This window comes from Mustela nivalis (genome assembly GCF_964662115.1).
Source record: "Mustela nivalis genome assembly, chromosome: 2".
Lineage (NCBI taxonomy): Eukaryota > Metazoa > Chordata > Mammalia > Carnivora > Mustelidae > Mustela > Mustela nivalis.
In genome coordinates this window covers 8,475,541-8,592,073 of record NC_139021.1, presented here as the reverse complement: position 1 = coordinate 8,592,073, position 116,533 = coordinate 8,475,541, and the positions used below count along the sequence as shown (strand labels likewise).

Genomic DNA, 116,533 nt, shown 5'->3' with positions numbered 1-116,533 from the left:
TCCTGTGTTCATTTGTTCATTCCCTGTCTCATTTATTCAGTGCCTTTCTACATCTCCAACTAGACTGTGGGTGCCTTGAGGTCAAGGACTATGACTGCATCCTCTTGGCCTCGCACAGTGTGCGCCATGTGTCAGGAGCTGGGTAAGCAGGGCTTGGACCCATGGAGAGACGGAGAGGGGCGGGTATCTATTGCCAGCTGCCTTAGGTACTGGTGGGAGTAGAGAGACAGATAAGGCACGTTGCGGGATGAAATGGAAAGGGCTCTGACCTTGGGAGTCAAGTGGATCTTTTCGTACCTTATTCCTTCCTGGAATTCCTCTCTGCACCCACCTGAGCCTCAGTTTCCCCAGGTGTGAAATGCAGGAAATGACTGCACCTTCCTCAGGGGGATGATGCCGTGATGAATAAAATGCAAATGACATGCAAAGTTTGGAACAGAGCTTGGCAGACCATAAGTGCTTAACAAAACCAGTTATTATTGGCCGATGTTTCCGTGTCCTTGTGTCCTTGTCCGTGTCCGTGTCCTTGTGAATGGGGGATAGTCAGCAAACGTAGAGTAAAAATTCGAGTCAGTGTGTGTGTCTGTATATTTTGTTTTCGATCATTGTTTCACAGCAGCAAATATAAAGAGAAAGTGTCAGCAATGTTTAGTTGAGTGTTTTTCTACTTTAATCGTATGCTGCTTGCTCCCTCACCTTTTCTGTTTGATGTTTTCATTAGATGTTATAATTTGATGAAACACTGGTTCTTTAAGGCAGGAAAGGCATTCTTGTCTGTCCCCCAAACCCAGTGCAGCACATAGCACGCGCCCTACTGTGTGAACAGATGTGCATCCAGCTGAGTACACAGGGTGAAAGACATGCGTGATGCCTTCTGGCCAAACCCCCCTCCTCCACTACCTCCAAAACACGTTCTGCTACTGTAACAAAGTCAGAGGAGTGTCAATTCCAAGAAAAGAATAATTGCCTCATGAATTCTTTCCAAGAACATTTCTATCCTGAAGCAGAACCTTCTCAAAACCAGAAGTTAGATCATGGAATCCTATGGATGCCCCAGATTAAGATAAATGTGCAGATTTGGGGAGAAATTTATGATGACTTCTCAGGTGGGTGAAGTTTGGGGAACACGGCATTTGGCGGAAATGGCCAGAGCATTTTATCGCGAAGGTAAAAAAGCACACGGCAGAGAAGTCGGTGTTCTCCGTCCCCTCCCCGAGGAAAGGAAAATGCCAAAGCGTCCTCCGTACTGAGAAGTCTGGATTCCAGCTGAGTCTGGGTTCTTTCCCGGTGTGGAACTGAGCGAAAATGTCTTCTAAGGAGATGACAAAGCTGGCACCACGCCCCTGTATGTTTTCATATAATATATTCTATAAAGAATGTTTCCAGATTTCCGTGCTAAACGGGATTGCTCTCATTTTTCACACAATATGAACAAAGTGGATTTCTTAGTTCATCACATACAGAGGCAGAGGCAGCTACTAAAAGGAGGCTTATTGATAGCCATGAGAAAATGTCAGCCCGCCAACAGAGGGGAGAGAATAATTGAGAGGCAGGTAGAAGATAACGGTAATACACAGGTCACCGGAGCCTGGGTGGGACCATTTAACAGAGGAACAAACATCTCCACAAGCAACACAAGCCTTAAGGGCATCTGTAGGTTCAGGCCGGGGAACTCAGCCGACGTTCTGCAATCCCGACACATCGATCGCTGGTTCTATTCATCATGTGCTCAGTGAACTGTTTTTAGAGGCAGCGAGGGACATGGTCCACTTTAGAAATGCCTGGGCAAGTCATCTAATCTCTCTGAACCCTGGCTGTCTTATCTGTGAAACAAGGATCACTCATCCTGAGAGATAGAGAATAAAAAAGGGGAAAGAAAAATACTACTTGCTAAATATTACACTTATTAGAGGAAGTGTTTCTCCATTTAACAAAAACCTGCTGAAACGCCCTGGGCATTTTGTGTTGGTCCTAAGGACACAGAAGAAATGCCATTGCCAGAGAAAAGGACACCCAAGGTAACCCACAGTTGAAATACTGCACGTTCTACTGGGTCCGGCTCTGCAGGACACCCTTGTCACATGGTGGGTGCTTCCTGCGGAGGGCGGGTAATTAGGAAAATACTTCTCAGAGCAGGGGTGAGCAAGGCTCTGTCTTGCAACAGTGAGTTTGGCTGTCAGTGAATTTGACCATGAAGAGTGCATAGCAGTTCACGTGTTATAACTACACCCATTGCTTAGAACCCCTGATGCACTTATGTTGGGGGAGGGGTTGGGAGGAGGGTGAACCCAGTCATAGTTGATTGGACAGCAAGTGCACACCTAAGTCAAGCTGAATCAGCGGTTTTCTTTCCCTTAGGAGACACAAAGTCCTGACTTGTTCCATGTCCAAGAGCCTGAAGGTCAGAGCCCTTGGGTTAGGACTACCATTTTAGGCTTAGGAGATATAGAGAAATCTGATTCTTTGGAAGAACAAAGAACGAGGCTGATGGGCTCCCCAGGGTCCCTCCCTCATCTGGTCTCCAACCTCTTAAGGCCAACTTTTACTCTTTGCCCCTGGATTCCACATGGGACACACCTGAAGGGTTTCCACGCAGCCCAGCTAGCCCAAGACAAGTAGGTAACCAGAAGGATCGGGGTTACATCAAGGGACCGATCCAATGATCAACAGTGAAGCTGTATCTGAGAAGGGACAATGAAGGTGGTGGCAGGTCAAGTCCCCAATGTCCCTACAGATCCTACACATGGTTCATCTCCATGCACACTTGCTCTGCTGGCTACTACTGAAACCCAAAGGTTAGGGGACAGAAACCAAAACAGGCATCTAGGAGAACAGAAATAGGTCCCCCCAGCAGGCAGAAATCCTCTGAGTGTAGCGTCTCTCAATAGCCATCTGGTGCATGCACGCACCTGCCACAGCTCTTCCTCCGGGGGAAGCCCAAGCCCCAAGCTATGAGCATGGCGGGTCCAGCCGTGGCTGCACCACGCCCCCACTCCCAAAGCCAACCTAGGCACCCACCGCGTGCTTCTGGGCTCTTCCACTACCCGCCCTCTCTCTGTTCTGACTCCTGCCCAGGACCCGATGCAGAAAAGGGGCTTTCTAGTGAGTGTGGGAAAAGTTCCTTCTCCCGTGTGTAAAGTAGGCTTCCCTAACATGGGGTGCTCCGACCCATGTCGGAGGGGCCATGTACTGGGATGAGGGTAAAACGCATCTTTGTGTTGACTAATCTGATGGCGGTTTAGCGTACCCCCCTCATTTAAGTGTACGCAACACACCCCAATATCACCGACTGAAATCACACCATGGCAGGTTATCTGCTTGGTCACCCGCCCCCGTCTCCACTACAGGCTCCTCACAAAGGCCCACGTCTTCCCTCCTCCGCACCGGGGTCTACACAGTCCCCGTGGCTAGGAAAGCCGCCTTACCCTTCTGTGCTGTGCTAACAACTCTGTGTCAGCCCAAATTCATTTCTGAAATCACAGCAGATCTCCTCCCTGAACCATAGCGCAGACATCAAGTTTTATAGGGAATTTATAGCGAAATTACACTTGAAGGAACTCTCCCACGTAAGTGAAGAAAATCCCGCATAAATAACAGCAAGATAGCTATTTAAAAGGGAAGGCAGGCTTGAGTGGGGTCTGTCTTCAGCAATTTAGTGACCTCCTTCCAAAGAACAAGTGTAGGAAAGCAGAAAAGTTAACAGGGCAGTGGAGGACCCTGGCCAACTCTGCCTCAGCCAGGTGATCAGGGTCGACGGTGTTGAGTGGGGACTCCCGATGACTCATCACGCTGTTGGCATGGCACGGTCTCTGCGATCTTCCTTCCAAAAACCCATCGCTCCAGTGGAGCCATGAGAATAGTATCATAGAACCCTTCACGGAGGGACAGTCACAAAATGCCTGACAAGCACTTCTCAAAGGTATCAAGGTCCTCTAAAGCAGGGAAAGTTGGAGACACCGTTACAGACCAAGAGAAGTTAGGGAGACATGAGGACACATACCGTGTGGCATCCTGGATGGAATCCGGGGACAGAAAAAGAACAGCGACAAGGTAGTGACATTCCAAGGAAGTATGGAGCTTAGTTAATAGTTAATTACCAATGCTGATTTCTTAGTTGTGACCAGTGCACCGTAGCAAAGTGAGGTCTTACTAACAGTGTGGGGTATATGGGAACTCTCCACTGTCTTTCCAATTGTTCTCCAAATTTTAAATTTTAAACTAATTCCAAGCCGCCTAAGTAACAGATATTAAAACCTGTTGTGTTTAAATTATTTTTTTAGTCTAGTAGAAACAAGCATTATAACGGTTGTCATTGGGTGTGAGGAGGAGTGGTTTTATCACATGCTTTGCTGTAATAAAAATAAAACGTAAGGGATGTTTCCTTCTAAATACGGGTTGAAAACTTTTAATCCTTTGTTGCTGTGCCGTCTGAGCTATGGAGCCCCCGAAATAGGGCTGGTCTGAATTGAGAGGTACTGTAGTGTGAATTACTGATTTTCTTAGCATAAAGGTGAATTATCTTAATCATTGTCATACTGATTCTATGTTGAAATGGTTGATATTCTGGATATGCTGGGTTAAAGGAAACATACTAAAATTCTCTGGTTTCTACCTTTTAAAATACGACTATTAGAGAAGGTAAACTTATATCGGTGGCTCGCATTGTAGTCTTCGGGGACAGTGATGTCCTAAGGCAGGCGTTGGGAATTCCCAGGTGAGGAAGGACCCCTCCCGCCATGTGGGGCTACACACCCACTCTCTCAGAGGAAGAAGACACAAGCCACTGCAAAGTTACAAATTTATTGGTCTGGAAATAAATACAAATATCTCATTAAGAAAACTCCTTTGGAAAGACGTGTACAGAACAGTTTTGCGTCTCGATTCAGCCACTCCTGCCCTGACCCCTGACCTTTCTGCACAAGTCGGGGGATGGGGAAGCCTCTGGATGGTAGGGGCAAGAAACTTGAGTCACTGCCCCTCCAGTTACCTTGAAGTCTAGACTACTTCCTTCTACCTACCAATCGTAGGGTCCCAGAAAGCACCAGGCCCCAGTGGCTGATTCGCACGGATTCATCCCACTCGGATCAAACCTCCTCTAAGATCACCCATGGTTAGCCAAAATGAAAATCAAAAGCCAGTAGTACAGAAACTTGACAGCGACGCTGACATTGCCCAGAACTGTCAGTGGTGCCGCTGCATTCAGCAAAAGGTTAGAGGGGCAGGGAAGAGGGGCAAGCAGGAGAGGGAAGGCAGTCCCATGGAATATTCCAGAATCCCTTCATCTTCTCAGCCAACACTCTCCGTGTGAATCCCCACCACCCTGCAGGGGCAAACGGTTCTCCCCGAAGACCCAGTGATGCTACCAAGTCAGAGACATTCGGCTGTCACACTCAGGTTCAACCCCACTAGTTAGAGATTGGAAGCGAGTTAACTCCATCACCCAAGATTCCTGGGAACCGGAGTGGGATCGACTGAAATCACGACTGCCCTGGGTCCCATCACAACCATAGAAATCCCTTACATCTAATAAACCAAATACCACCCCCACCCCTGCCCCACCCCCACCCCCGCCCCACTGCGTGGAGACCCATCACAGCCATGTAGGGCTGTTTGGAATGTTTCCCTCCATGTCAAAGAAAGCAAGTACAAACCTAAGTCCTCTTCCCCATGAACGAAATCATCACTCACGTATTCAGGGTGGGAAGTCGGGGCTACGGAGGAGGAGGCAGACAGCAGAGCCAAGGGCTCCGATCCAATGACACCGATGTTTGCCAAGACCATTTCTTTGGAAAGCCCAGAGATTTTGCTGCCCACTTTCACTGTCCATTGAAAGGATGCCAAAGAAGAGGCTTGTATGTTTCGGCATGAAAGAGTGGCTATATACACTAAATTTGAAAATCTATGTCTTCACGTCAACTGCGTAGATTTGTTTTTCCAAGCATTCTAGCCTCCACATAAATTCCACCTCTCTCCTGCTTCCTGTTTGGTGGAGTTCAAAAGAGCTACCTACAATCTGCTGCTCTCCCCTCCCCAAAGCAGAACAGGGTTCTGTTTCCAGAAACTGGGTCAGTTTGTCTTTAGTTGGAGAAGAAACAGGAAGGAGAGGGGGCTGGCTTCCGACAAAGTGCCCTTTAGAACCAGGATGCTCGGGTCAGCCTAGGCCTGGATTTAGGAAGTGTTTAGGGCGGCGTGTCTTGTTTTTGGCAGTTCGGCGTCTCTGAGGGAGGGTGGGGGGCGGCCATCAGGCCAGCCCGGCCACGAGCACAGACACTGAGATCCTTCTTTTCCTTTGGTCCGCCCACCCTGCTTCTGCTGGGGAAGGCGCCCTTGATGAACCCGGTCTCACTGTGTGCCCCCCCCAGAGCTCTCTTACACCATAAGCTTTGGGTTAATACGAGTTACGTGTGGTGTGGCAGGCGGGGGCGGGAAGGGCCAGAGAAAGGGCAGCTGCGCAAGCCCAGAGTCCAGGGGCAGCCGTGGTGCAGGCCGCCTAGCAGGAGACCTCCATGGACTTGGGCCCGGTGTTGTTGCCCGTGGCCCCGGAGTTGGGAGTGATGTCCAGGCGAGCACCCTCGCTGGTGTGGGAGCGGCTGCGGGTGCCCTCGCTGGTGTGGGAGCGGCTGCGGGTGCCCTCCACGGACGTGACGCTGGAGCCAGAGGCCGTGCGGGAGCGCATCAGGCGGGTCATGCTGGCTGAGGGCACTGGGGAGAGAGAGAGAAGATGTCCCCGGTGAGGGACCCGGTTAGAGAACACGACGGGCACCTGCACGCCAGCAACGGCGCCTCCTCCTGCCTGACCTGTCCATTCCGGTATCCACCCCGCCACTGGGCTCCCTGTCCTCTCCGTATCTGCTCGCCATGGTGGACAGCAAGTCCCCATGAAGCTAAGAACGTGCGATCACACAGTGGCTTGAACCTAGAGGTGGGTCTGAATCCAAGTTTGCTACTTGCTTAACAGCTGTGTGACTCTGGGAATGTCCCTCTCGGAGCCCTCCAAGCCCATCAGTAAAATGGAAACACCGATCCCCCAGCATCAGCACCCCCGTGTGTGCCCACGTACCACAGCCCTCCACTGTCAAGGACACCAGCTGGGCTAATCCCCGCATGCCACAGGTGGGGAATCCGAGGGCACCCCCCCCGTCCTGTGCCGGCAAATCGGCAGCCCAGCTGTGACTGGTCATCTCTTCCAGAGAGCTCGTGAGCTCCCAGCTATCAATGGCGATGTCCATCCTTTAGCACTTGTACTAGCCTTGCACAGAGCAGATGGCTGAGAAGGTGAAATGAAGACAAAGCGACTCCCCCACCTGCTCTGGGCTGAACCCTGCCCTCTACTCCCCGCAAACTCCTAACCACCAGCCCTAAGTTCATAGGCAGCAGAACTGAAGAACAGAAATATGGTCCTTGCCAATACATTTTGTTAAGATGAGGTCATACTAGATTAGGCCGGTTGTTCATGAGACAGAACATCCCTACACGTGCGTGCACACACACACTCACACGGCCATGTGAACCCAGGGCAGAGATGGGAGTCATGTGGCTACAAGCCAAAGAAAAGCGAGGGCTGCCAGCTCCCTCCAGAAGCTGAGATGAGGCAAGGAAAGATCTTTTTAGACTCTCCAAGGGGAGGCATGACCTTGCATACATCTTGATTTTGGACTTCTGGCTTCTAGAGCTGTAGTAGTGTGAAAACACGTTTCTCGGTGTTTTTAAGCCATCCGGTTTGCGGAGATCTGTTATAGCAGCTATAGGAAGCTAGTACACCACCCAAACAAAGCATCACTGCGAAGGCCACACTGAGCAATCGGTCACAATCCAAGGAGCCGGATGCATACACAAGCCTGGCGGTGATTACGCCCGTCACTCCGAGGGCGCAGGGGCTGGCCTGTTGGAACACGTGCCCATAAACCAAACGAATCTTTGCTGTACTGAATTCCCTTCTCCAAGAGCGAGTGTTTAGATCCAGGGAGAATCGGGATTTCTCCCACATCTGTCGCTCACGTTTTTTTCTGAACCCCTATTTCTCAATCCCCCAATCTGAGAGTTTTTTTGATGTCCCAGAGCTCAATGCTGACCAGCAAATGGTGTCACGGAGGCAAAGAGCGAGTCCTGCCTGGCCCAGCTTGAGCAGACGCTCAGCAGATGACTACTTGCTTTCTGGGACGAGAGCTCTTCCTGCTTTCTTCCCCTGTAACCTGCCGGATGCTGCAGCTTCCTGGAAACAGAAGCTGGGGTGTGTGTGTGTGCGGGGGGTGGATATGTGTGTGTGTTGGAGGGAACAAGGCCTGTCTTTCACTTCCTCTCTCCTCAGAATACACTTTCGGGGCAGAAATCCAAAGCCAGGGCAGGTCCAAAGCAAACAAGCCCTGATGTACGCCCTGCCAGGTAAACTAAGTCTGTCCAGCAGCGTTCTCCGGGCGCTGCCTCTGCCTGCTCGCTTTCCCATTGGGCAGGTAGCTGAGAAGGCAGCAGACCCAGAGACAGATGTTTTCTGTTGGAGCAGGGCACCTGGGGACACGGGCCCTGCCTGCAGCATGTAAATGAGACTCACTGGCTCTTGGCCTCTCCAGAAACTAAAGGCGGCTGCGGCCAATCTTAAGAGTGTGGTTGGCTTACCAAAGATACCATTACTGTTTTAAATGACAAAACGTTTCGGTCTCCAAGGGCGAAAAAATGAATAGATTAGACATTCAGACATCCTCGTTAAGATGGGCACATAAATTATAATTCAAAGCCGTCGGCAGAAAGAGCCAAAAGAACCACGTCATGGCTCACACCTCAACTGGTGCCATCTGTGGCCACAACCCGCCAGAGTGCTTACACTTGGCAATGGGCTGTCCTGGTCATGGGACTGCACTGCTGAAGAAGGCTGGATGTGTCTAACAACTAAACTATAACCATCACGTGAGAAACAGCACGTTCCTGAAGTATGCTTCTATTTCTCCTTCAATTCCCAAATCCAAGGACTTGGCAAAGAGGCACAGTCTTGAATACGGGTGACTTTATCACCCATGTACCGAGTTTTATGGTTTTCAAAGAACTTGCAGAGCTCCCCACTCTGCTGCTTGCTTAATGTCTCCAAACCTCAGTTCCATTATTTGTAAGATGAGGTAAGAGGACTTCATAGGATGGGCACCTGGGGAGCCTGGGCGGCTCAGTCATGTAAGCATCCAACTTTTGATTTCGGCTCAGCTCATGATCTCAGGGTTGCAAAACTGAGCCTTTCACTGGGCTCTGTGCGGAGTGTGGAGCCCAAGATTGTCTCCCCCCTCCCGCTGTTCCTAACCCCATTTGTATGCACATGCATTCTCTCCCTCTCTCTCAAAAAAAGGGGGAAAAAAGTATCATATAGGCTCACTGTGATGGTTAAATGAGGGGAAAAAATGATGTAGTAATAATCTTTCATCATGACCATCATCACCACCACCATCCCAACTGGAAGTCTCGTAAGCAAGCACATAATCACATACACATAACTTGACGAATCACTACGTTTTGCCCCTGAAACTAGTGATGTACTATATGTCAATTAAATTGAAATTAAATTTTTAAGAAAAGCAAGCAAGCATGTAACCGAAATGTGGAAGATTTTCAGACTTCCACTGTGCTCTTTTTGGTGCGTAGACGGTGGGTCCTCACCTAATCTAAAGAAAATTCCGTTTGAAACCACACCTGGTAATTAGTGGATGGAGATGAAGCCACCGTGGTATAGGTATAAAGAAGATACTAGAACCTCTGCATTACTGCCCATCCACCACACACCTAAACGTTTCCTCCCCTGACCTTCCTCATTTGCAAAAAGCTGAGGCTGGCCGGGAGTACTGAGAGTGGTTACTTACAAGCCCGGTCCAGGTCATTGCCTTTTCAATTCCCGTGCCTGCCCCTCACCCCACCATCCGCCCAGAAAGGCCACACTTACTGTATCCCATGCCCTGCACGAAGTACTTGAAGGCCTCGGCAAGCTTGGCTGGCTGCAAGAGGAAAAGGGACAGTATGGTCAGTCGTCGGAGGTCTCCCTCCTGAAGGGCTACGTGGAGCTGTGCCCACAGTCGCCTTTATTAAAGAGCTGGGCCCGAGAGGGAAGGCCACCCCGTGCTGATTGGACAGGGAACAAAAGGAAAGGAAAGACTATGGGTTAGTCATGGGGAGCAGAATTCACTTTGGCTAGGGAGAAAAAATTGTAAATTCACTTCATAGCGGGGGGAGTCTGGTCACGTTATATGACCTCTCCCTGTGAAACACGGACAGATGGCCACACTAACTGCTGAGGGTTTCCATGAAGATGATTACACTGATAGTGATGTGTCCAACTCAGCATCTAGAATGTAACAGCACTAACAGCCGGAAGCATTCCATCTTCTTTTGACAATAACTTTCTGAAGTTGGTGCCATTTCCATGTATGTTTCATTGCTCAACAGTCATGGAGCGGTAAATAATCCATCCACGGTCTTACAGTCAATTCATGCGTGGTCCTACAGATTCATCTGGGGCTTTCTGAACTCCATGCTTTCAAGGCAATTCACTCTCTGCTTCAAGAGAAGGCTGGCTGGCTGGCTGGCTGGAAGGATGGTGGGCAGGTAGATAAAAATTAAGACGGATGGACAGAAGTAAGGAGGATTGACAGATGGATGAAAAGAAAGGATGGATGCAAAGAGATTAAAAACAGAAGAGGAATCGATGGATGAATGGATGGATGGATGATGGACAGTTGGGTAAACCAACTAACCGAATCTATGGGCGACTTTAAGTGAAATGAGTTCGGAATACTGAGAACCTACCCAGTTCCACCAATTAATCTCTCCAAATTTAAATTCATCTGAACTGGGAGGTGACATGTTCTCAAGGCCATACCCACAGTCCCATTAACCGCCAACTATCCCAAGCGATGTCCCGGGTCTGCGCTCCTCAGTTTCTTTCCGCCCCAGTGAGAAGTCATCGGCAGTCGCAGTGTTTCTGCCCACCCCCACCAGCGCCTGCCACTATTCTACAAACAGCCATGTGACATTTAAAGGAGAGGCTGTAGGGGGCTGGGTGGCTCAGTCGGTTGAGCGTCTGCCTTGAGCTCAGGTCATGATCTCAGGGTCCTGGCATCGAATTCTGCATCAAGCTCTCTGCTCAGCAGTGAGTCGGCTTCTCCCTCTGCCTCTGTGATCTCTCTTGCTTTCGCTTTCTCTCAAATAAATAAAATCTTTTAAAAAAATAATCAATCAATAAATAAGAGAGAGGCTGTGTTCAAGCTGCCGTCTGGGGTTTGTGCGACAACAGTGACACGAGTTGTCATCGGGCTACAGAGAGCCACGGGCATCGGAACCCGGCACAGAACAATTCTTCAGCCTCCCTTCCCCTTCCGTGACACTGCAACACACACCTGTTCTTCTCACCTCTGAGGCCTTGCAAATGGAATGAGGGATGGGGATGCCCCCTGGAAACACACCCCCAATTCTCGTAAGGGCAGGAGGAAGAGGAAGGACAGTAAACAGGGTCTCCCTGGACTGGTCTCCCGGAAACTGGGCTGGTTCAGCCCCTGCCAGGCTTTGACCACGTGTTTCCATTATGGTCAGGATTGGAGCTGTTCTCATTTCCAATACAGACAAGGAAGAAGGGGAAGGGGGGAGCGACAGGGGGAGGGAGGAAGGGAGGGCAGATCGAAGGAACCCTGGGGCCCCTTTCCCCGAGCCAGCCTGAGGACCCTGAGCCCTGGAGAAATACTGTTTCACTAGGAGTCCAGCAGCGAGCTGGATGCTGGAGGATGCACCACTCGCGTGCAGGTATTAACCCCTGCTTCTGTCTAAGCAGGCTCTATGGTGGGGAGCCCATCTGTTCCCTCTGGAGGCGGCACCAGCCCACCCTCCTCTGGTTTCTCCCAGCTGTAATGAGGCGTTAACACAACAGCAGATGAAACACTACAAGGATTTTGTCCTTTCCTAGTGGAAGCGGAGGGAGCCACTGCCAAGAGGCTAGTTGAGCTACCAAAAGCCACTTGTGCCTGCACTTCTGTGCAGAGTTCTGGAGAGAGTGGCTGCAGTTGAGAGACAATGCAGAGAAACGAGTCAAGCCCAGGATGCACCTGTTCCAGAAATCTGCTTCTCGGGGGTCTCCTCTTCAGAGCCCTCAGTGAAATACCCCATGACCCCAGACAGAAGACCGTTCTCTGTTGGGACAGCTCTGGCTAGTACCAAGATTGTTCTGCCCCCAGATGGACCTGTCAGCCATCGCCCACTCCCTGGGGACTCAGAGCCAAGACTCTCCCTTTCCATCACACAGTCCTTGAAACTGGCAGGGCCGCGGGAAATTAACCAAGAGCTGATCCTTCCCCCACTGAGAGGCTCTCCAGAGCCCCACAAGGAACAGCGAGAAACTGGAAACTACCTGTAAGTGTCCAGCAGTAGTGCGTCAAGAAAACCTATTACAGGTTATCTGTGTGAAGGCATTTTGTCCTGCCATTAAAAACAAGGTACAAAGCATTTTTAACCAAAGGAAGAGAGAGCTTGGAGATGTCAAGTTATGTGGACTAGTAAAAAATAGATACACAATATGATCCTAATCTTGCTTAAAGTAACAAAAATTAAAAGGTACACAAGTATATAGTGAAGGAAGACTAGAAGTAAATAACTTTAAAGTTTGCAACAATGTTAACCTGAAGTTGGGGAACTACAGATGTGGGTTTTTTACTCTTCTTTTATTCACCTGTATCTTTTTCATTGATGAACATGTATTACTTTGTAACTAGAAAATTAGAAGTACTAAATAGCATTGATTAAAAAAAAAAAACCTCAAACTCATAAAATACACATTTCAGGTCCTGGTTCGTTACTGAGGAGGGCACATAGCCCTTTTTTCCTCTGAAAATCTGTTTTGTCTGATCTCCCCAGCCGACATCATTGCTCGGATAACGGGCTCGTGGATAAGGCGGCCCTCAGGGCACCTGCCAGGGAGAGTCAGTAGGAAGACCTAGGGGGACGTGGTCTTAACCCTCTGGTGCTCGGTGCCCTCATCCGTCTCTCCCTACACCCTGGCAGGGGAGACGGACCCTGAATGCAGGCTCATTGCCACTAGAGGCTCCCACGGTGGGGGCCCAGGGGGAAGGAGGATGCGTGTCTCTAGAAAAAGATCCAGATTCTATTGCTGTTCATCAAGAAGGTGCTGGATTGCAGAAGCCATGAAGTCCCTTTCAGGAGGGCAGGGAACAGAAGACAGAACAGGCATCATTCCATCCTTTCCCACAGTTTGGTGGCAATGGCGACCCACGATTCACATCATGTTCCATGTTAGGAGAGAGAAGAAAACTATGATGATGAAAACTCAAGGACAGAGATTCCGAAGTTCCTTCCCTGGTTAGGTCAGTGGGGTTATTTACGGATGGGGGATGGGAGGGATGAGTGGTTGTGCAGCAAACACACTGCATTGATGTCTGTACGCACATGCACACACACATGCACACATGTATGTGTTCACATGCGCACTCACAGGCGTGCTCAGACACATGCACGTGTTTACATGCACAGTCATACACATGCTCAGACACATGCATGTGTTCACAGGCACAGTCATACATGTGTTCACACACACACACACACACACACACACTTTGGCTTCATCTCCCCACTGCCCCGCTCTGCTTGGCCTTGAGCTCCGGCAGAACCCTGTGGTCTCTGAGGGCAAACCCCAGACACAGTTAGACTTGGGTCCGCAGGTGTCAAGCCGTGTCCGTGCATCAAACCCCCTCCCCTCATAAACCCCAGTGTCATCTACCCCGTTGGGGTTCCTCGGATGCTCAAGCAATTTCTGTATACAGTGACGTGTCTGTGGTGTCATCAGATGTCACAGTGAGCTAGGGGACAAGCAGACAGTGGGGGAATGGGTGCTAACAGGACACAGGGGCAGCCACCTTCCAGCTGGGGGGCGGGGACAGGTGGGACTCACCTGGGAGATCTGTGGGAGGCCACCGCAATCCGCCATCTAGGAGAGAGGGAAGCTGGTCAATGCCAAACACCACGGCAGAGGCCTCCCTCCCCAGGGGACCCGCCTGCCACCGCCCGGCCCCGTCTGGCCCCGTTCAGCGGACACTGGGCACCTGACGGGTGGAGAGACACCCACCCCCACCCACCAGGGCTGCTCGTTTCTGTCCATCTCGGCATGGATCTGTGTCTTCTTGACTGAGATGCCAGATACCCTGCTGGGCCCTGGATATTTCCCCCAGTTCCCTGAGAACCGAAGGTGCGAACATCCCACAGCAGAGGCACATGGTGGGCCTGAGCGAGCTCGAGGAACCAGCAGGCCTGAGGCCAGGGTCCATCTGACCAGAAAGCCTCCGTGCGGGAGGCCCCGCACACACACATTCTCGTCGAACGTTCCGAACATTCCCTTAGACAGAAACTGCTCCACCTGGGAAGGCCGGCCTCAGTCTCCCCACTGGCTACACCGGCACAAACACCACAGCTTCCAAAGTTCCTACGGAATCATCAAACCACCAGGCACGTGGGACCATGACCCAGAGACCCAGGGCTCGGGAGACTGGGGCAGCAGGTGGGGACAGCAGGGGGGACGGGGTGAGGACGGCTAGGAGAGACAGGGGACCGGCAGGCCTGGTGAGGGACCGGGACGGCAGCTGGCACTGGGCCAGGCCAAGCCCAGCGTCTCGCCTCAGGGTCAGGCTAACTGGGGTATCTGGGGGCACCCATGCAGCGACAGGACACCAGAACCGACCCCAGGGGCCAGGCTGTCTGGACTCAGATCCTCATCACGGCCAAATCCGCCCCTGCTCATAGGTCGTCACCTTCCCTCCACAGATGTGCTGAGCTAAGATGAGGTCGTACTGGAGGAAGGTGGACCCGAAATCCAGTGACTGGGGGTGTCCTTAAAACCAGAGGGAAATCTAGACACAGGGCTGCCCAGAGAGAAGGTTGGGCGGCATGGAGGCAGAGACAGGAGGAATGCGGCTGCCAGCCGGGAAACTGAGGCCTGTCGGCAACGGCCACAAAAGGGAAGAACATGAAAGGGGCCCCCTAGAGCCCTCGAAGGGCCGTGGCCCTGCCCACACCTGGACTTGGGACTTGCAGCTTCTTGACCGCAAGGCAGCAAGAGAACAGACTCCTGTGACTTTCAGCACTGCACCCCCCTTCCCCTGATCTGGTTGCTTATAATGGAGACGAGGAGACTAAACCCCTTCTCGAATGCTCCATCCTCCTCTCCCTATCAGCAGTAACTGTGACCTCTCTGTCTTTCTCCTGGGATAGCGGCCCCAGTGCTGCCAGAATCCAGACACAGTTTGCTGGGACAGTTAGGAAAGTCAACGGGCCTCCTGGTGCCGATCAGCAGCCCCCCGGGGCCCAAAGCCCCACATCTTCACCTGTAATTTCCTGTGAAGGAATCTTGATAGAAAATGTATGTGAAGTCAGGGCACCTGGGTGGCTCAGTGGGTTAAGCCTCTGCCTTCGGCTCAGTTCATTATCTCAGGGTCATGGGATCGAGCCCCACATCGGGCTCTCTGCTCAGCAGGAAGCCTGCTTCCCCCCAACTCTCTGCCTGCATCTCTGCCTACTTGTGGTCTCACTCTCTGTCAAATAAATAAATAAAATCTTTTGAAAGAAAGAAAGAAAGAAAGGAAGGAAGGAAGGAAGGAAGGAAGGAAGGAAGAAAGAAAGAAAGAAAGGAAGGAAGGAAGGAAGGAAATGTATGTGACCAGGTCCCCTCGTCAGTATCAGATGCCTCCCAGTGCCTTTCACAAGGCCACTGAAGGCACAGTCCTCCACAGACCCTCAGCTCATTCCACGCAGGCCCTACCTGGGTTGCCTGCCCTCCTGGGGGTACAACCAGAAAGGGTCCTCATCTTGTGTGGTGCCTTTACGCAAGTCACAAACAATATGGTGGCTGGACTGGGAGTCAGGGCGGGCACAGACCCTCCATCTGGCCTCAGGGACAGAGAGCACCTCAAGTACCCAGAGAAGCTGCCAAAGTCCTGCCCTCCCATGGCAGAGCCCCTCTTGGAGGAACATCCAGCCCAACACTTAGGAGAGCCCCTGCTTGCACAAATCCTAGTCCATCCTTCATTGCAGAACCAAGGTCAGTAGCCCACAGACTCTAGGGCTCCCCCCAGGGGTCTAGACAGTTCCCTTCATCTCTGCAGCCTAGGGTGTCCAGCCACGGGCACAACAGACAGATGTTCACGAACACACACATTAAATAATTATTTCAAACGGTCTCTGCCCCCAGCTGTGCCTCAATTAGGCACTACTCCATTCTGCAGCGAGCTAGGGGTTTCTGAGAAAGAAACAAAGGCGAACTCGCATCCTTCTGCCTGTACCTTCAGGAGAGTAGTCTTTGTTGGATCCAATTTCGAGTTGCACTCCACCTGGACCAGGAAAAGGGAGAAGAGATCTGTTAATTTCCCACCCACAGCCAAGGTCATCAGCCTTCCCCCTTCGCTGCTCCCATAGCAGCAACTCGTCTTCCCACTAGCATGGAGGCAAGAATGTGAGCTTCAAGATGAAGCGACGTAACCTAAGTTCCAGCCCCGTCATTACTAGCGACCTTTGACAAGTTACTTAATTTCTTTGAGCCTCCGTTTCTTTATCCATAAAATGGGGGTAATCTTTTTTCGAAGGATTGTTACAACGATGAGCTAAAATCCAGCAGACGCTCCAGAAACAGCTGCTGCATGAATGGGCTTACTTAACCCAGTGCTGCCAGAGGTTCTACAAGCGGATCAACATCTGCAGTCCTGACAACCAGTCTTCATACGAGATTAACACCCACTAGCTTTAATTTGTCAATGACTATCTCAGAAGCACATCCAAACTGGACAAAATACCCACATGTAACCTGTGATGTTCCAAGTGCCCTACAGTAAGATTATCATCTCCCTTCATATGAACAATATCTCTGCACTGATATATCCTACGATTACGCCTAGTGGGTCACATCACAGGAAACTCATGGCCCGTTGCAAGTCCCACTCTGTAGCCACAAGGTGTGTCACCATGCTAGCACTCTGCTCAGTAACCTCTAAGGTTCTCTGTCTCCAGCTGTGGGGCTTTGAGAGGGTCAGGTCTGCACTTTGCCTCTCCAACACCCCAGGTGAGAATTAAGGGATGAAATGACTCAGAAAGCCTGGTCTAAACGCCACTCCTCAAGGCCCTCTCTGCCCTGCCAGAAAATCAGGCACCAAGCACGTCTGGAAACTCTACCAGATTCCCGAACGAGAGTCTGTTGGCCGGGAAGCCAAGTGGCAAACATGCCCATCTAAACAGACCAATGGGAGGTGGAAGAGCAGGTGTTGGGCCTGGAAATAAAAGACAGAGGACCCGGTGCCAAGCAAACAGGACTGGCAGTCACCAGGGGTAGAGGCTGATGTTGGGGCCCTCTGCCCAAAGGCCAACCAGATTCAGACTGTCAAATTAAGCACAGAAACAAGTGGACGATTCCTACATACCACAGCATCCACAGCAGGAGAGTTGTCCCCAACCACCAACAAAGCAGGACACCTGGGAACAGAGAGAGAAGAGCGATTTAACACAAAGTTTACTTATTAAAGATTCATATGCTCCCAGGCCTCCCAGGCTGAGACCAGAATTCTAAAAATATTTGTTTTGGTCTCCCCAGTACCCTTTGCTCTTCGAACTTTCTTCTCCTTCCATCCTCTGCTTTGTTTTAAGATAAACTGAGAGGATAGTCATTTACACCTTAGTATGAATTTCAGCCAGAGAATTTCTGGGCCCTGATGTTTTAGTCTCAAGCATCCTCTCCTCAAGGAAGGAGGAGTAGGGCTCTGCCAACAATCAAGACCAGAGACCACGTGGACATGCCCGACAAAGGGAATGGCATGTGCCAAGTTCAGGTGTCAAATAACATGGCTCACTGACAGAACTACAAAAGACAGAGGATACTGGCAGAATGCAGTCTGCTGTACCCATGACTAGCTTATAGGGTACTTCAAGGTGGGATTCATGTCTTAGTCATCTCCAGGTTCTGTGAAAGCAAAGCCTAATGCAATATTCAACATAGAGCAGGTACTTAGTAAGTTTTATCCAAAGTACATGCATCACTCTTTCTCTGAGACCCTAGGCTCCCACCCAAGTCGCAGGGACACCCCCAGGAACTGAACCCCATCAAGTAGGCAAGAGAGACTGGGCCAGGCCTGCCTCCTGCGAAGCACACACCCAGGGCGCACCACTGATGGCTGTCCTGGCACAGAGCGCCACCCCTGCCAAACACAGAAGGACGGCCCTGCCAGGGGCTGAGCAAGACGACAAGATGGCGAGGGGGAGAAAGGCCACTCACTGCAGGGTGACTGTGTGGGTTCCCGGCATCGGCCGCTCAATCTCCAGGTCCCGCCGGCTGCAGGCGACAAACGCATGGTTACATCGTTACCTGGACAGCCCCTCCCATCTCCCTAATCCCAGGAGGCCCTGCCACTGGCTGTCCTGGCAAAACACTCGTGTCCCAATCCGCATGGCTCTCCGGGCCAGCACAGCCTCTCAGGGCCCATGTAAATGGTTTTAGGGACAGCAGGACTCACTCATTTCCCATGGCACCCACCTCCTTGTCCCCAACTCGAGTCCTCTACACAATCTCTTTTACATTGCAGACCTGATCCTTTCCCTCCCGCATTTCAAAGCCTCCCACGGTTTCCTACTGTGCCGCCTCCTGCCCAGCATGGGCCCGGCCAGCCCCATGGCTCACCCCTGCAGACGTCTATCCAGCCTCTCGCCTCCTGAGGGCTCCTACCAGCAGACACCCTTTTCCAGAGCATGGCCTGGAGCCAGAGAGACTGGATTCAAATCACACCCTTCCATGTACTCGCTGTGTGACTTTGGGCAGAATGCTGAACCTCTCTGTGCATGTGCTTCCTTGGCAGGAAATGGTGATGGTAACAGTGTCCCAGGATTTTTAAGAGGATTTACTTGATTCCTATGGGCACCATGAGGGTAAAGCAGTGTGTGGGACTTGGAGGTTTGTTCTGGTCTCTGCAGGTCTGCTGCTTAGCCAACAGCCTAATTGTTTAGGCTCTCGGGAAGTATTTGCTTAAGCAATGCTCTGCAGGGTCCCACGTCTTCAGTTGCCCACTGGGGCAGGACCTCTCCCTCCTGCACTGAGAGGCGGGATGCTGGGAGGATGGTAGAGGAGATGGACACTGAACTTTGTTAGACACTAGCGCCTTTCATGAAGCAAGCTACTGACTGCAGAGAGATACAGTCCCGAGGCTCCTTCCTGTCCCCCAAATGGGAGAGCAGCAGACGGCGTTCCCTGTTTTCAGAACACCTGGCTGACACCAGTGTCCCTGAGCTGTCCCCTCCCTTAGCTGAGGTCCAGACCAGCCCCTCATTATCATGAAGAGGGCTAACATCTTGCCAAAGGCTGGAGGGATGTGCTCCTCGTCCTTGGCTTGACTCACCTTCCGGCAGCTTCTCTGGACTCCTCCCTCCCACTCGTTCCCGCCCCTCACTCTCTTCACCCTCCTCACACCTGGCCTCTCTGCAGGGTCAACCCCGGTGGTGGGGGGGGTGTGCGCGTGACCGTGTCTCCCTCATGCCTGCGTCCCCCTCGTCTGGAGTGCAGAACTCCGGGAAGCACCTGTCTCCCTCTCCCAGCCATCTCTGTTCAAATTCAGGGGCTGGATCCTCTATTGAGTTCATAAGCCCCCTTTGCCTTATGCCACATTCCAGACCAACAAAAGGAACTCGATTGATGGCCACTCGGTGGTCGAGCCGCGGACTAATACCTGTTGTAGGCGTTGATGAACAGATGCAGGTTGCTGGGGTTCAGGTCGTTCACAATGTGCTGGCGGTAGGTGTGGACCACCTCCACATTGTTCTGCATTTCCTCCTGCATCGAAAGAGGAAGACAGCCTTTGCTGGGACCAGGTCCCCGGGGCCACTCCCGAGTACCTCCATTCTTCGGGTTATGCAGGTACAGAGATAATAAGGCATAATGCATTCAACTCCCAGGGAGCCTGAACAGACTGCAGGAAATGCAGTCTGATTTGCCTATGAGCTGATAACAGGAAGGAATGCAAACCCACAAAGGGAAAAGAACGCTCTTCTGGGGGGCACCTGGGTGGCTCAGTGGGTTAAGCCTCTGCCTTCGGCTCAGGTCATGATCTCAGGGTTCTGGGATCGAGTCCCACATTGGGCTCTCTGCTCAATGGAGAGCCTGCTTCCTCCTCTCACTCTCTCTCTCTGCCTGCCTCTTTGCCTACTTGTGATCTCTCTCTGTCGAATGAATAAATAAAAATCTTTAAACAAACAAACAAACAAAAAAACGCTCTTCTGGGTTCCTTACTTCTTCAGGCCTTTTTAATTTGAGGTCAGTCCTCCCAAACCTGGAGCTTGTCTCTGACACTGTCCTTTTTTGGGGGCAAGTGTTTTAACCTCTTGGAGCCTTAGTCCCTTCAAAAATTAAAGGGGGGATGACTATTCCCTGTATCAGGAGGCTGTGGGATTAAGAGAGATGGTGCACACAAAAGCCCTTTGTAAAGAGTAAAAATTGATGCAACTCTTAGAAGTTAATGTTTTTAAGGGGGAGTTGACAAGTTTTTCATGCTGGAAGCACAAAACCAAAGCATGCAACTCCTGTGAACCTTCTGGAAAGAAGGTCAGCTTCCGGGGGGGGGGGCGAGCCAGAGACCTGCAGAAGCCTTAGCTTTCCCTCTCCCTGGTTTCTTTCTGAATGTGATTTGGGACAAACAAACAAGTTACAAGCTTGCTCTGTTTCTCATTTGTAAGAGAGCGGATGTGACGGCTCCACGAAATGGCCTGATGTGATCAGTGGCCGCCAGGGCAGGACAGGGAGGGAGCAAAAGGGGCCTCGTGTCCAGCCCGAGCTATTGTCTGACAGTCCATGATCAATCAGTGAAGCAACAAAGAAGCCAACATGCCGTTAGAAACGTAATCAAGAAAAAAACCATCATATATTGTGCTGCGGGTTCAGACAAAAAACAAAAACAAAAACAAAAAAACAAAACAAAACAAAAAAACAAAAGAACAACAACAACAAAACAACAAACTATAGCAACCTGGGGGTTCCTCAAGAAATGTGGGGCAGAAGCAGGTCAGACTCTCACCCTACACTTGACACCCCCTCCTGCAAGGAAATACAGAAACTGACTTTAATTTCTCCCATGGTCCCCTCAGGCTCAGATGACACACACTCGGGTGGAAGAGATGTAGCGCAAACTGAAGGGAGCACAAAGGGGAAGACAGCTACCGTGGGCCGCAGGCTAGCCCCAGAGGCAACGTCCATGTCAAACCCCTGGGCACCGTGACCGCTAACTTATCTGAAAAGAAGTCTTTGTAGATACCATTGAGAAGGATCCTGATATGAGATCATTCGAGATCATCCCAGTAGGTCCTAAATCTAACGACAAGTGTCCTTATAAGAGAAAGGCAGAGGGAGGTTTTGTTGTTGTTGTTGTTGTTGTTTTTAAGATTTTATTTATTTATTTGAGACAGAGGGAGAGAGCGTGAGTCGGTGGGAGGAGTCAGCACGGGGCGGGCAGACTCCATGCTGAGCGCGGAGCCTGATGGCGGGTTTGATCTCACAACCCCGAGATCATGCCCGGAGTGAAATCGAAGAGTCGGGCGCTCCACTGAGGCGCCCCCAGTGGGACATCTGAAACAGACGCGGAGAGGCCCCCAGAGACAGAGACAGAGCCTGGAGGGCTGAGCCACAAGCCAGAGAATTCTGAAGCTACCGGAAGCGGGAAAAGCAAGGGAGCAGCTGCAGAGACGGTTCTCAAAGCAACTGCGCCCAGCGCACGAGGATACATACTATGTGGTGCCTTTTATGTAAAACTGTAGGAAATACGACCTCATCTCCAGCGATGGTCAGCAGATCAGAAGCTGTCCAAGGGGCAGGGAGGGAAGGCTTAGCAAGGGGCATGGGGGGCTTTCAGGGGTGATGGATATGGTCATCATCTCAATCAGTGTGGCTTTATGGGGAATGTGTGTATGTGTCAGCATTGGTGAAATTTCATACTTCTAATACCAAAGCACCTTTAAAAAGCCTCATGTTAGAAAGAGAGCAAGCGGGACCTCATTGGAAAGCAGTCACGGGCGCTGTGGGCGAGGCGGACGTCAGCAGCGGTCTCAGGGGTTTGTGTCTGGCTGGTCTCTGCGCCCAAGGCCCAAGCAGCACGCGGTCGCATGGCATGAAGGACAGGATGTGAGGCCACACCACTCACCTTCCCAAAGAGGTGGGACACCACCATGTCTGGAAGGGCTTGGGTCCATCCGGAGATCTGGGCAGGGCAAGAACAGGTGTGGTGAGAACAGGTGTTTGCGGTGGTGGGTCAGCAAAGCCTTCAGTGCTGCGCCCCCCACACTTTTAGGTCTGAAGACAGCCCCCTCATGGGCACTTGGTTACCTGTTCCAGTTGCCTGAAAGACCTGGGCCCTCCCTGAAGGCAGCACCTGAGTCTCCACCAATCACTTGTTCCCAGGGCCCCACGCACAGTGCAAAGATGCACAGAAAACAGGAGCTGAACAGAGACCCAGCCTGCTCCTGGCCTTCCCTGTGCTGTAGCACACTGGGTTCTCCCAAGGAGGGCCCCCTCCCTTTCTTCTATACACACACCAAGCTCTTCTAGTCTCTACCCCAGGACCTGCTTACCTTGAACTAGCCTTCCTATATCATCCTCTAGATTACCCCCGTCGAGCCAGTATCATCTCTTGGAATATATGGAGGTCACTAAAGACATGGCCAACTTTCTCCCCTCTCTCTCTCCCCAACACAATGCCAGGTATACAGCAGGAGCTCCATAAATGCTAGGTATACAGCAGGAGCTCCATGAACACTAGGTACGTAAGAGGAGCTCCATAAATGCTCAGGATACAGCAGGAGCTCCATAAATGCATGCTGACCAATTTCAGTGTCAGGCAAGGATGGGCAGGATAGAGAAGCTCCAGACCAGGGGACTCTTCAGACTGGGGGTCCTGCCCTACACGTGCTGTGTGGGTCTGGGTGGGTTGCAGAGTCTCTGAAGCTCGAGCCTCTTATCTATTAAGCAGCCGTGCCGGGAGCTTCAAAGATGCAAGGTCAAGGTGAGGATAACATGAAGCGACCACACGTGTCATAGGATCTGACATCAGTGCCTGACACATCATAGACGACTCCCGATATAGGGCTTTTTCCTCTTGGGGTTGGAAAGGAAGGATATGGTGCAGATACTAAAGCCACACAGACATTCCTCAGGCCCTACTCTGGCCAATGGTCAGCGTCCCCAGCCCTCCACGTCTGGCTCCAAACAGTTACCCAGAAGCCAAACTGGCTGACGGTAATATCACTTCCTTTCCTGGAAAATAGAATAAAAAACAGGGAGTGTGCTCCGCTTCTGAATATCACGCAGATCAGAGGGATGGGCTCCTGCATTTTGGCAGAAGGTTCCAGAAAAAAATGCAGTATCAGAGTGGCCAAGACGTGTGGGAGGTAGCAGGGAGGGGCGCAACCCCTTCAAACGTTGGTCTGCGACAGCCACCCAACACTTGGCAAAAAAATACTTTCAAAATGAAGGGCCAGGATCACCCCAGCTTGAAAGGTTCTGTCCTGTTTCAATTGGAACGGCTAACCTCTTCCCTTGGCAAATACTGGTGCCTTTATGAAAAAACACAATAATCATTTTTAAAAGATAAACAAGGCACGCTAGGACACCAGCCAGAGCTGAGCCTCCCAAGACAGCATGCGTCCCTCCCCTGCAGGCAGGCATGGGCCCTGCCCCCTCTGTATTCCCAGACCTGCAGTGCTTGGGTCAAGGGGCCGTTCCACACCTGCTGGATGAGGCGGGGGAAGGAGGCAGGAGGTGAGGCCCAAGGACTACGGAGTCCATGGGATCTGGATTCAGCCCTACTTCTCCCACTGTCTAGCTTTGTGGGATCTTGGACAGCTTCCTTCACTTCTGAGCCTCACTTTCCTCCTCCAGAACCTGGTTTTAACAAGTCCACCGCCCGGAGTCACTGGGAGGATTCAATGTGGTCAGACAGTGCGAACAGTGCCTGGGAAATACTCAGGACACACTAGCTAATTATTGTCGTCATCAAATGATAGCGGCGCTGGTCCTAAACACACCCTCCTTTTTCATCAATGATATGTGGGTTCCTGACATCAGAGGCCTTTGTCTTGTTCCTCTTTTGATTTCCAGTGTCTTGACCGAAGCCCAGTACATGTTAGGTCCTCAGGAAACACTTCTTAACCCAAGCTATGCTTATCCGAGCTGGCTCGAGGACTCACCTCCCCATGGGATGTCTAGTTTAGATCACAGTGTCCTACTGGAATCTTCTGAATGGCAAATGGCTGAGGTCATGTTTACTACCCCAAACAAAGCAAAGCAAACTGTTTTCTTTAAAGGGGTGGGGAGTAGGAGGCTGTAAGGGGTTTGGGTGGGCACAACTATTCCACTTGCTTGACCCTGACCCTAGACCTTACCCTGACCCTATCCCAGACCCTGACGCTACCCCACACCCTCACCCTGGCCCTGACCCGGCCCTGCCCCTGGCCCAGACCCTGACCCTAGCCCTGACCCTAACCCTGGCCCTGACCATAGCCCTGGCCCTAACCCTGGCCGTGACTGGAGCCCTGACCCTGATAGTGACCTTGGTCTTGGCCCTGACCCCCAGCCTCACCTTGGATGCAGCCCAATCCATCCAGCCTTCTGCACAAGGGTTCACGTTGATAAGGACGAGTCCCTCCACCATCTCGGGGTTGTTCAGCTGCAATTCAAGACACAAGGTGAGTGGCAACGCCGTGATCTCAGATACCATGCACTTCCAAGGTGAAGCAGAAAATGGAGAAAGTACCAGAAAAGGGCCCATGTGCATCCCCAGAGCAGTCTGCTGCCCTCAAGACCCTTCAGCCCCACCTCCCATGCCAAACGGAGGCTCCAGTTCAACAGATGCAGGACTGAGCCCGAGACAGTGGGGCGGGGAAGCAGGGGAAGGAGACGTGTGTGTGCTTGGCACACCTGCCTTGGGCAAATCACTTCCCCTTCCTGCACCCACCCCCCCACCCCACCCCCCATTGCCAGATGGGTCTACCAGAGCACCAGTTTCAAGGTCAGGAAGGGCATGTCATGGCTCCTTAGCAACCACTCCTGGAAGACACATCTGTGTCCATCTCATATCGAACACGGATCTTCCTTTATCAGCCCAGAGCTTCGTCCGTCAGGGTTCTGGGTTTTTCTGGTTTTTTTTTTTTTTTTTTTTTTTTTTTTTATTCATACCAGCATTTCTGAGTTCTGACAACGTCCAGCAAATGACATGCAGTCGGAATACCTTCAAGTCTATTCATCAAACGAGCACTGCTGCATTTTTAAGCAGCTGCTCGGTAAGGACGCAAGGGCTCCAGGAACACCTGGCTTGGACCCACAGTCATGTGAACCTATGTGTCTCTGATTCTAGTGGAGAATCAGTCAGAATCCGGAAGCTGTGGGGTTTTCATGAAGCAGCAGAAGATATGGTGACATGAGGACCTGCCCACAACCAACCAAGAAGTGAGCAAAACCAGTGATCAAAGAGTCAGTCTGTCTGCCGTAGGAAAGGCAAGGTTGTCAGCATGTATATGAGTACACTCGCACGCGTGTGCGCACACACGACTCTGGACCACACACCACCATGTGAACTGCGGTTCTTCCTTCAGACTTAAATTATGGGTCATTTCTCTCTTCATTCTGGGATTTTTGATGCTTTTCCAGTTATTTTCCTTAATCCTGACTCAGTTGCATTTAACACATTTTTTTAAAAAAAAAAATGCCCACGAACTCACAGCAAAGCGAGTGAGGATGTAAGCACCTGCTCCCGTTCCCATGCCAATAATGCTTTTCAGCCTGCAAGCAGAAATAAAAAGGCATGTCACACAGGATGAGCAATGGAAGCCCTAATGACCCTCTTAAAACCTCCCCCACTCCTGGCCCCTAAGGAACACCACCGCCCCCAGCGTCTGTCCCGCTCATGGCGGAGTGTGGCTGGCAAGCCAGAACACGCTGCCTCAAGGACCCGACATGCATCATGCTTTACGGCTTGACAGAACACCGTGACCTTGGGAGAGACTCATCCCTTTTCTCAGGCAGGCTCTGAGAGACTGCCTGACATTTATGGGAAGGCCCATTACGGCACCACTTCTTCCCCTCTTAAGCTTTATTTTAGACTCTGAAACTAGGAAGGAAAACAAATTGGCCGAGAACTCTGAGGTATGATCCTCACACAAAAGGCTCAAGTAAAAGGCAAATGAGCACTTCAGAAATAGGGCATGGAGGGAGAAATGGAAGGCAGGCCACCCTCTTCCAGAACATTCCATCAATAAGGAAGAGCAATGAAAGAAGAGGGGGCAGGGAAAGGATGGGGGGGAGGCGGGCTTTAGGTGATGGATTTGCTCATGGAGAAAAGCCCAGCGGGAGAGAGGCAGACCATGGAGTAGAGACGGTGTGACAGCTCCTTTCTTTCCTGACCATTCACCCTACATTTCCTTCTTTCCTGACCATTCACCCTACATTTCCGTGGCCAGGCCAGATCAAAGCCAAAGGAGGGGCAGAGGCTAGAAGCCACCTTTCTCTGCAGGCTGCTGGGGCCATAGATCCCTCACTCTTACCCAAACTGGTGGAGCACTCCAGGAAGCATTTCGGCCAGCTGGTCCATGGAGGGATACATGTACCTTGGGAGAAGCCATGCAGAGGCCATTAGTGGGGGCCTGGACCCCGGCGGAAATGAACCATTCAAGCAGGAACAGGACGGAAGGGCAGGACTCCTGCACAACCTGACCCATGTGCCCGAGCCCCCGCTCAGCCCCCTGCTCAGTCCCCTGCGCCCTCCGTCCCGGCATTGAGCCACACGCACCAGCCTCAGCCCCTGCTCGAGGCCGCGCCCCACCCCAATCCTCCCCGTTTGTAAACTGACCCTTGAACGATTGCTTCCTAGGCTCCAGGTCCCACAGCAAGCATCAGAGGAGGCTTAGCAGCTCATCGAATACTCACGGCAACCCTGTGAGGTTCCCGTGATTTCCCCCGGTATACAGATTATAAATAGCAGTGAAGCTAGAAAAGCCACTCGGCTTCACAGCAAGGCCGGCCTTTGGAATGGCATCTCCGTGGGCTCTGGGATTTCTCACCTCCTAGAAGGCAGCCTGCGAGCAGCTCTCCCTAGAACATTCCTGGCCACGGGGAAGTTCCTCCCTTCTCCCCCCTGACCCCGAGAGATGATCTGGAAGTCGGAGAGAGCACAGAGAAGCAGGCCATGTGGATGAGCTAGACACAGTGGGCTTTGAGAGACGGAACACCCAGCAGGATCTGAAAGCGCTGGGATGCCTCGATTCACCCATTTTCTGGAACCATGGTTCCTGCCTGAGTGTGGAGTCTGCAGGCTGTCCTAAGCCTATGTATTACGGCGGATGCTTCCCCTTCCCAGAGTGCAGGGAACCACCATTGCCTGTCACCAAGTCCTTAGGCCAGGCCCATACGGCTTCTTGTTCCCTCTGTGCCCCCCTTTCCCATGGGCATACCCAAGCCAACCCCCTGCACAGTGAGGAGCCACTTCCCACCAGCGCTGCCCCCAGTGGCTCGTGGAGCATTTCCACGCCTACTCTCTTCCTGGCCTTCACATAAGCTGTTCCCTCTGCCTGCTCACACCGTGTGTGCTCACCTCCCTGGATCTCCAGAAAAACTAAAGCTCTGCCCCTGCAGGAGCCAACAACCCTAGCCAGAATTCCTGCATGTTTTCTTTCCCGACTTGCCTGGAAGAACTCCAAGAATCATCCCTTTTCCCAAGGCCTTGGATGCCATGAGCAAGCCGGGCCCTTTTTATCAGAAGATGCACACGGCTCGCTGTCAGGACCAGCTCCTCGGACATCCCATGAGTCTCTGGACGGGTCCCTGGAGGAGCCCGAAAAACTCCGCCCGAGACCAGAGGATAGGCCACAGTATTGGGGAGGCACAGGAGCATCCTGGACTAGGAGGCATCCCACAGGGCTGGTCTCCGGGAGGAAGACTCCGGGAGGAGGCCCTTCCACAAAGGAATTACAGGTGCTCACTCTTCCCCAGGGAGACCACATGAGCACAAAACCCCAGTCCCACACAGGGGCCAGGCGAAACAAGGGAGTGTAATGACAAAGGATGTAACAGTGAGGGAGGTGGGGGTGTTCAGAAGGGAAACTGAGACAGGGATCCCTGTTCTTTTGGATCAGGTGGTTAGGGAGGGCTTCTTGGAAGAAGTGACACTGAAGGAGGTATGGGGGTTTGAGGAGTGTAGAGTAGAGGAAACATATTCCAGGAGGGAAACCCAGCAGGTGTAAAAGCTCTGGAAAGAGCCAGAAAGAGCCTGGCAGGTTTGTCTACACATAAATGGGGCCAGTTTCCTTCTGAAATGGCCATGGCTCAGTTTACAGCCAGCAGTCCCTAAAAGGGGATTCTGGGGAAGCCACTTACCCATCGGCTTCTTTCCTTGCTGTTCCTGAGGTTGGATGCAGAGTCAGGAGGCAAAGGGATTCTACACAAGCCCCCCCCATATGTAGGAAGCTGACTCCACATCTGGGGTCCCCAACCCTGCTTTGCTGCCTCTGCCTCGGGACACAGGGAACATACCCCAGAGGGTACAGGAGACCCCCAACTACAGAAGGCAGAAACACGGCAGGGCCTGGTCAGGCCGTGGCTGCCACCAGCCACACACTAAGATCACCTGTTGACCCAGGGGATGGGGGGCAAAGACCTTGAACCTTGGCCTCCAGGTCAACTTAATAAAAACTCCCCAGGGTGGGGCTCAATGCTCAGGACTTTTTTTTTTTAAATCCTCCTATGGGGAGCTAAGAGCCACTGCGTTACCGCAAGTCTTTCAAACACTGGCTCCCAACAAGGATGGATTTGCTGACAGACCTATGGCTTCATCTGCTAGTGAAGAGATAACAGGGTCCCAGGGTATTAGGAAGCTTTTCATTTTTGGTCATGGCCCCATGTGCCGGTGTCCTTCCCGGTCTCTGATAAAGGTTCATTACTAAGGATAATTCTGAACACCAATTAGAAAAGAGAAGAGCGGAGAGGAAGCTACCTGTGAATGTCAAGAGGCCCCTTCTGGGAGACTTGAAACCCCTGAGCCTGCTGCACCCCGGTTTAATGACAGCCTCCAAGAGATCTGCCTCCCTCCAGGGGACACTGATGGTCCCGGGCACTCAGGAAGCCTCAGCCTCGCAGCAGAAACCAGAAGCCCATGCTGGCTGCACACTGGGGAGAAGCAGGCAGCTAAATCCCTGGGACAAGAGACCCTGAAGTTCTAAAAAGAACATGATCCTTCAAGTCAGCAGAGTCTCCGATTCCCCCAGTTAAATGAGCTGCAGGACTCTGAGCAAGGTACTTAGCCTTTTCACTCCTTAGTTTCTTCATCCAGGAAATGGAACTGTAACACCAGGCACATATATCCTAGCCACAGGACTAAGTGCAAGTGACCCGTATGAATAAAAACCAACCTGGGGGGTGGGGGCACCAGGGTGGCTCAGTAGGTTAATTTAAGCATCTGACTCTTGATCTCAGCTCAGTTCATGATCTCAGATCATGGGCCTGAGCCCGTATTGGGCTCCCTGCTAGCTGGGGGTCTGCTTGGGATTGTCTCTCCCTCTCCCTCTGCCCCTTCCCCTGCCCTTGGGCACTCTTTTTCTCTCTCTCAAATAAATCTTTAAAAAGAAAAAAGAGGGCACCTGAGTGGCTCAGTGGGTTAAGCCGCTGCCTTTGGCTCAGGTCATGATCTCAGGGTCCTGGGATCGAGTCCTGCATCGGGCTCTCTGCTCAGCAGGGAGACAGCTTCCCTCCCCCTCTCTCTCTGCCTGCCTCTCTGCCTACTTGTGATCTCTCTCTGTCAAATAAATTAAAAAAATCTTCAAAAAAGAAAAAAAAAACCTAAGCCTGGACCACAGGAAGTACTTCATCAAGATTATTTCCTATTGTTCCCTCTCTTTTTCTTCCCCCCTTTCTAGAACTTTCCATACTGTTTTTCTTGTAAAAGTCTTCTCCACTCGATCGTGTGCCTGTCATGCGCACCTATTAAAAAGCTAGCTCCCTGGGTGGGTGAGAGTGGGGGTCGGGGCAGTTGGGGGCAAGGAGTTAGTGCTTAGCAGGGACAGCGTTTCAGTTTAGGAGGCTGAAAAAGTCCTGGCGACAGGCAGTGGGGACGGCTGCACTACAGTGTGAACGCACGTGACACTACTGAACTCCAGGCTCGAGAATGGTTCCAAGCGTGCATCTGGGGTTATATATACCTTACCGCCATAAAACAGAGACCCAGTGTGACGCCTCCCCCACCCTCTGCTCAGCTTTTCTGTGCCCCTTTGGGGGCACGGGGTTCTAGGTCTTACCCCACAGGGAAAGAGGCAGCGCCGTCCTGCTGGCCAGGGGCATCCACGTGGCAGACGGCAAAGTGCTGCGTGATCTCCTGCATGTCCTCAGAGTTGAACAGGGGGTTGTAGCAGGTTTTGTCTGGAGAACAGGCAGGGGCGAGAGACGAGGAAGGAGTAAGGGCAGAATACATCTGGGTGCTTGGTGGCATGTAATGGCCTTTTGCTGCTCTCACTCCCATGCAGGGAGGAATGAATGCAGAAGCAAGAATGCCGACCTTCCTGTCCCCTCACTTGCCTCTGGTCCCGAAAGGCAAGCAAGCGGGCCTGGTGGTGCCACGGGCAGGTGAGCTCCACTGCATACGGCAGCGGCGGGAGCCCAAACACGGATGGAGCTGGTGCTGTGAGGAGGCTCCCGTCCTGGCTCCAGCATCACCCCCCATCAGCTGGGCTGCGACGGACCTTGCTGCACTCATGTCCTCTTTCTGTCTGTGTTCCTGGAACCCCCACATTGGAAGTAATGGCCAGGGCACATGACTCTCAACCAAGGAGGGCACAGGAGATAAAGCATGGACGCTCTCACTTCTTATGTGGCCTTGGAGGAGTCTCCCAACTGCTGAGTGCTTGAGGCAAAGAGGGCCAGCTGTTCACCCATCCATCCCCCTTTTCTTCCTGGGCACACAGCGGGACTACATTTCCCAGACTCCTTTGCAATGAGAGGCAGCCATGTGACCGGGTTCTAGCCAGTAACTCGTGAAGCTCACAGTTTCTTGTTAATACCTGCCACCCATTCTTCTAGGTTTCTCTCCCTGCTGCCACCTGCCAAATGCAGAAGGCTCTGAGGCCCCAGGGGATGGAGGAGCCACAGCTGGCAGGAACCTACGTTCTGGAATCACCAAGCCAAAGGTGTCCCACAGAATGCCCAGAGGCATTACAGGAGGGAGAGACAGATGTGTATTGTGTACAGCCACAGAGATCTTGGGGGCTTCTGTTTCTGCAGTTGGCTTACTGAAACAGTGAGCCTCCACCACAGGGTAACAGCCACAGGCAATTCCATCCCTTAGCAGGGCTTGGAAAAATAAGATGACAGATATCCAAGGACCTAGCACGGGAGCTGGTGGCTAATGGATCCAAGGGCGGGCACAGAGAGGAAGAGGGATATAGGAGAAGGGATGATGAAGGAAAATGGTTTTCCGTGACTGACATCACTACCTCAAGGTACTAAGAAGCTGGAGGAAAAACACGCAAGCCAGGCAGGCTGTCAGTCACCGATCGCACCATCACCCAGCTTGCGATACTCAGGATCAGAGGGGCCTGGACGTGCAAGCCGTCAGTGCCTTCTCGATCTCCATGGAAAGATTCGCTTCTATCCTGCGCGATTTTAACATTCGGCAGACCTTACGCCTTTACCGTCTGTGAAACATGGGGAACCCACATATGGTAACACTTCCTGGGAATCTCAGAAATACAACGTAAACATTCACGGCAGCCTCATTTGGAATAGCCAAAAAGCAAAACCATCCAAGTGTTCATCGACGGAAGGACAGAAATATGAACTGTGGTCTATGCCCACAATGGAGTATCCTTCGGGAACAAGGACGGACGGATGTAACACAGAGGACGATGTGGATGGACGGAAACCATTAGGAAAGCAGCCAGCCGCAGAAGACCCCGTGTGGTAGGATTCCGTTTATAACAAATGTCCCGGATACACACGTCCTTAGAGATAGAAAGTAGACCAGAGGTGGCCGGGGGCTGGGGGGTTCGGGAGATTGAGAGAACAAAGTTTTCAGAGTGATAAAAAAATGTTCTTAAATGGCCTGTGCTGATGGTTGTACAACTCGGTGAAAAATCATAAAAACAACTGTACACACTGATCAAAAGAAGTCACTGTCACCCACAGACGTGGAGGGCCCCGAGTTCCCAGCACACCCAGGCACAAAGACAACGTTGTGCCCTGTGTCGTGCATTCCAGCCTCTTCTAGACTCTCACAACCGCCCCAGGAAGTGTCAGCAGAAGAGGAACAGCCGGCCCTCCCACCACCGGCCCTTCCGAGCGGTCCTCCTCCCCACCCCAGCGGGAACCGAGGCTCCCGGGAACTTACGGTTCATGCCAATGTCATGGTACGTGAGGATGACGGGCCGGTTTCCCTTGGGGGTCCCGCACAGCGTGACGTGAATGGAGCCATGCACCGTCTCTATGTCCTGCTCCTGAGGAAAGACAGAGACAGAGGGCTCTGTGATGTGGGCTTCTCAGCGTTGCTGAGGCTGCAACCGCTGACTGCGTGCGTCCAGTTTCCAACTGTGTTTTGAGGAAGCTCCACGTATGTTTCTCATTTGGTCAGCAGAGCTCTGGCCTTTGGGGAGATCTCTCCGGCCAGAGAAACTGCTCTAAGAGCCAGAGAGCAAAGGGGAACTAAGCTAGGAGGCAGAGGAAAGAAAGAGTCCTGGCTCGGATGCGGACCTTAACCGCCCAAAATGTTGGAAAGGCACCAGCCCCAGCCCCTCTCTGCACAGGATCTGGTTTTCTCCACCTGGGAAACGGGGGTCATCAAAGCCCGAGCTTCCTCGACTGTCTGCTCCCACGGTGGATGGTGACAGCCTGGATCAGAGAAACCAAGGCAGCTGCCCAGAATCACACTCAGGACCCACCACAGGGTCGCACTCAATATTCTCCACAGGCTTCTTACGCCCTCACACTCTGAGAAGCCTGAAGAGTCAAACCGCATCCGTGCCTCAGAAAGCCACCTTAGGTCAGCCCTTGATATTTATTCACCGAGGAGAGAACATTCTAGATGCCATCTAACCTGCTCCCAAAACCAACCTAAACGTGAACCATCTCAACTGCTGATGAATGGCGGGAAAGAGCAGGTCAGGGTCCACCCTACGTGGACAAGAAGAAGAAACGGGCCAGATGCCCCAATTAGGAGCCTCGTGGAGCTGGGCAAGCTGCCCTTCCCCCAGGCTGTACCCTGCGAGCAGACCTAGGACCTGGCAGCTCCGGGGATGCCAGGAGGCCCACGGGACAGGACACAGCAGGAGGGACGGTGCCCACAGCCCCTCCATCCCGGACCTGTGAGAAACTGGCTCACAAATCAAGAAATACACCCCAATTCTCAGGCTCTCCCTCCAGAACAGGGCAGCGCGCTCTCCACGCATGTAGCAAGAAGCCGCTCCCTCCCCATCCCAAGCAAGCAGTGCTGGCGCTTCCAGCCCTCGCTCGCTCGAGGACCCCTAAAGCAAGCTGGGGGATTCTGGGTCCTGGAGGGGGCCTTCCCCGGCTGCCCTCACACCTGTGACATAGGGAGAATGCTAGAACCTCACCGAGTATGAGCGCTCACCAGGTGACGCTGATGGGCCCACACAGACCACAGCACGGAGGGGACGCCTGCTCCCTGTCGGTCCCAGACCCATCCCCATCACAAGGGTCCTTCTGAGCCGCCTCCCTCATCACCCCAACAATGGCAGTCAGTCCCCCGAACACAGAGTCCACGGTCTCTCTTCCCATTGGTGCCCAGCACTCCGATCTTGCCTCTACAAGCACTGGAAAAATCCACAGACGAGGGAGCAACAGCCCGGCCCCAGTGGGGGCCACGGTCATCTGCTGGGCCTGTCCCTGGCCCTGAAGCCAATCGGGGACAATGGTTCATTGAGAGGGTCACATTCTCCATTGTCTCCTCAGCGGACCCACACGGCGCCCTCTAAAAATAGGCCAGGCTAAGCAGCATCCCTGCCAGTCTGAGGTCATCAGGGTTCAAATCTGAGTCCTACCCTTCCCCGATGCTTCTGAGCCCTGGGTCCCTAGCTGAAGGACAGGAGCGAACCACCTCACCCTGGGATCCTCAAGGGAGGAGGTCACCTTGGGGTCTGAAACAGTGCCAGGAGGAAAGGGGGTCTTTGGGACATGGCAACAAGGTGTTGAATGCAGTGCCTGGGTACTACTTAGTGGCAGATACAGGATGCCCAGCCCTGGAAGGCACCAAGGATGTCCCTGACAGCCCACTGGGGTGGGGATGTGTAGCTGATGTTGACTCAGCTCTGTGGAGGCCTTAAAATTATACCTCCCTGTAACCAGAACTAAAGGTGTCCAAGAAGCGAGGGGCAGCCCTGCCTGGCTTACTGTTCTGTCCCCAGGCCAGGCACCCAGTCCACGCCCCCAGCAGACAGTCAGGAACTGTTGCATTAAGACCTGAGAATAAATTATCTTTCTCCAGAAAGTCCACTGACTACTCTAGGTTCAGGCTCCCCTCTGCCTCTTAATTGGCTCTAGGCTTCTTGGAGAGCTCCTGCTCCCGCTTGCAAACTCCAGGATTGGCACGAAATTTCCCAGGACAAGTGCAGAACCTCCCAGGACTGCATGAGCCCCATGGAGCATTAAGGTTTCATCCTCGGGAGGAACCACCCAAGGGTGGTGGCCGGTGGTGGCCGTGGCCCGCGCCGTCTCACCGCTAGCCTGGACCTCTGTGCAGCCAAAAGCATTCGCTGCGGCTCGCCTCGTCTGAAGGATAAGGCAGCCAGTCTCAGAAAGCGGAAGCAATACAGCAAGGGCACTTGGGCAGCAGGAGGAAAAAAGACCGATGTGATCTTTCTTGTGCGAGTCCCATTCCTTAAGTAACAGAAGCACGCACACGCACACACTCACACACACACGTGCACACGCACGCACAGGATGCTAAGCCAGCCCTGGTGCTCTCTCTGCACTGGCCAAAACCAAGACTGCACCTGAGATGGATGGAGGAATTAAAACACAAACACATGCTTTGTCCTCTTTAGACCCAAAGAACATTCTGTCCTTCTGTCTCCAGGGGGATGAATCACTACGCCGTATCCTGTAGGAAGGGGCCTACCTCTCACCCCCACATTCTCCCACAGAGAGGGCACCAAGAAACGCAGTGGCCCGTGCACTTCTTGTCCCCTTGCCTGAGCGAGGACGTCCCCTGTTCTGGGACTTGCCAAGGCTCCTCTCTCTGGCTACGACGTTGGCTGGATTTCCTCCACCAGCCAGATCTCCAACCTCCGCCCTTCTCTGGTTCAGAGCCAGATCTTCGAAATGCCTTTGCATAGGGGTCTGATCCAGCCAAAAGCAAGCAACAGAGAGAAACCCAAGCTGTACAGTTTTCCTCTCTCACCTCCTCTGTTAAAGCCTAGAAAGCCACTCTCTCAAGATACAGAGGAGGTGGCAATATGGCAGAAATACTCAATCAGGCCTCCTACTCGACTCCAGCCCCGCCCCGAGCATTCGTTTCAAGTCTTCTCCCCGAATGCACGCAGCCCCACCAGGTAACAGCTGTCCTCTTTACAGAAGAGAAGACAGGCCAAAAGAGGGCAAGTGATCTACCCGAGGTCACACAGCTGCAACGGAATCTGAGGCTGTTCCAAGTCCAAAACCCTGGACTCTGTGTGCTCTCTGACACCTGTTTGCTCTCGGTGCCAGATGGTACACGAAGAACAGAAACCTTTAAGACAGAATGTGCACTGGGACTCTAAGTCAGACCCCTCCCATGTGACTGTGGACGGCCTTCTACGGCCCCAGCATCTCCAGGGACGTGCCATCCACAGACAAGGTGCTAGGGGTACACTGGGCACGTGGAACAGAGGCATGACACTGGCTCCGCCCATCCTTCCCAGGATGTGCACCTGCCTCCACACTGTCGTAGGCCGGCAGGTGTCCCACTCGGAAGAGCCTCAGCACAAACATCACTGCACTGGGCTGACCCCTTCACCGTGTACTGGTACTCTTATCTGCAGTGCCCACTATGGGGCAAGTATCTGTTTGATCACACCTCCCACCTGACAGCCAAATCCCAGAGAGAGAGGCCAGCTCTGGCCCCCAAAGGGCACCAAGATTCACAGAGTCCATACCACCTATAAGCTGGTAAGTGGCGAAAGGGCACCTATCCTATTCCTACTGTCTACATGGCTTACAAGACGGCAGGTGGTGGAAACAGCACTTACCACTAAGTATTCCTTCAAGATTTCATTTCAGCTGCCAATCCTGGCTTCGGAGCTTTATTAACTATGGCTGACTATGTGGGCTGGCCTCTCCCACATCTGTTATTCCCCCTTTAGGACAGAATTCCCAACAATGTGCCTGATAAAATTTTCCCTTCTCCCATCTGCCTTGTAGCCGGTTGGGCGGGGGGTGGGGGGGTGGTCCAGAGACTCGTTTCTGCCTCATGAGATGTCAGCAGAGTTTTGAGAAGAGTATTTTTTTTAAAAAAAGGTCATACTTGGCCTTTTGATTTTTTTTTTCCCTTTCACCCCTCTGCCTGCTTCCTTCCTGGAATGTGAATGAGATAGTTGGAGGTTCGGCAGCCATCTTATGAGCATGAGGACATAAACTGTATGTTAGAGAAGACAGAGCAGGAAGCTGGAAGGAGTCGGGGACTGGGTGACTTCACAGGTCTTCCAACTCAGCAGAATAGCAAACATTTCCTTGTTGAGAGCAGTGTGTGTTGAGGAATACTAATCTTAAAGATACATTCCCCATGTGCCCTTGGGCAAATTACCAGACTAGTGTGGGAATTCCTCAGCTGTCAGCTGAGGGCAGTAAGGAGTCCACCTGCTCTTGGGGCTGCTCCCCATGGGATGCGCTGCAAAGTGTTCTAGAAAAGGCAGTCTTTGGCTCCATGCTGGCTGTCACAGATGCTTGTCCCAGAGATAATCAGTGTGAAGCCACAAGGGGGTCCCAATGGCTTAAGTCAACTGGTTGAGTGATCTAGGGACGCTCTGAGACCAGCTGCCACCACCTCCCTCCCTAATCCCCTCCTTCCCAGCTGGCCCCGGGGAGACACAGAATCATCTAGACTCTAAGGGATGACACACTTAGCCAGACGCTAAGTCAGCTGGCGCACTGGGCTGCCCCTCCCCGAAGTCTAGCAATCCTTGGTCAAGGCACAGCCAAGGGTGGAGGGCACTCTCTGGAACAACAAATAGGCAAAGAAAACCGATTTGGGCTAGTCAGACATAGCATGAAGTCAAGCTTTGTTGAGGCAAGAAAAGGCAAATCATGACCACAGAAGCTCAAGAGGAAATGGCAGGGGACTGCCCTCCCCCCATCCTCCTGGTTCATCTCCAGTGCCCACAGCGGGGGAGGGGCGCCGCTGGCTAGGCCACTGACCACCTTTCCATTAAGAAGCAGGTGAAGAGTGGAAGATGCTGGGGAGGGGCGCGTGTGTGCAAGAAACATAGATGATCTGCCTGTAAGGACAGTCATCTGTTTACTGAGCAAACACAGTAACAGCCATTTCACAGACGGAAAAAGCCAGCATCTGTGCACCTCAGTACACGCACCTGCAGGTAGCAGAGGCAAGGTTCAGGACAGGCCCCTGGGCCCCCCACGTCCAGATTGCCAGCCAAGCCCCAGGCTGTAGGAGGCACACTGGGCCCCCTCGGAAGACACGACCTCAAGGAGGCCCAGCAGAATGCTGTCATCACATCAGGGAAAAGAAAAGCTACAGAGTCAGGAAACCAGCTGTTGCGGGCAGACGGTGTCAGCCTGGGAATACAGAGTGAAGCTGGAGCCCACACCAAAGACCGCAATTCTCCAGGGAAGAGAGAGTTAGGAGGGAAGTCTTGTCGGATCAGAGAAAAGAGAAGGAGGAGCACCGGCCAGCCACCCACCCACGGAGCAGAGGAGGGAGGCTTGTGTGCTGCATCCCACGCTGTGTTTATCATGTTCACGACACCCCTGGGAGTAGTGATCCTCCCCCAGATTACAGATCAGAAGACTAAGCCCCTGGGAGGTCAAGCCACCGGCCAAGGACACACAGCCGGCAAAGACAACCGGCTTCTGTCCACTGGACCTGCCCTGTGACTCCAGGACATGGATGTCTATACTGTGAGCCTAGACCTAGGGAGAGCTGAGCCCCACCACGGGGGCGCTTGGCGGGTGAGGCACCCCTCTGCTGGCCCACCGCCCCCCTCCCCACAAAGGGCACTCCCAGGAAACCCCCAGAGGAGAGAAGCAGCAAGTCATCTCTGTGACCCAGAGGAGCACTTCTGCCATCTGTCACTCTGGCTTGGCTCTAAGCCCCAGTGGCTGGGCTGGGAGGTGGGGCTGGGGAAGGCAGGGATGGGAAATGGTGGGTTGAAGATTTCCAAGCCTCTGAGTTCTGCCCACCTTCAGTCAGGGAGCATGAACACAAGAAGCAACTGTGTGCAAAGAAAGAAAATTAGTAAAAGGTCACTGTTTCCATTTTCCCTAGAAGCTGATCTGCTTCCAAAAAATGGGGGGAAAATCACCTCTCCCAGCACCGTCACCCTCTGCCAGGCTCAGAACAGAGCTAAGAAGTGGGAGCCAGACCCCAGGGGACGCTGCTCACTGCCTCCTGTGCCATGGCCCCTGCTGCTCCACACGCAGAGGCCCAGCGGGGGACGTCAGCTCCCTGCCCAGGGAGCCCGGAGGAGCGCACAGACGCAGATTCCCTCGGACACCAAATCAGATCAAACCACCTGAATAACTGAAGATCCAGGTGGAAGCAATGAGAAACAGCAAATCTCACAGGGAGGCCATTTGGGGCCAGAGCAAGTGTCCCACCTCTGGAGTGTTGGAGTGAGGGGCAGTGGTTGTAACCCTGCCACCCTCTCCCCGCAACTGGTTATAGGGACTTTGACTTTGGCTCCAGACATGGGCACTGGGTCAGGCTTGGTCATCTATTTCATCACGGGGCAACACGGGGCAAATCCCTTCAACCTTCTCTGGGCCTTGTCCACTATAAAACACGGGTGCACTAAGCCGTCACCTGAAGGCCTGGTGTGAGGGTTAAGGACACCACAGAGAGAGGCCAGAACTATTTCCGGGGTACGGTTGGTGCTCAGGACATCAGTTATCAGGACTCCCGTGATTATCTCCTATCTCAGAGTCCCGTGGGTCCCTGAGGGTTATCTTGACAGCACCCTTTGGTGCATTTCTTTACATCTCCAGACTGATTTCTCATCTGCGAAAGAGGGTAACATTCCCACCTGGCACGGACGGCCTCCGACAGTAAGCAGGAATTCAAATAATGCATTCGCTCCCTTCGCCCCTCTCCCCCCTCCCGTTAGTGGCCTTCCAGGAAGCCTCCCCACCTGGAGCGGAGAGGGAAGGGCCAGCTCATAAAGCATCTGCCAGGTCTGATATTCTTGGATTCTGTGAGTCTAGCCAAAGAAAGCAAGCTGGAACCCAAAATATGTCCACCTACCCTACTCATCCAATTTGCAAACACAACAGCCTAGTTCCTGATGCCAAAACCTTCTCTGCAAAATCAGATCGAACTGCACCCATGCTACAGCCAAGGCACCTCAGCCCAGTAGCCCACCCAGCCCTGTACTCTGAGGACCCCAGAGGGTCGCCAGGAAAGGCAGGCAAAGAAAGGTCCCGAGAGCACGTCACAACGTTCCAAGGCTGGGAACCAATCAATTTGCCCCAAAACATCAGCCAGGCCCCAAACTAAGTGCCCAGCCTAAGGTGATGTCAGCCGGGAAGAGGCGAGGCCACAAAGCCTGTGTCCAGGCAACGAGCTCGCCCCCAAGGAGCTCTCTCCTAGGGCAGGCAGCCCCGAGGCTCATGCCGCAGACCCTCCAGCAGCTTCTGACTGCTGAGATCTGGGCTACGGTGTGTTTTGATTCAGGGGGAAAAGAAATCTTGACTACTCTGGGAAAAGAACAAAGAGTCTGCCTAAGTTAGTCAAAATGCTGAAGCACCAAATTTTTTCCAAGAAATACCATGGGCTGCCGTGGGATCCATGCAGGGAGGCTGCTCAGACTCCTTAAACTTGGCCCTCAAGGAACCGCCCAGCCAGGGCCCCCATTTTCATGAGCATCAAGGAACCAACTAAATGAACAGATGAAAGCAGTTCGCCACGAGGGCACACCCGCTGTGAGTCCTGCATCGGCTCCCCCTCGGGGGTTAAACATTCACCCCCTCCAAAGTACTGTCCAGAGTATTTGCCCAGCCAGGTTGGTTTACAACTGGAGCTGCCAAGATATGCTGGCTTTTAGCCCCCACCGGCCCTCCCAGGCCCATCACCACTGTAAGGCATCACAGCAGAGAGAAAGGGTCAGGGTCAGACTGGGTTCAGTGGGGCCCCTTCACACCTGCTGGAAAGCCTCAGTTTCCCGATCTGCCAAGGAGGGATGATAGGACAAGTCCCAGAAGAGTCAGCAAGAGTGCCTGGGAAGCCCTGGGCACTAGCCTGGCTCATCTGAGGCCAATGAAATCTGCAGCAGGCAGGAGACCCTTTGCCAGAGCCCCGTGTGAAGTCTGAGGTCAGGGTCGGCTGGTGAGTCCCTCCCTGGGGCACAGAAGCACGGCTCTGTCCTTCTCCACCTCTGGCCTGTGGTCGGTAACTCTTTAGGATACGGAGAGCCTCACAGGGCCGTGTAGCTTCAGAGGGAATGCCCCACAGCAACCCACACCCACGATTTCGGAGACTGCTGGAAATCTGACGGAAACTTTCATAAACACCATGAGTCAACCAGGTCTAGGAGCCAAATCTGTATTAGTATAGTTTTATACAAAGAGATACTTTTGCAAACAACCTTGACAGAGTATTACTCTGCACCCAGATTCAGCCCCGATACCGATTCACAGGAAAGATCACACCTATTCGCTTAGAGAAGATGTTAGGGAACCCTCAGAAGGCTCGGGAACCAAGCCAGAGGGGCCTCTGTGTGGGATGATGCGTCCCTAAGCTTCTGCTCATCACATGACTGGCTCCATCTATCATACCTGTCTCAGCTCAATGTCACCGCCTCCAACAGCCTTCCCGGACAGCACCCCACCGTGGGAGGGGGAGCTGATGTCCTCAAAGCCCTTCCAGGAGCTGGCGCTGGCGTGTTTGACTGGTTCCCCCGACTCAGAGCAAACTCAGAAGAAATGGTTTCCAACAGGCGCTCTGGAAACACACCAGCTGAGTTCAGACCCTTTTCCACCCCTGAGGCTCCAGGCAAGCTACTCAACCTCTCTGTGCTTTGGGCTCTCCCTCCGCACCCCGGTGAGAGGGACCATTGTGAGCTCGCCCCTCTGTGCTCAGAGCCATGCCTGGCATGTGTTCAGGGCTCGGCAGTGCTGAGCTAGGAGTTCGGAATTTAAGTTCCTGAAAACAAGGATCACCGCCTGTCACACCCCCCACTGTGTCCCCAGCACCTAAGACAATGCCAGGCACAAAGTAGGCATTTGTGAAAGGAACAAAGGGAAGCACATCAGAAAAATGCTCCCACCTCACAGGACAGCTCTGGGATTAACTGCGAGGGCCCAACCCAGCCTGGTGCATGATGGGTTGGGGGGGAATCTCACCCTTTCTCTCCCAGCCCCCGGCCAGGACTTCCCTTTGCTGATGTCCTGAAGGTACAGCATCCCACCCACCCCAGCCTGGGTGGCCTTAAAGTCAGGTGGTAACCTGGGCTGGCAGGTGGGGCCGGAGGTGCTGTTCTCTGTTCTACTGGCTATCAGTGTCTGGAAATTACAGCATCAAACAGTGGTTTGCACACTACCAAAAAAGACACAAACACGAGGAATTATCTTCCTGGGAAACAAATAAACGATGCTTTCAAGGTTTCTCCAAATCCAGAACCAAACTTTTAAAAATCTATGATAACCACATGATCCAACCATTCTCCGTCTGGGGGTGCACCCCAAAGAAATGAAAGCAGGGTTCCCGAACAGACATTTGCACGCCCATGCTCCCAACAGCATTCCACACAATTGCCAAAACGTGGAAGGAGCTCAAGTCGCCACTGACCGATGAGCGAATAAACCAAACATGGTCCATAACACCTACAACCGACAGTATTCAGCCTCAGAAGAGAAGGGAATCCTGCCTGACACCTGCCGCAGCACAGACACACCCCGAGGATGTGGCGTGAAGCAGAAGAAGCTAATGACAAGACAACAAAACTCAGCAGGATACCCCTTACATGAGCCATACAGAGCAGCCAGATGCAGAGACAGAAGCAGAACGGCGGTGACCAGGGACTGCAGGGAGGAGACAGTGGGGAATCTGTGCCTACTGGGGTTCGAGTTTAAGTTTTGCAAGATGAAGAGTTCTGGAGCTGGACAGCTGTGATGGTTGCACAACACCAGAAATGTTGTTAGTGCCCCTGGAGCTTACATTTAAAAATGGTTAGGGCAGTAAATTTCATGTGTATTTCACCACAAGGATGGGGGGGGGACACAACACAACAACTCGCAGAAGAGTTAGTAGACAGGGTGTGCTACTGACCCAGCACTGCCCAGGACACCTCCCATCAGGGTTCCCCCACCCCCACGTGAGGCCCATGCCAGCTTTGAGATAATGAGTCCAGGGCTTCCAGTTCCTGAGGTTCTGACCCTTCCCTCTGCCAAGACCAGCCAGCCTGCTCTCCTGAAAACTTGTTCTTGGAAAAAGCTCCAGACACACCCCCCTCGCCCGCGCCAACCCTGAGCAGGGATGGAGCCAGGAGACCACAGAGAAGGGCTCACTTTCCCAAGCAGAGCCAAGAACATCAAGCCTTGCTCGGCTTCCTCCCATCACCGGGTCCCAAGCCCACCCAACTTCTCCCCCATGTCCCTCCCGCATATGCCCCACAGCCCAACAACCCCCTCCTGCCTTCCTAGGGAGAGACGGGCTCTTGCTTCTTCGACCAGCGATCAAACCAGTTTCTCTCCGGGGAGAAGGAGCAGAGTGTGGAGAACCCGGTGACGCAACTTCCTTCCCTCCCCTTGCCCCTAGTGTCCGAACAAAGATCTTCAACCAACAGAAAGAAGAAGGAAAGAGAGAAAACAGAACAGGGGAGGGGGAACGGCGGCCACACCCTCTCACTTGCCTGAACATCAAACTCTTGCAGGAGGCCGGTGATGGTCTGTGGAGAGAAACAGAGATGAGATAAGTCAGTTCTGTCAGTTTCCTGGGGAAAAAAAAATAATGTTGGAACACCCAGGTCTCTCCAAGCCCTGAGTCTATCCTGACCATCCCTCCTCCGTGGGACCTCTCCAATTTCTCACAAAGAGAGACTTTCCTTTTCATCTCAAGGAAGAGCAGTCCAGCAAAAAAAGTAGACACATTAGCCAGATCCTTTTTGACAATACACTTGATCAAAAAAGATCTGAAGGTCTAAGCTGGCCACAAGCTTGAGAGATACAGGAATGTAACAGGCTATTAAGTAGTTTCCCTGCCTCTACCCACAAGTTACACTTTTAAACTCAAACCTGACCATGTCACTGTCCCTCAGTATCTTCCATGGTGACCCCCATCATCAGGGGTCCCAGTCCCCTGGGGAGCAGGGAGAACGTGGCTCTGAGAAGGGACTGCAACTTTCCCAGGAGATGTTGCTGGCATGTTTTTTTTCTGGCCTAGAGATGGGAGTCCAAAACACTCTGAAAATGAAACCCCTTCTAGACCCTACAGTTAAACACTAGGGAGGAAGACAGCTCAGCTGAGCAAAATGCAAACGAGGGGAAGGAAATAGAGAGGGAAACCCGTTGGGAGAGCCAGAGCTGGAAGACCCGATTGTAACAGGTGTCCCGCTGCTGGAGACTAACGGGGCTTCACACACCCTGGGCGGGGTTAAGGTACAAGCAGATGTGGCCAACGCCCACTCTGTGAGCGTGTGTGTCGGTGGGAGGGGGCTGGAAAAGCCATTCTGTACGACCCTGCGAAGTGTCAACAAGAGCGCCATGGCCATCCAGATTGAGAAGAGGCATCAGAAAGAGCTTCCCCAAGCAAGTCTGATTAAAAACACTCTGCTGAGTCAATCAAAAGAACTAGAAGGTTTCCTTCCATCAAAACCTTGGAAGAAAAGGCAAATATTCACTTTGAGATAGACGTGCCACCTGCAAGTGATAACCTCCTAGATGTTGGTTTCGAAAATAAAATTTTCCCAAGATACCAGTAGGCTGCCTGGAAAGTATAATGACCGTGTGTAGAAATGCAGTTAGACCTGGACCCAGAGATGCCACCCCTGAGAATTTATCCCAGCGTTGCACCTGCACGTATACAGATGACGCAGGTCCAAGGTCCAAATGATGCAAGTACCCCGCAGCGTTGCTGGGAATGGCAAAAGGTTGGGAAGACCCACATATCCACAGACAAGGCATTGGTCCAACCAACTCTGGGGGACGCTGGGAAACTGGAAGGGAAATATGTCCTGTGGACCCTTGCTGGAAAGGTCTCCAAGAGAGTTCATTACATGAGTAAAGGCAAGGTGTGCTCTATATTTCATATGGCTTTTTTTTTTAAAGATTTTATTTATTTATTTGACAGAGAGAGATCACAAGTAGGCAGAGAGGCAGGCAGAGAGAGAGGAAGGGAAGCGGGCTCCCTGCTGAGCAGAGAACCCAATGCGGGACTCGATCCCAGGACCCTGAGATCATGACCTGAGCCGAAGGCAGCGGCTTAACCCACTGAGCCACCCAGGCGCCCCATATGGCTTTTTAAAAGGGAAAAATTAGACCATGTTGCTATGTCTCTGTATGACCAAGGGTGGGTTGGTTGGTTTGCTTCCTTTTAAAGCCTCTGTCACCGACCCCAGATGGAAGAGGAAATGGATTTGGAGCACGTGTAGAGACGGCAGGGACCAGCAAATGACAGTCCTCCTCTATTTTTGTCAATAAAAGTTTTACTGGAACAAACAAGTCCATTTGCTCACAAACTGTCTATGGCTGCTTTCATGCTGTTAATGGCAGAGCTCAGTTGTTTTGAAAGACGGACCGGCGTGCAAAGCCTGAGGTATTCACTGTTGGGCTCTTTACAGAAAATATCTGCAGACCCCCAGGGCAGAATGGTAACAAGGAGTCTGCAGCTTTCCCTGGGCCTGGCTTCTCCTCCTCCTCCTGGATGATCGTGGGGGATTCCCTTCCCAATACAGACCAGTGTCTGTCTCTGCAAAATGGGGAGAGACACGATGGCCTCACACATTCCTAACAAAAAAATCTACGAAATAATGGACCTAAGACACAGCAGCCACATGCAAAGTCATGAAAATACCAAAGGAACAGGCCATTCACCCAAAGCAACTGGCCTGGGTTTGGCTCCATGCCCCACGCTCTGTAATTATGTGACGGAGGACACATGAACTTTCCAAGACTCCCCTTTCCCTTCTGTTAAGATGGGAACGATCATAGAACCTAGCATCAACTCATCCTAGTCTATCCTGTCGGTCAGCCCAAGATAACCATGAAATACAGCCCAGGAACTGGCATGCAAGACATGGCTGGTGAGTGTTAATTATTATTTTTGAAAGCCTTTACTTGGCCTTAGCATAACTTCATTTTGAGCCTGAGCCTTGTATCCTTAAAAAGATGTATCATCACAGGCAGTTACAGAGCTTGGGAGGACAGGGAGGCGAACACCGCGTCAACTGTGCAAACGGAACGGCTTTTCCGGCCCAGGATGAACCGTGCCAGCCCAAGCTGGAGGACATGGGCTTCTGTTTCCAACAGGGAGGCCTCCTTGATGTGAAACATCAAGGTACCTCTTGTCCTTCTGCAGTCTTGGACACTAGGAAGCAGGGGACAGATGCAAGTGTGTATCCACGCAGGCACACACGTGTCTGTGCTGTACGCCCACCGATGTCCACGTACGAGCGTGCACGGGAGCGGATGTAGCCAGGAGCGTCTCCACTCACCTCCCCTTTCTCCACCAAAGGCTTCACCTCAGCGAGGTCCACGTCCTGCATCTCCCGAGACATGTCCCTGCTGTCACCTGGCAAAGAAACGAAGGCCATGGGTCAGCCCTTCCTGCTCACAGACGTTGCCCAAAGGAAGCAAATCTGAGGCCACGGAATGAGCCCCCCTCTGCCCAGTGGCTCGCACCACCCACCCAGCACATCACAGTCACAAGTAACCCCCACCCCCCGCTCCGTGCCACCACTCCTGCATCGGGGGCGGGCAGGGAAACCAAGGCTCGAGGACACAACTGCCTTTCTAGGGAAAGGGATGGACTGACACCCCAAGCCGGGTCCTCGCCCACAGCCCCCAGGCCCCCCCGCCTCACCCAGGACATTTCTCATGGCGTTCTTTTCATTAACTTGTAACTGGCATGCGGTATGATGTTCCTTTCCGGAGACATTTGTTTCTGGAGGGTGACCGGTATTTTTATCCATTACGAAATGATCACCACGGCAGGTCTCCAAGTGAGGACAACGGTGTGGACTACAGGACCTATGTGGCTACTGAAAGTGTAGGCAGTGAGCTCGCAGATGTTAGTCTAAGCACTATTTTGGGGTGTCTCCTCAGGCAAGGGCAACCAAAGCAAAAACTGGATGATATCTTGCTGCATTTGGGTAGGACCCGCATCACTGATCCTAAGTCCGGCAGCCCCAGGCTGATGACCAAAAGGGGATGGAGAGTCAGGGGAGGTTCCCCGTATGAAGGCCGGGCGCAAGCTTCGTCCCCTTTCATTCTCCAGCTAGTCTTAACCCGGCGTGCAGGGCTCTCTGCTCCGTGCTGGTGAGGACGGGGCCAGGCCAGGAACACCTACCTCCATCTCCACGGGTCTACAGGACTCGACATTCAGAGGGACTTTGAAGGAGAAAAGGCTGTCAAGGCAGCAGGGAGTGGGAAAGAGGGTGCGGGAGAGTAAGGTGGGAGAGGCAGGGGGGAGGCCATGGAAGGTCAGAGTGGGGTTGGGCAGGGTGGGGGCAGGGTGGGGGCAGGAGTGGGAGAGCAGGTGTGGGGCGAGGGGGCAGGGAACGGGGAGGGTGAGATCAAGGATGGGGAGCAGGGGTGGGGCAGTGAGAGGGAAGCAGGACGGAGCCGGGCTGAGGGAGCAGAGTGGGCCGGAGAAGGCTCTGATTGGCTCTAACATGGGGAGGCACAGAAGGATCAGGAAGGGACCCCTACAGAGCTCAGCAGGAGCGTTCTGGACTCATCAGCTGTCCCCGGAGCAAGCTCTGGGCAGTGACGCGTGGCCCAGCACTCCGGAGACACAAGAGGGCCGAGAGAGCGAAAGCTATTTAACTAGGGCTCCTCTGAAGACCCATTCTTAGAACCCGTGAGAATCTTCATCGTGAGGCACCTCTCAGAGGTCACCCTGAACCCACCCCCTGTGCCAACATATGGCATTCTGTGGGCAGATCCCCCGGGATGCTCTGGTCTGGGGCCCCAGCACGATTATCCCCAGCAGATAACCAGCCCCACAAGAATGCCTTTATGCAGGCTTTGGAGTCTATGCTCGAGAACATTCTGAAAACAAAGTCGGTTTTATGTTTGTGAGCATTCCTGGGCAGCCGCCAGTTCGGAGGCAGGAGGCATGAAAGGGAGAAATCTGTCGGCTTTGCTAACTCAGCCTGTTCGTGGTCCCGAGACCCTGGCCCGTGGGACACCTTCGCCTACACAGCCTAAGGAGCCTTCCAGAAGCCCCGGGTTCTGGCAATGCCACCCTTCCCATTCCACAGGCTCCTACACGCAGGGCAGCCCCACCTGCGAGCTCCCCAGGACTGGGAGCTACCTACCTCGTCCCCAAAGTCGGACCACAACTCGCTTGTTGATTACATGAACAGGTCTGATGCAGTCTAACAGCCACGTCTGTGTTTAAATTCAGTCTTAAATCATCACTACACCACAGGAGCGAGGACTTGAAACAGTCCCCATGCCCAAGGACTCCAGTACATGCCTGCGTTCAGCCCAGCGTGGTGTGTGGCTTTCTGATACTGGGATCTCATCAGAACCTCAGCCTCCACTGGACCGGCTCCCTTATTCTCCTTCAGAACAGGAAAGAGCTTCATCCCAGCCCTCCCCGGTTCCTAGATGTGCTCCCGGGGCAGCCTCCTTCCCCCACTCCCTCCTTTTCCTTCCTACAACTCAGCTTCCCAGTCCACGCCAGGCAGCAGGTCCAAGAACTGGCCAGTCTGTCTTGAAGATCAAATACTCAAGAATCACTGCTTCTCTGGAGCCCCTGGGGACCTCAGAGAGGCTCTGGTGAGGCCCCCGAAAACCCCCGCCAAGTGATTCTCCAGACAAACAAGTGATTCGGTTCCCCCAGAGGACATTAGGAATGTCTGGAGATGTTTCTGATGGTCACGGCCCGGATACGCTGCTGGTGTCTCGTGGTTGGGGGTCAGACACGCCGCTCAGCAACCCCGTGTTGCACAGGACGGCCCCCGCGGCACGACTGTCCCGCCTCAGCTGTTAACAGCACCCAGGCTGAGACACCCAGGTCTAGATGGAGAAATATTCATAGGGCCCTGGGGACTCTGAGGTCTGTGGGGAGATTGGGATAAAGCAGAAGCAGCTTCCGTACTACGTGTCCCCGGGGAAGGTGGGGGTGCCGCGGGTCCACGGCCGCCTGTACTTGTGAACGCGAGTTTTCCGGCAGGGCTGTGCCAGGTCACTGCCCTGCACCAACCACGGCTGCCCACACCCGGGCTGCTGAGGTGCTCTCTGCCCCTGGGGCATGCCCCCCTTCTGTCCCTGACCGCAGGCGGTCAGTCTGCCAGGGGCAGAAAGACAGGTGACTGCTTCCAACACAATTCTGCTGACTCGGGCCAGCCCAAGGCCAGCCCGCACCCCGTTTTCCTTTGCCTGACTCAAAACACCTTGCAAACTTTTATTTAGAACCTGTTTGCCTAAAGAAATCTTATAAAACAGATTTACAAAAAAGCCAAAAAAAAAAAAAAAAAAAAAAGCTGGCATGTATTGGGTGACACGGAGAATAGGACCCAATGCCCCCTGGCAGCCCCCCTGAGCCTCCCCCTCCACCCCACCTCCTACCATGGGTCCCTGCCACCCTGTGCCTCTGTGCCCACCCTCAAACACCCTTCGAGTCCCAGGAGAGTGGGCTTTGAAACAATGATTCGTTCAGAAACTGTTTTCTGTACTCGCTTCTCCCGTGCCCAGGACCAAGCGAAGTGTGACAGTTCCCGTAAGTTTTGCTGACAAGGCCCTACTGTGTGATGGGTCAGGGGCAATGTCATGAGCACAGCCAGGCCTGCCCCACCGAGCTCGCAGTCCGGCTCACCCCACCCCCGACCCCATCATGGCTGCCCGTCTCCCCGCAAGGCCACACTCTCCCAGACTCAGAGTCCCACATGTCACCCCCCCACCACCACCATCACCTCGCCTGCAGCCCCGGGGGTGGAGGGACCGGCCTGGAATGGCACAGTGCCGGTGCGGACAGACTGGCCCGGATGCAGAGGCCTCTGCTGCATCGTCAACTTCTTCACCACACTTTTCCTTAAAGCTTTTGCTACAGGTTTCAAACCCACAGCAGCGAGACCCTATGGCCCGTTCAAGGAAGCAGGTCCAGCAGCTCACGCCGCTTTGCAGGCGACTCTGATTTCCTTCACCAGGAGGGAGGGACGCCGGTGGGGTCATCTGGTTTGGGGTGCTATGCCTGGTGCCCCCAGGCCATCCGAGGCCCCACATGTCTCAGCAGGTTCTATCCCCAAGCTTACGGCCCAGCACTGCATGCCAGTCCCTGCCCCTCTGCCACCTCCTGGAGAGTCCCAACACAGAACATCAGGTCCCAAAGGGCCAAGGTGATCTTTTCGAGAAGAAGGTGACAGGGCAAGGACATACAGGGCACTAGGTGGGAGCCCGGGTGTCCGAACTCCAGGCCTCTGGCCCCACCCAGCATGACGATGGGTGAGCAGCGTCTGCCCACTGTGTCCCCAGAAAGCACAGACATGGAATCAGATCAGGACAGATCTCCGGCCAAGACCCCAAATCAGGGCCGAAAACCAGCTCTGAGGCAGCACACCAGCTGCCAGACCAGTTCACAGCACCACGTCCTCCTCTCCCACAGGCTCTCCCCAGAAGGAATTCAGGGGAAAACCATGGTGGACAAGGGGACAAGGGGACAAGGGGACAGTCACCAGAAGCTGGTGGAAGACTGGAGGGTCAGCCTGAGCGTCGTCATTTATTAGCTCTGTAATCCCTGCCAAGTTCCCCAGCCTCATGGCCTTCGTTTGTGCATCTGTGAAACGGGTCCAACTCCTGCTCCCAGCAAGCAGCAGTGTGGCTTGAAGACTAGAACACAATCTGGCACACGGCACAGTCTCCCTGCCGTAGCCACTGGGGATACATCCCAAGATCCCCAGGGGACACCCTGAATACTACGCGCACCGTTGTCCTGTATACACGCACCTGTGTCAAAGGCACAGTATGAACGATACCTCCTAATAAAATGCAGTGATTCTAACGATATACTGTAACCAAAGCTTTGTGACTGCGAGCTCTGTCTCTTGAAGGATCTTACTGTGCCGAGCTCACCCCTCCTGGAAGGGTGTCGTCGCTGTGAGGTGACGTGCCCACAGGACCAGATGGAGTGAGGGGAACGATGCAGGCGTGTGTCATGGTGGCAGGCTACTGTCCACCTTCTGAGCACATGTCAGAGGGAGGGTCATTTGCCTCTGACCCTGGTTGACCGTGGGGAGCTGAAACCGTGGATAAGGGGGTGGCTGCTTGACTGCTTGACTAATCAGTGCATTCCCCCTTCCTGGTGGCCCCAGAAATCCAGGGACATCTGTGAGGACACACCCTGGGTTTTATACGCTATGAGTCCCCAAATCAACCCAGCAAGGAGGGGGCGCTCACAGAAGTTCGGCAAGCACCACGTGGGTTTCCCACGATCAGACCCAGCGCACCACCACGGGGGTCTTCCTTCCATTAGCCATGTTGGTGAATGAGTAACGAGGGCCCAAGGGCAGCTGGGCGAGCACCTTTCCGGTTCAGTAGACTCAGGAGACAGTTAGCAATTAGCTGGACCTCCTGGGTTCCAAGGGAAGCCAAGACTGGCATTTGCCCAGAGAAGGGAAGACCATGACCCTGGGGATCTGGGAGGGCAGGAGACTGAGGTATGCTGGGTCATGTGAGACCCAGAAAACGGTTAACCAGTCACGGGAACCAGGGACACTCAGAGCCTGTGACTCTCAAAAGCCTTGATGCAGCAGCAGCAGCCCTGGCCAAGGAGTCAGCAGGGCACAGAAAGCCAGTCATTCTGCTGCCATGTGACCTTGACCAAGTCATTCAGCACCTCTCTGGGGGCCTCAGCTTCCCCACTTGCGAACCAGACTGAGTGTGCCCTAGGGACATCACACGGTCCATGAGAAACGTGGGGACGAAGGCTGCTGAGATGGGAACGTGCTTTACCCAAAGGCCACAAGCGTCCTGCCCGGATCCACCCAGCCTGGCCCAAGAGGCCACAGACACAGACACACCATGACAAACAGCACGGGGACAACGTCCCCAGTGTTTACTAGACTCTGAATTCCATACTGCCTCAGAGCTTCTCAGGACCCAGAGGCGGGCACTATCATGTCCACCATGTGACAGACAGGGAAACTGAGACACAGAGCAGTGAAGAAATGTGCCCCAAGTCACCTACCTCAAGCTAGCCCAGGTTCAAGAAACCTTTCAGGAGAAAGCTGACTGTGCAACTGGCTTGGTCTATACTGGGCGCCCACCCTTCGTCCAGGTGGGATGTTCTTAAGTTCTAAAGACAAGCTGCCTGTGGCCCGGAGGCTTTTCCTGTGGGAGGTCAGCTCAGGGAGTCACGGGCTTCCCCTCCACCTCGCAGTCCTGCAGGGCCCCCATGCCTAGGCTTAGGCTCTGGACAGAGTCCCCGTCCTAGACTTTCCTACTTTCCTTCATAATGCCCAGAAAGGCTGTGTTTTTAGCTTCCCTCCACCTTTTTTTTTTTTTTTTTTGAGTAGGTTCCATTCAGAACATGGCACTCAATGTGGCCTCAAACTCACCACCATGAGATCAAAACTGAGCCGAGGTCAAGAGACAGACACTTCACGGAGCTACCCAGGCGCCGGCAAGATGCCTTCAGCAGTTTTGACACTTGGAGAAAGTGTTCATCGCCTTGTTCTATTTGTGCCCCGTGGAGGTCCCCGGCAGAAGGCGGGGCTCACCAGCCCGGCTTCCAGATGGGTAACCCGAGGCACAAAAGCAAAGGTCCACATGACTTCCGAAAGGCCAAGACCCACTCCTTCAATGTGGGGGCACGCATGCAGAGCAGGGGTGGACAGACGGCATCCTCCTGGTCACCTCTAGTGGAGCAGAGGGAAAGGCAGGCCAGGAGGCTTTGTTGACAAGCTTGCATCGATTGTGATCGTCAGCAACTGGCCCAGATTTTGTCCCCTCCGTAACACACCCGGTTTCAAAGCCACATGAAAGTGGTGTTCTTTCCAGCACACTGGGCTCTTTATGGAACAGAATTGAAAAGGGGGTAGCAGGGGGTGGGGTGGAAATCAATGTGTGCTGCTGCTGTTGGACATAGCAACGTCCCTGGATACTGCAATCCCCGAAGCTTCCAGAACAGCCCCACGTCCATATGAACCTCAAGGAAAGCAGCCTTGGGGTATGCCTTGGCTACCCGTTTCTTACTGTAGATAGAGGCAGTGTTTTCTTTTTTGGCCAAGGAGATTGTGATGTCAAGCTGTAAGGTAGTTCACGGTTCTCTCTAGATCTTTTGAAACTCAAGGCTCTAGGGAGAGTAAGAAGTTGGTGGTCTTAAATGGCCATGTTTTTCTTATGTCATTGAGCTAGTAAACAATATGGAAGAACCTAGAAGAACTGGACTTTCAAGAAAGTCCCCCAGTTTAGGGGAACGAAGTCGAGAACAGGGTTCTCAAAGTCAATAAAATGGTAAAAATGCCAAGCAGAGGGGACATCAGACTAGAAATTCCTAGAGTGTCCCCTTCCCGCTTTGCATGGGGCCTGCTCAGCAGCATTCAAGAAACTGCTTGATGCCAAAAGAAAGAAAAAGGAATCTTCCAGAAAAAGGCTAACCCCAGCTTACAGGGCTGGAGCTAAAATAGGACAGCCTGTGTTCAACCAGAGCACAGAACTAGCCAGGGGGTCTGGGACACAGAGCAGGAAGAGGGAAGGGCTGGCAATCCATCACCACCCACCCCCTCTCTGTAACATGACCCAGGGATCTTCCTGAAGCTTCTCAGTGGAGTCTTGGCAGCCCGATCCATGGTTTGGCAGAGAGAAGACCATCCAGAGAACAAGCAGAATAATGGAAGTCTGAAGGAGGACACTGGTGGGATTCAAGGATTCGTCTGCAAATCTGCAGGACAAGCATGAGCTACCCTAGCTGGTCTGTGAGATATCAAAAGCCCACAAACAGAGCCAGTGTTGGCACAGGACACGGAAACAGATTCCTCCTACAGACCCTTTGTCCCAGAGATGGGACGGTTGCCACATTGACAGGATCCTTGCTCAAAATGGTCTCGCTGTTTCCACACTCTGGATGGTCTTCCGATCTTTCCTACACAGGTTGGCCCAAGTTATTTGCTTCATAAACAGAGGGTTTCTTCTGACCAACGCTGAGTGCCTACTAAGTGCCAGGCCCTCAGGGTCCACAGGAACAGGGTAAACAGAGACTCAGTCCAGAATGATCCAAGGAGGGCACACACACCAGCATGCCAGCTTGGAAGGGAAAGCCAGCGACAGCTTCCTGGAGAAAGGAGGCCAGTTCAATGCTTGTTAAGGACAGAGGAGAGTCGGCCAGGGTTCCCAGCTGGGGAACTGTGGACCTTTGGGCGGTGCCCAAAGAGCTGTAGAGAATCTTCTCAAAGCCAAGGGCGTGGAGCTGGGATTGAGATGGGAACAGCCTAGAGCTCTGGTCCCTATCTACCCCTTCAAGGAAGGCTGCACGTGGATGTAAGATTCATACTTGTATTGAGGTTTCTACAGATTTCAGAGAAGAAAAACTATAAAGTAAAAGACAGAACTCCTGGGCGCCTGCGTGGCCCAGTGGGTTAAGCCGCTGCCTCCGGCTCAGGTCATGATCTCAGGCTCCTGGGATCCAGACCCGCATCGGGCTCTCTGCTCAGCAGGGAGCCTGCTTCCTCCTCTCTCTCTCCGCCTGCCTCTCTGCCTACTTGTGATCTCTGTCAAATAAATAAATAAAATCTTAAAAAAAAAAAAAAAAAAAGATAGAACTCCTGAACAGGCCATTCAAGGGCTGCAGACACTAACGAGCCTCAGCTCCCACCACCTCAGCTGGACTGGAAAAGCCCAGACACAGAGCCTGCACAGACCTTCGCCAAGGGGAGCACATCCCATCTCTCAGAACACCCACCTCCAGCAAGCCTGGGCTGCCATGGCAGGAGGCCAAGAGGGCATCAGAGAACTCACCTCTACCTCTGTAGCACACACTACCTTCCGTCCATCTCTCGTCTCCAAATGGAAGGAGAAAGAAAAGCAGAAAGGCAAGGCCTGGGATCAGGCAGGTAGGAACTGCCACACATGAAATGGGCGCATGAAATGAATCAAGGAAACCAAGTTCATGCTTCAAAGACAGGTCTAGAAGGGTCTGGAGAACCTTGACACCACCAGGATGGTCCACCTAGAACAGGACCCCACTCACTTGATTATAGACAAGCAGGTCATCTGCCCGTGCCTCAGTTCGCTGACCTGAGAAATGGCAGTAATGTCACGTATCTCAGCTGAATGAGGTGATGAGCTGAAACATCAAGGCTCCTTGGCCAGGTAAGCGGGGCTTACAGAGCACCAGGGTATGGAGGTACAGAAGTATGGGCTGCTCTGGCCTCTCCTTTCCTTTCCCTCTCCGCAGTCATTCTGGAGCAGATGGCCTCAACTCCACCAGCCTTCACGACACCCCACCCTTAATCCAGCCCAGGCAGCTTGGAGATGGTGCAGATTCCCGGGGCCTCCCAGACTTACTGGGCCTGGAAATCTGCATTTCAGACAACATTCGCATTACATTCTTTTTTTTTTTTTTTTTAAGATTTTATTTATTTATTTGACAGAGAGAAATCACAAGTAGTCGGAGAGGCAGGCAGAGAGAGAGAGAGGGAAGCAGGCTCCCTGCTGAGCAGAGAGCCCGATGCGGGACTCGATCCCATGACCCTGAGATCATGACCTGAGCCGAAGGCAGCGGCTTAACCCACTGAGCCACCCAAGCGCCCCTCGCATTACATTCTTATGCTGTCTGCATCCGCTTAGTTCTTTTGGAAGAACTTCAAGAAGTTCTTGAACTCAAACCATGAGTTCAGTCCCTGCAGGCACTTTCACCCGCATGGGCAGGCTTAGGACACAAGTCCCTGAAACTGATCGCCAAGGAATGCCTTGAGAAATGTAATCTGTGGGAATCACTGACAGCCAACACCTACATGGTGCTCCCACGTGCCAGGCACTTTTCTCTGCTCTTTCTACGGATTAATTCATTAATATTTACATGTCCCCATGAGACAGTGTCTGTTATTCGCATTTTACTGGAGAGGAAACTGAGGCACTGCACTCCTCATCACATCTCTGGACTTTTCTTTCATTCCAGTTTTTTTCCAGTTATCCCAACATGCTGTCATGAAAAGGAACAAAGGCCTCTGGGGTCAAAGTCCGGCTCTCCCACCTTTCGCCACGTGGCCACGGGCCAATCTTTCCAACTCTCTCAGCCTCATTTTTCCCATCAGGCCGCGCTCTGGCCAGGAGGACGGGGGTTAGGAGGGATGCAGCAGCTGACTAGGAAGACTGTCCTGCCCCTCCCTGCCCTCTCCCAGCCAGAGTCTTAGATGCTGACTCATCATCCTGGCTTCCTTTCTGAGGCACAGGGACTTTGAGTCACGCCTTGGATGGGATTCTCTGGAGCTGGGTCCCAAGAAAGAACAGCAGCTTTGGGCCACCAAAAACACACAACACAACCCTTCTTCCACATCCATGCCAAGGCAAGCCCAGACCAGGAGCTTTCTGTGAGCCTGGTGGAGGGAGTCCCCAGCTCTGTTCAGATCTAAGTCCAACCTGGAGGGGGCAGCCAGAATCCAGTCAACCATCCCTCAGCAGGGCTACAGCTCCTCCTGCTCACTGGACTGATTTCTGCTAAGTTCTCAAGAACATGTGACTGACACTAAATAAATAAATAATCACCACATTCCACCTGGAAAGTTTCCTCACCAAGAAATGCAATGAAGACCCAATGTCAGCTATGAGAGGGGCAACAATCAAGACCAAGAACCCCTTTCACCACCTTCAATAGCAACCAGAGGGGTCTGGAGGGCCAAGTTCCAGCTCTGGCTCAGCCTTGGCAAGTCATACCCTGTATCTGGGCCTCAGTTTCTCTCTGTAAAATGGAAGATACAGAATCAGGAACATGTGTTGAGTTCCTGATTCCATCCCAAATTATCAGACCGACTGTTGGTAGTCTTGGATTTGCTCCTTGCTCCGGAAGACTCTTGCTCTGGGGAGGGAAGATCCCAACAGGTGCTGGAAGGTCTTCCTGGAAAGCCAAGTCAAACACCACCACCCCGAAGGTCAACTGCCTGCTTGGGACTCTACCCAAGAGATTACAGGGGAATGGGACAGAGGAAAGGAGCCATTCAATTCATTCAATGCATGTATTTGAACTCCTGGGCCAGGTACCAGGTTACAGGGCAGGGCTAGGGAAGCCTTCCAACTCACCCTCTTGTGGGGGACAAGGTCCCAGTAAACGAAGAGGTCACAGTTCAGCGGACACCCCAGATTTCACTGCTTACACCAGGGCACCATCCCTCACAGATCCCCAACACTTCCTGATCACCTCTACCTCGCCATACCTGGGACCCCCACCCCGGGCCACACCAGCACTTACACTCTTTGCCTGCATTTCTCCCCCTGAATGGGTGAGCCCCTTGAAGGCAAGGGCTGGAACTTGCACTCTACCTTGCTTATTTCAATTCGTATCTGTGAAAATCAGTAAAAACCTAGCATTTTCGGTATAGGAGGAGAGGCTGGTGAGCTTGTCTTCGAACTGCATTTTCATAGCAAGAGCAGTTTGTATTTCAATATTTGGCTCATCGGAGGTGGCTGAGAACATTAAGTATGGCCAATGGACATCACAAAGAAATAATGCTCTCCCGTGCGGCCAAGGGCTGAACTCTGAATCTTCAACCTTTTCCCAGTAACTTAAAGGAAGCAAAGAACTGAAGGGCCTGGAACACTCGAAGATCTGAGCCTGAACCTTCCCCAACCAGATTTCCCTCCCCCACTGGCTGCCAGGCACCTCCCCTTTCCAGACACATATGGGTGCTGCCCCGACCCACAGGGACGTCTGACAGCACAGGCGACAGAGTGGCTGGGAGGGGGGGCATGGGGACGGTGAAGGAAAAGACTCACTAAATCCCAGCTTCAGCCACTCAAGTGACAGAAGTGGTGACAGCGCCTTCACCCCCAGCCCACCACTCTCCACACGCCCTGCGCTCCCCGCCCCAGGCTGAATCAGAGGCCGCGGATCTCCGAGGAACATCGGAGTAATTCCAGCTGTTCTTCCCTCAGGAGGGCAGTAGAGGCGGTCCCCGAAGGCAGGGGGACCCGGGCCAGGGAGGTGGGCGGAGGCGAAAATGACGCCACTGGCAGCCTTGGCCGGCGCTGGGCCGCCCCTTGCCCACACGACCCCTCTGGACCAGGCCACCTCTTCGGTGCCACCACAGCGCCAACCCCGGGCCACCTTCGGGGACGCACCCTGCCCAGCGGTCCTGGCCAACACTCGCTCCCGCGCGTCTGGCACGCACTGTGACACACTCAGACCCTCCCTCCCAACCCCCCCCGCCCCCCCGGCAGCACACACGCACGCACGCACACACCCCACCCTGGCTTCGAGGCTGAATCGGCCCCCGCCCCTCACCCGCACATCGGTTCAGAGCTCAGTCGGGAAACCGGACACACCCACGCCCCTTTCTCCAGCCTCAGCTCGCCGCTCTCCCATACTCACCTCCTTTCCACACACGCGCGCTCACACCCTCCTTCCCCAGACACCCCACTCGGAGAATACACCCCACCCCAACACGTGCGCGCGCACACACGCACTCTCCCAGGCCCTCCTCCGGCTCCCACTTCCAGTGCGCTCTCAGGCCTGCGGCGCCAGCTGTGACTCCGGGTGGCGCTGGGAAGCGCGACGAAGGTGTGCCCAGGCCGGCTCTCTACCCCTCCCTGGAACCCAAGATCCCACTTTCCCACTTGGGGGAAGGTGAGCAGGGACCTTTTTTTTTTTTTTTTCCCCTTCCTCCTCCTCACTGATCGAAACCCACCCCCCATTCCAGCGGCGGCCCCGCCCCAAAGCCCCTCCGCGCGCCCTCGCCGCAGGGTCGCCACGCACTTGCAGCTCTGGGGGCCACAAAGAGCGATCCAGAAGCCGCAGCTGCAGGCACGGGGTTATCGATCCCGGATCCCGCCCTGCCCGGCACGAGGAGGGTGTCGGGCTTACCTAAGGTATAGAGAGAAAAGCAAAAGGAGCCGGAGCGGGGCTGGAGGCGCGGCGGCCAGCGAGCGCGGAGCAGAGCGGCGAGGACGGGCGTGCGCTCCGTAGACCAAGCTGGGAGCCCGGCGGGGTTTGTTTATGCCCGGGCGGCGGGCGACTTTATAGGCGCCCCGGCCGCGGCCCCGCCCCGCGCTCGCCCCGCCCCTGCCTTCCGGAACCCGCACACCGCGGGGACACACCCCTTGCCGCTCCCTCCTCTCCGGCGCTCCTCCCGCTCCCGCCAGCTCTCGGGGACCGGCCGGGCGGAGGCTGAGCGCGCCGGGCGCCCGCCGGAGCCGCCGCCTGTTGCGCAAGCCTTTGTAGGGGCGCGGCGGGGAGGGGCCTCCGAGCTCTGGCTGCGGTTAGGCTGCGCGGTCGCCTTCCTCCCCCGGAAGGCCAAGGCCTCCGCGTGTGCAGTGGGCATGTGCCCTGGGGATGAGTCCGTGTGCTCGCGCGTGAGCATGTGCTGTGTGTCTCTGTGTGACCCAAGGGCCCCATCTCGGTCTCAGAGTTTCTTGAGTCCCATCGCGCCACGCCCTGACATCCCTGGTGGGCGACTCCCTACTTCCTCCAAGTCTCAAGATCTTAGCTCCCCAACCCGATTTAACTGCCTGATTTAACTGCCTTCCGGGGTGAGTCCCTGGCATCCCAGGGAGCGGCTCCCAGCGACTCTCACTCCATGCCCCTGTCTTGTTGCATCATCTCTCCGCTGAAATCCTCGCTCCCACTGAATCCATCGCGTTCATTCTGTTCACCCCATCAGCTCTAAGCCCAACCGTGCTAGTCCTTTCCCTCCCTTGGCCTTCTGCCCTCCCCCAGGAGCCCTGGCTGGGAGGATCCTCACCCCCTGAGTCTTCTGCTGCCCAGACCTTGTTCTGAGCACCCTTTGCACTGTTAGCTGCCCTTCTCTGCGGCTTCGTTTTGTTTAAAGATTACCTCGTGTTCTCAACCCACCCTGCGTATTAGAATTCCCAGAGGAATTTTTTTTAAAGGATACCTACCAGGGGTCCTAGGATGGACCCTAGGCCAGTTGTATCAGAACCTCAGGGATTGCAGAGGAGGAATTGGGGTGTTTTTAAAGCTCTCTACGTGGCTCGAATGTGCAGCCAGGTGAGAACCACTGCATTAGAGGAAGACCTTGTCACTGTCCCTCAGGCCCCGGCAGGCCTCATACTGGCAGCTCAAGGGCCCTTCCCCCACCCTCCTCCTTCTGGTTAGTGACAAACCTGTTCCCTCCAGCAGCCCATGCTTTGCTCAAGGCAAGGGACCTGACTCTCTGTGCAGCCCCTTTACCTCCATAGGCCCTGACATTTACTTTTCCTGTCATTCCACAAATATTTATTGATCCTCTGCAATGAGCCTGGTTCTGTGCTCAGCCACTGGGATAAGAACTGAAGAGGCAAAATCCTTCCCCTCAGGAGCACAGCATAGAAGACTGAGTCTCTGTTCTCCCATCCACACAGCAAGAAGGCTACACCGAACTCATTCATTACATACCTGGATTAAGCGCCTACCGTGTCCAGGAACCATCCTAGACACTAAGGACATGGTCATGAACAGAAAGTTCACGTCCTCCGGAGCCAGCCTGCGATCTGAAGACCCTCCCAAATCTGGCAGCCCTTTACCCGCCTCACGTAAATCCATTTTCCCTTACCTCCTCTGTTTTTGAGCACCTCTGGTTTATTACCTGCCAAATACACAGAGTCAAGTTCAAAACTACAGAGGAAGCTGCCTCCTCCTTCAACAATAAATTGAAACGCTAGTATGTGGGCCACAGAAGGGCATTTTGCCAAGAGAGGCCATTTCAAGATCCTCCTTTGAGGAAGTCTTTGGGGCAGAGCACACAGAGCAGCCCAGACCTGCAGCCAGAGGCCTCAAAGTCGCTCTATAGGAGCAGCAACTTTCCAGAAGACAGTGAGCAGAAAACATATTCCAGCAAGGGGAGGGAAGGTGCCCAAGGCATAGAGAGGAGAAAAAAAAAAAAGAATTGTAACCACAGAGGAGTAGAAGTTCAGGGAGCAGCAGCATTCTAAAACCAGGTTGAGATGAGATGGGTACAGGGTCTAAATCCACTTGGAGATGTTCCGGGGAAAGTGCCACTAGATCCCACATCCCCTCTGCCTCAGGTCCAGAACAGCCAGTTTCTCCTCCCGCCGCACTGTGTTGTTTCTTCCACTGAGCCCCGGATGAAACCCGTTCTTGTACCCAAGGTGGCCACTGTCGAGGAAAGACTGACTCTGGCACAACTCTGGATGCACATGCCTCTAAAGATGCCCGTCCCCCAGAGCGACCCTGGGAGCTGAGAGCCGCCCACCACACCCCCGCATCCTCCAGCCCAGACACGCTGAGGCAGCAAAAGCACCTAGAGCCAAATGTGGGTGCAATTGAATTGCACTGTTTAAATTATTTCTTTTTCTCTCTGGTCAGCAAGAGAATTAGATTTGCTTTGTAAATGAGTGTGTGCTGCAAATCCATCACGGGATGAGATCGGAGTTTCTGGACTCATGGCCTCTGGAAGTTTCTATCTAGCAATACCTTAGATTTGATTATACACTATCTTGACTAAAAAGACCATAGGATTCATCTGGTCCCAACCTTCTGGCTTGGGTAATCGAGGTTGAGACAGACCCAAGAGAAAGCTGGAGTTCTTCTCCTGATTCCAGCACTGAGGAGCTGGTGGTAGCTGGGGCAGTTTTCCCACCTCTCTGCACACCTGTCCCCCCACATGCACCTGGAGCACATGGGTGAGAAGGCCTTCCCACCACAACTCAGGAGCCCGAGGCCGCCATCTCAAATTTTCTTCCAGTTGAGATGAGACTATGTCCCTGAAAAGCCAGCATCTCCCAGCTCCAATCCTGGGCCCCCCACCCCCCCGCCATCCTCTGGAATCCACATCTACCTCCTTTCTGGATCATTCTAATCAACAAATACACGTTCACTGCAATTCATGACCCATCCTATGACCCCAGCTGCCCTCTGGGGACGGTAGCCCTTTCCTCTCCCTGTCTTTCCCCCACCAAACTACGCTAACGAGGTGTCTCTACACATCTCTCCATGCTCCGTGCCCCCTCCCTTTCACTTTTAAGTATTTAATTTATCAAGTTCCTGGACAAATAATTCTGCCAACCTTGTTAGGAAGAACAATTGCCTTCCTGACCCTCCCTACCTCACTTGCTCTGCACCCAAGGGCAAGTGCTTGGATTTCCTGTCTCAGCCTCATCATCAAAAACAAAAACAAGGGCCCCTGGGTGGCTCAGTTTGGTTAAGCAACTGCCTTCGGCTCAGGTCATGATCCTGGAGTCCCACATAGGGCTCCCTGCTCAGCGGGGAGTCTGCTTCTCCCTCTGACCCTCCCCCTTCTCATGCTCTCTCTCTCTCTCTCTCTCTCTCTCATATAAATAAATCTTTAAAAAACCAAACAACCAAACAAAAACAAAAACCCAAAAAGCACATAGTAATAGCGTTAACTCTCCCAGGGTCACTATGAGAAATACACAAGCTAACACATGTGAAGTGCCTAGAACAACGTGGGGCACATAAGAAACTCTTGTTCTTGATAAAACGTTAGCAGCCATCATCATCATCACCACATTCATCATCCCGCCCGGCTTCCCTGGCATCTTGCATGGTGCCCAGTTTATCCCGAAATCCAGTAAGCATCGGTTGAGTAAGTGAGCGGATCCAGGTGCTTCTCTCCCAGTTCTCCCTACCTTGTGTGGACTTGTTTGGACTTTGTTGGGAGGGGAAGGGAGCTTTCGCCTTGCTTTGGGAGTCCACGTGGGAGGACCTCCATGCGCGGACCTGTGTAAATTCTCCCAGCGCTCTGAGAGCAAGCCTACCTTATAAAATCCAGCTGCAAGCAATGGGAAAAGGTGCAAAGGAACAATTCCACTGGAGGCTGGATGTTAGCCTATGCTCCGAGCTCATAATGGTCCTTTACTTTGAACAGACAAAGAGATGTACAACTTTGGCCCCATAGAAGGTCAGTTTCAGTGTCTTGCTCCCCCGGAAGGCTGTAGAAAAGAATCCTTCCTTGTACCCCATGTCCCCAGCCTCTGGGGTGTGCTGGCAGTCCTTGATGCCTCTTGGTTTGTGGACGGGTCCCTCTAATCCCTGCCTCTGACATGACACGGACTTCTCCTTGGATGCTTCCATCTCTGGCTCTTCTCTTCTAATGAGGGCACCAGTGTGATTGAACCCTGATCCACCAAGACCTCATCTAACCCTAACTAATTACATCTGCAAAGACCTCATTGCCGAATAAGGTCTCAATCGGAGGTTCCCAGTGGAAATGATTTTCCAGGGGATGGGATCCACGCCAGTATTAGACGACTATGTGTTTTACAAATATCTGTAGTGTATTTGCCGAAAGACCTACCCAGTGCCTCCCCTCACATCCTCACCTCTGATCCTTTGCCCACACTGTTTCTCCTTCCAGAAAGCCCCCCCACGCCTCCTCCCCCTGTGGGGATTTCATTCACTGGGGGAAACCACCAGGATTAGTCACTCCCCGTCTCACCTCTCCTCCTTCCTGCCCCTTTCTCCCTGAAGTTCAGCATGTGGGGTTCCTGGCGTTGTCAATGACCATGGAGTGGAAGGGACCTGTGTCACTTTGGATAGCTACGTGTTTGTTTGTTTGTTTTAACATTTTATTTCTTTACCTTTCAGAGAAAGAGAAAGAGAGAGAATGCCCACAAGCAGGGGAAGTGGCAGGCAGAGGGAGAAGCAGGGAGCCACCCCAGGCATCCCCGGATGGCCGGCATGTGATTCGCTTTGCTCTCCTGCTACTGTGACAACCAATGCCCCAGATATTGTGGGTTCCACCCCTGAGGCCTAGCAGCAGGAGGCATGCATGGAGCAGAGCCCCCTGCCCCGCCGGCCCCTCCGACCCAAAGTAGTTATGTGACATGGAGAAGAATTAAGCTGCCACTACGACTTGGAGCAGACCTGTTGCTGCAGCCCCCGCAGCCCATCCTGACTGGATCTGTGTCGTCCCAGGCCACGCCAAATGTCAACTCTTCCAGGAACGCTCTCTTGTTCTTCTCCAACCAGTCTCATTTTTTCAAATTCAATGCATAGCTGTCAAGCATTCCCAAGCCTTTCCCGCACAGGGTGAGGTGCCGGAACCAAGGGATGAATCGAACAAGGGCAGGCCTGTGAGCTTACGGGTAGGTGTCTTCAGGTAAGCCCAGAGGGTCTTAGGAGACTCCATGACCCGAGAGTCTCGCCTGCCCTGGAAGGTCTAGAAGAACCCTCCTGGAAAAGGGGTATTGAAGCAGGCTGCCAGGAAATGAGGCATGGGTGGGGGAGCGCGATCTCACCACCTTCTGTTCTCAGAACGTTGCATGTTTTCCTTTCTTTCTGTTAGTCAGAACCCCTCAGTGCATATGTGGCGTACATTCCACTTCAAATGGCTGAAGCAATCGACGGAGGGGATTGGCTATGGGCTCCTGGAGCAGCGGAGTCCGGTGGAGGCTGGCTTCAGGCACAGCGGGAACCAGGGCCTGACGTCACCAGGCTCCTGCCTCTCTAGCTCTCCGTATCTCTCAGATTCCTTTAGTCCAAGTTGGCTTTGTTCTCAGGCAGTGCTTTTCTAGATTCCATCAGAAGGTTATCAGGGATTTGCAGCGCAGTGAGCTAGAGAATTCCTCATCTCTGAACAAGGCAGAGCCCTGGGAAATCTTTCCTGCCTTTCTCTGAGAGGCCATGGCAGCCGTGAGGAGCCTGAATGTACGCTTGGCAGGCCCTCCTCCTAAAATTGTTGGCCCTTAACCCTCCTCCGCCCACCTTCCTGGCCTGACCAGCTCCCTTCACTGCCACCACCGCCTCCACCAACAGACCGCACCTTCCAGTCAGACTCGCCTGCCTGCCCAGGCCAGTCACGCCGGGCAGCTTCACACTTTGCGTCTTTGCAGAGCCCACGGCCAACAGGGGCAGCGGCTCCTCTCTCTTGGGAACACACCAACCTGCAGGTAGCAGGCAAGACCTGAGTGGTATTTGCTGATTGAATGTAAGGAAGCAGAGAGGGGAGAGGAAAGGAGGAAAAGGCTTTGGACCTAGGTACAGAGGATCAGCTTACAACTACTGCTGCTTCTTGTATTTCCTTTGCCCCTTGGTACTTTCAAAACTTCAATCTGCTCTTTTTACCTCTGAGGCTGCATTTCCCTCCCCCTTCCCCGTAGAGGTGCTCCCTGATGCCCTGAGTGAAAGCTTGTCTTGGAGAAGTTAAACCTGAGCCTAAGTCTCCCCATTGGCTCCTGACCGATGGCCCCTGCCCACCATCCCCTGGTACCTGGATCAAGTAACCATGCAACTGACTTGCCAACCAGATCCTTGAAGGAACATCACGTGACTTCGCATGCCTTGTGTTGAAGCGGAGCTGGGTCAGCCCCCCATCTACTGGACCTAGTGGTGAATTCCATCTTGGTCAATAAATTATCCTGCCCCATGTTATTACAATTAGGAAGGCAAGTCCGTGGCTTTCCACCCCCACCCCCCCCAAGTTGCTGTGATTTCTGAAGCTAAACCAAAATGATTCTCAGGTTCACCCCTTGCTAGGAGCCTCCTAAGCCACAGCTCAGTGGTAACACTGATTCTGCAAAGCCTCTTGGTCCTGTTTTCTGGACAGAAACTGACATTTTCATCCCATCCAGGCATTCTAGCTATGTGCGCCTTTGACCACCTCCAGGATCAAATTCAAGGGAAGGAGTCTTGGCAGTCGACCCCCCAGGCTGGGGAGCACAGTGCAGGCATTCACCCCGCAGTCTGCAAGGGATCAGATGATAGAGCTGTGAGGGTACAACGGAGAGGGGCCGGGGCAGAAGAAGTTAGTATTATTTTCAAGGTACAAGAAGACCAAGGCTCAGCTGTCCTGTTCCTAAAGAAGGGAAGACTGTGGAGGGGGAACCAGTATGCCCTTACTCAATCTGTTGAGGGTCGATGAGTTCACCTGAGCAGAAGGACAGGTCTGTACTCAATAGTCTTTCTTAAAATGGTGGAGCACAGGAAGGTTTCAGAGGGAAGCCCCCCCCACCCCTGTCCTGTGAGCAATGCAGGTGCCCATTTCCCAAATGACACTGAGGCCCAGATTTGACCGATGACACAAAGCCATCCGTCTTGGCCCAGGCCTGGGAAGGCAGCCCCAGTGGCTGACAGACTGCGTGAGGGCTGGACCGGGAGCTGGTGCCATGAGCAGGTGGTCTCTGAGCAGGGCGACACTCGGGGAAGGAGTGTCAGGAGAAGAGAAAACATGGCGGTCTCAGTCCCACCAGCCAGCCAGGCGAAGCAGGGGACAGAGCCCCCAGAGCCACATCTGGGGCTGGGGTGCGTTCTGAGTCACCCAGTCTTCCTGAAACAGACAATTCCTGGTGTATAGCCAATCGAAATGTATACTTGCCCAAGCAGACAGTGATTTTTAGCGCAGGGGCGTTCAATGTCAGCAGACCATGCTTTAATCTGAGCGTATCATGCGCTAAGAGGTGCTATGGAAGTGGCTGTTGCCTTAACAACAACAACAACAAAAAATTCAAAAATAATTCCACTCCCATGTGGAATTATTAGGAAATTCAGATAGGCGTGAAATACATACAACAAAAATCACAAAAAAATTAAAGGAAGTCACCCCTTGTAATACTCTGTTAATATCTCGGGGCTTGTTGCTCTAGAAATTCTATGAGCATGTATGTTTGGATGTGTGTGAAAATATATATTAAAAATTTATGATAGCATTTAATTATAAGCAGGTATTTTGATGACAGCCTATAAAAGGACTACTGACTTTGTTATAACCTGCTTTTTTCAGATAACCAGATGTGATGAACATCTTTGCAGTTGAAAAAAAAAATCTGCCCACACATTTCTTTTTACTGTCTTGTCATAAAAGACAGCATGTATAAAGCAGAATGTGCATCAGATGTAAGCGCAGAGTATAATGGAATAATTACAAAATGAACGCCCCAGAGTCCACAGCAACTACCTGGGCCAAGACGGCGAACACAGCCTCCCCTTGGGCACCCTTAATGCTGCTACCACCACCGTCCACGAGGCAATGAGATTGTTCTTCACAACGCATAGTATTTATTCCCTCAGAAGGATGGACCGCGCTGCGTATAATGTTTCTAACAAGAGTCGCTAATACCCATTTTGCATAAAGGTCCTGGGAACTATTGTAAAGCATTTGCATGTAACAATGATAATCTTCACCATGTCTCCAAGACTTAAGGGGCTCTTTTTGTCATCCCTACTTTATAAATGGAAAAACCAAGGCCGGAAAATATGTGAAGGGATTTGCCCAAGACACCCCGCGGGTACGTGATAGGGCTAGAAACCAAATCCAGGCAGCCCAGCTCCCAAGTTTGTCCCTAACCTCTGTATCTGGATGGCCCCCAAACCCACATTCTTTCTCCTATACCTCCACGTGCCTTCTAAATCCAAGAGGCTCCGCAAACTCTCTGTTATGGGACTTCGGTGGGCAGATGCTTGGGGCCAACATTCTGTCTGCAGGGCCTGCACAACCAGAGAGAAAGCTGCTGGCCTTCCACCCTAATCTTGTGACTCTGAATCAGGTTAACTTGTATTGGTTCCCGCCCACCTCTGCTGAAAGGGGAAAGAGGGCCTTGCTGATGATGTCACCTCCCCCCCGGCCACGCCCCTCCACCGCAGAGGGCAGTGGGGCTGCTCTCCCAAGTGCTGATAATGGGCTGAACTGTTACGTGTGAATGACTGTGGGAGGTTTCCTGTGGCTGATTATTAATAGAAGCTTAGGAAGGTGTGTGCCTTTGGCGACAGGCTGCAGGTTCCGGGTACGAGGCCAGCTTGGTCTCTTGATTCCTTGAGTCATCTGGATGATTCAGACTCTGGGCGGTCTCCCTTGACTCATCCTCTGGCGGAGGGCTTGGTTTCTCACCTCGAGGGCACCCCATTCCCAAAGCAAATTGCTGTCTGACCTCCCTCCTTGCTCCTGATGTACATTATCTGCTCCATGGACTGTAGACACTGAAGCTTCTAGTCCGCGAGACCTGGGTTCGTACCCTGGTCTAGATTGTTTAACTCTTAGAACCTCATCTTTGAAATGGTCGGGGGACATCTAAGGGGTTGTGAGGACAGCCGGAGAATCACGTAACGGCCACGCGGTGACCCAGCTCTAGGATTTGTCACTCTGAGGCTGCCACCATGCCATCAGGCTGCTACAGGGCTCGGCTGCCTCCGTGCCTTTACATATGCCTCCCCCTGGACATGGATGTATTTCCCTGGTGTCTCATCCCTTCCCTCGCATGGGCATGACAGTCCCCTGAGGAAGTCTGTATGACGCACTGCAAAGTGAAATAGTGGGATTCTTACCTTCATCTTTCTCTGAAGGGCTCTAGGAAGAAACCTGACCACTTGGAGCTCTCTCCACCCGGCTATGAGATTATCGGACCCAACGCACGACATGGACCTTGCTGGAGTTCTTTCAGTAATGGCTGAAGCAAGTGAGGTTTTGTTCCAAGGTTCCCGGAAGGGAAGGAAGAGAACTTGAAGGTGAAAAAGGGAGACCCCTCTGCGTGGGGTGGGGGCAAGCCTAGGGGTCCTTTAGCATCAAGGACCCTTGACCCTGGCCTTTGAGGAAGACCAGGAGCTACAGTATCCTCACCCACCTTCTCTCGAGGGTCCAGATGCCTGGGTAGCAACTTTGCCTGGGAGAAAGCCTGCCCTACCCCAGTGCTGTCTTCTCTGTCACACACCCTGGGGCATCTGGGATGACACTTGGTGTGGTGTGGGGGTACCGGATGCCCCACTCTAGACTGAGGCGGAACTCCCCACAGGGCTGGCTATTTGTAAATTGATTCCAATGAAATGAAATTTCCAGTTAGCCGCCTGTCAAGTGGTTGATAGCCCCATGTATCCCACAGCCACTGGGCAAGCCAATACTTAGCTCCATTGTGGCAGAAAGTTCTGGTGAATGGTGTTCATGATCACAGGGCGGTTCCCCAGGGAGCATCAGGAAACCAACTTTCTCCACGGCGCCTGACAACAAGTGAAGACCTCTATTGGTTTTTAGGGACGGCTTTAAGGATTTCCAAGGTTGGGTATGGAAAAAGTAGCTCAGAGAAAACAGCAGAAAACACAGCTCTCTGCAGAGGAAGTGTGTGTGCAGGTGGTTTCCACCTGGCCTGCATGGGGATTTTGTGGCCACTTTGTTTTTTGAGGCACACGCAGGCGTCCCTCCTTCAAGGCCTTCCAGGATGCTCCTTTGAGGTGAAGTCTCCAGTGCTGTGTTTCCCTCTGGTACCCTGAGGAAGACCGAAAGAGGTCTACTTCATGTCAAAGCCTCATTTTCTCCCCCCCCCCCTTCGTCCCCTTGGCTCAGTCAGTAGCACGTGCAACTGGATCTCAGGTTCATGAGTTCAAGCCCCACATTGGGCATAGAGATTAGTTAATTTATTAAAAAAAAAAAAAGCAAATTAAAGGAAAAGAAGCCTCACTTTCTATCGCAGTTCTATCTCTTCTCTTTGCGTACTAGCTAGCCTTTCGAGAAAAACCTCTTGGTCACCAGTATGTCCCTGGCAATCAGAGCCTGGCCAGCATATAGTAGATGCTTAATAAATGTTGACAAGATGGATAGGTGGATGGATGGATGGATGGATGGATGGATACATTGTCAGATGGCAGGCTGGCTTGGGGTAACTGATTTTGATCGCCAGCATAACTGGGTTCAAAGCTCATCACTTCCAGGAAATCTTTGCTGATTACAAGCCCCAACTCTGGGCAGAATCCTATGTGTTTAAGAGCCAGAGAACTCTCTGCAGTGATCCAAGATTTCCTCCTTGCTTTCTTAGGTTCACAGAACTGGCTTTGGTGTTCCAGCTAGGAGAGCGGAGATATCAGGGGCTCGAATCTGGGGAGGGAAGGAGGGGAAGGGAGGGGAGGCTGAAACTCAGTAGATGCAAGAGGACAAAGGCCAGGTATGTGGAGCATTTGGGGCAGATAAGCCCTTCTCTGGGCAGCATGGTGCAGGTGTTGGGGCGGCCCACTGGCCCCACGACTCACTGCTTCTCTGACGTCGGCACCCTGCCCACGCCTGCCTGGGTGCTCTGTCACGTCCTCCTCGTCGGCTGCGTCCCCCACGTATGCTGCATCCGCCTCCCGGGATGCAGGTAAGCCTCTGGCCCCGGGCCCAAGGTGTGTCTGGCAAGGCTCACCTGCTGGGCGTTGGTGACTCCAACCTCCCCCCATCGACTGCAGGAATAAAGAAATCCCTTCTTTTCACACTTGGGCACTTACTTTGTCTCTAAGCATTCCTCACTAGACGGTAGAGAGAGATCAACTGGCAGCATCATTTTATGGCGTCTTGATCTTTTGAGAAACACCGGAAGCAGCGTTCACTCGCACGTTCATCATTTCTGCACTCACCCGTTTGTCCAGAAGTATCCCCGGCTCTGAGCACTGTGTTCTTCTGCTTCAGGGAGCCCTGGAGGTCCCGGAATGCAGGAGGGAGCTCTGTCCTTGAGCTCTAGTGGGACAGGTTCACGGGCAGTAATCAGTGCAATTACAGCTTATACTTACTGAGCGCTCATTCTGCCCAGGTCCTGCTCTCAGTGCTCTTTGTATGCGAAGCTTCAGAACATTCTTACAAGGGAGATACTATTATCAGTCCAATTTTATAGATTAGGAAAATGAGCACAGAGAGGTTAAGTGAAAAAATGTCATACAGCTTATAGGCGTTTGCAAGGGCTGACATAGCAAAGTGCCACAGACTGAGGGCTTCAACAACAGAAGTCGATTTCTTGACTGTTCTGGAAGCTGCAAGTCCTAGTTCAGGGTGCCAGCAGGGTTGGTGTCTTCTGCAACCGCTCTCCTTAGCATGTAAATGTGGTCTTCTCCCTGTGTCTTCCCATGGTCCCCCTGCTGTGTGGCCGTGTCCTCACCTCCTCTTCTTATAAGGACATAGTCATAGAGGATTAAGGCCCTCCCTAAGGACCTCATTTTAACTTCATTAGCTCTTTAAACCTCTTGTCTCCAAGTAGTCACATTTTTAAGGTCCTGCGAGTGGGGACTTCAACATATGAATATGGCAAGGGGAGTACAGTGACAGAGCCAGGATTTGCACCTGGTTCATGGCCCAGGCTGCTGCATCTCCCAGAGGATCGCCAGCGTGGATGACAGAGCCACAGAGATCCCCTAACCTACGTCTGGGGGATTCCCAGAGCAGGGGACTCTGGGAGGGGGTGAGAGGAAGTGATGGTTGGTGACTTCCAAGTCCCCTCCTGCCTCACAGCTCTCCAAGCCCTGGACACTCCCACATTCCCTGGGAGCTCTTAAGCTACAAAATGACCTCCTCCCATGGCCAGGGAATCTTCTCTCCCCTGGAGCAGAGCAACAGGTATATGAACAGAAGAAAAGATTCTCCTCTCCACTAAGCATCTTGCTGGGTACTGCCCCCTGGGCCCATCCAACTCAGACAATAACCCTGCAAATTAGTGATTGTTACCCCAGAAAGGAGAAATTGGAAGTCAGGTTCTCTGTGGCCCTACCTTTCCCCTATATCTCAGAGACACCTCATTAGAGAATATTTAACTGGGAGATCTGTATCAATTATGGGCTCCAAGAATACTATAGATGAAAACACTGAGGCTCTGAGAAGGGATATGGTTTACTGAAGTCACAAAATCTGTTCTAACTGGAACTTGGACACCCAATTAGACTGTGGATTTCTTGGGAGGCGGGGCGGTAGGGACTCTGTATGCCTTAATCACCCTGAATCCCCAGAATGGAGAAGCAGATGAGTCAAAGTAAGCCTTTCATACATATTTGTTTGAAGAATGAATGAATGAAGGAATGAATGAACAATGAATAAATTAATTCCCAGCCCAAGGCCTTTTTTTAGCTCCAAATTATCTAAGAAAGAATGGGCTCTATTCATTTTCCTCTTCATTCCACGAAAGAGAACACCAGATTTTAGCACAAAACCAGCAAAAACATGATATTTTCCAGCTTCCTTTTTATGTGACTAAGGTTTTGGACAATACTAAGTTTTAAATAGAAGTAGTTAAAATCTAGGAAGTATGCTTAAGGAGAGGAAGCATGCACAAATAGATTTGCCTCCTTCTTAATGATGGCAAGAATGAAATGCAATGGCTGGGACTCTAGCAGCCATGATGGACCATGAGATAACCTTTTGAATGAAATGTAACAGAACAATGAGAGATGGAACCTGGGTTGTTGATACCACAGGGCAGAAATCTGACCCAGACAGGTTTAGTTTGGGAGTTTGTCTTGCCACATATCAGTTATTTCAACAGGTAGGAGATTCCTTCAATCAGCTTACCAGTTCTGGAATCTTGGGGGAAGAAGCCATTTAAATATCCTCTGTTCCTTCCCATCCCTAGGGCCATGACAGTGAGTGCCTAGAGGATTTATGCCAGGTAAGCTTGATAGACAGAGCTTATTTCAAGAGCACACATAGAGAAGGACATGCATTTTTCTTACATAATCTCCTGTCTACAGGTGAACAGAGAGAAGTGGAGCTTACGCCAGCTGATATCCCCTCCAGACACAGCAAGACCTTGAAGGAAAGCTCTGCACCCTGCCTCAGCAATCACACCAAAGAGAAACGTTTCAATGTCAATGAAATGTTAAGTGACCTGGAAGCAGCAATATATTTCAGTGATTTTTATAACTGGATATTAAAATTATTTTCTATTTAAATTTCTGATAGAACCTGAGAAATTGGTTAACAAGATTGTAATAGGACACTGAAGACCATTCTAGAGTGGATAAATGACTTTCATCTCTCCTGCATGGCGGTGGATGAGAAATGGCCTACTATATTGAAAATAATTCTCAGTGTCATATCGACTAGTGATGTCTGTCCTTCATATCAACTAGTGATGTCTGTCCTGACCAGAGAGGTGAGCATATATGCATAGTTAGGGTATTTGTCACACCTGAGCTAGTTTCTTCCTATCTACTGGTTACACCTAGTAAAGCTAGACCTGGCTTCCCTGGGTGCAGGTCTTCTCTAGGCAGAGCTGAAAACGAAAGATGTGTTGATATGGATTTTGTGTTAGGTTACCCAGAACTGAGTACAGAAGATGAAGCTCTTCATACACATTTTTCTGACCTCACAACAATTGCACAAGCTCGGTACGAGTATGCCCATTCTACAGATTAGGAAACATGATTTCCTTGGACCGCTAAGTGACGTTAAGAGGCAGAGCTGGAATCTTCCGTTCAGCGCCACTGTGTTCCAATAAGGCCAACAATTACAGAAGCTTTTGTTCTCCTCTGCTCTTGCTGAATCATCCAGGCAAACTTCTCCACCCGCATTTGGCTTTGAGTCTGGGGCAAAGCCTTGGCTTTCACCATGGACAGTTGTGTGGTCCCTCTAGGGTTGGGAAACACTGTGTTTTGTCCCACACAGACCAGCTTAGGGTAGGAACACGTTTTTCACGGACTCACCTTTAGACAGTCATTTCTCTGCAAGCAGAGACAAGGCTGGGTGCTGACTCAGGAATGCTTGGATGATCTGGGGTTGTTTGTTCCAGCAGAACTGAGAGCTTGAAAACCTGCATTCTCTTCACCAGCTCCTCAGCCGTGGGCCAAGAGCTTGAGGGGCCTCAGCAGACTCATCATGGATGACCCTGAGATTTCTCTCCTCTTACTTGTATCCCAGCTTCTTTGAATTGTTTTTGTGCTAATTTTGCCAATGTTTCAATACTAAGCAAATTTGAATAGGGAGTATATTCTAATAGCTTAACAAATAAACAGTATAAAAATGTACATGTGAAAATTTCTTATTTCCACTCCTGTCCCCCATCCATTGTGTTCCCTACCCTCCACCATAATAACCACTTCTATTACTTTTGTGTGTATCCATTTTGAGTTTCCCAGAGAAAACACACTTGTGATGAACATATATGATTATCACCCTACTTCTACTATGTGAAAATTAGCACACTGAATACATTGTATAATATCTTATGCCTTGTTTATTTCAAGTAACATTATATCCCAGAGCTCTTTAACACATAAAGAATGTTCTGGTGGGTTGCTGGTGTGTGTGTGTGTGTGTGTGTAAGTAACATTGCATGGATTCCATTGACTGGATTACTAGATTATTTGATTAGTCTTCAACTTGATAGATATTAGTTATATTTCCAACATTTACTACAAATAATGCTGCAATAACATATACCACTTAGTAACTAAGCAAGATTATTGGTTGAATAAATCCCCAGAAGTGGGACTAGCTGGTTCAAAGGACACATGCTTTTATAACTTTGCAAGTATTGCCAAAGTGCCCTCCATAAACTTGTACCAATTTACACTCTCACCAGCAATAAACCAGTTTCCACCCAAAATCACCAACAGAATTTGTAGTTAATATTTAATTTTTGAAATCTAATTGGTGAATAATGGTACCTCGGTATTGTCTTATTTGATTATCATTTGTCTGGTGTCAAGCTATACATCTTTTTAAAATATTTTTAAAAGTCATTTATGTGTTTTATTATAAACTTTCTATTGATATCTTTTGCCCATTTGGGGGGGGGTTCCTAGTCTTTTTCTTGTTTATTTCTGAGATCTTTTGACTTATTAGGAATACTAAGAGATTAAAAGTGCCCTGTGTAGGGCATGGAATGCAGAATTGAGCTAGTGGTCCCAAAAGGAATGGAGAAGGGTGGACAGAATTGGCTTGATTTGGTCGGCTGCCTGAGATGGATGAGGAAGAGGGAGATGTTAGGATGATTCCTAGGTTTCTGGCTTGAGCAGTTCTGAGCCTGGAGAAGCTATTCACAGAGAGCAGAAATACTAGGGAGGGTTGACAGGGAGATGCTAAGCCTGGTTTCATTCAGGTTGAGTTGTCTGGGGGACACAGCCCTAGAGATATCCGGTGGGTGATTAATGACATATTTCCAGAGCAGAAGAAAAGGTCTGAGGTAGTCTGGAGGGATCAGCTTGCTGTAGGGGGACATCTGAAGACAGGCACATCTCTTCACCTTCCACAGATTAGAAACGTATTCTCCAAGACATGGTCACAGAGGTTCTGGACCAGTGGTTGTGAATTGCAGTGATTTTGCCTCTAGGAGACATTTGATAACATCTGAAGACCTTTTCAGTTGTGTCACAACAAAAGAGAGAGTACCACTGTGTCTCAACTGTGTGGAAGTCAGGGATCCTGTTAAACATTCTACCTTGTATAGGGCCACCTGCACAATGAAGAATTATCTGGTTCAAACTGTCAGTGGACTGAAGTGATCTCAAAGACAGAGCAAGAGTAAGACCTCAGTGACCAAGAACTCAGCGTGCCACCTCAGTGACTGCGTTCAGATCCTGAATCCCACTTCCTGGCTGAGCAACTTCTGGCAATTTGCTTGCTCACCGAAGCCTCAGTTTTTCCATCTTTACAATAGGCATAAACCATCCTTACCTCATTAATGTCTTAGGAGAATTAAATATAATAGTATATATTAAAAGCCTAACACACAATACATACTCAACCAATGTTAATTTTTTCTCTTTCCCTGTGAATCCTCCTGCCTCTGAAAGCTCCTTTCTGGGGCACCTGGTTGGCTCGGTCAGTTAAGCCTTTGCCTTTGGCCCAGGTCATGATTTCAGGGTCCTGGGATCAAGCCCTGTATTAGGCTCCCTGCTCGGCGGGGAGTCTGCTTCTTCCTCTCCCTCTACCTCTCCCCTTGCTCTCGCAAGCTCTCTCTAAAATAAATGAATAAAATATTTAAACTATTTTAAAAGAAAAAGAAAAAAAAAGAAATCTCCTTTCCAGGGATAGTTTGGATGTGCCTGCCTTCCTCAACCAGGACATGCCACTCAGATTTCAGTTCAACTCTGAGCCACATAGTGGGGCTCCCCAGATGGCCGCTCTCCAAAGATGCCCCCCCCCCATCTTCTTCTTCTATCACATGAATCTGTTTTGTGTTTGCTTCATGGCAGTCGTTGCTGATGGAAGATGGTGCTTCTGCCTGTTGGTTTGTCTATTGCTTGTTTTCCACAGAGACTGAGAGGCCCGGGGAGAAGGGCCCCAGCTGTCTTTGTCACCACTGTGTTCTTTGTGCATAAAACAGAGCCTGGAACATAGTGGGCGCTCAATAAATATTTTGCATGTGAATGAAGGTAAGCAAGAAGAATTGCTCCATAGTGAAAGGAATCAAAACCGAGAGGGCACAAAGCTGTAGGCACAACCCCCCACTACTGAGAGCAAAGTGTCTTCAAAGACCAGTGGGATGGAGGAGAGGGAGGTGGCCCAGGGAGGTGGGACAAGGGGGTGGAATGTACTCTGGTCCCAGGGAGCTCAGTCCTGCTCTGGGCACCCATGGAAGCCGCAGCAGCCCCCCCAGCTCTCCGGGCTTCTGCAGAAGTCACAAAGGCCCACTGAGAGAGCCCAAGCTTAGATCAGGTCTGAGGTATCGCCCCGCTGCCCAAGCACAGAGCCCCTGGGGCAGCAGACAGGGCCTTTGAAGAAGCTGCAAGAGTCACATGCTCAGGCTTCACCTGTCTCTGAAAACTTTTTGTGCAGAAGAACGGGTGATGTGGGTTTCTGCAGCCTAGAAACCAAACAAGCATGTTGTTGATGTTCTGAGTCCTTCCCTTGGTGCTCAGGAACATACCCACATCCAGACAGGGAACAGAACTTGCCCAGGGCATGTGTTAAGATAGTGGCAGGACTGGAACACCAGACGAGGCTCAAAATCAGATTGAATCATCAGGAGGCGATCTCCACGGGACTTCCTGTTCCTGCGTGTTACTTACATCCAAGCAGCACGCGTCAAAACAGCCCTTGGATGCGAGTCTTGCACTCGGTCGGGGCTCCTGAGATCTGCGGAAGTCTGAACAGGCTGTGCGGTATTTGCTGGCTGTCTGGGAGCTCTCTCCTCTGCCTGAACCCTCCTAATGAGAATTCATTTGCTCCAGAATAATTTGCCGAGAAACTCTTCCAGCCTGGAAAGTGGGGAAACAGAAGGACAAAATGCCGTCTGCGACCCTGAGAAGTTCTCCGTCTGGTGATGGAGACAAACGTGTGGAGACAGCCTTCACCCTGAGAGGCAGGGAGATGCTGACGGGGTTTCAAACAGCCTCAGAAAGCTCTATAGAGTTAGGGAAACTGAGGCAGCATTTCTAAAGAAGCTCAAGTGAAAGGCTCAAGCCCAAGTGAGAGGAGCAGACGGAATCCATGGAGGTTCTTCTCCAACTTGGAGGCTTTCACTGATGCCCTCGACCAAGCGTCCCCCTTCTCCTGCCAGGCTTGCTGGAGAAGTGGGCTGCCCTGACCACGTGAAGCCAGGTGTGGCCATGTAACCAGTCTGGGCCAGTGGGGTGGGGGCAGAAAGTGGGGGCTGGTGCTTCCAAGCTGGGGCTTTAAGAGTGAAGGCACAGTTCTGTCAGCTTCTCCCTCTCCCCCTGTAAGCGGTCACACCCCTTCCTGATGGGGCGGTCCCCTCAGTGCATCAAGGCAGCGAGTGTGTGAGCTCTTACCCAGGTTACCAGTCACATCGGGCAAGTAAGAAAGAAACCTTCGTGGTTTAAAATCGCCGAGAGTTGGGGTTTTCCTGCCACGCAGTCTAGGGCAGCCTGAGCAATCCAAACCAAACCCATATGACCTCACTCCCAAAGTCCGAGGCTTCACCACGAGGAATTTCTTCTGCCTGAGTAAGCGTTGATGCATTCCACTGTCTTAGTCAGGCTTGGCCAGAATATGCCACAATGACAATAATTCCTGATGTCTCCGGAGCTTCACATAAGAATTGATTTCTTGCTCCAATCAGAGTCAGATCCAGGTTGGGCAGCCCTGCTCCATGTAGGACAGGGGCCATCGGGGGCACGTGGGCTGCAAGGCACATGTCAAGGAGGAAAGGGAGGGAGCATGTGACTTGAAACGGACGCCCAGTCACTTTTGCTCACAGCCTATCGACCAGAGATGAGATATTCGGTCCCAAACCTCCCCGAAAGGACCACATAGCTAACCGCAGCTGCACGGTGTTACCATTAGCCCATGCTTCCTCCAACGCGGTAGTAGGACGTACGAAATGCTTACTGCTCTGAGGGACTCATAAAAGCCATCTTATGAGACACGTGTGCTGACTATCTTAATCCTCTGAGGTTGGTCACCTCATGATCCCATGAACCGCTGACAGAGCCAGGAAGAGGGAAGCTGAAGAAACTTCTAGACCAGGATGCTCGCCAGGAAGGCTTGGGTTTGAGTGCAGGCAGCCTGGCCACGGGTGTGTTCGGTCCCTGGACCATTAACACGGATTGTAGGGACGGAATGTTTGATGACCTTGACATAATGCCATTCTCCTTCCACGGCAGGTGTGCATCCCGAAAGGGAAGAGAGGATTGTAGGCATAGACTCTTTGATAAGAATTGTGCAAAAGTGAATCGCTGGTATGATGGCCTTTCCTGTGTGTTTCGGGGGAGAAAGCTGAGAGGTGGGAGCCACCTGTCCTTCGAGGACTAGGAGAATCTTTGAGGACGGTGGCATTTTATGGAGCACTGAGTACGTGCCAGGCACACAGCTGTGGTCCTTCCCCGGCTACCAGGTAGGATGCCAAATGCTCTTGGAACATGCTCAAAACAGAGGGCATAGCCTGGAATTGGAATCAGAAGACCTGGCTTTGAGTCCCAAGAAGCTGTGTGTCCTAAAGCACACAGCTTCTGTGCCTCTGTGCGTCTAAGCCTATAATAGCCATCATATTACCTTGCCCATTGAGGTGCAGAATGTCAAAGTGCTCTGCAAAGTCTGGGCAAAGCACACAGGGTCTGCTCCCTCCTTCCCTTCCCTCCCCCTGCCTGCCTCTCAGCCCCATAGGGGTGGTCTTGGCTCCGGGGTTACTGAAGCCCTCTTCTCAATCCCCGGAATCATCAGACTGCCTTCCTAAGATGAGGCAGAACAAGGTTCAAGCTGGTTCCTTCCAGTGAGTAAAGAACAGCAGGATCTGTGCATACAAATGTTCCCGCATGAAGGAGAAGTGCCAGGGTCTCACTAATGCAGGACAGACTTCTCCAACAAGGGAAGGGTGGTTGCTTTACACATTTCTCTCCCGTGATCGCATAGCAATCCAGTGATGTGTCAGGAATGCACACACTCTGACCTATTCCATTTCTCAGGGAGGTAAACTGAGGAGGTCCATGGCTGGAGGAGGAATGCAGAGGCCTCCATCTGATGCCACACCCTCTGCCGGCTCACCTGCGCCGTCTCCTGGTTCCCTCCCCAGCTGAGGACATCACCCTCCACTCTGACTTGTGAGCATTTCCCACTGGCCGGAATCTTAGCTAAAGAAACAGGGGACCCCCAGGTTTCAGGTCTCAGCCTTGCGAGGCGCCACAGGGATTTAGCAGCTGGGCTCTCCCAGTGGGCGCCCTCATCCCTCATCGGGAGAGCTCAGCTCTAGGCCTCTCTTCCAGGGCTGCTGCCCCAGGGCACCGGCCAGCCAGGCAGCCCCACGGCGCATGGACCTAGTGGCCTTCCTATAACTTTCTCACTGTTTCATCAGCTTTCCTGTGGGTGAGTCAGGCCTGAGGAAGCTACTGTGAGAAGCTGCTGTGAGAAGAACTCCAGGTCGGCATCCCCAGACGCCTCCCCGCCTGACTGCCGCATGTGTGGGAGCCCTTGCTCCACCTCCCGGGCTGCGGACCCGCCCTGAGTCTGGGCTTGGTCAGGGGCTGGTGACCCCCGGGTTACCTTGGCAGCTGTGGGCTTGGTCTCAGGGGCTCGGTCACCCCTGCTTCAGACCAGCAAAATAGAGCTCCCCTGTGTGCACAGTACGGAGTGGGGATATCCATTTATTCCTCATTTACTCCTTTACCTGCTTAGCCCGTGATGTGGAGGCCGACTCTGTGCTGGGCAAGAGAATCCAGGGGCACTTGGAGAACCGGTGTTTGCCCTGATGTCCGTGTACAGCGCCCGGAGGAGGCAGGTGATACCACTAGGTGATAGGAAGAGCCATGTGAGCTCCAACGGAGCCAGAGTGAGAAGCTGGGCCCGCAGAGGACTTAGCACCTCTGGGAGAGGTCCGGAGGAGGCCTCTGATCAGCTCTGTGATCCGCCTGCAGGGCAGGGAGGAACCCGCCAGGGCCAGAAGCAGCACCTGTGTGTGGGGTGGCCATGAGGAAGAGGCAGGGCTGAGCAGGGTCTGGAGGCAGAGTGCTGGGCTGACCAGGAGCCCGGGGCCCCATCCCGGGTGAGGAGAAGCCTCGAGATCTACGGTGGGGCAGCAGGGAGAGCCTTCTGACTGCTGGGCAGAGGTGTGGGGGTAAGGTTGGAAATGAGGGTACCAGTCCCCACCTCAGGTGGGCGGGGCCCCTGGAGGGAAGGGACAGAGCAGAGAGCACTGGAGAAGGATTTACTGGTATGCCCGCCAGCCCCCACCTGGGTGCAGAACAGGTACTCAGTAAACATCAGCTCTCCTTTCCACGGACCCCGAGCCTGGTGAACCCCCACATCCCCCTCACCCCTCACCCCCAACTCTCCCCTGCCCCCAGCACAGCCCATGCATACAGTAGGTACTCATGGGCATTTGTGGCCACTCACTAAACACCTCTTATCTGTGTGACCTCAAGGCAGTGCCTCAGTTTCCTTATCTGTAAGATGGGCCTTATAGAAAAACCAGCCTCCTAGGGTTTTGTGAGCATTCAGTGAGTTACTATAGCAGAAGCGTTTAGAACAGTCCTTGACACATAATAAAAAGTAGGCAAATCGTGCTAATCTGTACTATCACCATGTACCTCTTTCCACTGGCATGTAGCACGTTCTAGTTGGTGTGTGCTACCCTCCCCTGCACGGTTCACTCATTTACTATAAGACAAAGATTCCCCCAGACCCCACCCTGCTGAAAAATCTCATCCCGGACATCCACAAGTAAAACAGTTTTCTCTAATTATCGAAGCCTGGAACCCACTTCCATTTGACATAGACACTCGAGGGGGTTTTGCATGGCTTTCACATTCCCTGCATTTTCTAGAATGCCACTACGGGGCAAATCAAGGGATGTTGGCTCTGGGGTTTTTCCAAGAATTGTTCACTGTTTTGGAAAATCACATCACTCACAGAAGTGCTTTGAGTCACCAGCAAAACACACCCATGTCGGTCTGTATTTGTAATTGTATTCATGGTGATTTTTTATTTATAGGTGTAGGTGATCTGACTGCTTGTTATGGTTTCCCATGGACTCAGGCACGGATATCTGCAGACTGAAGTCCGCGTGGGTGTGCTACCGATCGTCTTCCTTTTATTCCTCCTTTGTGTTAAAGTAGGAGCATTGCATGTTTTGTTTTTCTTTTTTTAATTGTATGAGTGAGCAGACCATGATTCTGATTTCCAGATAGGGCCAGATACTTACTTTTAGAGGGGGGCACAGAGTCCTTTGCATAGGTCAGGAAGAGGAACTGTTTTCTAGAGGGTCACAGTGGAATTTTAGGCATGCAAACACTGCTTAGGGAAGTTACTCCATGTCCCTCCAATAATTCCTCCCTGGCTTTCTGCTCCATATTTTCCTCTGGCGTCTAAGATAAAGGCAATCGCCATGTGTCTTTGCCCTCTAGTTTCTGGAAGTAAGTTTTACTGCTTTCATGGATATGGGTGGCATGTGCGAGATATGCAGGGCTGGAGGGTGGACGGTCCCGGTTTGAATTGTCTTCTTTGGCTCATGTCGGGACACCGCACTTCTTTGGGCCTGTTTCCTCATCTGTAAAATTGAGAATTAATAGTCCCATCTCTGAGGGGTGGAGAGTTTTGAGATCTGTAAAGATCCGCTGGAACACAGGACCCATGCCCCAGACAGCGAGGCCACAGACCCTGGAGAGAAGAATCAGGCCTTGCCCAGAGAGCAAGGCATGCCGGGAGGACCTCGGGACTGGCTCTGTCCACCAGCTGGCCCCAGCCTCAAAGTCTGATCTCTGACCCTCAGTTTCCCCATCTGCAAGGTACAGAAGCAGAACTCACCAGATGTGTTCTGAGGCCCGTTGGTCCCAGGAAGCCCTGTGATGTTAATTTAAACATATTCACAGAAAGGGGAAATTCCTTTACTCAGAAATAATCTCTATCTTAATCATGGGCAGACATTAAACCCTTCATGTTCCACAGGTCTAGAAATAGCCTTGGAAGGAAAACATTCTTCCCGGAGAGGAAGGTGGCAGCAGTCATTTCCATGTGCCGTGTGAGCTCCCAGGCAGGGGCCACTGTGTCTGGAACTATAAGCCAAGGGCCACAGTCAGACACTGGGTTGGCATCGGGCCATCCATTCTGTCATTCAATTAGCACCTTCCCTGAGCCAGGTGTCTCAGGTTACCCCAGGTCAGGGAGGAGGTAGGTACAGAAGAAAGTTAAGCCCAGACTTGTGTGCTAACTGTGACGGCCTAAGGTAGCCCAGAGAGCTATGGGAAGCACAGAGCCTGGCCACCTAGCCCCACCGGGCAGGCAGCTATGAAGGGACACGACCCTTGAGCTAGCTCTTCTCGACAAAGGAAAGGATTGGAGGACATGGTATTTCCAGGTAGTGGGAACAGCCTGGGCAAAAGCACAGATGTGGGAGAAAACATGACATGCTTTGGGACTGGTTAGGGACCGCATTCATTGGGCACAAAGTATGGGGTTTGGAAAATCTAGAATTGGGTCTGTTGGGTAGATGGGGGCTAGCTGGGTCCTCATATGCAACATAAGGAGTTTTGATTGCCCTTTGGGTAACTGGGAACCACTGAAGGGTTATGGGCTGGAAGAAGACAGAGGCAGACATGTGTTTTTCCAAAAAGGCTTGATGTCTTGTGTGATGGCAGCACCAGAGCAGAGAGATAATTGGTGATCTCGTAGAAAGGGAGAGATGAAGACTGATCTGAGATCGTGTTCGGAGGAACCAGTAAGGGGACTGGGCTGAGGGAGTCCAGCGGGGCAGGAGAGAAAGTGTTGTGAGGCTGGAGATGGCTGTTGTCCACGGGTGCCTGGGTGGAGAACTTTCATCCACATGCTTGGAGTGTAGAGCTCAGGCTGATGATGAGGATGAGTTTTCTGTGGGTGGCACTGGTGAGGGGCAGTGTCCCTAGAATCTTTGCATCAATCCTAAGAGTTGGATGCTTCTGGGATGCTGGCTCTTCAAAGAGAGAAAGTGACTTGCCCAGGTTCACATATCCAGGAATCGAGCCATGATTACTGGAGCCCTGTTAACTGGGACCCTGAATAACAGAAGTTTGAGAGGTCCAACCAGAGCCTCTCAGCCACCTGCCATTCTATCCCTGAAATGTATGTCAGCATCTAAGAAAGAATATGGGCTATCCTCCCAAGAGCCCACCTGGATGGGCTCAGGAGCATCTCCAGCTACCCTGGGAGAGAAGACACAAAGCCCATCACCCTGCACAGAAGGGTCTTTGATTGAGAGAAGCTTCCTGCTCTCTTGGGTAGCGGGGTGGGGTTGGTGGGGGGAGGAGGAGAGGTGTGTTTCTTTCTGTGATGAGCTATAAGATGCCTCCTATGTTCTGCCCAATCTGGATGCCTCCCTCTCTCTCTTCCCTTTAGCTTATGAATTTTCCATTCCTGCCAAGTAGGTCAGTTGATTTGGAAACAGTATTGTTTGTGTGGTTGGATGCCAACGTTCCTGTCTGGCCGTCCTCACCTGGCACGGGTTCCTAGGGCCTCTCAAAGCCTGGTTCAGATGGCCCCTCCTTCCCGATGCCCCTCCCTGGCTGGCTGCTCCCCTCCACAGCTCTACAACAGCTCAGCTAACCAAGGGTGTCCCTATCCCTTGAGCCCCCCAGCAGTGCTGACTTGGTGCCCGGTACCCAGTACCTGGTGCCACAGGTAGCCCCCTAGACTCGAGTCCAGTCCTTGGTGTCTTCCTACCTGGGATCTGACGACCACCAAATTATTGCATGAATCAACCAACAAGCAGATCGATTTGTGAGTGAATTTCAAAAACCCCATAAGATACTCTAGTGAAAGCACTTTGATTCATGTTAAAGGTTTTTATTACCATATTTTTATAAAACATACACACCAGATACCAGAAACTCCTATCATGCCTATTTGAGTTCATCCTGGCTGTTGTAAGCAAAACACAAGAGACTGAGGTTTAAACAAAAAACATTTATTTCTTACAGTTCTGGCAGCTGTGAGTTCAAGATGAAGGCCCTGGGCGATCTGCTGTCTGGTAGCAGCCCACTTCCTGGCTCCTTGATGCTGGAAGGGGAGTCCTCACAGGGTGAGAGGCGTGAGGGGTCTCTCTATAAGGGGGTCTTCTTTATAAGGACACTCTAAGCTCCACCCTCATAACCTAATTGCCCCCCAAAGCCCCACCTCCCAATATCATCACATTGAGGGGGCGGGGGGGGTGCGAGGAGGTGGGGGTGGGAGTTAGAATGTCAACCTATGAACTTGGGGGGACATGAACATTCGGTCCCTAACAGTGCCCAAAGGGCATAATATGAAAAGTGAGTCTTTCTTCCAGCTCTGAAGACCACTCCCCAGAAGTTCCCACTCACACAATGGTTGTTTATGTTTTTTAAAGTTTCCCTTTTATATGCTTTACACAATTGGGGGCGTGAGGTACAAATTGTTCGGTGAGAGGATAAACACGTTTTTAAAAATAAATAGAATAAAGAGCAATCTTTTAAAAATTTCTTTTAACAATACCATTCTCTAGTCAGTTACAGAGTTCCGCATAATGGATACGTAATAATTGATTTAACGGAGCTTCTCCTGGAAGACAAGCACGGTACACCAGTTACGATGCTCTCTCCTGGGCGCCTGTTTGACTTTGTCCTCACCCGCACTACGTACGAGTTTATTCCTTTTTGGACCTAATTATTAGTTGACTTCTGGATGAAAGAGGTGGGTTTGTCGATGTGGATTCATCTGATCATATTGCGTTATATTTAGTAATGAATATTTCTATTTATTTTTCTCCAAAGGCTGTGGAAACACTCCTCAACCAGGGACTGGAACATGCATCATTTCTTCTCCCCATGTGGTGCTCAGGAGACTTGTGAATGTGAACGTACCTGAAAAATACATTTATGTGAATGAGTAGATGAATGTCCGGATGGCCAAACCCCATGACACGAGGCAGGAAGGGCTGGCAAATACTTTCTGATGCAAGGTCACTGGCTTAAAAACCAAGGTCATGAGGCTATCATCTCATGCACTGTATTCCAACAAATCAATGCAACCCTTTGTTTAATCCACTTTTAGTCTTTTACTAATCTAAAAAACGTTGTACACATTTTGTGAGTATTTCCTTCTTAAAAAGTTCTGGAAAGGCCTACCTGTGGAATTGCTGACTCAAAAGCATTAGTATTTTGAGAGATTTTTGATACACTGTATCAACACTTCGCTCCAGAAGATTTACAGAGATTTTCATTCCCACAGTGGTCTATGAATCCTGCCAATGCCCTCTTCCTCCCATGGGCTGGGAAAACTTAGGTGAAATTAAAAAGGGTATTTCTTCAATGGCAGGTAGAGTAAATACATTTTTTGATGTCTGAGGCCATTTGTATTTATTATTTTGCTCTTTATTTATTCTTAGGCATAGGCAATTTTTCTGTTGGGATTTTGTTTAATGTCTTATTGTGGCAGAATGTTACTTTGGCATTTCCAATGACCCGGGGCCCCTGGTACTCGTGCCTGTTGCTCCCCTTCCTCCTTGAGTATGGGCTACTTGTGTGACCTACTTTAATAGATAGAAGAAGGTAGAAGCATCGCTGGGATGGTTCCAGGACTCAGCCGTCAGAGAGCCTAGCCTCTCCTGCTTGTGCTCCCTTGGAAGCCAGCAGTCAAGAACTGGTGATACTCCCATGTGGCCAGAGGTCCAGTCTAGCCTCATAGAGAATCCTCAGGAAGGAAACTAAAGATACACCAAACAGCTCTGGCTGAGCTCCCACTGGTGACCAGCTTGCTAAGCAGAGGACTTGGCTGTGCCAAGCCCTGTCCAGCCATAGAATCACCAGCAAATGCCTCAGATGATTGTTTTCCCAGGATACTAGTTTGGGGTAGTTTGTCCTATCCCAATAGAAAACCCCAACGCTTACTCTTTGTGTGAAGTCAACAGATCAAAGCCTCTGTATTGAAGATATTAAGGGTCAGAATTTAATTTTCATGGTTCATTCATTCCCCCAGAGTTGGTTTGGCTTTTCATTAGAGCTGATTGATTTAGTCAGATCTATTCCTTCTTCTCTGCACAGTTTCAGCTTTTGAGGTCATGGGTAAAGCTCTTCCTCATCCCAATTAAGTACAATAATATTCAGCTTGATTTCTGCTGTTGTTTCAAGTGTGTGCGTATGTGTGCGTGTGTTTATATGTGATCCTGAAAGCTTCTATCAATCCAGAATGGACACTGAGCCAGGGCAGGGTGGAGGAAAAAGTCTGTGGGCACCCAGGGCTCTTCCTGGACCTGAAGGGGTTGGAAGAAGACAGTGGGGTGGGGAGGGAGGCAGCACTCTTGGCTGGAGGCAGGAGCAGTAGGTGACACAGGTGTGTGGGGTCAAGAGAAATGCAGATGCCCTCACCTGCCGGCTTTGGCGTCCTCTGGCTTCCCTCGGATACAGAGATAGAGCCTTACCAGCAGTGCACGCCACCTGCTCAGACCCTCCCGGGCCCCCAAGGCACGTGCCGCCGGGTTATCTCTGAGAGGTTCACAAAAACCGTTTCACTAACACCACTAGCCAGAGGAAGATCTGAAGATGGCTGAGTTCAGGCCCAGCTGGGAGCCAGCTGCAGGCAGAGGAGGAAGCAGTGGGCACGTCCGGGGTGCGGGTCGTCCTCCAGGACATCTGACCTGCTCTAGACAAACAGCCAATGTCAGGAATCACGTGCCGACAAAAACAAACAAGCAAACAATAAAAATACAGGTGCAGGCAGGAGACACACCTCTTGGTTAAGAGAGTTTTCAAATGTGTCCTATACAAAACGCTGCACGAATCTCCATTGGAGGCTGCGACTGCATTCTGATTTGGGGGAAAGAACTGCTATGAAAATTATTTAAAGGACCATTCTGGACATTTGAATATGGACTGAGTATTAAATTATATTAGGAATTCATCATTCATTTTCTCATGCAAGATCTAGAGAGTGGTTATGTGAGATGATGCCCTTATTTTTGGAGACAATTGTTGGAGCATTGAGGAGTGAGTGATCACGGTGTCTGTATTTTACTTTCAAATGCTCCAGCAAATAAAAGCAAAAATGTAACTAAAATGTGAACACTATCGAATCTTAGGAAGTAGGTGTTAAGAATGACCATTGTAGTGGTCTCAAAAATAAAATGAAATGGGGCACCTGGGCGGCTCAGGCAGTTGAGTGTCTGCCTTCGGCTAGAGTCTCCGGACCCCGGGATCGAGCCCCGCATTAGTCTCCCTGCTCCGCGGGGAGCCTGTGTCTCCTTTTCCCTCTGTCCCTCCCCCTGCTTGTGCTCTCTCCTCTCTCTCTCAAGTAAATAAACGAAATCTTTAAAAATAATAAAATAAAATAATACAGAATAGAATAAAATAAAATGCAGGCATGGTGCCAAGGACAGTGAGCTATAATGCCTTTGGTTCCTCTCTTGGTATTTTATTACGATCCTTAAGTCTGTCTCAGCGCTTCCCCAGCCCTGTGCAGAGCTGCATTTCCAAGCGGGGTGGTGGCAGCGTTTTCAAGGTCTGTGCACAGCAAGGACAGGTTTCTCCTCCGTGGGGCCGGACTCTGGGTCTTGTGTATCCAACAAACTCCTCCAGGGTGGCCTCCCATACAACTCCCTGAAAGAAACTCCCTGAAAGCTTGCATCGGCCATTCTGCGAGCCTGGTCAGCTCATGTCCAGGGAGAGCTCAATGAAAGGATAAGACATAGCGATGCTCCTTCTCCCCCCTCCCCCCAGGCCCCCTCGTGGGAGGCGTGTGCACCCAGGTGGGGCCATATGACTTCTCTGGCCCCCCTCCCCTGCCCTGCCTAGCTGTCTGGTTCACTGATCCTTGTGTCATGCATTCGAGCCTGGCGATCGTTGTCTAGGGCGTGACTTAGAAAGTGGGGCACGGATCACTATTGATGGGTAAAGACCAAAAGCATTTCCCCCATGGGGCTGGGAAGGTCATTGTCATTTCATTTACTCACTCATCCACTTATTCGTTTATTTAAGAAGCCAGCTCTGATCAAACGCAGCTGACCTGGGGGTTGGAAGATCAATGGGGTCCGGTTCTGGCCCTGGGGGTGCTCACCACCATCACCAGCAAAGGCCGCGGTACAGCCTGTTCCGCCATATGCCTTTAGAGGTAACCGTGGCATGGCGGCAAGGGGAGGAGGTGATTGACATTACCAAGGACGAGGAAAGGGGGAGGCTAGAGGCAGGGGGCAGGGGGCAGGGGGCAGGCAGAGGGACGTAGGGAGGGTACCACTGACAGTGATGCTGGTCTCCAGCAAGGTTCTTACTGGTGACAATGCAGAATAAGCATCTTCTTCCTTCCTTCTCCCAGAGACCCAGAGAAGAAGGCCTGATGGTCATCCTTCATTGTACGGACAGGACATCAAGGTTGGAAGACGACCCACACCCAAGCCCGACCCCTACCAGCGGCCTCCACAGAGAAGGGCAGATGTGGCCGAGGCAGAAATGCCAAGGTTAAGAAGCAGGAGCACAGGGCTCCTGGGTGGCTCAATGGATGAAGCCGCTGCCTTCGGCTCAGGTCATGATCTCAGGGTCCTGGGATCGAGTCCCACATGGGGCTCTCTGCTCAGCAGAGAGCCTGCTTCCCTCTCTCTCTCTCTGCCTGCCTCTCCATCTACTTGTGATTTCTCTCTGTCAAATAAAAAAAATAAATAAATAAAATCTTAAAAAAAAAAAAAAAAAGAAGAAGCAGGAGCACAGGAGACCTGCCATGAGCTCATGGAGCAGGCTGTGAGGGGGCAGCATTGAGACCACCGGGGCTCAGGCCACAAACCCATGAGCTCTTTTTGCCAGGGTACAGACTATGCCGAGAGAGGTCAGGGAATTGCCCAGATGCACTTGGCCCAGTGGCAGAACGGGAATGCAGACCCACACGATCAGCAGGAGGACTCCAGCTCTTTCCCCTGCCAGGTGGCCTGAGGCCCTGGCTGACCTTGGTCCTGAGTGGAGCCAAGGTCAGCTGGCCAGTGCGGTGGGGCATATAGGAGGGAGGGAGCAAGTGTCCACGGATCTGTCTTCCCGGTAAATAAAAAAACCAGATAGCAAAGTACTGCCTAAGCCTGAAACCCACATGTGCCCAAGGCCATGTCCACGGCTCTGGAGAGGAGCCGAAGGAGGCAAATATTGAACCTGGGAGGAGACAGGTCTGGCCTGTGCTTCCCAAGGCCTGCACAGCTCAGCACACGAGTGTGTGCTGGCCCCAGGCCCTCCTTCAAAGTGCTGTGTGAGGTTCCTTCCCAGGGCCACCGCCCACCGTCATGGTCTCCGGGTGCTTCTAGGCAGTTCCCAGACGGGCAGCACCAAGCTCCCTCCGGTTCCAGATCCTCAGCACAGGTCAGCTAAGGCGCAGGCTTTGCCTGTCCTCAGAAGATCAGAAATGAGTACATGCAAAGTTCAATGTTCTTCCTTTACAGAGGGAGACACTGTGGCCAGAGAAGGGAAACCAGGTCCTCGAGTCCCAGCAGCAGAAGAGGAATGAACATTCAATCTTCTGATACCCAAGTGTGGGCCTCCCTCCCTGCCTCCCTCCACTCCGGCTCGCAAGCCCAGGCCGGAGGCTTTAACAACAGATGCGGATTCTCTCCATCCTGCGGGCTGGAAGTCCGAGATGGAGGCTGACTTGGTTCCTGGTGGGAGCCACTTCCTAGGTCACTCCTGGCTGCAGGCCTGTGCTCCCCACCCCACCCCCACCCCTGCCCCCACCCCCCCATTCCAGGCCTCTGCACACCTCACCGGCCTTCCTTCCCATTCCGCTCTGCCTTCCCAGCCCTGCCGCCCCCACCTCGGATTCCCTGGTTGCCTCAGCGGGAGACCCCCAGGATCGCCCGGAGGCCCCTATCCCGGGGTGTGAGCCTCATGGAGATGAGGGCAGGGGTCCCCTAGCATCACTTCCTGAGTTATGTACTCAAGGCATTAAATAAAACCAAATTGTGGAAGAGGGAAATATTCCCCAAGTTAACCCTTAAATGCTCCTGGTTCCATGAAGGAGCACATCTTCAATATTTCGCTTTAATGCCGACGCTTCCTTACTTTTCCCTGGAAAGGAGAGGGCATCCTCTGTGCTCAAGTCCCTCCGGGGCAGGATTTAGAACCTCCAAGTGCTCTGGGCAGTGCCTGTTTTTACCAGAGACTTCAGTTCTTGAACCAGCAGCAAACGGCTTCTCCTTAGACCAGGGCTGCAATGTTTGCCTTCACTGGGTTTGTATTTCAGTTTCTATAAGGGCATCCCTTACATTTGAAAAACCTGACGAAGTAATACATTGTGCAAAATGTGTTTGCGTTATGGCAAAAATCGTAAATGTAATATGCCAAGGACTGCCATTGGTAAATATTACAGGGACACAAACATGAGCCCGGGCAGGGAAAAGAAGGGGACACCAGCTGCCAGGCAGCCAGCGTGTGGCAGGACACCTGTCACGTGTCTTAAGTGCCTGTGATGCATCAGCACTGTACAAACTTGGTTACTCTTCACCGGCCTGCGAAACGCTACTTTCCCTGTTATGGTTTTGAAGGCTGGGTTTCAGAGAGGCTAAGTGACTTTCCCAAGGTCACACAGCTCACTGAGGTAGAGGCAGGACTGCCGCCTTGTTCCCCCTGTCCTGTACTGTCCCCCTACCCCGGCCCGAAGCCTCCCGTCCCCTATCTCCCTTCTCCCCTCCCCTGTGCATCTCAGGGGAGCTGGGATGTGAGTTTGTAAGCCCTGAGCTGACCTCTCTGAGAGTCTCTCCCCAGTACTAGTGGTGACTCTCACCACACCGTCTCCGCATAAAGTGTGGGATTCTCCTTTGTGCTGACAGCATGGGAACACCGCTTTGTCTCCCTCAACCACACAGGACTATTTTCTCCTGCAAGATCCATGCCTGGCCATCTGGAATTTTTGAACCTAGGAGCCTGCGCTTGGGGCCTGGGACCTTATTTATACGAACGCGATCTTGCACAAAGCCTTGTGCACTATCCCATTTTAAACCTGAGTATCCTGACACCTAGAAGTTTCCATCACTTTCCCACACTCACCCAGCTGAAAAGGGAAAAAGCTGACATTCCAATTCAGATTCATCTATAGCACCAAAGTTGACATTGATCCCTCTGCTCTTGAACCCCAATTTCAGAGAAGCTTCTATCTCCCATCTCCCAGGATTCATGTGATAGCCCAAGTCCCTAATCTCTGGCCCTCACCTGGGACAGGAGCATCAGCCACTCGATGCATGAGTACTGGGCACCCCTTCTCACAAAGAGTTCCTGGGGAGAGGTAGGAGAGGGGCAGGGAGGGGTGGCAGGTGTGCCTGGTGCCTCTCTAGAGAGGTACTGCCACTGGGGCATGCAGCGGGGAGAACAGAAGGAAGAGTCTGGGCAGGGAAAGCAGAAACCTTCATTATGGACCACACACTAACTCCCAGTGACTTAGGGCAAGCTGTAGCGTCTCAGTGTACTCATCTGTGCCATGGGGATGGATGTTAGGAATTATGCACTCATGGGCTTTATATGGCCCACAAACACATTTATCTGTTCCTTTCTTCCTTGTCCTTCCCACTTTTTTTTTTCTTTCTCTTTCATCATATTTTGGTTTTGTTTTTATTTTGCTTGGGGCATGTGGGTGTGCACAAGGACACAGGTGCACACACACATGCACAGCAACAAGACCTCTTCCTGTTAATATGCAGAGTGGGCCCCTGATTTCTGTGGTTTGCCCCTGGGGGATCCAGACACCAGGAGCTATTGCCCAGGCCTGGAAGGACCAGAGGTCCCTTTCCTGGGGATGGCCTCAGCAACAGCTAGCCCCACACGTGGACGCCCTGGGGTGGAGTCCAGAATGCATTGTTTTGCTCTGTAATTAACACACAGTGTTCATCTTCAGGGCCTGACTTGGAAACAAGTGCCAAGAGCATTCCTAAGGGGTCAGAAGGAAGTGTTTATTGCCAGACTGTACAAGAAACTTCCTCCAGTCAGCCCTTGGGTCATGTATAAACCCTTGAGCAGGGCATTCAAGACTGAGTACTCGGCAAACCCTCATTAGCACCTACTGTGTGCTACGCCCTAGCCCGGCCTACAGACTCAAGAGACATGGATTAGATGAGATCCCTGTCCTTGGAGAGCTCCCAACGTGTGGGGGAGGGGGGCATATTTATAAAGGGACAACCCAGGGGCTAAGAACAGTGACAGTGATGAGCACCAGACTTAAGGGGAGAGGGGGCAGGGACAGTCAGCAGTCTGGGTGAGGAGTCCTGTGGTTGAGTCAAGAGTCTACCCGCCCTTTAGTCCAGGGGATGTAGTGGAAGGAGTCATTGACTTCTCCTAGAGGGCCAGTGGTGAGTGTCTTCTTTTGAAATCAATTCTTTCTCTTTCTGACTGCAAGAATTCATTCTTTTTTTTTTTCCCAAAAAAAATGTTAAGTGCTATGGAATGTGTGCGTTCAACAATAAATACTCTTCAGATATAGCCATGACCCACGTTGGTTGAGTGCATTTCTCCAGCCTTTCTTCCAGGCGACAACATAATGAAGGACCCAGGGGCTCACTGCTCTCCAGGCCAGCAAAGAAAGCCTCATGTAGATTTACTTGTTTAATCCTCAACACCTTCAGGAGGAAAACTCTATCAGCATGTCTGTTTTCAGTGCAGGGAAACTGAACATGGCAACAGGGAGAAAGTGGCAAGACCAGGACCCCTGATGCTGGGTCTGAGCCCTTAACCCTCAGACACAGTAAGCCAAGGGACCTGTGTTTTATCACCCACTCAGGCCAGTGTCCGGGATGAGGGATTCCACCCTACTCTCTGTTTGTTGCCTTCGACATCGTGATTAAATATTTCCACCTGCAAGGAAACATGGTTCACCCAGTCTCCCAGAGTACAAAATGTCCTACACTTGAAGTAGATCTCATGAACTTTCACTGTTATTACAAGTCAATCTACCACCCTCACTCCAAGGCCTGTGTGGTCTTTCAAATGTGAGCCACACCATCATTGATCCGATCAATCTCCTCTGTTCTGGGCAGGTGCCAACATTCTTCCCTTATGAACAATGCTGCCACAGAGACCTTCTCAGAGGCTGATGAGCATTTCAGCCAGATCGGTTCCTAGAAGAGAGCCCGCCAGGTCAACCAGGCAGACATGCAGCCCAGCCAGGCCTGCAGGGCTGTTTACTGGAAAGAATGCTCACTTCCATCCGCTGCAGGAAGAAGGTCTGAGCTGGCTGAGTTCACATGGCTTTTCCCATTATGGCTGGTGGCAGAGCCACCTTTCCCAGCCCCCATACACTGCATTTTTATCTGTGCTCTTAAATGGCCTTGAGAAGGTCACGATTAAAAAAAAAATCGGTGGTACAAATAACAAAAGTCTCGATGTGGTCAGCAGCCGTCATTGCCAGGAGGACAAGCTTGTTGCTCGGCGGTCCTTGTGCAGAAGTTACGTGAAGCTGCTCCTTCTTCCTAGAGGCCCCGTGCCAGCACACACAGCCCAAAGAGCAGAATTCAGGCCAGATTTCAGCCTCCACTGGTACAGGGCACAGCCTGAGCAACCTCAGACATCATTCTAGTTAGGACAGGAAGCTGGATTCAGGCTGCGCAGATTCAAATCCAACTTTAAATCCTATTAATCATGTGCCCTTGGACAAGCTACTTAAACTCTGCCTGTCAATTTCCCGGTGTGAAATAGAAGCTGATCATCATAATAGTGTCTCCCCTACAGGCAACAGCAGTGAGGATTTAGGTGAAAGATCTAAAACCCTCAAGGCACATACAGGTTAGTATCAATAGATGTTTGCTAACAAGCAGTTAGTAATCCCCCGGGCAGTTGCTCAAGCCAAACCATTCCCTGACAAGACTCTGTTTCTCTCTACTACAAAGGTTCCCTTTTGGCCTTTCAGGCAGTGCATTTAATGGGAAGATGCTGGATTTGGGAACTGGAGGAAAGGGGGCTGGAATCCTCATTCTCCCCCGCCCTCTGTGTGACTTTAAGCCATTCTGGTTTCTATCTGATCCGCATGCTTCAGAGTTCTGGCTCTATTTTCGCAAAACTTAGCATTGTACCTAGTCAAAAGGGGTACTACAGATTGGTTCCTCTACCAATTCAGGGGCTCCAGTAGAGAGTGGAAAGTGGGGGGCTAGGGGCCGGGGTGGGGAGGGATGTGCGGAAGAATCTAGAAAGGAGCACACCCGAAGCCCACCACAGAGTCATCCTGACACCGACTGGCAGATACCAGCACAGCAGAGCCCAACACCCCCTCCCCTCCAAACCCACTCACCCTTCAAGACAGAACCTTGTGTCACCTCTTGCTGGAAGCTTGCATGTTTTCTCCAGACTGGGATCGTTAGCTCCCGGGATCTCTCACAGCTCTTCTCTTGTACCTTTTGCAGGCCCTTTGATTCCACTAGATTTAAGTCACCTGTGAGCAGTTTCTGTTCTCCAGGGGAGACTGGAAACTTCCTAAGGGCAGAGGTTGTGTTATGCAAGACCCATGGCAGTGGGGGTACTGGAGCAGTGTATTCCCCACTAGCCGGTTCTGAGGTTCACTTCCGAACTCTGCTCCTCTCTACCCCAGTGTTCCTGGGTAAGACCCTAAATATCTTTGCCTTGGTGGGGGAAGTAGGTGGGGGGCCGTCATTCACCAGCCCCTGCTCTGCTCTGTGCCTAGAAGGCTATATGGATTCTTCCAGTAGATGGGTTCTTCTCCTTGTGTAGGGAAGGAAGCAATGGAGAGATTTGTTGAAGGACACACTGTAAGGGGCAGAGCTGCAGACTGATCCCAAGTTGCTTTGGCTGCCATGCCTCTCCCCCTTGTTCCCTGAGGGTCACCCTCACATGGCCCCACAGGGAAAATCAGGAGAGGCATCCCATGGATGCTCTAAAACATGGCACGTGGATTCCAAATATGGACCTAGCAGTAGTGTGGGGATAGTTCCTGCCTCAATTCAGCATGCCAAGCTTTCCAGTCTGGGTGCTGCTAACGACACAACCCCTTGCCAACCCCCAGAGACCGAGCCTGCCAGAGAAGGAGCGGTGACCAGAACTGGCGAGCTGCGCAGTTACCTGCCAGCTCTACCTCTGATGCTATTCTTTCTGCAGACTTGGGATTTACATTCTCCTCACCATTTTGCTGCGACAATTTGGAAGCAGCATGTATGAAAACCCTGGGCTAGATCAGACCCTGGTGAGACAGCTGACACGGGCATTCACCAAGATTGTCCTGGGCAGGCCTGGGGCTGGGCTTTTAGTGTTACGTTCCCAAATCTTCACAGCCGCCCAGAGGCAGATCCTTTTTTGTCGCTGTGGGTGAGGAAACCAAGGTTTAGAACAATGCAGAAGCCTCACCGAGGGGCAGCCCCTAGATTTCCAATCCGTGGGAGCTGGAGCACACTTGTAAACACTAGGCTTGACCACTTACTGGTAGTTCATCTGCACTGCCCAGTACGCACACATGAGTGTTTGCATGAGAAGCCAGAAATGCCGACCGGGGCAGCCAGGGCCTACCTCTATGTCCTTTCTCTACAGCCTCTTGCCACCAGCTGTGGATAACATTCCTGGAGCTGATTTCTGCCAGGCGGGGACAGTCTGTTCCCTTGCACTCCACTTGTTTTATGACTTCTCCTTAGAAACCAACTTGGAGTCGAACCAGATGAGGCCTGACCCAGTAAACCTCCTGCCCGACGACAAATGCTTCTTCTTGTGTCTGTGATGGTCACACACGAGCCCTCCTGTTGGCTCAACCCACCAGAGCTGCAGTGCACCTAGAAGAGGCAGCAATTTTGGAATGGTGCAAAGAAGGCCAGGAGGGGTTGGTGCCTGCCAAACTTTTGTTCCTCCCTTCACCGAGTCCTTCCCTCCAAGTGAACCCGGCATAGTGGAGAAAGCAGTCCAATCACAGGTCCCCGGGCCCATATTGAAGCGCTGGCTGTGTGACCTAGAGAAAGTTACTGAATGTCTCTGAGCATCCCTGTCTTCACTGGAGATAATTCACCACATCCACCTAGGTGGTGAGGAATAATAAGATAGAAAAAGCAAAAACGGTGCCTGCAAATGGACAATGCTTGATGTATGTTAATATTTTTTTTCTTTTCTCCGTGGCTAGAAAAAAAAAGATGATTTTATCAGTTCTTTTTTGGAAATGCATTTTGGTCTGGAGAGACATGTGTTTGTAAGATGTCACTCCTAGGAGTGTGATAAAAATCACACTGCCACGTTGTTGCTTGCTTGTTGGCAAGTCTGTATTTAGGAGCTCACTAGTTTGCTGCCCTATCGTATTGTTCAAGCTTAGGGCATTTATTGGGCACCACTGTATTCCCAGCCTGGAATGAGGAGCTGGGACTGCGGGAAACCCAATCCCATCTGCAGGAGCCCACATGCCAGTGGAGGAGGCAGGGAGCTCCAGTAGGGATGGACATTCCCAGGGAGTTATTTCAGACTATGGTGAACTGGAAGAGGGGGCATTTTAGGTGTCCTCCAAATATGAGAGAGACTGCTGTAAGCAGAGCTAGACTGAGAGACATCCAGGCAAAGGGATGGCTGTAGGGTCAAATTTGTGGAATTACGGTATAGAGCAGTCATTTTCCAATGCTAGTTACTGTCAGAATCACCTGGAAGGTGTATTAAAACACAGGTCATGTGTCCAGGATGTCCTTCCATAGAGGAGTGGAGAAATACACCGTGGTCCATCCAGATGATAGGATCCTATTCAGTGCTAAAAAGAAATGAGCTATCAAGCTGTGAAAAGACAGGGGATAACCTTAAAGGCACAGTTCTAAGTAAAAGAAGCCAGTCTGAAGAGGCTCCGTCTGATTACAACTCTATGACATTCTGGGAAAGGGAAAACTAGAGAGAGAGTGACAGCATTGGTGTTCACCCAGGGAGAAAAGGCAAGTACAAAGAGTCAGAACACAAAACATTTTTAGGACAATGCAACCATTCTGCATGATACACACGTGTCCACGTCCATAGAATGTGCAGCGTCAGGAGTGAGCCTGGATGTCAGCCGCAGACCCCAGGACAACGGTCAGTAGTAACAAATGCACCCCCTTATGGGGGTGCTGATAGTGGGGGAGGATGTGCATGGGTGGGGCAGGAGGGATACGGGAACTCTCGGTTCTTTCTGCTCAATTTTGCTGTGAGGCTCCACTTGCTAAACGAAATAAAATCTATTAATAAAACACACACACGTTAGGTACCATAGACATTTTCACAATATATTTTTTTCAAATCCATGAGCATGCAATATTTTTCCATTTCTTTGTGTCTTCCTCAATTTCTTTCATGAGTACTTTATAGTTTTCTGAGTACAGATTCTTTGCCTCTTTGGTTAGGCTTATTCCTAGGTATCTTATGGCTTTGGGTGCAATTGTAAATGGGATTGACACCTACCTTAAAAAAAATTTACACATTTAATGCATTCTTTATCAGAATACCATCATTTTTTTTTTTAAAGAAATGGAACAAATAGTCCTAAAATTTATGTGGAACCAGAAAAGACCCAAGATAGCTAGAGGAATGTTGAAAAAGAAAATCAAAGTTTGTGCCATCACAATTCCAGACTTCAAGCTCTATTACAAAGCTGTCATCATCAAGACAGTATGGTACTGGCACAAAAACAGACACATAGTTCAATGGAACAGAATAGAGAGCCCAGAAATGGACCCTCAACTCTATGGTCAACTAATCTTTGACAAAGCAGAAAAGAATGTCCAATGGAAAAAAGACAATCTCTTTAACAAATGGTGTTGGGAAAATTGGACAGCCACATGCAGAAGAATGAAACTGGACCATTTCCTTACACCACACACAAAAACAGACTCAAAATGGATGAAGGACCTCAATGTGAGACAGGAATCCATCAAAATCCTTGAGGAGAACACAGGCAGCAACCTCTTCGACCTCAGCCACAGCAACTTCTTCCTAGAAACATTGCCAAAGGCAAGGGAAGCAAGGGCAAAAATGAACTATTGGGATCAAAAGCTTTTGCACAACAAAGAAAACAGTCAACAAAATCAAAAGACAACTGAACAGAATGGGAGAAGATATTCACAAATGGCATATCAGATAAAGGGCTAGTATCCAACATCTATAATGAACTTATCAAACTCAACACCCAAAGAACAAATAACCCAACCAAGAAATGGGCAGAAGACATGAACAGATATTTCTGCAAAGAAGACATCCAAATGGCCAACAGACACATGAAAAAGTGATCAACATCACTCAGCATCAGCAAAATACAAATCAAAACCACAATGAGATACCACCTCACACCAGTCAGAATGGCTAAAATTTACAAGTCAGGAAACGACAGATTTTGCCGAGGATGCAGAAATAGGGAAACACTCCTACACTGTTGGTGGGAATGCAAACTGGTGCAGCCATTCTGGAAAACAGCATGGAGGCTCCTCAAAAAGTTGAAAATAGAGCTACCCTATGACCCAGCATAGGTCATAGGGTATTTATCCTAAAGATACAAATTTAGTGATCCAAAGGAGCACATGCACCCGAATGTTTATAGCAGCAATGTCCACAATAGCCAAACTATGGAAAGAACCTAGATGTCCATCAACAGATGAATGGATAAAGAAGATGTAGTTCATATATACAATGAAATACTATGCAGCCATCAAGAGAAATGAAATCTTGCTATTTGCAAACTAAACTAAAGGGGATTATGCTGAGCAGATAAGTCAATCAGAGAAAGACAATTATCATATGATCTCCCTAATATGAGGAATTTGAGAGGCAGAGTGGGGGGTTTGGAGGGGTAGGGAAGGAAAAAATGAAACAAGATGGGATTGGGAGGGAGAAAAATCATAAGAGAGTCTTAATCTCATAAAACAAACTGAGGGTTGTTGGAGGGAGGGGAGTATGGAGAGGGTGGTTGGGTTATGGACATTGGGGAAGGTATATACTATGGTGAGTGCTATGAATTGTAAACCTGGCGATTCAAAGACCTGTACCCCTGGGGCAAATAATGCATTATATGTTAATAAAATTATATACTTTTTTTAAAAGACAAAAAACAAAACAAAACATACATGTGTGCTCGTAGATCACCACACCTCATCCCAGAGTTCCTGGGGTGGAGCTCACAAATCTTCATTTCCAGCATGTTCCTAGGCGACCCTGCTCCTGCTGCTGGTCCCTGCGGGGAAGAGGATGTCCTAGAGAAGGAGTACGGTCAGAAGGAGCCAGACCAGGGATGAACCTGAGTGCTGGCTGCATGCGGGGCTGTGCTCAGATAGAGCGAGTGCAGGCTTGGCTCACCAACGAGCTGGGTTCCTGTTCCACTGAGCCAGTACCCGCTGAGCCCCACCAAGTGCTATGGGAGCCACGGACTCGAGCTATGGAACAATAAGGAAAACCGTCTGCTTTGTGCGGCAATCTCTGGCCTGCTGGGGCTTACAGGTCATATTTGAATTTGCATCGCCAACTGCTCTCTCTGGTCATCAAGGGCGCAGTAGACGGACTCTGGAGGGGGATTTGCTGCCCCAGTCATGCCCGTTTTAAGAAAGGTCTTGTCTTAACCAGAACACCCCTCAGTGTTGGAGGGAGAGACTACGACAGAGCTGACTTTTGCTGGATTATAGGGTCAGATGCTACAAAAGAGACCAGAAATAACCCCAACCAGAACCAGACAGAACTTTATTTCTCTCTCACGCGACCGTCCAGGTTTGGGCACCCGGTGGCTGAAATGCACATTGAGGAGAGAGCACCAGCTCTTTCCCTCACCACTCTGATGTCCTCAGGGTGTTACTTCAGTCCAGAGTTGGAGATGATTCACCATCAGCCCCCAGATTGCACAAACCTCCGGGCCATCAGCGCAGGACGTGCGAGCAGAACAGGGCTTCCTGGGTCTGTGTAACATGGGGCGGCCGCTCACCATCGCCTCTGTCGGGGAGGAAAGGCTAGAGAGAGAGGGAGGTCAGAGAATGTGCTTTCCCTTCATGACTCACCCCGGAAACTGCCCATCTTGCTTCTGCTGACCAACCACATACCACTGCAGAGCCCCGTGGCCTCGCTTGGCCGCAGGGAAGTGGCGCTGGGACTCAAAGACCAGGATCCACTCTCTGATCTTGCTCTTACAGAATCCTTTTTGTGCAGGGAATCTTTCCGGAATGCCACATTCCATCATCTTGCCTCCCTGCTTCCGCCAGCACCTCTGTCCCTCAACAGCCTTCTCCAGACAAAATCAAGTTAAGGCAAAAACCATGGATTTTTTTTTTAAAAGATGTATTTATTTATTTTAGAGAGCCAGAGAGACAAAGTGCGGGGAAAGGACGGAGAGAGAGAATCTCAAGCAGACTCCTTCTGAGCGTGGAGCCCCTATGCGGGGCACCATCTCACAACCCTGAGATTATGGCCTGAGCAGAAACCAGGAGTCCAATGCTTAACCGAATGAGCCACCCAGGGACTCCCCCATGGATGGCTCCTAAATGGGAAACACAGTTCCTCATTACTATATATCATGGATGAGAGGAAGCTTCCCTTTTCATTTAAGTGAAGGTAGAAGTGATGGGGAGGGGTTGCTGGTGCTCATCTGTGGTCTCCAAGTCTTCTTTTTTCTGTTTCTTTCTTTTCTTCCCCTCCCCCCTCCTCCCCCTCTCCTCCTCCTCCTCCTCTTCCTCCTCCTTCTTCTTCCTCTTCTTTCTTTTCTTCTCCTCTTCCCCCACCCTCTCCCCCTCACCTTCCTACTCCTCCCTCTCCCCCTCCCCCCTCCTTCTGCTTTGGTTTCCTTTTCATTTTGTTCTGTTTTTTTCTCACTCTGCCAGCTCCTTCTCCGCATCACTGTCTGGGAGCCCAGGACCCCCTTATTAAGGAAGGGCTGATTCTTGGAATGAGCTATAACTTCACATGTCCCTGTCAGAATAGAGTTCAATGTGAGCTCTGCAGACCATCGTCTTTCTCGGGAGTCATCCCTGTGCACACTGATCTGGGTGCGGTTCTTCCTTTTTCCTGAGAGTGAGAAGCATGAGTCTCTTTGCACTGATGAAGCTTTTTGTTGGCACATAGGTGCGCAATTATTTTAGTGCCCGAATTCTTTTCCATCATGAACATATCCTTTATTTTTCTGATATGACATGACCTTTACCATTTATCAGCTGTCCCCGTGAATTATCCCATCACTGTAAATAAATCTAGTTGTACTTGGATTGCAACGGAGACGAGGTTGAAGCCAAGCAGGGTTTCTGTATCACTTGGTTTCTCTGAGCCATTGTCCTGCCTGAGGGACGAGGGATATGATCCTGGCAGTCTCAGTAATGGTCCCCAAAGATATCAGATCTTAGTCATTGGAACTTGTGAACGATTCTTCCTAGGGCAAAAAAGGGATTTTGCAGGTATGATTAGATCAAGCATTTCATGATGGGAAGAGGAACCTGCACTACCCAGGTCGGCGGCGAACGAACGCAATGACAAATGTCCTCGTTGGGGGAGGTGGAGGGAAATTCTGTCGTAGAGAAGAAAGCGATGTGACAAAAGAGGCAGACATCGGAGTGAGGCGTCCACAAAGCCAAGAACATCAGGAGCTCTGTGAAGCGGGAGGAGGCAAGGGGAGACTGTCCCCTAGTGCCCCTGTAGGGACCTCACTGCGGACACCTGTGGCCAGTGAAACTGCTTTCGGACTTCTGGCCTCCAGGATTAGGTGAATACATTTGTGTTCAAACCAGCCATCTGTCGTAGCTTGTTACTGTGGTCCAAGGAAACAGATAAAATAACCATCACCAAGCTCAACTGGGGACTTTTGGAAGAGAACACGGGGCTCCCCAAAGTTAGCTGAAGGCTGGTTGAAAGTTCGGTCCCCCGGGAGGCCTGGGCCTACTCCCACCTACCCAACCGGGCAGAACTGCCAGGTGTGGGAGGTCACTTGGGTTTTTCATGAGCAGCTGCAGGTCACGTAGCGTGGGGTTCTCCAAGCTCCAGATTCCATACCCAGCCTGGCCTTCCCAGTGGGCCTAAGAGAGAACGACCACTCCAGAACCCAGGCGAGTGGAACAGAGGAATGCTATAAAGTCTGGATGTGGAACAGGCTTGTTTATATTTCTGTCCTTGTAGGTAAGTGCGGACGTGCCACACACACCAGCTGTTCCATAAAAGAAAAGGAGGGGAAACAACCACTTGAATGAGGTGAACTGAGCTCCTGACGGAGACAGTTTCCCCTCCTGCTCCCCCAGCAATCGTGGGGTGCTCGCCCTCTCTGCTGTCCTCACGCAGCTGCCCTGTGACCCCCCTCTCCACACTTCACACTCTGCCTCCCTGCTCCGCGCAAACCCAAACAGAAGGAACCTCCTCCTTCCTCTCATGACCCACTTTCCCGCCAGGCTCTGGAACCACTTACCTTGGCCTTGGGTACCTTGCCTACAATAATATGTTTGCTCACGCTTCCCTGATTCTGTGGGGCAGGGACTGAGACACAGGAGTGCTATACACCAAAATATTTCAGACGGGGAGACCGAGGCCCAGAGAGAGACTTTCTGGAATCCCACCACCCTGCTTAAACCTCAGGTTCCCTGACTGAGCTCCCCATCTCTGAAAGTAATCAAGAATGCACACTGGAAAGATTGTGAGCGAGGATTTGGGACCCCTGGGTATCCTGCTGCCTCCACCCACAGGGTCTCACGTTCAAATTCTATGTCTCCCGCTTTTCACTTACATGAATTCAAACATTCAGCGAGTGTCCCTGTGCCCCAGTTCCCTCCTCTATTAACTGCAGACCGTAACCTCTACTTGCAGAGTTATTGCGAGGGTCAGAAATAAGGCAGGTAGGATAGCCAGTATACTGTAAGTGCTCAATAAATGCTAATGGTTATTCCTGCAGACAGGAAGAAGTCTGAGGACTCTGGGGAGTCCTGAGGAGCTTAGCGAGTCTCTGTTGGTGTGTCACAGCCCTGCAGATGCGACGGGGGCTCCCAGGAACAGCGAACCCACAGGCGTCCACCGGCTTATCTCTCCACACCCCTACTGCAGCAGTGGCTTTGGACGTGGGCACCACTCTCCTCACTTCCCAAACATTTAGACAGGTAAAAGCTCATGCCTGGGCCACCCAGAAAGTATGGGGCAGCAAAGAATGTGACTCCAGGCTTCCTGATGTCACAGACCTGCTGTCTTGGCTGTTTCTAGCCCAAATCAGTCTCTGAACCTTTGCCATGCTGCTTCCGAGCTTGGGACAGCTCTCCCGCAATCTCTGCCCTTCAAGCTCAGAATTTTTCCGCAGACCCCACCTTATAAGGCCCCTCCTTCTGGAAGCTTCCTCTTGGGCTCTGGGGCAAAGATTTTTGGTTTCTCCTCAGCTCTCCCTGTCCTTTGCTCCCACAGTCCTTTGCGAAGGGCTCTCTAACCACCCTTATCTCCAGCACCATAATTACCTGTTTCAGTCTCTGTCCCATCAATGGCAACAACCCAGGGGCCAAGGCCTGGCCTGGAGCAGTAGGCCTGTCATCTCAAAAAGACTCTTATCACCCTCTGCCCTGGATTATAGTCATTTAGGTTCCTGCCTCTCTCCCCACCCTGGCAGTCTGCATTTTAAAATGGCCCAAAGTCATTTTACTATAGTTAGCCGGCGACTTCCCCAGCCGGCAACGAGTAGGTTGAGGACTCTCCAGGATTAAAAGTCACAGGTCGGAGTCCCAGGCAGGACGTAGCAGTGGCTCTGGGAAGGGGAGGAGGAAGAGGGAGGGGTGAAGGGGAGAGAGAGGAAGACAGAGAGAGAGAGAGAGAGAGAGAGAGAAGGAGGAGGAGGAGGAGGGGAGGGAGGTGGAGGGCAAGAGAGAGGGATGAAACGTTCCTGGTGGCCAGATGTCCTTGGCTGAATGATGACCCCTCAAACACATCTGAGTCCTGATCCCCAGGACCTGGGAAGACGCAACCTTACATGGCAGTGGGTTTTGTAGGTGTAGATTCACATCCCGAAATGGGGACTTTATCCTGTACCATCCAAGTAGCCTCAGCGGTCCTTAAACAGGGAGGCAGCGAAAGACGACATGACTACTGACTCAGAGGTCCAAGAGGCTTCTAGAAGCTGCAAAAAGCAAAGACACAGGTTCTCCCCTAGAGCCTCCAGAGGGAGTGCGGCCCTGCTGATACCCGGAATTTGGCCTGGGGAAACTCATTTCTGACTGTAGACCTCCAGTGTTGCCAGACAATCCATTTGTTTTAAAGCACCAAACGTCTGGTGGTTTGTTAGAGCAGCATTAGGAAGCTACCACACCGGTCGGGTCCTGGATGCCAGGCTGTGGGAGGAAGAGGTATGGACAGAGTCGGGGAGTGGCTGGGTTCCCGAGGGCAGATGGGAGCACCTCTGAAGAGAAGGCGGTGGTGAGAGGGAGAAAACACAGCTACAAAGCCGCTGTGGGATTCCTTTTATGTGAAAGGCAAAGAAGGCAAATGCTGGATGGGGAGGCAGGGCCCCGGGGATCAGTTCAGGGGGAAGGGCAGGCACCGACCTGGCAGGGCAGCCGGGGTGTCTCTGGGGAGTGGGGAAGGGTCTGGGTCTGCCGGCGGCTTCCTGGGGCCCACGTGCGCGTCGCTGTGCGCGGACTGAAGAGGCGCGCTCTGTCCATCTTCCTCTCGGTCCTGCTTCTTGCTCAGTCCAACAGCAACAAGCGCAAGTGTCCATCCACGGCAGCAAAACCCACCATCTGAGCCCCATTATCTGTTGTCCCCAATGTTATCATTCATTCTTCCCAGTACGTGTTCATCTTCAGTGACCCATTCTCCAGAAGAGAAAACCACCGCCCACGTGGTCAGGGGCAGAGAGCGCGCGCGGAGTGGTTCAGCCAGACCCAAGTGGGTCTGCCCGCACTCTGCCCTGCCCCTCCACCTTGAGCCTTTGGGTGTCCCTTTGCTTGGCAGACAGGGGGGCTCCTCACCTAGAGTCACCTGGTGTCCTCTCTCTGATGTCAGTTTCTTCTCCAGGACTCGCGGGGACAGAGAGGGAGTCTCCTTTTCTTTCGTGGTGTTTTCAGGCTGCTGGAACTTGGGGGGAGCACCCTTAGCCTGGTCTCACTGCCCTGAGACCTGGTGCCCACCTGGGCTCTCACTGCGACCTCCCCAGGGCAGCAGACATCTATTCTTCTCATGCCCTTGGCCATTCACTCTCTTTTAGTCACTCAACAAACATTCCCTGATGGCTTAGGAAGCCCAGAAATGGAGGACACAGTGGAACACAAGCCGGTGAAGGCCCCCGTCCTCATGGGGCTGGTCTGGCAGTCAGCCGGCCTCGTGTCCCTCCCTTAGTTCATTTCAAGGATCCACTCAGTCCTAGGCGAAAGGGAGAACTTGCCCGTTTGGCAGAGAGGTGGGTGGGGTAAACAAGACCCCAAGGCAGCAAAGCCAGGCTCAGCTGTCCTGTGAGAATCAGGTCCTTTCCCTCCTAAAGTACCACCGCTCCCCCCTCCCCAGCCACCCACCTCCACCAAGCCTCCCCACCTGCCTGTAGGGAAGCCACTGGCCATCTGAACAGTCCCTGCCCTAAGCAGTCTGGAAGGAACAGGGCAGAGAAGGTTTTGTTTTGTTTCTTTAAGTTTTTATTGTAACCCCAGTTAACATATGGTGTTATACAGGTTTCAGGTGTATGAACAGTGATTCAACCCTTCCATACAGCAATTGGGGTGCTCACTGCAAGTCCCCTCCTGAGTCCCCAACCCCCCGCCGCCACCTCACTTGTGATAACCAGCTTATAATCGACTTGCTCTCCGCAGTTCAGAGTCTGTTTCTTGGTGCCCTTGACGGGCATGCAAATGGGCGCAGCCACTTTTGGTAAACAGTGTGGAGGTTCCTTACGAGGTTAAAACCAGATCGACACTGGGTATTTACCCAAAGCACACAGAAACACTATTTCAAAGGGATGCGCGCACCCCAGTGCTTACAGCAGCATTATTCACAATAGGGAAGGTGGTGTTTGTGCCCAGAGAGGCCCAGAGCCTGGCCAGGGACACTGTAGCTAGAAGGCAGGCCGGCCACCAACGCCCACATGCCTTGAGACAAAATTATAGGTCTATCTGCTCCATGGAATTGTGGGCTCCAGCGGGGGGAAAGGGGGGAAGACGGGCGGGGGGGTGGCTAAGGGCAGGGTTAGGGTCCCTGAACCCCAGGAGGGCCCTCAGCTCCTGCCAGCAAACCTGGGTCTTTTTCTCCCCTGGGGCTGCGGGAGCCAAGGAGGAAGCTGGCACTGAAAGCCGCCCTCCCTCTCCCCCTTCCTGCCAGCCTCAGTCGGACGTGCAGCCCTTCACACCCTCCCAGGAATCCCTCAAGGCCAAGATGTGACTCAGCTCACGCGCCAGATGCCGGCCCAGAGCAAAGGCGGGGCACGAGGCGCGGGGCGGGGCACGGGGGCGGGGCAGGGGCACGGGGCGGCCCCTCCCTCCTGGGCGGCGCGAGGCCCCTCACCTGCAAGGCCATTGTTCCTTCCTTCCGGAGGAGGCTGCTAACTCCAGTTCTTTCCACTTTCCTGGGGTGCCGCGCTCCTCTGCCCTGTCCTCCATCTGACCAGCCCCCTCACTCCCTGGGCATTTAGGCAGCCCCGGGGGTTTGCTGTGCAGGGAAAGCTCCTACAAGCTACTTCTATAATCCTGTCTGCAAACCTCCCTGGCCAGGTGGGGATGGGCGAACAGGTTCAAACAGGGGCCATAACTTGTGCAAGGAGCTGACATTCAAACCCAGCTCAGCCTGGCCGCAAGCCCACTGTGTGCTTCCCCCACCCACGTCACCCTGAGAGGGGCTGGTCAGAACCTTTGGGGATCCCGGACTGACCCCACTCCGTTTTGTCCATTTCACACACAGGAAGACTTGAGACGCAGAGAAGGGACATGGCTCGTGTGGAGAGAAGAGATGCCTTAACACGGACCGGACCGCAACTCCTCTCTGCTCCTTCCCAGGGTGAGCACTATGGCTCACAGGGGCCAGCCCCCCCGCCGAAGGTGTGAATGAATGAATGCATGTATGCGTGCATGCATGAATGAATGAATGAGGGAGCTGGCATTGCACTGTCAGTATTGAAGCCGCCGGCCACATGTGGCTTTTGGGCACTTGCTATGTGACCCGTGTCACTGAGGAACTGAGATTGTAGTTGTGATTTCATTTTAATTAGTTGAAATTTAAATGTAAAAATTGATTCTCTGGGGCGCCCCAGTGGCTCAGTTGACTAAGCATCTGACTTGATTTCAGCCCAGATCATGATCTGGGGGTCCTGGGATTGAGCCCCCAGTGGGGTTCCATGCTCCCCGGGGAATCTGCTTGAGATTCTCTTTTCCTCTGCCCCTCCCCTCCCCCCACATGTGCCCCCCCTCTCTCTCTCTGTGTCTTTCAAATAAATAAATCTTAAAAAAAAAAAAGATAAAAATTGATGCTCAATTCAGGTATTGGAAAACTTTTAAGTTTGTTTGCAACAAGTCAGGCATGTGATTCCACTTGTAAACCGCAGATTTTCTGAGCCCTGATTACAGATGGAGAAGGTCCGATGAAGATTTAGCTTCCACACTGACTGCCATTAGCAGTGAGATGCACGGAGCAGTCTTCAAAGACTTCTTATGGAAAAAAAAATAAAATCTCATTTTTTTTTGTATTAATTACATCTTGAAATAATGTTGGAGATATTGGATTAAAGAAAAATACAGAATTTGGGTTAATTTCATTTGTTTCTTTTCATTCTTTAAACGTGGTTCCTAGAATGTTTTGCATATTAAATTACATGTGTGATTTACACAATAGTTGTATCACCTAGTGCTGGGCTGGGGAAAGTAGGTGGTCAGGATAATCTAAAACCTTGCCCAAAGCACTTTACATCTTCTTCTTTTTTTTTTTTTTTAAGATTTTATTTATTTGACAGAGAGATCACAAGTAGGCAGAGAGGCAGGCAGAGAGAAGAGGGGGAAGCAGGCTCCCTGCTGAGCAGAAAGCCCGATGCGGGGCTCGATCCCAGGACCCTGGGATCATGACCTGAGCTGAAGGCAGAGGCTTAACCCACTGAGCCACCTAGGTGCCCCAGCACTTTGCATCTTTAATATGATCTGTTCCTTACAACTGTTTTGTGTAAACTGAGGCACACAAGCTCAGACAGCTAGTGGGTGGCCCGTCTCCCCAACTCTGCGTCAGTGTTTCAGACCCAGAATGCCCTGGGTAGCATGGGACAGAAGTGACCCCAACGCCTGATGCTAAGGGGACAGCCTGTGGAAAACAGGGCCATCCCACGCATGGCTGATATGGTTCAGGACATGCAGAATCTTTCTTGCCATGCTTCGGTACCTACAGAGAGCTCCAAAATCTCTTCCAGAAACGTTTACTATAATTCTCTAGCGCAGCAGATAGCAAACTGCAACCCACAGGCCTAATCCGACCCCATGCCCGTTTTCATAGGGTCCGCCAGCAAAGAATAGTTTTTACATCTTCAAGCGGTAGGAAAAAAAGGTCGAAAGAAGAATAATATTTTTGCAACAGAGGAAAATGAAGTAAGATTCAAAATTTAGTATCTATAAATAAAGTTTTATTGGAATACAACCACACTGATTCATTTACATATTGTCTCTGTCAGCTTCAAGCTAAAGAGGCAAAGTTGAGCAGTTGCCATGGAGACCGTGGGACAGGGAAAGCCTGAGATATTTACTATCTGACTTGTGACAAAACTTGCTGCCCCCGGTCTGGAGTTGACTTTTCAGATGACTCACTGTCTTTGGAATATTTTGTATTTTTCTTTCTTTTTTCTAAAGGTCACTGCTTCCAAAGACCAAGATGATTTAGAAAACAAAACAGAATGAATAGACAATTTCTTTAGCTTGGCGCAGCTGGAAGGGCAGGGCAGGGACAAGCCCATAGCCCTCTGCCCGGGTTCTTCAGGGTCTGCTCAGGGAAGGGTCTGTAGCTATGGAGGCAGGTTCAGTGCCAACCTCCATCCCCTTGACATGCTTACCTGCAGAGACAGAGTCGAAAACAAATCTCCCAGGGGCGCCTGGGTGGGTCAGTCGGTTAAGCGCCCGACTCTTGATTTCTGCTCGGGTCATGATCTCAGGGTCCTGGGGTTGAGCCCCCTCCGTCTGCGCTGGGTGTGGAGTCTGCGGCGGGTCCTCTCCCTCCCTCTCCTCCGCCCCACCCTCCCCACCCTGTGCAAGAGCGCACACTCTTTTGCTCAAAAAACACACACAAAAAGCAACTCTCCAAAAGGCGCAAAAAGAATCAAAGAAGAAAAATCTGTCTAGTGCAGTGTGGCTAAGGGCATGCGCTTGGAGTCAGGCAGATCCAAGTTCCAGCCTCATCTCCCTGCTTCTTAGCTGTGTGACTTTGAACACGTTACATAACCTCTCTGACGCTCAGTTTGTGTTTGTGGGTAAAATGGGTAACATACCCTTTACCTGTGTTCGCCTGCTGCGGCTCCCGTGACTGGCTGGCTGAAAGGACCAAAATTTCTTTTCTTCCTTTTCTGGAGTCTATAAGCCCAAGACCAAGGGCTCAGAACGGGGACCTTCCTCTGAGACCTCCCCTGCGGACGCTGTCTTCTCCCTGGGTTCTTCCTGGTCTTCCCTCTGTCCCTGGGTCCTAACCCCATCTTCTTACAAGAACCCTGGCCTTATGAGATCCAGGCCCACCCTAATGACCTCACTGCAACTTACTCCCTGCTTGAAAGACCCTGTCTCCAAATATAGTCATTCTGAAGCCTTGGGGGCTGGGACTTCAACATAGGAATTTGAGGCAGACATCATTCAGCCCAGGACTCTGCTTCATGGGGTGCCAGGAGAACTGAATGAAATCAGGAGCACATAGCAAGTTTCTGGAGCGTGAGGGAATCTTGAGTAAAGGTTAGCTCCAATTTTCATTAGCAATTATTCCTGCTGGGACACCTGGCTGGCTCAGTTAGTTGAGCGTCTGCTTTCGGCTCAGGTCAGGATCCCAGGGTCTTGGGATCGACTCCCGCATCGGCTTCCTGCTCAGCGGGGAGCCTGCTTCTCCCTCTGCTTACGACTCCTTCCCACTACTTCTGCGCGCGCTCTCTCTCTGACAAATAAATAAATAAAATCTTAAAAAACAAAACAGAACAATTATGGCTGTTGCTTTCACGCTACTCCAGGGTGTGTGGACAGCACTGCAGGGACTGCTTCAGAGTTGGAGAATCTCTTCAGCGGCTTCCAAGTGTGCCCACTGGGTACAGCACCCACCTTGGGAAGCTTGTTTGCTACCCGACTCCAGGTGCCCCATTACACTGTTGTTACTATCTGTATATTGATGAGGATGGCTTTTTTAGCAGGCATCAAAGGAAAAGGCCCCTTTTCTCAACTCCCTCGCAAGGTGCAGTGCAGCCTCAGGCAATGTTCTCTCTGAGCCAACAGAATTCAGTCCAAGAACACAGGGCAGAGAACAGAACCTGGCACACAGTAGGCGTTCAAGATGTTGGTGTCAGATAAATGTGCGGAACGAACACTTCTCCCTGATGTTATGCTAGAATGTGGACCACAGGAAGGCAAATGCATTTTTCTGCCTCTGTCACTGATGTGTTACTGTTCCCTACACAGTTTCCAGCACACAGTAGGTGCTCAGTAAATATTTGTTAAATATTTGTGGAATGAAACAAACGAACTGGTTATGCAGCCTTTCTTTCTCTCCTCGAGTTTTACAAGTCTTCAGCACATACTGTCGATGCTCAGAGCAGGGAAACAGCTGGATTTATTGAACACACCGAATGGGTGCTGGGTGCTTCCTTGTTCATTCCAGCTTCTTCTCTTCCCTACCCTAGTTCTCACCATCACAGCCCTGGGGGTGGATTTTGTGCTGGAAGGAGAATGTTCTCTCCAGTCAGATCAAACCACTGCAGTGCTGTGCTGGATGTAGTAGATTAAAAGCCCACTAGTGTGTCTGGCACATAGTAGGCACTCAATAAATATCACGATTCTCCCCTTCCCACCCCAAGAGGGTTGGAGTAATTCTCTGCATTCCAGCCCTGGCACTGCTGTTTGCCCCTGGACTTCTGAGGTAAAGAAAGAGAGAGGAGGAGGCCAAGAGCAGAACTGAGGAAGGGGAAGTGAAAAGTCAACCCCACCCAGGCTGTGCAGCAGGGCCCCGAGATGGCTAGTGTCTCAGCCTGTCTGATGAGTGCTTGGAGAAAAGGGCAGCTGCCTTCACCCTTAGTGGCTCAGGGATGTGTCAGGCCTCAGCAACCCCCAGAGCTCCCAGGGGTTCTGCAGCCAGAGGTCACAGGTGGCTTGGAGAAGCCATGTCCCTGGATAAATGTGGAGCTGCCTGGGGCTCCAGGCCTGGAGGAAGCGCTGGGCACCCAGGGCCCAGAGCTGAATGGGCCCTTTCTCTCTCTGTAACAAACACATGCCTTGTTTGTAGGTTCCTGTGTTTGTTTCCCCAGGCTGTTTCTGTTCTCCTTCTCCGCCCACTAGGCTCAGCCTCAGGCAGGCACCTCCAAGAGCCCCAGCTTCCAGAATTTCTAGAGCATTGCTCATCTCCTCCCAGGCTCGGGGGTCCAAAAGGAAGAGAGCTCTTTACTCTTTGCAAATTGATTTGGAAAGACAAAACTTGTCCGAGGAGCAAGGATGGGACGTTGGGAATCTCTTACCAGGGTCCGGGTGCCAGCCTGGGGCATGGCATGAATTCTCAGGCCAGCCTTGCTAGCACGCTTAGCCACAAGACAGAGTAGAGTATGTCACCGCCCTGCTTAAAACCCTTCTGGGCTCTGCTTCACCTGCCGGAAGGAGGAGATGGAGGCTCAGAGAGCTCAGTGCCTTTCCAGCGATGGCAGCTGAACTCGAACTCAGCAGCCCATCATCTGCTCTTCTGCCCCCCAGGCCTTGGGTTAGGGCCCCGACTCAGCTTCTGCCCCATCCTGTTCGGCCCCCAGCTCCCCCGTTCTTTTATTCACTCTCACTTCCCAGACACTTAAACTCTCCCAAGTTCCCTAGGCCTTGCTTCCCGCCTCTATGAACACCGGGACGGGGGTGTAGGGGGGCAACAAGTCTACGTACCCCAGCGTGTGTGGTTGGGCTGAAATGATTGCCCTCTGACGAAGCACTCAGGCCGTGTGTGGGCAATAAAGTCCAGCTGTCCACGGTTCCTTGTCCCCAGGGGCTCGCTCCTGTTTCGTCCGTTTTGCAAGCAGGGCCACAAGAAGGAGAGAGACTAGGTGTCCGGCCCGAGGGTACCAGACCACTAGACACTGCAGCCCGTGTAGGAATTAGCTCCTTCTGGCAGCTGCTCCCCGCTAGGGTCCCGCCTGGAAGGAGGTAGTATAAGGAGATGGAGGCCAGGACCTAGCGTCGGGTTTGCAGAGCCCCAGAAGGCAGAGGAAGGCTGTGTGTGAGGCCTTTCGAAGGAAGCACTGATGTATATGCTTGGTTTGTGGACCTTGAAGGAGTTTGCCGGAACCCCAATGTTTGCACCTGTCCCCCTCTTTCTGGATTTCCCTGCCAAACCCCACCCCCCTCCCAAGCATCCCGCGATGCCACAGGTCATTCTGAAGGTGAGTGTGTTGATAAGGCCTGGGCCGCACCCAATGCTAGAAACTTCCCCTCCATTTCTCTTGAGTCTCCTTCATCGACTCAAGCCGCTTCTTTCCCGAGGGGTCTCCCCAGTCCCCTTCCCTCTCCTACTGGGCTATACAAAACAAAAGGCCTCCAGATTATGGCAGACCCACCACAGTCAAGGCCACTCCTGCCCTTGCCTGTGCCCACAGCCTGAGCGCTCCCCCAGACTCAGAAAGCTGGTGGCGGAGAAGGTTATCTTCTTCCAACCAGCCGGGTGGCCCGGGGGATTCTGCAAGTGCAAGAACCTCCTTCTGGGGTAGCAGCCACAGAGAGGGTGGAGAATCACGGGCCTAGACCAGACAGGTCAGCGTAAAGCAGCCCAAGCACAGTCCTTGGCTCTCCCCTTGTGTTGGGGTGGTGGGGGGTGGCGGTTCTGGGTGAGTGGTTGAAACTTGGTGAGCTTCAGTGTTGTCCTTTGGGAAAGGAGGGCCCTGGGACTCCAGGGTTATTTCACCATATTTCCCCCTAGAGCACAAACGTCTCAGAGCTGGGACTGGGTCTCTAGCGCCTGTCCACCCTCAGGGCCCAGCCCATCGAGGTGAGGCCCCTTGGAGGGACATTTAGTGGCATTGTAGAGAACACAGTGTATGCCAAGATTTTTATACTCACTGGCATGGTTATGTCCACTTTACCTATGAGAAATTTGGGGTTGAGAAAGGAAGTCAGTTTGCTCTAGTCCCTGGGTTAACAAGAGGTCACCACGGCTCATAGCCAGGCAGACCATCTCTAGCACCAGTGGGCCACAGATGCCAAGTAATTGCTCAGAGAACTGACCAGAATGCTCACCTAGGTTGTTGAGACAATATACAAACAAGCTAATGAAAGGCTGGTATACAGCAGGAGCTCAATAAAGTCCAATGTGCTTGAGATAAAGTCATATATAGCCCACCAGTCCAAGATACTCCATAAATGCATCACGTTCAAGTGTCCTGAGTTGGCCCCGGACGCACAGTGGATCCGGTCCAACAACATCTTCCCTGCTGAGAAAATGGTTGTTTGCCTCACTAACTGGTGTTTTGTCCGAACCTGAGGTCACACCATCTGGGCAGCTGGGAGGTCAAGGTTGAATCCTGGCCCCGCTCACTAGTTTCCAGCGAGTTGTTTTCCAATTAACCATTGGTTCACCCAAATTCCATCTTGGGGGCACCTCTACAGGTGTGGGACTGAGCATAGGTCTGGAAACCCTTTGGGCACAGCTCGAGGGGTCACCCTGCCCCTCTGGGCACTGGCCCCAGAAGCAGCCATGTTTTCTGGAAGGATGTGGCTGTTTCCTGGAGGGATGGATAAGACACCTTCTCCCACCCATGAAGGACTTGCAGGCTAAAGGAGGAGGAAAAATGAATACAACCATCACCATATCCCAGATGATGACAGGGGGCAAAGGCAGTAACTGACCCAAGTTCCCAAGGCGGGTGAGGGATGAAGCTGGGATTCAGGTCCGGCTGACTGCCTTCCACCTTCCCAAGCAAGTGCAGAATGCACTTGAGCAGAAATCCCAGCAAGGTGCCAAGTGTTCACAGGCTCTGCAGGTGAGAAAGCTCCAACTTGTTCTCACAGCTTCCAGCCAAAGGCAGGACTAGTCCCTTACTGGAATCTGTAGGGAACAAATCAAAACCCAATACAGAGAAAGCTCTCCATGGAGGGTGTTCTTATTTCTCTGAGGAATACTTACATTTCAGGGATGAAACTATATCTCCAGTAGGACAGAGGCCAACAGTTGAGCTTCAAGGTGGTGCAGAACAGAGGAATGCAGTATCTCCTTTTTATGTTTGTTTCTGTCCTGTCTACAGTTGAAAGTGCTTCCAGGGAAATACCCGTGGTGCTCATGTTTTCTCACACAGCAGGCAGCGGACAGCATCTTGGCTCTAGTGGGGTGTTATTCTGTAGGTGCCCCTCCATGATTCCCTCATAAATTCACATCGATGAAAATCTGGGAGGAGCCCAGTATTTGTGTAAGACTCTGACCTCGTCCTCCTCACTCTTACGAAAGCAGACTTGTTAAGAAACAGAGGGAAAAATGAAAATACCTCCTTCAGTTTTCACCTCTTTTCCTTTGTCTGAATGTTTGCGTGAAAATTAACAAGAGCAACAAAAAGGAAAGAGAAGATGAGAAAGATTCATGGTGCTGGGAAATGAATGCTTCCTAGAAGGAAAAACAGGTTCGTGCTGTAAGTCTGTCTGTAGGATAACATTCATCAGTGATCAGACAGTTCAGGAAATGTCAGTGTTCACTGTCTTGTCCTTGTCCTAATGATTTGGCTGGGGAACACTGTCCCTTTCAAATCAAACATTCTAGAATTATACATGAGTTGTTTTTCCTGTTGTTGTTATTGTTTTTTTTTAGTTTGTTTGCTTAATCTTCTTTCCGGAAAATGGCCTTAGAGATTGTAGTACAGAATTTATTCTAATCCTGACTCTGCTCCTCGGTAACAATGTGATCTTTGGCAATTTGTGCCTTCCTTCTGCATCTGGGACTTCTCCCTTTGTGAAAGGTAAGGGTAGTCACCCTCCACCTCAGGGCCACCGTGAGGATGAAATGAGCTTACATGTGAAATGCCAGATTGGCTCATGGTGTGTGCTAAGAAAAGTTAGTTCCTTCCCTCTCTTTTAAAAACCTTTCTCAATTAGATTTTTTAAATCGTAAAGCAATGAATTCTCATTATGTTTCACCAGATAATACAGAAGTCTATTTTTTTTAAGTTAATCATCTTTTGGCAATGGCCACTACTTGACTACCCAATATCCATTCTCCATATCCTTCTTGGTATTTTCTTATGTTATTGGAGCAGCCCAATATAATAACATATATTTTGATGCAATATAATATAATGCAACTATTGTGACTAGCTGAAAGACTACATTTCCCAGCCTCCTTTGCAATTAGGTATAGTTTCCAGGACTTTTAAGATAGCATCCTGAAAGAAGCAAAAAAAGCTTCCTCCATGTTCCTTCCTGGACATGACCGCTCCAGCACCAGCCGCCATCTTTGACCACAAGTGGTGTTGAGGATAGACCTCTAGTCAAGGATGGTAAAGCAGAAAGATAGAGCCTACATTGATGACCATCTAGTTACTGCCACATTAGTTCTGTGTCATCTATTTCTGGACTTCCTTTTGTGAGAGAAAACTAAACCTCTGATTTACTTATGTCCCTCTTTGCTGTGGTGGTGGTGGTTAGTTGTGTTTTCTGTTGGATGGTCCTTGGTCTCATTACAATGGATAATGCCTCCTCCCCTTCCTGTCTCACCTCTTGACATCACTGGTATTCAAAATCGCACCTTCCCACAAGTTTCTTTATGCTCGTAGCAAAGATAGATTTACCTGTCTTTGTGCATGCATACAATCAGTGTCATGCTTATGCCACACTTAGGAATTGCTTATCACTATATATCAAGGTCAAATTCCCAGGCCAGGGTAAACAGATCTCTAACATAATCTTTCCAATACAAGGCTCTTAAACTGTAGTATGGACATACTGTAATTTATTTAACAATTCTCTCCCTGATGTACTGAGGAGGATTCTAGTTGTTTTTCAAATAATATAAATTCTGGTGCAAAGGGCATTGGGTATACATATCTTTACACTAATGCTTTTCAGAAAAGATTGCCACAGTGGGATGGCAAGGTCCTGACCTTTCTAAGGCTCCCATGCTTCTTCCTTTTATAGATGAAGCAAGAGAGACTCTGAAACTTGATGTTCCAGAGATAACAAAGATGCAGTACTTCTAGAATCCTCCCAAAACCAACCCAAACCTTGCATTCCTATTTATCCAGTGTTTGGTGGCAGCAAATATTTGTTGAAGGAATATCCAAATAATCTTTGTAGAAATAGTTCTCACCAGTTTCTGTTTGAAAGTCTCTGGGGACAGGGAACTCACTACCTTTCTTTTCATCTTTGGAGAGCACCAGCAACTAAAATATTCTTTCTTACCTTGTGTTGCAATCTGATTCCATGAAAAAAAAGTTTTCTTTTTTGAAAATGACACTTTTAAAAAAAATTGTTTAAAGATTTTATTTATTTATTTGAGAGAGAGATCACAAGTAGGCAGAGAGGTGGGCAGAGAGAGAGGGGGAAGCTGGATCCCTGCTGAGCAGAGAGCCCGATGCGGGGTCCAATGCCGGGACCTTGAGATCATGACCTGAGCTGAAGGCAGAGGCTTTAACCCATTGAACCATCCAGGCACCCCTGAAAATGACACTTTTAATCACGACCTCTGGTAATCACGACTATGAAACTTCTATCTCCTGGCCTCAGGTCTAACTCCTGGTGTCCTGGAGAGCTGGTCTAGTTCCTCAAAAGACAGATGGGGCTCACCAAGGCAGGCACAAGAAAGGCATTCAGTGTTATCTATCTGGGGCTCTTGACACTTAGCTATGGAGAATATACCATCTATCAGGCGAGGGGCATGGCTTTGAGCATACAAAGAAAAGTAGCCATTGTTCCTGACCCAAAGAGGGACATCTCACAGCAGTCTGGCTCCTCCCCTGACAAATTCAGCTTTGAGGGACACAAAAA

General features: G+C 51.6%; 1 protein-coding gene and 2 long non-coding RNA genes across 7 annotated transcripts; 1 reads left to right on the top strand and 2 right to left on the bottom strand.

Moving 5' to 3' along the window:
* Nucleotides 1-4,784: 4,784 nt before the first annotated feature.
* NDRG1 (N-myc downstream regulated 1) lies at nucleotides 4,785-58,708 on the bottom strand. Of its 4 annotated transcripts, none has more exons than XM_082719342.1 (16): nucleotides 58,296-58,708; nucleotides 45,877-45,953; nucleotides 43,078-43,113; nucleotides 32,397-32,502; nucleotides 30,313-30,433; nucleotides 26,572-26,634; nucleotides 25,750-25,810; nucleotides 24,612-24,698; nucleotides 22,179-22,235; nucleotides 19,719-19,822; nucleotides 18,278-18,334; nucleotides 17,430-17,481; nucleotides 16,302-16,349; nucleotides 13,922-13,957; nucleotides 9,917-9,968; nucleotides 4,785-6,702 (listed from the first exon to the last, which is right to left on the bottom strand). In XM_082719342.1, exons 2-16 carry the CDS (start codon nucleotides 45,937-45,939, stop codon nucleotides 6,491-6,493), a joined length of 1,155 nt encoding a protein of 384 aa, XP_082575468.1. In that variant the 5' UTR covers nucleotides 45,940-45,953; nucleotides 58,296-58,708; the 3' UTR covers nucleotides 4,785-6,490. The 4 variants fall into 4 exon arrangements, 3 of the variants coding, with proteins under 3 accessions (XP_082575468.1, XP_082575469.1, XP_082575467.1); XM_082719343.1 differs by having other exon boundaries at nucleotides 58,404-58,676; XM_082719341.1 differs by lacking the exon at nucleotides 58,296-58,708 and adding an exon at nucleotides 57,912-57,945.
* A 37,992-nt stretch (nucleotides 58,709-96,700) lies between these two features.
* Nucleotides 96,701-99,424, bottom strand: LOC309858975. Its single transcript, XR_014308469.1, has 3 exons — nucleotides 99,319-99,424; nucleotides 98,549-98,655; nucleotides 96,701-97,424 (listed from the first exon to the last, which is right to left on the bottom strand). It is a non-coding gene; the product is annotated as an uncharacterized lncRNA (long non-coding RNA).
* Nucleotides 99,425-105,875: 6,451 nt separating this feature from the next.
* On the top strand, nucleotides 105,876-107,134 carry LOC309860408. Of its 2 annotated transcripts, none has more exons than XR_014309348.1 (3): nucleotides 105,876-106,102; nucleotides 106,290-106,385; nucleotides 106,930-107,134. It is a non-coding gene; the product is annotated as an uncharacterized lncRNA (long non-coding RNA). The 2 variants fall into 2 exon arrangements; XR_014309349.1 differs by having other exon boundaries at nucleotides 105,917-106,102; nucleotides 106,952-107,134.
* The last annotated feature ends 9,399 nt before the right edge of the window (nucleotides 107,135-116,533 follow it).

What these genes read in the sequence shown, in the direction of transcription:
- NDRG1 (XM_082719342.1), bottom strand. Translation starts at nt 45,939, where the DNA reads ATGTCTCGGGAGATGCAGGACGTGGACCTCGCTGAGGTGAAGCCTTTG. An exon ending in GGAGTGCTCCACCAGTTTGG is followed by an intron (nt 25,811 to 26,571) that starts GTAAGAGTGAGG and finishes TTCTGCTTGCAG; the next exon opens with GCTGAAAAGCATTATTGGCA. An exon ending in TGTCCCACCTCTTTGGGAAG is followed by an intron (nt 19,823 to 22,178) that starts GTGAGTGGTGTG and finishes CTTTCGATGCAG; the next exon opens with GAGGAAATGCAGAACAATGT.